The sequence below is a fragment of the Hyaena hyaena genome, unplaced genomic scaffold, assembly GCF_003009895.1.
Source record: "Hyaena hyaena isolate Hyena2069 unplaced genomic scaffold, ASM300989v1 scaffold_9, whole genome shotgun sequence".
Classification (NCBI taxonomy): domain Eukaryota; kingdom Metazoa; phylum Chordata; class Mammalia; order Carnivora; family Hyaenidae; genus Hyaena; species Hyaena hyaena.
This window is the reverse complement of record NW_024080641.1, coordinates 677304-812047: the sequence shown is the minus strand read 5'-3', so window position 1 is coordinate 812047 and position 134744 is coordinate 677304. Positions and strand designations below refer to the sequence as shown.

The 134744-nt window shown below is 55.4% G+C and overlaps 8 protein-coding genes across 16 annotated transcripts in view; 2 read left to right on the top strand and 6 right to left on the bottom strand.

Annotated features, from left to right (window-relative positions):
• The first annotated feature begins 86 nt into the window (after positions 1 to 86).
• On the top strand, positions 87 to 25052 carry MYBPC2 (myosin binding protein C2). 2 transcript variants are annotated; one of them, XM_039248836.1, is made up of 28 exons: positions 87 to 600; positions 1652 to 1741; positions 2143 to 2229; positions 2356 to 2504; positions 2813 to 2930; positions 3622 to 3670; positions 3836 to 3895; positions 5971 to 6164; positions 6434 to 6566; positions 8929 to 9053; positions 9145 to 9250; positions 10663 to 10835; positions 12577 to 12742; positions 14382 to 14488; positions 14781 to 14810; positions 15083 to 15222; positions 16030 to 16189; positions 16275 to 16379; positions 16826 to 17014; positions 17396 to 17530; positions 19189 to 19356; positions 19529 to 19617; positions 19708 to 19903; positions 20116 to 20255; positions 21387 to 21546; positions 21697 to 21833; positions 23874 to 24060; positions 24929 to 25052. In XM_039248836.1, exons 1-28 carry the CDS (start codon positions 582 to 584, stop codon positions 24937 to 24939), a joined length of 3423 nt encoding a protein of 1140 aa, XP_039104767.1. In that variant the 5' UTR covers positions 87 to 581; the 3' UTR covers positions 24940 to 25052. The 2 variants fall into 2 exon arrangements, with proteins under 2 accessions (XP_039104767.1, XP_039104771.1); XM_039248840.1 differs by lacking the exon at positions 24929 to 25052 and adding an exon at positions 23310 to 23489 and having other exon boundaries at positions 23874 to 23922.
• A 359-nt stretch (positions 25053 to 25411) lies between these two features.
• Positions 25412 to 30972, bottom strand: FAM71E1 (family with sequence similarity 71 member E1). Its single transcript, XM_039248852.1, has 5 exons — positions 30806 to 30972; positions 30501 to 30619; positions 30035 to 30165; positions 26121 to 26388; positions 25412 to 25583 (listed from the first exon to the last, which is right to left on the bottom strand). The coding sequence occupies exons 1-5, from the start codon at positions 30876 to 30878 to the stop codon at positions 25527 to 25529; spliced, it is 648 nt and encodes a 215-aa protein (XP_039104783.1). The 5' UTR covers positions 30879 to 30972; the 3' UTR covers positions 25412 to 25526.
• A 101-nt stretch (positions 30973 to 31073) lies between these two features.
• EMC10 (ER membrane protein complex subunit 10) lies at positions 31074 to 37637 on the top strand. 2 transcript variants are annotated; one of them, XM_039251251.1, is made up of 8 exons: positions 31074 to 31283; positions 32434 to 32506; positions 33432 to 33541; positions 34447 to 34551; positions 34886 to 35067; positions 35462 to 35555; positions 36388 to 36474; positions 36692 to 36780. In XM_039251251.1, the coding sequence occupies exons 1-7, from the start codon at positions 31170 to 31172 to the stop codon at positions 36472 to 36474; spliced, it is 765 nt and encodes a 254-aa protein (XP_039107182.1). In that variant the 5' UTR covers positions 31074 to 31169; the 3' UTR covers positions 36692 to 36780. The 2 variants fall into 2 exon arrangements, with proteins under 2 accessions (XP_039107182.1, XP_039107173.1); XM_039251242.1 differs by lacking the exon at positions 36388 to 36474 and having other exon boundaries at positions 31075 to 31283; positions 36692 to 37637.
• Positions 37638 to 39489: 1852 nt separating this feature from the next.
• Positions 39490 to 50447, bottom strand: LOC120241728 (proline-rich protein 36-like). Its single transcript, XM_039247059.1, has 4 exons — positions 50247 to 50447; positions 49580 to 49783; positions 40464 to 42721; positions 39490 to 40323 (listed from the first exon to the last, which is right to left on the bottom strand). Exons 1-3 carry the CDS (start codon positions 50445 to 50447, stop codon positions 40724 to 40726), a joined length of 2403 nt encoding a protein of 800 aa, XP_039102990.1. The 3' UTR covers positions 39490 to 40323; positions 40464 to 40723.
• A 2050-nt stretch (positions 50448 to 52497) lies between these two features.
• JOSD2 (Josephin domain containing 2) lies at positions 52498 to 56280 on the bottom strand. Of its 2 annotated transcripts, none has more exons than XM_039251263.1 (5): positions 55998 to 56280; positions 55292 to 55451; positions 53770 to 53895; positions 52856 to 53050; positions 52498 to 52751 (listed from the first exon to the last, which is right to left on the bottom strand). In XM_039251263.1, exons 2-5 carry the CDS (start codon positions 55435 to 55437, stop codon positions 52652 to 52654), a joined length of 567 nt encoding a protein of 188 aa, XP_039107194.1. In that variant the 5' UTR covers positions 55438 to 55451; positions 55998 to 56280; the 3' UTR covers positions 52498 to 52651. The 2 variants fall into 2 exon arrangements, with proteins under 2 accessions (XP_039107194.1, XP_039107203.1); XM_039251272.1 differs by having other exon boundaries at positions 56040 to 56280.
• Positions 56281 to 56521: 241 nt separating this feature from the next.
• Positions 56522 to 60210, bottom strand: ASPDH (aspartate dehydrogenase domain containing). Of its 3 annotated transcripts, none has more exons than XM_039248601.1 (7): positions 60200 to 60210; positions 58192 to 58336; positions 57863 to 57947; positions 57621 to 57770; positions 57316 to 57536; positions 57083 to 57237; positions 56522 to 56709 (listed from the first exon to the last, which is right to left on the bottom strand). In XM_039248601.1, the coding sequence occupies exons 2-7, from the start codon at positions 58248 to 58250 to the stop codon at positions 56666 to 56668; spliced, it is 714 nt and encodes a 237-aa protein (XP_039104532.1). In that variant the 5' UTR covers positions 58251 to 58336; positions 60200 to 60210; the 3' UTR covers positions 56522 to 56665. The 3 variants fall into 3 exon arrangements, with proteins under 3 accessions (XP_039104532.1, XP_039104527.1, XP_039104519.1); XM_039248596.1 differs by lacking the exon at positions 60200 to 60210 and adding an exon at positions 59599 to 59655; XM_039248588.1 differs by lacking the exon at positions 60200 to 60210 and adding an exon at positions 58745 to 58869.
• An 885-nt stretch (positions 60211 to 61095) lies between these two features.
• On the bottom strand, positions 61096 to 100946 carry LRRC4B (leucine rich repeat containing 4B). Of its 3 annotated transcripts, XM_039245113.1 has the most exons (4): positions 87704 to 87862; positions 87258 to 87375; positions 84905 to 85236; positions 61096 to 63558 (listed from the first exon to the last, which is right to left on the bottom strand). In XM_039245113.1, the coding sequence occupies exons 3-4, from the start codon at positions 85199 to 85201 to the stop codon at positions 61702 to 61704; spliced, it is 2154 nt and encodes a 717-aa protein (XP_039101044.1). In that variant the 5' UTR covers positions 85202 to 85236; positions 87258 to 87375; positions 87704 to 87862; the 3' UTR covers positions 61096 to 61701. The 3 variants fall into 3 exon arrangements, with proteins under 3 accessions (XP_039101044.1, XP_039101051.1, XP_039101035.1); XM_039245120.1 differs by lacking the exons at positions 87258 to 87375; positions 87704 to 87862 and adding an exon at positions 100742 to 100946; XM_039245104.1 differs by lacking the exon at positions 87704 to 87862 and having other exon boundaries at positions 87258 to 87434.
• Positions 100947 to 130735: 29789 nt separating this feature from the next.
• Positions 130736 to 134744, bottom strand: part of SYT3 (synaptotagmin 3) — a 17844-nt gene continuing 13835 nt past the window's right edge. Inside the window, exons 9-11 of one of the 2 annotated variants that reach the window (XR_005530628.1) lie at positions 132043 to 132111; positions 131733 to 131874; positions 130736 to 131221 (exon numbers count right to left, since the gene is read on the bottom strand). Coding sequence is in view for 1 of the 2 variants with exons in the window: in XM_039245051.1 (XP_039100982.1) it covers positions 132046 to 132111 (66 nt within the window). In the remaining variant the exon portion in view is untranslated. Of the gene's footprint in view, positions 131222 to 131369; positions 131875 to 132042; positions 132112 to 134744 lie in introns of those variants that run through there. The other variant, XM_039245051.1, reaches the window with a different exon arrangement.

Genomic DNA, 134744 nt, shown 5'->3' with positions numbered 1-134744 from the left:
CACCAGCCTTCCTGCCTACGCTGGGAAACCCGACCCTCCCTCCCCGCTCCGGTTTCCCGAAAACTCCTGACTTGCAGATACTAAGAATGGCTTTCTAGACCTTCCTCCTTTGACCCATGGCCGAGTTCTGGCTCCGAGCCCTCACCCATTTTAGACCCCAGCCCCTTCCTCTCTCGCCTCCTAGGACTCAGGAGGGCAGGCCTTCATCCTCCTCCATTTTTTTCTAGACCCAAGAATCTGAGCCACCAGAAGTCCAGGCCCCCCAGGCCCTCCTCCCTCAGACTTGGGAGTCCTCGCCTCCAGCACTTCCTGGGACCCAGGTGTCTGAGCCCCACGCCCCTACCCTCCCCGGGCCTGGCACCCCACGGTCTCTCCTGGTCCAAATGTTATTTCTCGCCCTTTAGAACACGCAGACGGAATGTGGGGCAGCCAGGGAGGGTGTGGAGGGGAGTCTGGTGCCTCCCGGAGGCTCCTGGGAGTCTCTGGACTCCTTAAAGGGCTCCCCCTGGGGGCCCACCTGTCCTCCCTAGGGCCCTGAGGGACAAAGCTGCGGTCGGAGGAGCGAGAAGAAGTCCGCTGACATGCCTGAGGCGAAACCAGGTGGCTTTCAGAACTGCCCTCCCTTTGTGGAGATGCGGTCCTTTTCTGAATGGGGACTAAGGGCTCCTCTCTTTGTAGGTTTGGGAGAATGGGACTGTCTTCTCTGTGTTGCGTGGGGAGGGGTCCCTTCCTTGGGTGGGATGGGGGTCCCTTTCCCTGTGCAGTGAAGGTGTTCCTTTCTCTGTGGGGATTGGAGGGGGTGTCTCTGGGTGTAGATGGAGATTCTCTGAATTTGAGTCCTTTTTCTCCATGGGGATGGGAGGGCCGTGCATGTGGACTGGGGAGCCTGCATGGTGACTGGGGTTCACTACATTTGGGGTTGGGGTCCTCTCCACAGGGACCGGGGCCACTTCTCTGAGTGAGGACTGAGTCCTTCCTCTGCAGGGGAAAGAAGTCCTTGTACGTTTAGAGATTAGGGGTTCCTGTGTGCGTGGTGAGGAGAGCTCTGGTCTGTACGAGGGGGGAGGACCGGGAGGGGACCTCCTTTCTGTAGGAATGGGGGCTTCACCATGAAGGAGTTGGGGGGGCCTTCTCCATACTGGGGCCAGAGGCCCTTTGTGCAGTTGGGGGCCCTTCTATGAATGGCACTGGGGGCATTTGTTTATATGGAAATGAGCCTTTCTCTCTATGAAGAAGTGAACCGAAGAGACGCAAGCCCCTGGGAGGGACCCTCCTCCCGGGGCGTCCGGACCGCGGCACCAGGCCAGCGTGGCTGTGGCGCGGGGGTCCAGCCCCTCCCTGCAGCTAGCCAGGAGCCAGCAGGCAAGGGTGGCCGAAGGATGCTGTGGTCAGCACAGCTGTCCAGTGTCCAGCCCCGGGGCAAGAGCTAATTATACCCCTGGGACCCGAAAGGTCAGGGCCTGGTGGCTTGGGTGGATGGGACATGGCCTGCCCGGGGCAAGGGGAAACCTGATCATGCAGGATTAGAGATAAATTTACACCTGGAAGGGCCGGACTTCTGGGTCTGAGGGAGGAGGGGCCTGGACTCCTGGGTTCTGGAAGAAGAGGGCACCGAGCTCTTGCTCAACTGCGAACACCTTTCACCTCACAGCAGCCAAAAAGGCCCCCAAAGGCAAAGATGATGCCAAACCAGCCCCGAAGGAAGCGCCCGCTAAGGAGGAGCCTGCACAGCCCCCCAAAGGTGAGACGATGTTCCTATGGGGTCAGCAGAATGTGGCTCTTCGTCCCCCAGGCTCCCCTCGCCCGTCCGCACCCCCTGCCCTCTCTTTCCCTTCGGTCCTATCGCCTCCCCTGCTCCTGCTCCTCCGCGGCTCCCCAGTGGCCCCCAGGTTAGAGCCCAGCCCCTCAGCCTGGCCCTCGGGCCCCCAGGAATCCAGTCTACCGTCCTTCAGTTCACAGATGGGGAAACTGAGGCCCGAAGGGTGACACATGGTCCTTCCCAAGTCAGGAAGAGCCACTTTGCCCGGTGATCTTTGGCATCTGAGCAGAGGGTCCCTCACAGGCTCTAACCCCCGCTCCTTAAGTGCCCTGCTTCCCCTTCGTTAGCCCGCCTCAGACCCCCTAATCCTGTCTCCTGAGCAGAAGCCCCACCTGAGGACCAGTCTCCCGTTGCTGAGGAGCCCACTGGCATTTTCCTGAAGAAGCCGGACTCTGTGTCGGTGGAGAATGGTGAGAGGGTCTGAGGGAGGAGAGGCTGGGGCTCCCAACCTCAAGTCCTCCCCGTAGAATCTCACGGTTTCTGTCTGGCCACGCCTTCCCATCCTCTCCCCACCCCACCCCCCATCCCCCATCCAGGAAAAGACACAGTCATCGTGGCCAAGGTGAATGGCAAGGAGCTCCCCGGGAAACCAGCCATCAAGTGGTTCAAAGGGAAGTGGCTGGAGCTGGGCAGCAAGAGCGGGGCCCGATTCTCATTCAAGGAGTCCCACGACTCTGCCAGCAACGTGAGGACCCCGTGGGGACGCAAAGGCGTGTGGGCTAGGGATGGAGGTTGTGCGGGACAGAAGGAGAGGCTGTTTGGGTTAGGGCAGAGCACACTTGGGCGCAGTGTGTCCGTTTCCAGGAAGGTCTCAGGGGTGAGGGGTGCGGGTCCCCTAGGGACCAAGCTTGTCTAGGCATGGGAAGGGACAGTGGGTCCCTCCTGTGAGGCCAGGGTGAGGACCCGGAGAGGGAGTAGTGAGGTGGGCTCTTGCGGGGCCGGGGGGGCTGGGGAGCAGTAACGTGCACCCACACCTCTGGCCCTGGCCCCCAGGTATACACCTTGGAGCTGCACATTGGGAAGGTGGTAGTGGGGGACCGCGGGAATTACCGCCTTGAGGTCAAAGCCAAGGACGTCTGTGACAGCTGTTCCTTCAACATCGATGTGGAGGGTGCGCTGGTGAGGGGGTGGGGGGATCAAAGGGTTGCGTTCCGGCTGGGGCGGGTGTTTTGGCCTGGTGTAGGAGGGCATACAGATGTGGGGGTATGATTCGGGGGAGGAGGAAGTAGATGCAGGGGTCAGGGCCTTCAAAACTGGGGAGATAGTCTACAAGCTTGGACCACGAGGAGGTGTGGGCTTGGGGGTGGGAGGGCTCAGGGTTTTGAGTCCCCACACAAAGACTTAGACGGGGAGTTGAGTAGATTCCGGGGTCCCAGTACACAGGCTTGAGAAGGTCACATAAAAGGGCTTGGAAAGTGAGGGTGTCCAGGTTGAAGGCGAGGGTGTACAAGCTTAGCAGGAGGTTACACAGATTTGGGGGCATAGGTGTGGACCCCTGAGGGTATACGGGCTCTGCGGTCTACAGCCCAGGGTGCGTGGAGCTTAAAAATGGAGGACACAGGGAATGAGGTTGCCCGGGCCTTGGGAGAAGAGTGTGCTGGCCCAGGCATGTGGGGGTACAGGCTGCCGAGTGGGTGGTGTGTGGCAGCTGGGGAACGAGGTGTCCAGGCCCAAGTAAGAAGGTGCGCTGATCCAAGGAAGAGGCCCTGGGTGGAGGTTGTGCGGGCCTGGAGCAGCGCTCTTGGTCTTAGACCAGGCCTTGCGTCCAGCTCACCTTCTCTTCCCCAATCTCCTCTCCCCAGTGCCCCGTCAGGATGCCTCTGGGCAGGGTCTAGAAAGCTTCAAGCGTTCGTAAGTAATCCTGGAGCCTGGGAAGAGGTGGGGAGAGCGGTGTCTCCCATGGGAGGGGGAGCTGTGGGGGAAGGGAGGATCGGGGACAGCAAGGAGTGGGGGCCCAGGGTGGGCCTGAGGGCACAGGACCTTAGTGGGGTTCACACACCCTTTCAATGGCCACAGGGGCGAAAGGAAGTCAGAAGATGGGGGTGAGCTGGATTTCAGCAGCCTGTTGAAGAAGAGGTGAGCTCACCCCACCTGGCACAGAGAGGGGAGATGGGGACTCACGGAGGAGAAGGATGGTGGGGGAGGCTCCATGCCATCTCCGGACTCCCTGTGTTCACCTCTGCCACCTCGTCCATCTACGCGGTCCCCATCCACCCAGCCATCTGTCCATCCACCTTTCCACCATTCACCTACACCTCTACCTACAAGTCTACCCACTCAACAGTCTGCCCACAGAAACTCAGCTACCTACCTACCCTTTACTCCGTCGTTCTCACGTCCATTTTCCTGTTCACTTAGGCTGCAGTTCACGTACACATTCCCTTCTCACCTAGCCAAACCCCCATCCATCCATTTGTCCGGCCATCCATTCACCAATCTCATCCATCCATCCAACCAGCTACCTTTGTATCCATGGACTCATCTATCCATCCCCTTACCTGCCCACCTGCCCATTCATCTACCCACACAGCCACTCATCTACCCACCATCTTCCCACATGTCTATCCACCCATCTGCTGTTACACTCAGCCACCCATTCATCAGCCCGTCCATTCGTCCTTTCCCCACACACTCCATAATCCAATATCCCACCTATTGAGGCACCCATCCATCCACTTTTCCACCACCCATCTATCATCCATCTTCCTTCCCACCTGGGTATCCATCTGCACCTGCCTCTCTTTCCCAACGGAATCCATTATCCCACCCACCTACCTAGCCAGGCATCCCTTTATCAACTCTTCACCTCTTCAGCAACACACCTATCCACCCACATAGTTCTCTGTTTGGCTGTTGTCTATGAAGTTGCTGTTCTTCAGGTAAAAATGATTGGATCTTGGCCATTTTATATTGTTCAACCTGATGCTTGTTCGTTCACTTGGTTATTCAATATCTGCTGGTCTACCCATCCATTCTTCTACTCAGTCATCCATCCCCAAAACCATAATCCCCAACAACCCCATTTACCAATAGATTCGTCTGTTTGTTTTTACCCACCCAACCACCCACCCAGCCATCTCCCCTCAACATATCCACCCAACTGCCTACGCAACCATTTGCCACCAACCCATCAGGCTATCTACTCCCCCAGCTGTCTATCCTCCATCCACCCATTCAGCTTCTTTGGGCCATCCATCCCCCACTTGTCTACCCATCCATTGACCCATACATCCATCACCATGGCCATCCATCAACCCCTTGGTCTGTCTGTATTAATTTCCCATCCAATGCTCTCAAGTACTCATAGGTACCCCACCCCCCGCCAGTTTCCCCGCTCATTTCTCCTCTCTTTGTTCCCTTCCCTTCCTTCCTTCTTTCCAGAGATCTCCTCACTTTCTCACTCAACATACTTCTTCTGAGGCCTCCTGTCTACCTGGGCTGAGATCAGGGGACAGAGAGAAGTGTGCCTCGGTCCCTGATGTTGAGTCACTGATTGGTTTGGGAAGATGGGTCTGATCCAACAGACGTGGACACAGACCAAGACTGTTTAGTGCGATCAGAGAGAGGGCCCCCCAGGGGCCTGTGAGAACCCAGAGTGAGGGCTGCTCATTGCCTGGGAAGACCAGGAGTGCCTCCCAGAGGCTGGAAACTTTGGCAGTAGTCTGAAGAGGAGTCCATCAGGAAGAGAAAGTAGGGAGGGGTCATCCGGGCAGACAAACATTTTGTGCAAAGCCTGGGAGGCAGGAGGGGGCCCAGAGGGTTCAGGAAAAGGCAAGTAGCGTGGTTGGATGGTTGTGGGAGTGGTGAGGGCAGGGTGGGTGGGGTCGTGATTGCCAGACTGAGCTGCTGGGGCTTCCTCCTGAGGGCAGTGGGGACCCATGGAAGAATTTTGAACGAAAAAGCATGGCAGCTGATGCGGAAGTTAGGAATACCCTCCTGCGGCCATATGGGGAATGGGCTGGAGGGGAAGAGGCCAGATGGAGGCCAGGAGGCCAGGGAGGAGGCTAAGTCGATGGTACAGGTGGGAGAGGATAAGGGGCACCAGGCCAGGGAGAGAGAGAGAGAGGGACAGCGATTGGGTGGAAAAGGTGGAGGGAGCCCCTCACCTCCTCCTCCCACCTGGGGGCCTTGCCTTCTCTCCCCACCCTCAGGGAGGTGGTCGAGGAGGAGAAGAAAAAGAAGAAAGACGATGATGACCTAGGCATCCCACCTGAGATTTGGGAGCTCCTGAAAGGGGCAAAGAAGAGTGAGTACGAGAAGATCGCCTTCCAGTATGGCATCACCGACCTCCGGGGCATGCTGAAGCGGCTCAAGAAGGCCAAGGTTGAGGTCAAGAAGAGTGCAGGTCAGCACAGCTCTGACGAGACATAGCCCCTGACTGTAGGGACCCCAGCATCATGGGTATTGGATGTTCGGACTCTGGACCTATCTCTTGGAGGTCCCAATCTAGGGAGTAATAGAGCTCTGTTCTCAGGCATCTCCAAGTTCATGGGAGGCTTCCGGACCTTGACCTTGGAGAGCCTGTGGTCTGGGGAGGGAGACCTGGTAGCTCGGGGACAACCAGGGCAGTGAGAACCTCTCAGCTCCATGCCCCCCGTATCTCTCCATCTCCAGCCTTCACGAAGAAGCTAGACCCCGCCTACCAAGTGGACAGGGGCAACAAGATCAAGTTGGTGGTGGAGATCAGTGACCCAGACCTTCCTCTTAAGTGGTTCAAGAATGGCCAGGAGATCAAACCAAGCAGCAAGTATGTGTTGGGGGACAGTCCCTTGCAGGGGTGGGCAAAGGGAGATCCGAGTCCTGGAGAGCACCCAGAAATAAGGCTGGCCACTCTTAACCCAGAACGGGCACTCTCTTATCCACATCAAAAGAGCACAAACACTTTGTCAATAGAAAAATTGACAAAGGAGGGGCCTGGCTGGCTCGGTCGGCCCACCGCGTGACTCGTGATCTCAGAGTTGTGAGTTTGAGCCCCACGTTGGGTATAGAGATTACTTAAAAAAAAATCTCTAAAAAAAAATTGACAAAGGTAATGAAAACAGAAATTGGGTTGCAAAGAAACCCAAATGGCCAATATGCCATGGAGTACACGTTCAACCTTGCAAATGACAGTGACAACAATAAAGGAAGTAATGCAAATAAGCGACAGGTTTTCTGCTCTGCAAATGGGCCAAGACTCTACAAAATGATAAAACCCAGTGCTGGAGTTGACACAGAGAAATGGGTACACAGGTGCTGCTGGTGGGAATGGTACTTGCTAAATCTCTGAAAGGGCAGTGTATTAAAAACCTTTCAGTTTGCGTAATTCTAAGGGTGCCTGGCTGGTTCAGTTGGTGGATCACGTGACTCTTGATCTTGGGGTTGTGAGTTCAAGCCCCACATTGGGTGTAGAGATTATTTTTAAATAAAGTGGTTATTAATTTTCAGAGGGAGAGAAAGAGGGAGGAAGAGAGAGGGAGAGTGTAGAGGAGGGGCAGAGAGAGAGAGAGAGAGAGAGAAAATCCCAAGCAGAGAGAGAGAGAGAGAGAGAGAGAGAGAGAGAATCCCAAGCAGCCTCCATGTTGTCAGCTCAGAGCCCAACATGGGGCTCAGTCTCACAAACCATGAGATCATGACCTGAGCCAGAATCAAGGTTCGGAGGCTTAACCAACTGAACCACCCAGATTCCCCAAGATTGCTTTAAAAAAATCCAGATTGTGGAATTTAAGGTATTTATCCTAAATTATGGTTATGCATAGTTGGTCGCAAGGATGTTCACTATAGCATTTGTAGCAAAAAGTGGAAAACGACCAAAATGTATGATTCCTTCTTAACGTGCTGTGCAGTCACGAAAAAGAGATTCTAAAATATATACGAATATGGGAAGCTGATCAAGATTAGTGTATGGGAAGAAGCAGGGTCCCATTTCTGCTTCCTAGAATGTTAATCTACATACATATAATTAACAAGATTGGAAAGACAGAGGCCGCCATGTTTGCAACAGTTTTTTCTTGGATGGGTTCTATTTTTATTTTTTTCTTGGTTGTTTTTATTATTATTATTATTATTTATTTGAGTAAGCTCCACACCTAACATGGGGCTCAAAGTCATCATCCCCCACCAAGATCAAGAGTCACAAGTTCCTCTGACTGAGCCAGCCAGGCATCCCTGCTGTGTTTTCTAAGATTCCCATGGTTAAGATACAAAGTTATGTTGGTTAAGGTAAGTTTAAGTTGCTGTAACAGAGGCCCTAGGATACATCACTGTAAGTGAGAGAGGAATGTGTTTCTAGCTGATTGAAGCTGGTGGGTTCTCTCTCTTCTCAGAGATTTTCTAGGGACTCAGGTTCCAGATTTTGGCTACATCATTTCTTGTGGCACTGTCCTCGTCTGCATGATTGAAGCTGGGTCATGGGTACATCTGTGTCCGGCAGAGAGGAAGGGGGAAGGAGAGAGTCCATAGCAAGCAACTCAAAGACGGAGATGACTTAGCAGTTTTGCACATCATATCCACTCACATTCCCTTGGCCCAAGCTCAATGATGCATTTCAGCTGCAAAGGAGTCTGGGAAATATAGTTCTCTAGGCGCGTAGCTGTGTGTCACTGCTAAATGGAAGGCGAGGGTGGATATGGGGGGGTGCACAGTTAGGATTTCCGTTGTGGTTATTTAAATACTAGAAATTGGGGCGCCTGGATGGTTCAGTCAGTTAAGCATCCAACTTTGGCTCAGGTCATGATCTCATGGTTCATGAGTTCAAGTCCCACATTGGGTGAGCTCCAGGCCCATTTCAGGTGAGCTCGTGCCCCGCTTTGGGTGAATGTGAGCCCTGCTTCGGGTGAGCATGAGCCTTGCTCTGGGTGAGCCCTGCTTTTCTCTCTCTTTCTGTCTGCCTCTCATGGGATTCTCTCTTTCTCTCTGCCCTTGCTCACTTTCACTCTCTTTCTTTCTCTCAAAAATACATACATACATACATACTAGAGATCGGATCAGCTGTCTTCTCCCACACAATCTGGCTCTGAGAGGGAGTGACTTGCCCTGAGAACTTGCCCCCTGAGATCTGGCCTGGGCAGATCTACCCCAGGGCTGGGATCTCCTCCAGGCTCTAGGCTGACATAAAATTTTTGCACCAGGTACGTGTTTGAGAACGTTGGTAAGAAGCGAATTCTCACCATCAACAAGTGCACATTGGCGGATGATGCTGCTTATGAGGTCGCGGTCAAAGATGAGAAGTGTTTCACTGAGCTCTTTGTCAAAGGCAAGGCTGAGACCCGGGCCTGAGCTTAGGGCGTGGGGCTCTGGAGGGGGTTCTTGAAACTCCTGACCTCCTGCTCCCCTGTACCCCACAGAACCTCCAGTCCTGATTGTCACCCCACTCGAGGACCAGCAGGTGTTTGTAGGAGACCGGGTGGAAATGTCAGTGGAGGTATCAGAAGATGGTGCCCAGGTCATGTGGTAAGTGACTCTTGATCCTTAGGCTCCATGCAGGTGCCCACTGCTTCTTCACCTCCGCTCTGATTTTTAGGACCCCTCTTGGAGATTCTGGATCTTTTTTTTTTTTTTTTAATATTTTTATTTATTTCTAGGAGAGAGAGAGAGACAGCGTGAGCAGGGGAGGGTCAGAGAGAGAGGGAGACACAGACTCTGAAATAGGCTCCAGGCTCTGAGCTGGCAGTCAGCACAGAGCTCGACGCGGGGCTCGAACCCACGAACCGCGAGATCATGACCTAAGCGAAAGTCGGACGCTTAACCGACTAAGCCACCCAGGCGCCCCGAGATTCTGGATCTTTAATAGTCACCAGGAGACCTCAGTCTTCCTCTGTCAATCCTGACCTTTTTCTAGAACTTCTCACCTCTACCCATCTTATCTTCTTCCAGGTCCTTTTCCTGATGCTGCTATTTCAGATTCATTTATTCATCCTTTCAACCAATTATCCATCCTTTGGTCCATCCATTCCTGTATCCATCATCCATCCATCCATCCATCCATCCTTTGGTCCATCCATTCCTATATCCATCATCCATTCATCACCCCATCCATCCACCCATCCATCCACCCATCCATCCACCCACCAACCCACCCACCCATCCATCCATCCATCCACCATCCATCCATCCATCCATCCATCCACTCTCCCACCCATCTCTTCATTCCTCCATCCCCACATCCATTTACCCTCCCAACAAATATTTATTGAGCACCTGTTATATGATGGCACTCTTCTATGTATTGAAGATATAATGGGGAGAAAATATATCAGTGTGGCACCTGCTCTCATAGACTTTATAATCTGGTAAATTTCTGGGGTGCATGTGTAGGAGACAGAAACATGCATTAGTCAAGTCATCACATGAATAAGTATAAGTGTTTCAAAGGAGCACAAACTGATGCTGTAACCACTTTTTTTAATAGGAAGGAGGGACTCTGGTGGTCAGGGAAGCCTTCCTAGAGGAGGTGACAGTGGAGCTGAGATTTAAATAATGAGTAGGCAGAAGAAAAGTGGGAGCAGAGGTTTCCCAGGCAGGGAGGGACCGTTTACAGAGGCCACACTATTTGACATCTCTCTGTGATGTCATCCTCCTTGCTCTGACATCTCTCAGTGACCTTCTTGTGTCCCTCGACCTCCAACCGGGAGCTTACAGCACCTCCCTGTGGCCTATGACTTCCTGTGACCCACCATTCCACCTGTGACCCATCTATTCAAGATGCTTCTGCCACCCTTACTGTCTCCTCCCTCCTGGCCCCTTCCTTCCACCCCTGACCTCTGCTCCGGACTGTCTGTCCGTCCTTGGCTCCTCCCCCTCTGATATCCAGACCCAGGGCTATGCGGGTGCCTCACTTCTCCCTACACGTCCCCTCCGCCTAGGATGAAAGACGGCGTGGAATTGACACGGGAAGATTCCTTCACGTCTCGATTCCGCTTCAAGAAGGATGGGAAGCGCCACATTCTCATCTACTCAGAAGTGGCCCTGGAGGATGGGGGTCGCTACCAGGTCATGACCAATGGTGGCCAGTGTGAGGCGGAGCTCATCGTGGAAGGTACGGGGCCTCCAGGTGGGGTGGGGGGCCCCTGCTCCTGCTTCTCCTCACAGCTCAAAATCGCTCAGGCCCTGGGGCGCCTGGCTGGCTCAGTTGGAAGAGCCAGAGCGTGATTCTTGATCTCGGGGTCATGAGTTCGAGCCCCATGTTGGGTATAGAGATTACTTAAATAAATAAACTTAACAAACAATTGTTGAGGCCCCAAATCTTGCATTTGTCCCTGACTCCTCTCTCGGCCTCCTGCCCTGCATTTAATTCACCAGCGAGTCCTGGCAGCTCCACCCTCAAAGGATATCTGACATCTGACCCCTTTTCCCCACCTCGATTGCCCCCAGTGGCCCGGGTCTTCACCCCTCATGCCTGGACTATTGAAGTAGTACTGGGTGCGCTGTTTCCACAGCTGCCCTCCTCCCCACCCACACTCACACCAGCCGGAGGGCTCCTTGTAACACGTAAGTCCCATAGTGAGCGCTAAACACACCCTGTCATCTAGGGGAAGCTGGGTGAAGGGTGAATGGTACTCTATGCATTGTTTTTGCAAGCGTGAGGAGTCTATAATAAACATTTTTTTAAAAACCAAGTTATTTATATTTAAACTTATTTATTTATTTATTTATTTATTTTAATTTTTTTTATGTTTATTTATTTTTGAGAGAGATAGAGAGAGAGAGTTGGGGAAAGCCAGACACAGAATGTGAAGCAGGCTCCAGGCTCTGAACTGTCAGCACAGAGCCTGACACAGGGCTTGAACTCATGAACCGTGAGATCATGACCAGAGCCAAAGCCGGACACCCATCTGACCGAGCCACCCAGACGCCCCAGCTTATTTATTTATTTTGAGAGAGAGAGAGAGCACGTGCAAGAGCGAGCACGTGTGGGGGAGGGGCAGAGAGAGAAGGAGAGAGAGAATCCCAAGCAGGCTCTGCACTCACAGTGGGGGTTGAACTCATGAACCATGAGATCATGATTTGAGCCAAAATTAGGAGTCAGACGCTCAACTGACTGAGCCACCCAGGCGCCCTGCGACATTTTATTGAAGAAATAAAAATTCAGGGCACCTGAGTGGCTTAGTCAGTTAAGTGTCATCCGATTCTTGGTTTCAGCTCAGGTCATGATCCTGTGGTTTGTGAGTTTGAGCCTTGCATCGGGCTCTGCACTGACAGTGTGGAGCCTGTTTGGGATTCTCTCTCTCTCTCTGCTCCTTCCTGGCTTGTTCTCTCTCTGTCTGTCAAAACATAGATAAACATTAAAAATTTTTTAAGTAAAAATGTTTTAAAAAGGTAAGTTAGGTCCCAGCCATCTTCCTGACATCCCTTAGTGGCTCTTGCCTCGCTTGTTAACAGAGGCATTTGTGGGGCCCCCAAGGTGATCCGGCCCCTCCTGCCCTGCCCATCTCATCTTCTGCCACGTTGCCTTGCTCACTGCGTGCTGCCTACCTGCCGTTTCCCACACCAACAAGCCTGCTCTGTTCCACGGGGCCGTGCTGTTCCCTCCACCTGGGGGACTCACCTGCCTTCCCCCGGGCCTCAGAACTCTCTCTTGTTGTCCATTTGTGTGTTTCCCCATTTGCTGGCCGTCTCCCCACTAGAACATGGGCTCCCCAAGGCCCCTGGATGTTTCCGGGTCGTTCACAGTTGCATCCCCAGGTCCAGGAGCAGTGCTGGGCACAGAGTGGGTGCTTGCAGATAGTTGTCGGCTGACTGGCGTTTTGATGGCCCCGTGTCCCCCTCACCCCATCCAGAGAAACAGCTGGAGGTTCTGCAGGACATCGCGGATCTGACGGTGAAGGCCTCGGAACAGGCCGTGTTTAAGTGCGAGGTGTCTGACGAGAAGGTGACAGGCAAGTGGTACAAGAACGGGATCGAGGTGCGGCCCAGCAAGAGGATCACCATCTCCCACGTGGGGAGGTGCGGAGTGGACTGCGGGGGTGGCTGGGGTGGGGCAGGGCGGGGCATGTGTGTCAGTTAGCAATAGCTGCATAACAACCATCCCCGTGCTTAGTGCAGAAGGACATATTTAACCGTGAGTCCGCAGGTCAGCTGGGGGCTGGCTGGCGTAGGGTGGCCTTTCTCACCCCTCTGTGGTCAGGTGAGTGTCCGTTCGGCCGATCTTCCCGGGCTCCATCAGGACCTCAGCCAAGACACCTGGCTGCCTCTGCTCTGGTCCCTGCGACGTCTCATCCCCTAGTGGCAGTCCTGGCGTGTTTGTGTGGCAGAAGCAGGCGTCCCCAGAGACACAGAAGCAAATAAGGCCCCTGTGGCTCGCGCTGGGAACCTTCCCAGTGTTGCGTCTGCCGTATTCTCTCAGGCAAAGGAAGCCACAGGCCGCAAGGCCCCATCTAAAGGGGCCATGCATACACGGAGGGGAAAGCTGTGGCCATATTTGCAAACGGGCGACTACGAAGTCAGGGGAGGCCTCTCACTACAGAAACCAGGGGCTGGAGTTCAAAGGCGGCACGGGGACACCTGAGGTTCGCACTTGCTAACGTCCAAGGATGCGGAGGGCCACCGTGATGCCAGCACAGTTGTGCCCCAGCACAGTTGCGTACTGCATTTCCTGACAGTAGCTCTTGGCAGAACGTAGGCTTTCTCTGGGCTCCATGCAGGGATCCTGTCTGCTGGTGGTGTCAGTAATTCATTAAAAAAATTTTTTTTAATGTTTATTTTTGAGAAAGAGCGGGAGCGGGAGAGGGGCAGCGAGAGGGAGACACAGAATCCGAAGCAGGGTCTAGGTTCCAAGCTGTCAGCAGAGAGCCTGACGCGGGGCTCGAACCCACGAGCCGTGAGATCATGACCTGAGCTGAAGTTGGATGCTTAACCGACTGAGCCCCCCAGGCGCTCCCGGTGGGGCCAATAATTATGAGAATGAATCCCAGTGCTTACAGGGCAGTTATGTGCCAGGGAGATTTTTTTTTTTTAATGTTTTTTTATTTATTTCTAGGAGAGAGAGAGAGAGAGAGAGACAGCGTGAGCAGGGGAGGGTCAGAGAGAGAGGGAGTCACAGACTGAAACAGGCTCCAGGCTCTGAGCTGGCAGTCAGTACAGAGCCCGACGCGGGGCTTGAACCCACGAACCGCGAGATCATGACCTAAGCGAAAGTCGGACGCCCAACCGACTAAGCCACCCAGGCGCCCCATGTGCCAGGGAGATTTTTAAATGCTTTAAACAACCTGGTGTGGATTATCATTACATCTGGTTCATAGATGAAGAAGACGGCACAGAATGCTTAGGCAACTTGCCCAAGGTCACACAGCTCATAGGTGGCAGAACTGAGATTTGAACCCAGATGATAGCATTTCAAAACCCAGGATAAAGATGGCAGGCACGGGCACGTAGATTGCATTGAAGAGGGTGTTTCTCGGGTCACCTGGCTGGCTCAGTCGGAAGAGGCGTGACTCTTGATCTCGGGGTTGTGAGTTCGAGCCCCACATTGGGTGTAGGGATTACTTAAATAAGTAAATAAACAAAAAAAAAAGAGGGTGCTTCTCCACAGTGGTCCCCAGGGTGACCTAACCCACCCCGGCCTTTTCCCACCCAAACCTCTTAGATTCCACAAGCTGGTGATCGATGACGTCCGCCCTGAGGATGAGGGAGACTACACATTCGTGCCCGATGGCTACGCCCTGTCCCTCTCGGCCAAGCTCAACTTCCTGGGTGAGGGTGCCCGGGGGCGACCCCAGGGCCTGGATGCCCTCCTGCAGGATTAGGGGTGACAGCAGGTGTCTGCTGACCTCATGGGCGGAGTCAGATGAGAAGATGGAGGGAGAGAGGGCTGGATGTGTCCATGTGGGATGAGGGGCGGTCAGGGGCTGGCCCAAACCCGTCCCCACACCCCCAGGTCCCTGCCCCCAGGTCTCTGGGTGATGCCAGGCCTTCCCCCTCAGCCTCTGGGGCACAATAGGGGCCGCTGGATTTGGAACTAACTGCCATCTTCTCTGTCCTCCAGAAATCAAGGTGGAGTATGTACCCAAGCAAGGTAAGGACCAGGGGCTGCTGTGGTAAGCTGGGGGCCCGGACTCCTGGGTCTGAGGGAGGAGGGGCCGGGGGCCTGGGCTCCTGGGTCTGAGGGAGGAGGTGGCTGGGGGCCAGGACTCCTGGGTCTGAGGGAGGAGGGGCTGGGGGCCTGGGCTCCTGGGTTTCTGTGGCTGTTGGAACTCAGCTCTTAGGGAACCCAGCCTGCCTTGGTGGGCATCGAGATGACCCCGCTACCCACTGCCAGGTTCCCCAATATCTCTTCTCTGCCGCTAGAGCCACCGAAGATCCACCTGGACTGCTCGGGGAAGACCTCAGAGAATTCAATTGTGGTTGTGGCTGGAAACAAGCTGAGGCTTGATGTGTCCATCACGGGGGAGCCCCGTCCCGTCGCCACCTGGCTGAAGGAAGACGAGGTATGGTGGGGCTTCCCCTGTGCCCTGACTTCTCTCTCTCAGCTCTGCTGGGCAACTTTAGGCAAGTCACTTCCCCTCTCTGAGCTACAGTTTCATTATTTGTAAAATGAGAATGATGATCCTTCTTCAGAGGGTTGTTTTGAAGACTGAAGATTACATTTGTCCGTCACATGGTACTGGCCTGCCGCGTGGTGGGTGTTCCATCCATCCCTCCATCCATTAGTCCATTAATCAATCAGTCAGCAAACCGCCCCAGCCATCCATCAACTCAACCATCCACCCATCCTTCCATTCATTAACTACTTGATTACTTAGTCCATCCCAGCCGTCTGACTCATCTGGTGATTAATCCATTTCTCCATTTCTCCATCAGTCAATCCACTTAGCCCCTGATCCATCCAACAAATATTGTAATCTGTGTGTTCCAGGCCCTGAGACAGTTTGGTTTCTCTTGTGTCCTCTGGGCTTGAGCATCCTATTCTGTAAAATGGGTAGACTCGGCCCCACCTTCATTCACTCCGTCAGTCCGTGAGCACCCCCTGGGGTTTCCTCTGTGCGGGGCTCTACGCGCAGCACTGAGGGTGCAGCCCCGAGTCACATGCAGCCCCCGTCTTCCCGGAGCTTGGCTTTTGAAGGGAGGCAGTCACGTGCCCCAACATCATAGTCCAGGGTGACCAGGGCTGAGAGAAAGGGAGGTACCAGAAACTCTTGAGAATTTGGGGGGGAGTTAGGGCCATCACTTTCAGCTGAGGGTTTCCAAGATTGCTTCCCAGAAGAGGGGGAGCAAGGCCATCTCGTCGCATCCAGGTGTACACGGCCACCGAGGGCAGGGTCCACATCGAGACTCAGGCGGATTCCAGCAGCTTCGTGATCGAGAGTGCCGATCGGGCGGACGAGGGCCGCTACACCATCAAGGTCACCAACCCGGTGGGCGAGGACATGGCCTCCATCTTCTTGCGGGTTGTGGGTGAGCAGAGGGAGCTGAGGGGGTGGGGCAGGGTGGGGCTTCCCCGAGGCCCTGGGGGACCCCCTGACCATCCTGCCTCCCTCAGATGTCCCAGATCCCCCAGAGGCTGTGCGCGTCACCTCGGTTGGTGAGGATTGGGCCATCCTCGTCTGGGAGCCACCCAAGTACGACGGGGGGCAGCCACTCACTGGTGAGGGCCGTTGTGCCAGAGTCCCCATGACCTCTGACCTTTTCCACCCCCTCAGCCCCCACCGACCCCCGGCCCGTGAGCGTTCTCAGCGCCCTCAGTGATCTCCTTCTGACACCTGTTTTCTGTCTGTCATGGCGTCCAATTCCCTTGGTTCCTTCCCTGTCATCCTTTGCTCTCCAGCAACCTGGGGAGCCTCACGTTGGTCAACAGCCTGGGGTTTTCTGTGACCCCTGACTCCTGATTCACGACCCGTGACCCTTCCCGACCCCCAACCCCATGGCTGGTGACTTTTGACTGCTCTGTGACCCTGGTATCCACCACGGTTCAAGGCCCCGGACCTCTCTGGGTCATGTGACCCTGTGACATGCCTCTCACTGCTCCCGCTGACATGCAACCCTGCAGCCTCCCCACGGGCACCCACGCCTCTCCTCTTGGGGGTCGTCCAGGGTACCTTCTGGAGCGGAAGAAGAAGGGCTCTCAGCGCTGGATGAAGCTGAACTTTGAGGTCTTTACGGAGACGACCTACGAGTCCACCAAGATGATTGAGGGTGTCCTCTACGAGATGCGGGTCTTCGCCGTCAACGCCATCGGGGTTTCCCAGCCCAGCATGAACACCAAGCCCTTCATGCCCATTGGTGACGCTCCCTTACACCCTCACCAGGCGCCTGTCCACCCCCAGCCCCTGCCCTGCCTGTCACTCACCTCTGGCCCTGCCCCTGGCCTTTGACCATCCAGCCAACCTCCTGCTGACCCAGCACATCAGACACCAATGTCTGTGATCCCAGGCTGTGCTGTTGCCCAAATGCCTCACTGACCTCTGACCTACCAGACTAACAGTTATCCCTGCTCCTGGACACCTCGTTGTCCCTTGATACCTTGTTTTCCCGGCTCACTGATCTCTGACCCACCAGACTGACCCCTTTCCTGGTCGGTGACGCCAGCCCTGGTCCCTGCCCCTCCCTGTGACCGCTGAGCCCTCATTGACCTCCGCTTCCGCATTCCTTGGATGCTCACAGCGCCCACGAGCGAGCCCCAGCACCTGATGGTGGACGACGTGACGGACACCACCACCACCCTCAAGTGGAGGCCCCCGGATAGGATCGGGGCAGGCGGCATCGATGGCTACCTGGTGGAGTACTGCCTGGAGGGCTGTGAGTGGCCCCAGCAGCCCCGGGGGCGGGGCGTGCCGGCACCCGCAGGGCCCTGGTGGGCGTCCGGTCCAGGGGCCGGCGAGTAGGGGGGGTGCAGGGAGAGCTCTCGGGGCGGAGGGCAGCCCTTGTCCCGCGTCCGAACTGCACTTGCGTGAAGCCCTGCGTGTGATGGCTCAGGCCAGGACCCCAGTGACCGGCCCATCCTCTCTCCCCCCTCTCTCCCCCCCTCTCTCCTCCCTCTCTCCCTCCCTCTCTCCTCCCTCTCTCCCTCCCTCTCTCCCCCCTCTTTCCCTCCCTTTCTCCTTTCTCCTTTCCCTGTTCCCGTCTTCCGTACGGCAATACCTCTTCATCCATCTGTCTGTCATCCCTGTACTTACTACTACCTATATTCCTTCTTCCTCTCATCCATCCATCCGTCCATCCATCCATCCGTCCTCCCTTCCTCCCTCTCTTCATATCTCCCTCCCTTCTTTCCTTCCTTCCTTCCTCCCATCCATTTGCCCAGCCAGTTATGCATCTAAGCGTCTCTCCATCCATCTGAAAATCTTTTGGATCATCCAACCGTCTATCCTGTAACATGTTTTTCATCCGTATGTGTATCTCTTCACTACCGTCTTATTTCCTCCTTCCTCCCTCCCTTCCTCCTTCCTTTCCTTCTTTCCATCCATCCCTTTCCCTGTGTGACCATCTAACCGTTTACTGTCTCCATCTTTCTGTGCATCCATCCATCCGTCTCCATCCGTCCATCCATCTCCATCCATCCATCCCTCTCCATCCATCCATCCATCTATCTCCATCCATCCATCCATGCATCCACCCCTCCACCCCTCCATCCCCATCCATGCATCCATCTTTCCACACATCCAACTCTGCATTCTCCCCCGAACAAACCTGTACTAAGCACTGACTCCATACCAGCCCAGTGCCACAGCTATGGGGATGCCTCCAACATGGTCATCTCACTGGGAAGACCAGGCACAGTCATCTCGACACCGTATCCCAGGCCTTAAAGTCAGCCAGCCGTGGGCTCCAATCCTGCCCCTACACTTTCTAACTGTGTGAGCGTGGGCAAGTCTCTGAGCCTCAGTTTCTTCATCTAAAATTGGGCGAAGACAGCTCCCTCCTTGACAGGGTACAGTGATGACTGCGTCCGGCGATGCATGTGAGTGACGGATGGTTGGAGTCTTGTCAACTTCTTCCCTCTTTGTGTTTCCAGCGCTCTTCACCCCTCTCCGCCCTTGCCCGCCTCTCTCAGATCCGTGTCAGTGCCGCCCTGATGTTTCAGGGCCCACTCGTGTTAGAGTTCACCCTGGGGATTCTTGGTCTGACTCACATTGGCTCACCCACCTATGGCTGTGGACCCAAGATGGAATCTCAAGGGGCAGGAAATCCAAGGAGCTGTCTCTAACCACCCTCCCAGTCCCCTACTCCTTTGAGCCTTGATTTCTCCATCTCTAAACTGGGAATAACATAGGGCAGAGGCAGAAATTAATGAGCTAATAACTAACATATGTGCCACCCTTCGTACCTGGTCACGATAAGTGCTTAACCAGCGTCAGATGCTGCCATTCATTGCGTGACCCCCAGGCAGGGACGGGACGCCCAGCGGAGGGGAGGGGCTTCTAGGAAGCTCCCTCAGCCTTCTTTCTCTTTTGCAGCCGACGAGTGGGTCCCTGCCAACACAGAGCCCGTGGAGCGCTGTGGCTTCACAGTCAAGAACCTGCCCACGGGAGCAAAAATCCTCTTTCGGGTGGTCGCGATCAACATTGCGGGGCGCAGCGAGCCGGCCTCCCTGTTCCAGCCGGTCACCATCCGGGAGATTGCAGGTGAGTGACTCTGACCCCTCTGCTCACCTATAAAAAGACCAAGTTGGTGTCATCTGGCCTGCTCTTGCCATGTCACCATTAGGGCCTCCCCTGAGAATGTCATCGATGCTGTCCCTCCCTCGAGTGTCCCCAGCCTAGCGCTGAGCCCCCGTTCCTGTGCCTGTGCCCTCAGAGCCACCCAAGATCCGGCTGCCACGCCATCTCCGCCAGACTTATATCCGCAAAGTGGGGGAGCATCTCAACTTGGTCATCCCCTTCCAGGTGTGCCGAGTGGGGGGTCGGGCTCTGGGTGGGGGCGGGGGTGGGGGCCAGTGCGAGACCCAGGCTGACTCTCTGCCCCGCCCTGCCCAGGGAAAGCCTCGGCCGCAGGTGGTGTGGACCAAGGGCGGGGCTCCCTTGGACACCTCCCGCGTGCACGTGCGCACCAGCGACTTCGACACGGTGTTCTTCGTGCGCCAGGCGGAGCGCTCCGACTCCGGGGAGTACGAGCTGAGTGTCCAGATCGAGAACATGAAGGACACGGCCACCATCTGCATCCGGGTCGTGGGTGAGCGGCCAGCCAGAGCAGGGGGAGGCGCTGCGGGCCCGGAAGCGGGTGAGAGGCAGGGAGGGGGCAAAAAGGTGGTCCGTGGGAGTGAGGAAAGGCCTGCAGATACCAGCAACCGGATGGTGAGGCAGCAGAGGTGGGGGTAGAAGGGGAGAAGAGGCGAGGGGAAAGGCGCCTGAGCTGCCATTTGACATTCAACCCCCACCTTCTAGAAAAGGCAGGGCCAGCGGAGAACGTGATGGTGAAGGAGGTGTGGGGCACTAACGCGCTGGTGGAGTGGCAGCCGCCCAGAGATAACGGGAACAGTGAGATCACGGGGTATTTCGTCCAGAAAGCCGACAAGAAGACCATGGTGAGAGACCAGAGGGGCCCCGGGGTGCGGTGGGCGAGTCAGGGAGGGGGCTGGCGGGATTGTCAGAGTGGATGCTGTTGTTCCAGTTCACAGCTAGGGGAAACCGAAGCTCAGAGAGATTGTGAGAATGGCCCACGGCTCCAGGGGAAGCCTTTTGGCTGAAATACCAGGATGGGTGTCCCTCCCCTCCCCTCCCCTCCCCAGCAGGGGTGCCTGGGTGGCTCAGTCGGTTAAGCGTCTGACTTTGGCTCAGGTGATGATCTCATGGTTCGTGAGTTCGAGCCTCACATCGGGCTCTGTGCTGACAGCTCTGAGCCTGGAGCCTGCTTCGGATTCTGTGTCTCCCTCCCTCTCTGACCCTCCCCCACTCGTGTTCTGTTTCTCTCTGTCTCAATAATAAATAATAAAAAAAATTTTTAATTTAAAAAAGAAAAAGCATGAGCAGTGGAGGGGCGAGAGAGGGAGACACAGAATCCGAAGCAGACTCCAGGCTCTGAGCTGTTTCCATAGGGACCCAGGGCTCGAACCCACGAGCCCTGAGATTATGACTTAAGCGGAAGTCCAAGGCTTAATCGACTGAGTCACACAGGTGCCCCAGCATTACCCGTTTTAAAGCGTTGAATACATTCCCAGTGTGGAGTAACCATCACGTCGAGTTCCCAGATAGTTCCCCGGGGAAACCTAGCCCCCATTAAGCACACAGCCCCAAACCATGTCACCTAGCCCCAGGAAGCCACTAATCAATCCACTTCTTGTTTTAACGGATCTGCCCATCCTGGACGTTTCCTATAGATGCGATCATTTAACATGTGGCCTTTTGTGTATGGCTTCTTTGATGCGGCATAACGTTTTCCAGGTTCACACACAGTCGTAGCGTGTGTATCCGTGCTCCGCTCCTTTTTGTGGCTGAGTAACAGTCCATGGTTCGCATCTACCACATTTTGCTTCCGCATTCATCCGCTGATGGACCCTTGGGCCCTTGTGAACAACCCTCCTGGGAATGGCCTGTTATCTGAGCGGGACACACCCTTAAATGCGCTTTCCTCACTGCCCCCCCCCGCCCCCCCCCGGCCCTTCGTGTGTCCCTGGGTCCCTGGGTCCGACTCCCGGTCCTTCCCTGCCCCCCCTTAGGAGTGGTTCACCGTCTATGAACACAGCAGGCACACTTCCTGCACCGTGTCTGACCTCATTGTGGGCAACGAATACTACTTCCGCGTTTTCAGCGAGAACATCTGTGGGCTCAGCGACTCGCCTGGCGTCTCCAAGAATACGGCCCGGATCCTCAAGACGGGTACTGCCACCTCCCGCCATGGGGTCCCCGTCTCCTCTCTCGGCTGGGCTTCTACCCTGACTCCTCCTCCCCCACTGCCAGACCCAAAGCTGGTGGCACCGGGTGACAGTCTAGATCGGTCGCCTCACAGGTTCCCCTCCCACCCCCCAGGTATCACCTTCAAACCGTTTGAGTACAAGGAGCATGACTTCCGCACACCTCCCAAGTTCCTGACGCCTCTTCCAGACCGCGTGGTCGTGGCTGGTTACTCTGCGGCTCTCAACTGTGCGGTCAGAGGCCACCCCAAGGTGCGTGTGCTTGTGTGTGTGTGCACGTGCGCGTGTGTGTGAGACCCTAGAGGGACATTTTCACCCAGGTGTAGCCACAGCAGCTCCTTTCTCTCTCCTCTGTTCATGGGATATGCTTACTTTTTTTTTATGCTGTTAGTTTTTAGTGTTTCTTTCTTTTTTATTTTATTATTTAACATTTTAAATTTATTTTTGGAGAGAGCAAGGGAGAGGGAGAGAACCCCAAGCAGCCTCCGCACCATCAGCGCGGAACTCGAACTCACAAACTGAGAGATCACAACCTGATCTGAAATGAGGTGTCGAATGCTGAACTGACGGAGCCACCCAGGGGCCCTGTTTTATTTTTAAATTTTATTTAAATCCAAGTTAGTTAACATAGAGTGTAATAATGATTTCAGAACTTAGTGATTCATCACTTACATACAACACCCAGTGCTCATCCCAACAGGTGCCCTCCTTAGTACCCATCACCCATCTAGCCCATCCGCCCCACCTCGCTTCCGGCAACCCTGTTTGTTCTCTGTATTTGAGCCTCTTATGGTTTGCCCCCTCCCCCATTTTTATCTTATTTTCCTGCCCTTCCCCTATGTTCATCTGTTTTGTTTCTGAAATCCCACATATGAGTGAAATCACATAGTGTTTGTCTTTCTCAAAATAATTTGTCTTATTTCACTTAGCATTACATTCTAGTTCCATCCACGTTGTTGCAGATGGCAAGATTTCATTCTTTTTGATCGCTGAGTAATATTCCACTGTATATATACCACATCTTTATCCATTTGTCAGTGGACATTTGGGCTCTCCCAATAATTTGGCTGTTGTTGATAGCTATAAACATTGGGGTGCATGTGGGGATATACTCACTTTTAACCCACTTCCTGTCTCTCTCCCCTTTGATCAGAGCCCACGTCTCATATCATTACCCTCTAGCTTCCCTTGGAAACAGAAAACTCTGGTGGGAGTTGGGGGGAAGTCTGAACCCTGGGGCTCCTTGCCATCTTCCTGCCCTGTCCAGTTTCTGAACTGCTGTTGGAGTGTGGACACTCACAACCTTAAGCTCTAGGGATTCACCTAGACCGGCGCTGGCAAACGATGGCATGAGGGCCAGCTCCACTTGCCACGTTTCTCTAAATACAGTGTCATTGGAACACAGCCGTGCCCTCGTTTCAGTACTGTCTGTGGCCACGGAGACCACGGTCCCTCGGAGCCCCACGTCTTGACGGCCTGGCCCTTTACAGATGAAGTCTGCCAGCTTGTGGTCTCGCTCCATGTTTTTAGCTTCAGCCCCCGTAGGCATATGATGGATTCATTAGTTCACCTTCTCCATCTCCCCACTTTATTCGCTAAGTCCACTCATTCATTCATTCTGCTCATTCACTCAGTCCATTCATTTACTCGGTTCCTTTATTCACTCCATTTGCTTATTTACACCATTCACCCATTCAGTCTGTTTATTCTTTCAACACACATTTTCAGAGGCTGCGTGCTGGGGAGATTGGACAAGAAACTCCTGGGTGTTGGGGGGAGACCGACACAAATCCAAAGTCATGCAAACGACTAGGGTGGCAGGCGTGGGAGAGAAGTGCAGGAGTGGAACGCAGGCCTTCCTGCTGCAGCCTCGGGGCTGGAAGTGACGTGGGAGCTGAGACCTGAGAGGTTAGCAGGCGCTGATTGGGTGGAAGAGGAGGGAAGAGCGGTACTGGAAGAGGGAACAGCCAGTGCCAAGGTCCTGAGGTGGCCTGTCTGGTCTGTTTAGGGAACAGCCAGGAGGCCAGAGTGAATGGAGCAGGGGGAGGGACAGGATGGAGGTGAGGGCAGAAGAGTAATGGGGCCAAATCGTGTAGGGTCCCGTGGGGAGCTCTGCCTCCCGCAGAAGAGGAGACTGAGGGTCACAGAGGAGAAATGACTAGTTCAAGGTCATCCAGTCAGAATTAGGAGGTGGCACAGCCAAGATGAGAATCCAGATCTGCCTGCCGAAACCCATTGCCATCACCCAGGGACCCTCCCTAAGCCGGCCCCTCCCCCTGCTCCCCTCCACAGCCGAAGGTGGTCTGGATGAAGAATAAGATGGAAATCCGCGAAGATCCCAAATTCCTGATGACCAACCACCAGGGGGTCCTGACGCTGAACATCCGCCGCCCGTCCCCCTTCGACGCAGGGACTTACTCCTGCAGGGCTGTCAACGAGCTGGGGGAGGACCTGGCCGAGTGCAAGCTGGAGGTCCGCGGTGAGCACCCTGCCTGGCGGGCCCTCATTCGCGCTGTCACACGCCCCGCGCTGGGCCATGCTGAGACCAGAGCGGAGTCAGCCCTGGGCCCGAGGGCTGTGATTGGGGAGCCGGATTCGGACCCCAACAAGGACGATGCAGGGCAAAAGTGCTGGACAGAAGGGAGCACAGGGTACTGTGCTCAGTACTGTTCTGGCCACACCAAGCTGTTGGCAGTTAGACAAACTGGCCATACTTTCTCTAGTTCCTGGGAGTTTGCACATGCCGTTCGCTCTACCTACAACGCTCTTCCTTGCCTCTTCTCCTTTGGGCTCCAGCCCATGAAACATCTGCCAGGCAAGGCTTCCTGGAGAGGCTGCTACCCAAGTCCCTCAGATGTGGCTGCTGTTAATACAGGTTCTCAGGGTCCCTCCCCAGCTGTGACTCCCTCTGGCCCTGGTGACAGCCCAGCAGACAGGAGTGGCTGCAGACCCTTAACAAGGGCCCAGCGAGACCAGCCCGAAGGACCTTGCTGGCTGTCATTCTGAAGCATTGCTCCTCCAGACTGACCCAGTTTCTGATGTTTTGCTGGCCTCTTTATTAATTATTGAGTCGGCTTGGCAATATCCCTGCTTTAGGATTTCCGTGACAGCTTGTCACCGGCAGCTGCTTAGCACATTCCAGCTGGGGGTTCACAGCTATAGTAATTAGTAATCCCAGGCTCCAGGCCCCGGGTTCGCCCCATGCAGATGCGGGCCCCGGAGCTGGGCATGAAGGCTAAACGCACTCCCCCTGGTGGCCAAGCCAGTCCAACAGGCAAGGGGGCCCGGGGGTGGGTGCGTGCCTTCGGGAAGCCCAGCCCTCACCCACTCTTCTCATTTTCCCACAGTGCCACAGTGAGATGGTCTCTTCCACCTGCCAGGGTTATTGGCTGCTGGGGCTCACCTGGACCTCCCAGAACACCATTTCCCTTCCCAGAATTACCACTGAGAAAATAATAGTCTTGTCTACAACCTGCACGTGTCTGTCCTTGACTCTGAGCCACCTGGGGGTGGGTGATGGGAACACCAGGTTGGAATGGCCTCAATGTGGCTGCCATCTTGGAGCAGGTACTTTAGGGTGCTACCATGTTGTAATTACAAGTCACGGGACCCCGTGGAGACAGCCCTCTCAGACTATCTGCTGGGGGTGTGGGGGCGCAGGCTGCCCTGGAGAGGTGGCCATGATGGAATGGTGGGCACTAGTCTCGTGCTGGCCCCAGGAGCCATGCATGCGAGCCGAGCACCAGGCTGAGGCAGCCATACTGGAAAAGCGACTTTGGCGAGGCAGCCATGTTGGATTGGTGACGGTGGCAACACTGCTCGTGACCTGGTTGTTGGTTCTTAAGTGGCCGATCTTTATTAACTTTAATAATTCATCTTTCTGGCCCCGAGGTAGGTTTCTTTGATCTCTGGTCCTACGGTGACCTCAAAGCATAGTGGAGGGACTCAGAGTCCCCAGAGTTCAGAGGTCTGTGGGTCAAGTCTGCCTTCCATGGCTTGGAGCTGGGTATGAGAGAGAGAGTGTCTCAGAGGCCTTGATTGGCAGTGTTGGGGGTGTGGCGGGGGGCTCTGTACCTACCTGGAAGGTGGGGGGAGTGGGGTGTCTCCAGAGGAAGAGGCCCCACGGGGTTCAATGTCCCCACCTTCAAGGACGGGGCCCTTCCCCTTCCCCTGGCCTTGTATGGAATTGGGCATCCAGTCTGGCCTGCCCCAGCCTTCAGGACCCAGGTGTCCCGTCCCCATAATCCGCGCAGCAGGTCAAGGGGAGACGGCCGGGGGGCTGGGGGCGCCCAATTAGGAGCCACATGGCTCGCGGGCCCAGGGCCCTGCCCTGCCTTGAGATCCCCTGCTCTCTGCGCACAGATTTCTTACCCTTTCAGGACTCAGGAGGCCAGGCCTTCCTGCAACTCTCACCACAGGCATCCAGGCCTCACCCTCGGAACCTCGGTCCCCAGCCCGGGCCTCTCAGACTAGTCTAGATTCCCAGCTGCCTCCTCCCGGGGACCCAGGAGTCCAGCCCCCGCCCTGCCCCGCACGCACCTCCTCCTGCTCTATCAGCCCATCCTCCTCGTGGTCTTCCTCCCCGTCCTCCGGCGTCGGGTACTCCTGCGTGAAGGGCACGGCTCCCTGGGCCGAATGGAAGCGCAGGCGGTAGAGCAGCCGCACCCACTGGCCGAACTCGCGGTCTCGGGTCTCGGGCGGGGCCCGCAGCTGCAGGTAGAAGGCTCGGCCTGTGCGGAACTTGACCTTGAGTTGCCAGCGGCTTTCGTCGTGGATAAAGAGTTGGACGAACTGCAAGGGGAACAGCCTGGGGGGGCGGAAGGGGCGACCTCAGGTTCTGACCCTCCGTGGCTCGACAGCCTTGTGGGCCTGGGCACCTACAGGGTCCGGGCCACCCACCTCAATGCCCCTCTCTCTCCAGAAAGAGGCCTTTTTCACTGCCTCTTGACTTTTATCCATCCCAAAGCACCTTCGCGTCTCCCGCTGGTCCTTCTAATACATAGCTGCTTTCTTGAAACTTCCCGTTGAATCTCAGAAGGACATCGACACATAACAGGTCCAACAACCAAATTCCTGATCTTCTCCCCAACCCCAAACTGCTCCTCTTCGTCTTCCCCACCTTAACTACATCCTCCCACTTGCTCGGTCAGAAATCATGGAGTTGCCCCCTCGCCCAACTTTCTCTCTCTCATCCAATCCTGCCACCAAATCCTGACGGCTCCACCGTTCAAATGCATCCCTGATCCGACCCCTTCTAAGTCCTTCCGCCACCAGCGGGTCCGCCACCACCCATCTCCGGCCTGGGCTGCGGGCTCAGCCGCTCTGTTCCCACACGGCCGCCAGAGGGCGCCGATTAGCACCTGAATGTCACGTCCCTCGCGTGGCTTCGCGGAAAAAGCCAAGTCCTCACCTTGACCGCTAGGTCCTGCAAGATCTGCCCTGTCGCCTCTGTTCCCTCTCTGCTCACTCCCCTCACTCACTCAGCCCCAGCAACAGTGGCTTCACCACTTTTCCATAAACCAGCCTTGCTCCCACCTCAGGCCCACAGCCTGGAATCTTCCCCCCCAGCCACCCGATGGCTTGGTCCCTTAATCTCTCTCATGTCTTTCTCAAGAAGCACCTTCTCAGGGAGAAGTTCTATTTACAACCTGAGGCTTCTGTGCGGCCATGTCCACCCTTGCAGACATCCCTATCCCTACCCCTCTGGTATGTCTGCACAGACCAAGCTCCACCAATTCTGTCTCCCGTCCTGGTAGGAGGAGGGCTTGAAAGGCAAAGACTTTGATCCCATTTTGTTCACGGCTGCCCCACTCTCCCCCCCCCCACCCCCCGTCTCCCCATGAGCTCACATCTGTGGTAGGTGCTCAATGGATGTTTGTTGAGAAGTGGATAATTTGGCCCAGGTCATACAGTAGGGATTTGAACCCAAGTCCTCTCCGTGTTCTTAAGCACCACACTGGTAGCCACATTCCCCCCCCTCCCCCCCAGCAATACTACCTCTAGGAACTGATCTGACAGACACCCTCACACCCGTGTGCCTGGATGCCCTCTGCCAAGCACACTGGCTGTAATCACCAGACATCAGCCACAGCATCAGCGTCCATCAGTGGCGGCTCCATCTGTGTGACCTTCCCCAAGTGGCCGGATAACAGTTTACATTCACAGAACGCTCCCCCTGGGCGAGGTGCTGTCCCAAGCACCTCACAGTCCTGTACTCAGCATACCCTCTGACAGCCCTGCAAGGTGGGCTCTCCTTATCCCCGTGTTCCAGATGGGGAAACTGAGGCACAGACAGGTAGGGCACTTGGCCAAAGCCAGTGATGAAGAGGTGAGCCAGTATTTGAACCCAGGCAGGAAGGCAGGCAATCGTCGAGGACGTTCCCTGCCACACGGTAACAGCACCAGATGCAAGCGGTGTGTAAAGGGGCAGAGTATTCACCCTTGTGTGTCCAGAAAAGGGCTTGCTGGTTGTGCTTCCGCTGACATGAAATAATGAATATTGATGTGGGGCTGATGGGGGAGGGCGCAGCCTGCAAAAGTGGCATGTAGCATGTGCCTGTGGCTGTTTTTAAAGGAAGGTGGGGGCGCCTGGGGGGTTCCCTCGGTTAAGCATCCGACTCCGGCTCAGGTCATGATCTCACGGTTGGTGAATTGGAGCCCCGCGTCGGGCTCTGTGCTGACAGCTCGGAGCCTGGAGCCTGCTTCGGATTCTGTGTCTCCCTCTCTCCCTGCCCCTCCCCCGTTCGCACTCTGTCTCTCAAAAATAAACAAAAAATTTAAAAATAAATAAAATAAAGGACGGGTGAACACGCACCATATAATTGTCAGGACTGGCCCACGACAGGTCAGAAGTGAGGAATTATAGGGGCTGACTGAGGCTTGATACTTCATTCTCAGAGCAAGTTCAGTGGTTTTTAGCTTGATGGTATGTTTACTTTGGGGGATGTTGAAGGAGATTATGGGGGTCCAAGCACCTCTCGGCACCGTCCTCAGTGCTCCTCCCACTGTAGGTCACGCCTTGGCGAGCGGTGAGGTCAACTGGTGGGAGGCAGTCAGCACTGAGAAGGAGCGAGAATGTGCCCCAGTGAACCGTAAGGCGTCAGCATACTGCTCTGTGAAGTGTTCTCAACGTCTCCGGGCAGGGGCAGGGGCGGGCAGGGGGGTAAAGAAAGGCTGTAGGGAGCCTCAACGTGGTGTAGGTCAGAATCCGATTCTGCCACCAAGTGGCTGCAATTTTTTTTTTTTAGATATCAGAATTGCAGACAATGTGGACCCCTGTGTGTGTGTGTGTGACTGTGAGTCCTTCCTCTCTCTCTTCCTTCCCTCTCCCCCTCCCTTTCTTTTTTTCCGTTAACTGTGGTCAAAAAAGTGAAAGCCAGGGGGATCTGGGTGGCTCAGTCAATTAAGCATCTGACTTCGGCTCATGTCATGACCTCATGGTTCGTGGGTTCGAGCCCTGCGTCGGGCTCTGTGCTGACAACTCAGAGCCTGGAGCCTGCTTCCGATTCTGTGTCTCCCTCTTTCTCTCCCCCTTTCCCACTCCCACTCTGTCTCTCAAAAAAAATAAATGTAAAGAAAAATTGTTAAAAAAAAAAAAGTGAAAGCCATTAGCACACAGTTTTTGTAAGGGTACTACACATATGGGAAAGTTTTGTTATTTGCAGCTAGAGTTGGAGGGAGGGGCGGAGGAAGGGAGCGAGGTGTTATTTTGTGCTCTGTATGTTTTGTACTTTGGGGTGTGGTTGCATTACTTGTTCAATGAAAAAAAAAAAAAAAGACCCGAAGGGGTGGTGTTTTGTGTGGCACCGAAGCCCAAGCACCATGAGGTCAGTGGGGACCTTGAGGGGCTCAGTTGCTTAAGTGTCACAGTCTTGATTTCGGCTCAGGTCATGATCTCACGATGTGTTAGATCGAGCCCCGTGTCTGCATCTCTGACAGTGCAGAGCCTGCTTGGGATTCTCTCTCTCTCTGCCCCTCTCCTGGCTGTTCTCTCTCTCTCTCTCAAATAAATAAATAAACATGAAAAGAAACAGAATCATGAAGTCAGTAATGATGAAGAGCCCTGAGATTCCAGTCCCAACCAACCCCTAACCCACTGTGGGTCTCGGAGCCTCAGTTTCTCTTTTCAAAGGATGGGGCTAAGAGTATAAGAGTAGGTCAGAGATGAGATTATGTGCCTGGCCTAGGGGGCACCTGGCATGCGGTAGGTATGGCATAAACGGTCATTCTTCTGATCCTTGCCAGGGTAGGGCTGTGGACTGTCCCCCTCATGTCCCTCTATCTCTGATTTCCAGCCCCTGTGGGTGGCCCTGCCCTTGTTCTCCTGGATATATGGCCGCCCACAGAGGACTCCCCGCCCTGGGAGTCGTCTGTGTGACGGCAGGTGCCGCAGGGGGCCCAGGACGCCCAGAGCTGGGGAAGGGAGGGGGCCAGGCTGGGGTGGGGACAGTCACCCAAGGAGCTGCAGGCGTCCGTTATCCTCGGCGGGGCCGGCCAGCAGCAACAGGTCTGGGAGCTCCAGGGCTGGACTGGAGGCTGCCACCCCCATGGTGACCTTGTTGGCGATTTCTCCTAACCGGGTCACCTAGGGCCAGGGGTTAGAGGTTAGAAGCCGGACAGATGGAAGGCAGGGTTGGTGGGGTTAAGGATCAGGAACCAAGTGTATTAAACACCAAGTCCTGGGGCAGAGGTCAAGAGTCACCGAGTGTGAAGTCAGGGAAACTGAACCAAGGGAATCAGAAGCCTGGGTTCATAAAGAAGCTAAAGGTCTAGAGGTATGGGGGGTGGGAGTGGTCCGGAATTCCAGAAGATAAAACGTTACGGGAGCCTGGTCGGAAGTAGGCAGAGCAGGAGCCCTTGAAGTCGGGAGGTCAAGGCTCCAGCCCAGGCTCCGTGTCAGGGGGCTCGGGGGCTCCACACCTGCACAAAGTTGCTCTCAAAGATGGGAAAGTCTCGCAGCTGGTCGAACTCGCCGCTCAAGAGGTGGCGCTGGAGCCGTCCGGGCCGGCCCGTGGGAAAGGCTGGAACCAGGGGGCATTCTAGAGGGGTGAAGTTCAGAGGTCTAGTCCAGGAGGCTAGGCCTGGGCCTCGCATCTGGTAGGGGCCAGGAAAGCCCCGCTCTGAGGGTAGGGGAGTCGGAGCTACCAGTCTTCGCATCGCCGGCCCCATCCCTCACGGGGACCCTCACCGGATCCAACCCTGCCAGGCCCGGCTTTGCGTCTCACCTGTCATCCCACCTGCTCTACCCCGGGCCGGCTTAGTCTCGTGCCCCCTCATCATCGCAACGCCCCGCCCCATGGGAAGAGCAAAGGGAGGTGCCTGAGGAGAAAACGGATTCGTGGAGCCGCGGACTCTATCGCGTCACAACGCGGCGGACCCGCCTTCAACGTCACCAAAGAGACGACCGTTGGTGACGTCATTATAGGGGGCGTGGCCTAGAGATCTGGGCGTTGCGGCGGCCACCGATGACGTCAGAAGCCCGTGGCGGGCGCTAGTGCGCCGGCGCAAGAAACTGGCGCAGGCGCATGGGCGGTGTGCTCGGAGGCTCCAGGCTCACTCCCGCCCCCGGCCTGGTGGGAAGGGGTGATAATGGCGGCGGCCGGCGCTGTGGCTACTCGGCTGCTCCTGCTCTTGCTGATGGCGGCAGCAGCCCCCAGTCGGGCGCGGGGCAGTGGCTGCCGGTCCGGGACCGCTCTGCGCGGGGTGAGTGCTCAATGGCTCTGCACGGGGAGCGGGGCTGACGGAAATCCTGGGGCTCGGGTAAGATGAGAACGAGGCATTGCAGGGCCAAGAGAGAGAAAGAGGTGAAAGTGAGAGTGTAGTTAGGAAGGCTGTAGCTCTTGAACATGCATGAGGGGGCGAGGCTCGGATGGGATCTTGGTCCCTGGACCTTCGGTGGTGTGAAAACGAGGATGCGCCGTTGGAGCGAGAACTTCAGGCTAACGTCGGAACGCTAGAGAGCCGTAGTCTTAAATATGCATGAGGGGGTGTGGCTCGAGGGGAATCTTGGCGAATTAGACGTAGGGGCGGCTAAAACAAAACCGGCACATGGGCTCTGGAGTGATTGAACAGGAGGTTCTGCCTCCTGAATATGCATGAGAAGGGCGGGATCTTGAGTCCAGGATTAAAATCTGGACACGGGGTTGCGAAGGTGTGAGGGCTGCATAGGTACAAGGGCGTAGGGTGGGGTACGCAGAGGTAGGACACGTTTGGACTTAGAGGAATGGAGGAATGATGGCGTGGAATCTTTTTTTTTTTTTTAAGTTTATTTCGAGAGAGACAACGAGCAAGGGAGGTGCAGAGTGAGGAGGACAGAAGATCTGAAGCCAGTTATCAGCGCCAGCCTGATGTGGGGCTGAAACTCACAAACCGCTAGATCATGCCCCGAGCTGAAGCTCCAGGGCTTAATCCACTGTGCCACAGCCACCCAGGCACCCCTGGAGCGCGTGGAATCTTGTCTGTACTTGATAAGGGTCGGAATTTCAGAGGCATGGTGGCTGTTGTGTCTGTTAAGGTGAAAAGGGGCGACTTGAGTATTAGATTGGAATGGAAACGCAGGTATGCTTTAACTCACGAATGTTTATGATGCTAGGTGGGAAAGTGACCTGGAGACAGTTGCCTCCGAAGCAAGGTTACGCTTGTTTGTAGGCTCTAGTTTTCTGGGGACGGTCCAGATCATGAATTTTCATGAAAGGGATGGTTCCTGGTGGAATCATGGATAAGGGTCAGTGTTTAGAAAAGAGTATGAAAATCAGGTTCCCTCCCCACCCTGCATCTTGTCCCGGGGTCTGTGGGCCTTGCCTTGCTGAGGGCTCTGCTGGTCCTCACCCAGGCACCTGTCTCTCCCCTGCAGGCGGGGGCAGAAGGTCGAGAGGGTGAGGGCTGTGGCACCATGGGGCTGCTCCTGGAGCACTCATTTGAGATCGGTGAGTCTGGCAATGTTCCTTGTCTGGGCGCTTACCTGCTGCCCCGTGAAGTCAAGAACATGAGTCTGGTGCCGCCCAGTGTGAGACACGCCATTCGTTTACTAACAGCTTTGCCCCTAGGAGTGTGTTTGGATTATTCTGGGGGAGGTTGGGGCAGGGAGGGCACGGGAGAGTAAGAACTCTACCTTTGAATACTCCCTCACCTGTAAGACAGATCCTAGGTTCAGAAAGGCCAGTGCGGCATTTATAACCTCAGAGCGGACTCTTCAGACCAGCCAGCTGTGGCCTGCATTCGTGGCTACATGTTCTGCGTGCATTCACTCAAAAGTGCTCACAGCAGTCATGCAACGCAGTGGGTCTTAGGGATAGTCCCACGTTCCAGAAGGGGAAACTGAGGCTCAGAGGGGCACCGCACAAGGTCCCTTTGTAAGTGAATGGTAGAGCCAGGACCTGCTCTGCAGCCCAGCTTAAACTCCTTTGATTCAGGCGTTCAGATTCCCAGAGCACGGGTGTCAGTGCGGCCTGGAGGTCTCAAGCCCCAAACTCTGGGACACTTGTTTGTAACACCGAAGCTGGGACCCTCTGCACACCTCCTGACTCGGTCCCTGGCATCTGCCCAGACCACGGGTTCCCACATGGCCCAACGGTTGGAAGCCCCTGTATTTTGTAGCTGGGAAAACTGAGGCTCAGAGAGATCAGGTGACTGTCCCTGGGTCACCCGGCAAGCAGAGGCAGGGCTCAGGAGCTGTGGTGTTCAGATGTCTGCTGTGCGCTGCCCTGTGAGACAGGAGGGCGGGACATGGTGGGGGGGGTCCCCATGTTCCAGGTGGGAAATGGGGGGGCTCAGGAGAGAGAAGTAACCTGGTCACTGCGAGGGTTGAAGGGTTCAGTGGTGGGGCGGTCGCTAAGCCCCGACTCCCCACAGATGACAGTGCCCACTTTCGGAAGCGGGGTTCACTCCTCTGGAACCAGCAGGATGGCACTTTGTCCCTGTCGCAGCGGCAGCTCAACGAGGAGGAGCGGGGCCGGCTCCGGGTGAGGAGGGGACCTGGGGCTGGCGCGGCTGGGGTCCGGGGGGCGTGTGGCTTGGAGCACGACTTCAGGGCCTTTGCCCGGGCCATTCCTTCTGCCCAGTCCATCCTTGTCCCCCAGGTTTAACGTAGTTAGCCCCCCGTCACCTTTCCCAGATTCAGCCGAGATGCTCTGCAGTCAGTCAGGAGGAGATTTGCTTGGGAGGAGAAAGCGATCCCTGTAAGAACTGAAGGTTAACGCAAGAATGTTAATTCAGCCGTAGCCTGCTCTGTGGCCTCCTCGAGGGCTGGGCTCCTTCCAGACCTGGCTCAGTCCTCCCTGGAGACGGGCCAGGGAGGTGCAGCAGGCCAGAGGGAGAGAAGGTGTGGGGGGGGCGGGGAACAGCCATCTTTTAGGGAAAGCTCACAAAAGCTGCTGCCATCCGCCTCCACTCTGTCCCTTTGGCCAGATGTAGTTGCAAGGGAGGCTGGGAAGGCAGCTTTCGTTCTGGGCAGGCCCGTGCCCTCCCTGTGGGGGTGGTGCACCCCAGCCAGCCTTCCTGTCTGGCACCCACGTGACTCTTGGGCACAGCTGCCTCCCAAGAGACATTCTTGCTCCTGCGACTGGGGAGTCCAGATACGGGGTGGGCCAAGGTGCAGCTCGATCCAGATTTGGGAAGTGTCCTTGGGACTCACTCCATTGCTGGGCTGGGCTCTGCTACCCTAGACGTGGCTTTTCCCCCAGGTGCGCCCAGTGGCTCCTGGCCTCGCCCCCCCCAGCAGGGCCACCCCACCAGGACGAGTCCTGGGTCAGGGATTGGGGGGGTGGCTGAGCGAGACTGGAGAAGGGACCCCCGGGCCCAGTGGCAGCCTAGGTCTGGCGGGGGCCATGCGCTGTCCCTCTCACTGCCACCCTCCTCTGCCCTGCAGGATGTGGCAGCCTTGAATGGCTTGTACCGTGTCCGGGTCCCTCAGCGCCCTGGGGCCCCTGATGGCCCAGAAGCCGGCAGCTACGTGTCCTCCTTTGTCCCCGCGGTGAGTCAGTGATGAGGACCGTCCTCACTCGTCCCACCTGCCCGGCCTGGCTTCCACCTTTGTGCCCCAGCCTTTATGCACAGGGGAGACTCAGGCCTGGCCTTGCTCTCAAGGGTCTCCTGGGCTGGAGGGGGACAGTCCAGGCGGCGGGCGCTTTGATGGGGCAGCACAGGGCCTAGTGGGGAAGTTGTTGCGCTTGGGCTTGTGCCCAAGGGTGGAGGGAACCGCGAAGGGCTTTGAAAGATACTTCTGGGCCCCGGGAGCGGGGGCTGGAGGCTCGGGGGTCTTGGCGCGGGCAAGAGCTGGTGGCGACCCTCCCCTCCCTCCCCCCTAGTGCTCCCTGGTAGAGTCGCACCTCTCGGACCAGCTGACGCTGCACGTGGATGTGGCTGGCAACGTGGTGGGCGTGTCGGTGGTGACGCACCCCGGGGGCTGTAGAGGCCACGAAGTGGAAGATGTGGACCTGGAGCTGTTTAACACTTCAGTGCAGCTGCAGCCTCCGGCCACCGCCCCAGGGTGAGGACGTGCAGGGTGCGTGCAGGGTGCGGTGCCCCAGGGTGCGGGTGCCCCAGGGTGCGGTGCTCCAGGGTGCGGGTGCCCCAGGGTGTGGGTGCTCCAGGGTGTAGGTGCCCCAGGGTGCCAATGCTTCAGGGTGCAGGTGCCCCAGGGTGCAGGTGCTTCAGGGCGCTGATGCTTCAGGGTGCAGGTGCCCCAGGGTGCACTGCTCCAGGGTGCGGTGCCCCCGGGTGCAGTGCCTGAGGGTGCGGGTGCCCCAGGGTGCGGGTGCTTGGTGCAGGGCACGGGCACGGGCAGCCCAGCGTCAGGCTGAGCCGTCCTGCTGCCTTTGCTGCCCGTGTCCTTGTGGGCTGACGCCAGCCCCTCACCCTGTCCCCTTCTTGGCCACGCCCAGTCCTGAGACAGCTGCCTTCATCGAGCGCCTGGAGATGGAGCAGGCCCAGAAGGCCAAGAACCCCCAGGAACAGAAGTCCTTTTTCGCCAAATATGTGAGTGGAGCTCTGCCTGCCCCCGTTCCCTCCCATCCTGGGTCCCCCTCAGCCCTTCCGTCCCCGCCACCCTTGGCCTGTTCCCCGTCCTCTAGGCCTCCTGTGCGTGGGGCTCGCTCGTCACCTCTGGGCCTGTCCCCCTGGCACCTAGGCCGGGCCCCAGGCCTGGGCGGCGGAGCGAGGACTGTGGAGCCGTGCGCACTGCTCTGCCTGCTCTGCTGGCGGCGGCGGTCACAGGCCGTGGGTCTCCGCAGATGGGGGACGCAGGGACGGGCCCTCAGGCTGGAGGCAGTGCTGGTCTTGAATAGGAGAGGCCCGTTTGGAGGAAGTGCAGTGAGGAGGGCTGAGGCCGGGACGGGGGTGGGAGGCAGGGGCTGCTGTGGACCGGGGAGATTCGGGAAGGAGAAGGTGGGTGGTGGGACGCTTTGGGAAGGGGCGATTAGGGGAGCAGGCCTCTGGGTGGCGGGGCGCAGGAAGCGGGTCTGAAGCTGGCGAGGGGCGGGGCCTGTGCGGCCAGGCTGGAGCAGCCGGAGGAGCTGGGGGGAAGGGGGAGCACGGAAGGCTGGTCCCCACGAGGCCAGGGCGGGGGATCGGGGGACAGCAGAGGCCACTACAGGTAGCGGGTGCCAAGCCCCACAGCCCTCAGCGTGGTGCCCGTGGGGCCTCAGTTAGTTTGCCAATAGCTCCTGACTTCAGGGTTGCCTGACAGCTGAACGGCGGGGAAACTGAGGCCCAGAGAGGCCAAGGGCCCACTGCCCCAGCTCTGCTCTCCCCAGTGGCCACAGGACTCCATGGCCATCCCTAGCCCTGACCTGTACCCCTCCCTCCCCAGTGGCACCTCATCCTCGGGGGGGCCGTGTTGCTCACAGCCCTGCGTCCCGCCGCCCCGGGGCCCGCGCCGCCGCCGCAGGAGGCCTGAGTGAGGACTGAGCCCCCCTCCCGCCTCCACCCTCCCCGTACCCCACCTGCCCTCCCTGGACCTGTAGTGATGTAGGGGACCTGGGCCCCCTTCCCTCATGTGGCCTCCCCTCATGCCGGCGCCCCTACCTTCCCCGCCCTGGGGGAACTCTGCTCACACTCACTCCTCTTCTTTCTGTGTCTCTGTCTGTCTGTCTGTCATCCCATCCGGCCCGCAGTGGATGTACATCATTCCCGTCGTCCTGTTCCTCATGATGTCAGGAGCACCGGATGCCGGGGGCCAGGGAGGGGGCAGCGGCGGAGGGGGCGGTGGGGGCAGTGGCCGTTGAGGGGCCTGTCACGCCCTGGTCCTCTGTCATCCAGGCAACTCCCTTCTTGCCCAGAGTGCCCGTGTCCTTGGTTGTCCTGGGAAGGGTTTGCTACCAGCTGCTCCCATCTCCGTCCCAGGAGCCTGGGAGGACGCCCCCTCCCCAGGGGTCCTTTCCCTCCGGTCCTTGCTGTTTCTCTGGGCGGGGGGCCGCATTCTGGTGTGCTCCCCCTTCCCCTGCGGCCCCTCCACAGCCCCTACGGCTTCCCCGCGCCCACAGCATGCAGCTCGAGCTCCTGGGCCACCTGTGGCCTTGTGTTTGTCCCCCTCACTCCCCCCGCGCCACAGTTTGGGAACACGCCGAGTTCTCTCCAGCCTCTGTGCCTTTGTCCGTCGTCTCCTCATCCTGCCTGTCCCCGGCTGGGCTAGGTGGTCCCCTGACTCGTCTGATGCTGGATCGGGCCACGCGCTTCCCACCCATCTGCCCTTGAGGGGCCTGGCACAGGGGCGGGCCGGCCAGGGCGCCCCGCAGGCTCCGTTCCTCCCAGCAGCCGCGCCTTGGGACGCTGCCCTTGCCCCGGCCTCTATCTGCCCCTGGCCCTGCGCAGTTGAGGCTGCCGTCAGGATGCCAGGCCTTCTGTAGGCTTCGGGCCGTGTCGAAATTAGGTTTAAAGTGAGAACAAAACTAACGTTTAGTGGAGTTGAGGGCCGGATGATGTAAATAGACCCCGTTCCCCTGTCCAGAATGTCTTCCCTGGGTCTGGGCACTGGGCGGCGACTGCCTGGCCTTTGCTATTTATCACCCCCACCACTCCCTCTTTGTCTATTTAAAACCATTAAAAAATATATTGAAATACCTCAGTGTTTTGAAAAGTTACAACTTCTCAGCAGCCAGATGCAACCGTTGATTTGATTCCAAGGAAATCCGGGTGCCCAAGCTTTCCTGAACTTCTGCCGTTCGCGGCAGGTCGTCATTCAGAAGCACACACAGGGCCGGCGGGTCGCTGTGATGGCTGTGGAAGGCCCCCGGGGTCGTGTGGCTGTTTATTAAACTGTCCCCATGTTCAGCATGTAGCTTCCTGCTCGATGTGCTGGACACCTAGCAGGACAGACATTGTTGTCCGGGCTCTCTGGGGAGTTTGAATCCCCGGGACGAGGGACTGAAGGTAGAATTACTACGGCAGATCAGAGGTGCTTTTGTGAAAAGGTAATTTTTGTGAATTTTTACGAAATTTTTATTAAAAGGTAATCATGATAGAGCACAGAACTCAAAAAGATACCATAGGGTCCAAAGCAAGGGCCTTCCGCCCACCCCGGCCTGGTACTTGCTCCCCTTCCTGGGGGCCGCCTGCGTTTTCCGTCTCCTGGGCCTGCTTCGGAGCTGCGCTGTGTCACCAAGCAAATGCGGAGCTAAATCGTTTTTACAAAAAGTGTGTTGCTCTAGTTTTTTCCACCCCTTCTAAATTGGGGAGGTTTGCGTGTCGGACAGAATGCACCCTCATTCTGTGACAGGGCCGGCCTGGGATTGATTTCGTCGGCCCCTCGTGGATGGAGCCGTGGGGGTTCAGGCAGCGCCCCACACACGCTAGCCTCGTTTTGTGCAGGCGCACGAGTCCGCAGGACACGCTGCCGGGCCGGGGCCTGCGGGGGGCGGTCTCAGCTGCCGCCTCCCAGCCATGCTGGAGCTCTTCTTGCTGAAGGTCCTCGAAGCCACCTCCAGTTCAGACACCCCTCGTGGGCTCCAGGCCCAGAGGATCCTCCCAGGGACCTCTGAGAGTCCGCCCCGTCGGAGCTCCTCCAGGAATCCTTACCCCAGGATGCAGGGCCACCACCCACCTGGCCTCGCAGACCAGAGCGCTGCTGTGCCCTACTCTGCTCTTCGTGCCTCACCCCTTCTCCTCTGTCCCCAGGGTCCCAGCCCTGACTTCCTCCTCCCTGCCCGGCCCATCAGCCCAGCCCCCTCCCTGGCCTCACCAGGGGATTTCTTAACCAACTGAGCCCCGCAGGCACCCCATCATGAGGGGCTTTCTGACACCAGAGCTGCCCTGGCTTCTCCCCCGCTCCCAGCCTTGCCGTGGCTCCCCAGGACAAAGCCCCAGCCCCTCTGCCTGGCCTCGGAGGCCCGTTAGTTTTTGTTCTGTTCCTCCTCTTCAGCCTCATTGATGAGCACCCCCTCAGATACCACCTGGCCAGCCCGGAGGCACCCTCTACGCCCTCCCAGCCTCAACCCCCATTCTGTCATCCCCTCTCCCTCTGTCCCTGTGGAGCCCACTCGGTCCTCTGGCCTCCTGTCCCCTGGTCGGAGGTGGGAGTGCGCCTGCAAGGGAGATGCTCAACGAGGGGGTCGCCTCTCTCTCCACTTTCCTGTCTCTCCTTTTGGATGCTCTTCTTTGCCCCATAAATGTTCGTGTAGGAAACCCCTTTCCCACCCCGGGGTTTCACATTGTCATTTAGGTATACTTAGGACAGAGTTGTAGGACAGGCACTCTTAAAATCTGTAAGGCTGGGGCGCCTGGGGGCTCAGTCAGTGAAGCGGTCATGATCTGGCCGTCTGTGGGTTCGAGCCCTGCGTCGGGCTCTGTGCTGACAGCTCAGAGCCTGCAGCCTGCTTCGGATTCTGTGTCTGCCTCTGTCTCTGCCCCTCCCCTGCTCATGCTCTGTCTCTTTCAAAAATGAAAACATTAAGAAAAAAAAAATTCATAAGGCTAATAATTTTAGTGTTTTTTAAAGATCCTACTGTGTCAAATTACGGCGTAGCAGGGGCTTTGGGAAATAGTTCTGTAGCCTCCATTTAACCCAGCGGGGAGACTCCCAGTGAGGGTCAGGGGCCACTTCCTGGGGCCTCTCTAGCTGTCAGTCATTCTCCTTCGCTGCAACCCACCTTTCAGTTCAGCAGGACACAGTGGTGTCCTTACAGAGGAAAACTCCACTTGGCCCAGTTCCTAGAAACAGGCCCCCAGGCAACTTTCCTTTGTTTCCCCGCAGAGAGTCACGCTTGCATTTCCATGGCAACGCGGGGAGACCCCACCCGCAGAATGAAAATGGGAGTGTGGAGGTTTAAGCTGGCAAACCAAGGAGCTTGCTGGGGTTGATGTTTACATGGTGACCAAGAGTAAACATTTTCACATTTTTACAGATTTTCCATCTCCCCTCACCCCTACCAATATCTCTCCTCCCACACACCCCTCCCCCAAGCATTCCAGTCCCTGCAGTTTGTTGTGTTTTTTCAGCCATTCCTGGTGTCTAATCCAGCCGGGTTGCAGTTCCGTCCTTTATCAGTAGGTGGCGATAAAAGGCTTCACACCGCCAGGGAATGCCTCCCAGGCCCCTAGGACACTCTGCTGGGTACGCTGGGGAGGACAGGCGCACGTGGCGCCTTTTCACGAAGTGAAGGGCCTTGCAGGGGGTGCTCTCGGCCCTTGGGAAGATCGGGGTCCCCACGAAGCCTCTGTCCCAGCAGATTCTGGTCTTCGGTAACACTGGTGCCTGTGTTCTCATGGGTGAAATGGGAGTCAGGTGAGGTCCGCCCACGCTCCGTGCCGCCTGAAGGAGAGAAGATGGTGGAGGACTGGGGAGGACCGAGCAGAGAGGAGGCAGCTGCCTGCCCACCACGCTCACCACGCCCACCAGGGCTCGGCACAGTGGAGCAGGGTGGCCCAGCCAGTCCCGGCCCCGCCACTCACTGGCTGCGTCTCCAGGCATCGCAGTCCCGGTGTCTGAGGCAGCTCCTCATTTCCTCCTGCCTGGGCCAGGGGCAGGCGTCGTTCCTCCCGGCAGGGTCCAGGGTCCAAGACAGACAGACAGACAGACAGAAAGAGAGAAAGGGGGTGTCACAAATGCCCTTCCACCTCGGGGGCCGCAGGCTGGGCAGCCCTCCTCCGGGCTGTCCAGCCTCTTGGCACAAACGCCGCACAGGTCCCTGGGTGCGTGTCAGCTCAGGACCTCAGGGAGGGAGACGGGAGAGGAGCTCAGAGCGCCTGCAGGGGCGGGGCGTGGAGGGGCCTCCCAGGAGACAAGGCTCAGAGGAAAGGAGGCGAGTGCGAGGGAAGAAGTCTGGGAGGAAGAGAGAGAGAGAGAGAGAGAGACTGAAGGGGTGGGGAGAGAAGGGATGGAAGCGAGCAGGAGAGGGGAGCAAGTAGGAAAGAAGGGAAGAGAAAGCGCGGGGCGGGGGACAAATGGAATGCGGGGGGACGAGGAAGGGCGACAGAGAAGAAAGGCTGGGGGGAGGCCCTGAGAGAGAGGGGAGAAGGGAGAGGAAAGGAGACGGTGGCGGGGAGGGGGACGGCTGGGGGAAGGAGGAGTAGGGAGATGAAGGGAGAGAGTCGGAAATGGGAGAGGACGGCCGGAGGCAGGAGACGGTCCGGGAGAGCAGGGGAGGGTGCGGAGCGGAGGAGCGAACGGGAGCGGGAAAGACAGAAGGGGTGAGGGGCACGGGGAGAGGCGGGAAAGACAGACAGAAGGAGGGCGGGCTGGGCGAGGGCCGGGAGGAGAAGGCCAAGGCGGGGCAGGGCAGGGGAGGAGAGCAGGCGGAGGGAGGGGGAGCGCGCACGGGAACTAGAGAGACGGAGAACAAGGGAGACTGCAGGGTGGAGAGCGGGCGGGCGGGACAGAACCGGGCGGAGGAGGAGAGAGGCCGAGAAAGGAGGGGTGTGAGCGAGGGGCGGGGAGTGCCAGGTGCGCGTGGAGCCGGGGCCGGGAAAAGAGGTGAGAGAGAAGGAAGCGGAAGAAAAAGGCCGGGAGGAGAGAGCACAAGCCGCACTGAGAAGAGTGAGGGGTGCGGGGAGCGGCTGGGGAGCGGGAGGAGGAGGGGAAGGGATGAGGGAGAGGGGGTTGGAAACGCCGGCGGGGCAAGGGCGCGCACGCGCACAGGTAGACGCGCGCGGACCAGACAGGCACAGGCGCGCGCGCGCGCACAGGTACGCGCCCGCGCACGGACGGACACAGACAGGCGCGTGCGCGCGCACACTGGCAGGGCAGGCACGCGCACGCCCAGAAGCCGCGGCCCCCGGCCGGGGTCCGGCGGGGTGGGGGCCTGGCCGGGGAGAGGCGACTGGAGAGCGAGGTCACAGGCAGCTGCGGAGACGCCTCTCCCTCCTCGGCGCCCGGCCGCCACTCCGCGGGCGCTCTGTGACCTAGGGAGACGAGGAAGTGACAGCGGGGAACACCGACAGTCCCGAGCCGACGGTGTGCGGAAGGAGCCGGGTGATGAAGAGGACCGAAGGAACCACCAGCCGGAGCCAGAGAAGAGGGAGGGGCGGCTGTGCGCCCCCCCCCCCCGAGAGATAGCGCCCTTCCCCCCGGAGAGCGGCGGGCTGGTGGGCCCGGGCCGTGACCTGACTGTCGTGAAATGGGACACCCGAATCACGGGGCTGTCTGTTCGGAGGCGGGAGACGAGTGTCACCAGCTCGTGGGGGCGCCCGGCCAGGGGCCTCCCCGCTGCTGCAGGCGGCAGGGGGACCTGGGGGGAGACGCAGAGGCGGGAAGCAGAGAGACCGAGAAGTTGGGAAGGGAAACGGGGGGGGGGCTGTCCAGGAAAGCGGGGAAGACAGGGCGGGGAGGGGGTAGAGACGCAACGGCGGCAGGACGGGGAGGGGACGGAGCAGGAAGAGGAGTGAAAAGTCAATGAAAAGAAGCTACAGTGAAAGGCCGACTGAGAGTGTAGACAGAAAGGGGGGACTAGGAGGCCCCCTGGAGGGGCGGGGGGGACAGAAGTGGCGTGTGAGAGACAGACGGAGGGACCGGGGCAGGGACACGGGAGGGGGAAGGGAACGGGGCTCCCCGAGCACAGCCTGAAGAAGGGGAGGTTGGGGTGCGAAGCGGATACAAGGAAAAGAAGCTGGAAGCGAAGGGGACAAGAGCAGAGGAAGAGGAGAGGCGCGCAGAGAAGCGGAGGGAAGAGGGGGACCCGCCACACGCCTCCCCCTCCCCGCCCCAGGCGCCGCTGTCAGGATGCCACCGTGGTCCCCCCCCAGGGCCGAGGGACGGGGTGGAGGGGGCGGAGGGAAGCGCAGCCGGGGGGGGCAGGGGGGGGGGGGGGGGAGGCTGGGAGCCACGGGCCAGGGGGCCAGACGGGGGTGGGGTCGGCCGGAGGGAAGTGAAGCGTCGGTTGGGGAGAAGGGAGAACGGGGTGTGCGTGTGCGTGTGCGTGTGTGTGAACTAGAGTGACGCTGAGGAGGGCGAGGAGAGGGGGAAAGAGGACCCGCGGGGGGGAGGGGGACCCAGCTCCGGACGGAAAGGAGGGGGAGGAGAGAGGAGCAGGGGAGGGGAGCGGGAGGAGGAGGGGGAAGTGAGGCGGCCAAGAAAGTGTGAGGAAGGAACCAGAGGCAGCGCGGGGGACACTGGTGTGAGGAGAGGGGCTCCGAGATGGCGCGTGTGGGGACAGGGGGACAGGAGAGGCGGGGAAAAGATGAAGAACGAGACATATTGAGACAGGGACGCAGAGAGAGTCCCAGGGAGAGAGAGTCAGGGAGAGAGAATGAGAGAGACAGAGTCTGAGAAAAAGTCAGAGTCAGAGAGAGAGTCCGAGAGACAAGAGTCTGAGGGAGAACCTGAAAGAGTCTGAGAGACAGAGAGTCTGAGAGGAAGGGAGAGAGGCAGAGAGTCGGAGAGAGACAAAGTCTGAGAGAGAGGAACGGAGAGAGATAGTCTGAGAGAGACAAAGCCTGAGAGAGTCTTGAGAGTCAGAGAGAGAGAGAGAGACAGTCTGAGAGACACAGAGTCAGAGAGAGACAGAGTCTGAGGAAGAGTCTGAGTCAGAGAGAGTCTAAGACACAGTCTGAGTGAAAAAGAGTCTGAGAGACCGTCAGAGTCAGAGAGAGAGGGAGAGAGACATTCAAAGTTTAAGAGTCTGAGAGATTCTGAGAGACAGAGATTCTGAGAGAGACAAGTCTGAAAGAGATAGAGATTCTGAGAGAGACAAGTCTGAGAGAGACAGAGAGGGAGAGAGACATTCAGAGACTCTCAGAGACTCTAAGAGAGAGTCTGAGAGATTCTGAGAGTCAGAGACAAGTCTAAGAGAGATTCTGAGAGAGACAACTTTGAAAGAGATAGAAAGTCTGAGAGATTCTGAGAGAGTCAGAGAGACAAGTCAGAGAGACAGAGAGGGAGAGACACATTCAGAGAGTCTAAGAGAGAGTCTGAGAGATTCTGAGTCAGAGACAAGTCTAAGAGACATTCTGAGAGAGACAACTTTGAAAGAGATAGAGAGTCTGAGAGATTCTGAGAGAGTCAGAGACAAGTCTGAGAGAGACAGAGATTCTGAGAGAGTCAAGTCTGAGAGAGACAGAGATTCTGAGAGGGTCAGAGAGATTCTGAGAATCAGAGAGACAAGTCTGAGAGATTCTGAGAGTCTGAAAGAGAGAGGGAGTCAGAGAGAGACATCTGAGAGAGAATCTGAGAGATTCTGAGAGAGACAGAGAGAAGAGAGACATTCAGAGAGTCTAAGAGAGTCAGAGATTCTGAGAGAGAATCAGAGACAAGTCTGAGAGAGACAGATTCTGAGTCTGAGAGAGACAAGTCTGAGAGAGACAAAGATTCTGAGAGAGAGAGAGTCAGAGACAAGTCTGAGAGAGACAGAGGGAGAGAGACATTCAGAGACTCTAAGAGAGAGTCTGAGAGATTCTGAGAGTCAGAGACAAGTCAGAGAGAGATTCTGAGAGAGACAACTTTGAAAGAGACAGAGATTCTGAGAGTCAAAGAGAGTCAGAGACAAGTCTGAGAGACAGATTGAGAGAGTCTGAGAATTAGAGAGAGACAAGTCTGAGAGAGATTCTGAGAGAGACATCTGAGAGAGACAGAGTCAGAGAAGTGTGAGAGACAGAGATTCTGAGAGAGTCTGAGAATTAGAGAGAGACAAGTCTGAGACAGACAGATTCTGAGAGAGTCTGAGAGTCAGAGGGAGATAAGTCTGAGAGAGACAAAGATTCTGAGAGTGTCAGAGAGAGAGACAAGTCTGAGAGAGAGATTCTGAGAGAGAGAGACATCTGAGAGAGACACAGAGAGAGACAAGTCTGAGAGAGAGAGAGAGACACAAGTCTGAGAGATTCTGAGAGTCTGAGAAAGAGACAAGTCTGAGAGAGAGAGAGATTCTGAGAGAGTGAGAGAGACAGAGGTTCTGAGAGAATCTGAGAGGGAGAGTCAGAGAGACAGGTTCTGGGAGAGCCTGAGAGAGAGAGAGAAGTCTGAGAGAGACAGAGATTCTGAGACAATCTGAGAGGGAGAGTCAGAGAGAGAGAGAGAGAAGTCTGAGACAGATTCTGAAAGAGAGAGATTCTGAGAGAATCTGAGAGAGACAAGTCTGAGCCAGATGGAGAGATTCTGGGAGAGTCAGAGGGAGATAAGTCTGAGAGAGACAAAGATTCTGAGAGTGTCAGAGAGAGAGACAAATCTGAGAGAGAGATTCTGAGAGAGAGAGAGAGAGAGAAGTCTGAGAAATAGAGATTCAGAGAAAGAGAGAGATTCTGAGGGAATCAGAGAGAGAGAAGAGACAAGTCTGAGAAATAGAGATTCAGAGAAAGATTCTGAGGGAATCTGAGAGAGGGATTCTGAGAGACAAGTCTGAGAGATTCTGAGAGAGATTCTGAGAGGGAGACAGATTCTGAGAGAGTCAGAGAGACTGAGTCAGAGAGAGAATCTGAGAGAGACAAAGTCAGAGAGTTCAAGAGAGAATTTGAGAGACTGAGTCTGAGTCAGAGAGACAGAGTCAAAGAGAGAGAGAGAGAGAGAGATAGAAAGTCAGAGAGTCTAAGAGTCCGAGAGACGCAGTCTGAGAGAGAGAGAGAGAGTTTGAGTCAGAGTCTGAGACAGAGTCAGAAAGAGTCAAAGAGAGAGAGAGAGAATCTGAGAGAGACAAAGCTTGAGTAGTCTGAGTCCGGGAGTCTGAGAGAGAGAGAGAGACAGAGACAAGTCATAGATGAGAAAGAAAGTCAGAAAGACTGGGTCAGAGAGAGATTCAAAGAGAGAGAGAGAGTCAGAGAGTCTAGGAGAGAGAGACTGAGAATCTGAGACACTGAGAGACAGCCAGTGTGAGAGAGACAGAGTCAGAGTGAGTCAGAGAAAGAGAGAGAGAGTCTGAGATTGAGAGAGAGAGAGTCTGAGGGGGTCTGAGGGGCGGCCGAGGACTGGAGGGGGGGCGGGGAGCAGACACTCAGAGCGAGGCAGAGGGAGGGAGGCCGCGGCCGGAAAGCCCCCTTCCCCTTCTGAGCTTCAGTGTCACCATCTGCGTCCCCAGGGCCCCCAGGAGCCCAGCCCCGGGCAGGGGGGTGGGAGGGGAGGGGTGGCGGGAGATGTAATGGGAGACTTTGTGGCGCCTCCTCCACTGGTCACTTGCTGCCTCCCTTGTTCTGTTCTAGCACTTTCTACCCTACTTTCTCAGCCTTCATTCAGTCCCCTTGTCCCTCCCCAAAACCAGAGTGGCTGTCATTCATATTTGTTTTTCTAATGAAGGAATCAAATTGGAGCCCAGATTTGTCACCGTCACTGCAAGGGGCAGCTGGCCTGCGGCTTCTGCAGTGGTGGTGACAGACTCCTAGAGGCCCCCAGATCCCTTCTGCTGGGAAATCCCGAGCTCCCGCTACTGAGAAGGAAGAACAGGAAAGAAAGGAAGCCAGCGGAGCGGAAGGGGCAGGGCGGGACAGAAGGTGTAATGAGGGGTGTCAGTGTGTGTAAATGACCCAGCACACAGTTGGTGCTCAATTAGTGCCCCTTTCCCCTTTCCCTTCCTTTTCCCCTTCCCAGTTAGTGTTGGGAGCTCTGAGAGCAGGAAGGAAGAGAAGAGGCAGCAGAGAGGAGAGGGGAGGGGAAGGAGATTGTGAGGAGGGGAGGCTGTGTATAAAGAGCCTGGCACACAGTAGGTGCTCTCCATGCCCATTCCTGTCTTCAGGAGAGAGGAAGCAAGTCAGAAAGGGGAAAGAGACCACCAGAGCAGAAAAATGGGAGGAAAGACAGCCTAAGGAGAGAGAGAGAGAGACATAGGTGGAAATTGCTGGGCATACAGCAGGTGCTTATTAAGTATTAGTTCTTTTCCCAAGAGAAAGAAGAAAGACAGGGAAAGGAAGAATTAACAGGAGAAGTTGTGAGGGAAGGAGACAGTATATGTAAAGCACTGGGCACACAGTAGGTACTTAATAAATGCCCGTACCCCTCCTTGGTAATGAGCACACAGAAAGCAGCCAGGAGGAGGGAAGGAAGCGGAGAGGAAGAGAAAAGGAAGAACAGAACCAGTGAAACAAGCAATGACAGTGTATACGAAGGAGCGGAACACAGTAGGTGCTTAATACATGCCTATTTCCTTCCCCAGAAGACAGCAGACAGGACAGAGAGGATGGGGAGAAGCCAGAGCAGAGAAGGAGCCCAGGAGAAGAAAAAGAATGTGTAAGTTAGGCTGTGGGTACACAGGAGGCACTCAATAAATGCTCACTGTCTTCCTGGGGGGAGAGAACAAGAGGAAAAGGAAGACGCAGGTACAAGCCAAAGGAAAGGAAGGTTGGCCAAGGAGGTCAATGCAGAGGAGGCTATGAGGCTGGCGGATCAGAAGAAAGGAGGTAACCTCGAGAAGAATTGGCAGAGGAGAGGAAGCACAGGAAAGAGGTAGTGCAGGCAAATCATGGGGCACACAGGAGGTGCTCAGTAAGTGCTTGTTCTCTTCCCCAAAAGAGGGCCCCGGGAAGGGAGACGCTGGCAGAGCAAGAGGGACAGGGAAAAAGAGGCAAGAGGAGATGAGATGGAATGTTAATTGCCTGGCATACAGTAGGCGTTCCATAGTTGCATATTTTCTCCCCCAAGAAAGAGCAGATGGAGCAGAAAGAAGTCAGAAATGAAGGAACAGGGAAAATTGAGGGGGGAGGAGAGTGTAAGGAGATTGTCTGGCATACAATAGGTGCTCAACAAATGCCCATTTCCTTCCCTGGCAGAGAACAGAAAGCAGCAGAAACCACAGGTCAGTGAAATCCGGTGAGAGGACAGCAGAGAAAGCACAGGCAATTTTGGCATACCATAGGTGCTCAGTAAATGTGTGTTCTTTGCCTTGGAAGAGAGCCCAGAAAGATGAGGAGGGGACAGAGGAGAGACAGGGAGAAGGGGAAGAAGGTATGAGGAAGGGAGGGAAGATGTGGAAACTAAGGGCACACAGTAGGCGCTCAGTATGTGTTCATTCCCTCCCCCAGGAGGAAGCAGAAGGTCAGAAAGGAGAGGGAAGAAAGGACAGGGGAGAAAAAAGTATAGTTAAGAGGGGAGACAGAGTTTGTAAATTTCCCAGCACACAGCAGGTGCCCCATAAATGCACGTTTTCCTCCCCGGAGACCAGACAGTGCAGGAATCGGGTGGAAGGGACAGGAGAGCAGAGTGCTAGGTACAGAGAGAGGCAGGGTGTGGAAATTGCCTGACAAACACTAGGGATTCGAAAATGCCCATTTCCTCCCAGAACGGGGGCCAGAAGCTCAGGAAGCAGCAGCTGGGGGTCCAGGGGGAGACAGGAGGGTGCAGGGCTGGGGGGTGGGGAGGCCAGAAGGCATCTCACGTCCATACAGCACGTGCCCCGAAACCGTGCCCCCTTCCCTAGCGGAAAGCAGGCTGGGGGGCCAGAGGGAGGAGGATGAGGGAGAAGGGGGAGTCTGAGGGTGGAGGCTGGGCCTCCTGGGGGCTGCCCCTCCCCTGGGACCCAGCCCGCCCCCCAGCTGCCGCCGGGGACAAGGACACATTGTTCTGGGCCTGGCTCTCCCGGGGGGGACGGGGAGGGGGCGCTCAGCCGGGCTCTGCTGTGGGGGGGTGGGCGCCGCCCCGGCTCGGTTCTGGGTCTCTGAGTCCCTCTGTGTCTCTGCGGCCCCACCTCGCTGTGTGTCCCCCCGCGTCCCTGTGCCCCGCAGTCTGTCCGCCTCTAGGTCTGCCGCCCCCTGCTTTGGTCTCTGTTTCACTGTCCCAGGGTCTCCCTCTGCTTCGCCTTTCTGTCTCCCCAGTCCCTCGTCTGTCTCAACCTCAGTTTCTCGCTGTCTCTGGGAGGGAGGAGCGGGGCGGGCGGAGGCGGAGGGGTGAGGAAGGAAAGGAGGAGGCCAGGGGAGCGAGAGAGTGAGGACAGAACGGCTTTATTGAGCGGACGCAGCAGCAGAGGCCCCGCGGCCTCCCCGGCGCTGGGGGGGCAGGAGGCGAGGGGACAGAGGGACTGAGGCCGGGAGAGACCGAGACGGAGACTGAGGCCCAGAGAGGTGGGGGAGGGATGGAGAGACGGGACAAGGGAGAGACATGGGTGGGAGGCAGAGGCAGAGATGGAGAGAGACAGAGAGAGGAAGAGACTCGGAAACGAAGGTGAGGGAGAAGAGGGACAGGGACGCGGGAGGCGGAGGAACGGGGTGAGGACAGAGCTGGGAAGAAACAGCAGACGGACAGACAGACGCAGAGAGATGGGAGGAGGGAGGGAGCGGGGCAGGGGAGAGAGAGGGACGGACTGACAGACGGAGGGCAGTGGGGAGAGAGGGAGGGAGAGAGAGAGAGAGAGAAAGGGCCCAGCCGCTGGGCAGGCCGCGGGGCAGTCGAGGAAGGCGCGCGGTCCCTCACCTGGCATCAGCGGGCGGCCGGCCCCCAGGCCCATCTGGGCAATTTAAGGGGCGCCCTGGGGGCGGGTCCACCCCCTCCGCCGCCTTATCTGGTCAGCCCCGGGCTCCCGGAGCTAAATCGGGCCTCAGCTGTCAGCGCCGGGGGGCGCGGGACAGCTGTCACCCCACCCTGCACCTGCCGCGTGACTGTGGCCCCCCCTTCCCGCGACCGGGCGGGGCCCTGCGAACGGGCGGCCTAGCGCGGAGCCCGTCACCCCGCGGAGCTCTGGGACCCGCCGGGCCAGCAGGCGCCCTGGGGCAAGGGACCGGGCCAGCAGGCGCCCTGGGGCAAGGGACCGCCTGAGCCGGGCCTTGTCCCCGGGAGCGGTGGCCTCGAGGGTGAGGGCGCAGGGCACCTTCCGCGTCGTGAGGGCCGAAGGGGCAGCACTCGATCCCCATCCGCGGGCAGGCCCGGAAGCCTGGCAGTGCAGGGGTGGGGTAGGGGGGAGAGATTGGCCCTGGAGGGGGGGGGGGGGGTTGGGGAGGCCGCCCCCCGCCCCTCCCCGGGTCCCACCCGGCGCTGCGCTCGGACCATATTAGGCCACAGCGGAGAAGGCACCTGGGGAGGTCACTCAGACCCGAGAATAGAAACACTCAGGGAGTCCCGCCAGGCTGTCTGGGACCCGCAGGGGACAGGCAGGGGACGGGCGACAGGCACGGAGGGCAGGGCGGGGCCCGGGGCCGCAGGGAGATGGGAGGCAGATAGAGACACAGAAATACCCACAGAGCCCAAGAAGGGAGGGGGAGTCAGAGAGCAGGTGTGGGACAGCCGGCAAGCTGCAGGGGGGCAGGGGGGCTGCGTGGGGGGGGGCTGCCCCCAAAGTTGGGGTGTCCTGGGACCCCAGCCCTTTCTCTCTAATGTGCTGTTTGACTTCACTTTACAAGTTGCCCTTTGACCTCTGGAAGTCTCCGGAGGAGCGGGGCCTCCAAGCCCCGGGTCCCGGCAGCTGCACCCGCCTTCTTTCCGGCGTCCGGGTTTAGCTTGTGTGCTTGGAAGAACTTGCTGTCCGGAGGGAGCCCGGCACAGGGACGCTCACCCTGCCTCGCCCTGCCCATGGCCTCCTGTGCCTCTGGGTCCCCCATTTCTGCCCCCCTAAGAGAGGACCCCACTTTTGCCAGGCCCCGCTCTACTGCTTCCCTCCCTGGGCTCACACGCACTCATGCCTCCTGGGACAGACCCCAGACCCCCGAAGCCATCTCCTGAGCCCTGACCCTGATGTCACCTGGTCTGCCACATCCCTTCTATCCCACTGAGCTCAGCATGTCCCCCAAACCTCAAACCACTCTGCATCTGTTGGGGTGCCCCCCCCATCCCAGGGTCCCAGGGGTCCGGCCTTCATGCCTCCCCGCTTTTGCCCGCAGGGCCGCCGGGCTGTGTCCCTCTTCCCCTCCCCACGGTCTGGACTCAGGCCTCCGTCCTCTCTCATCTGGACCCTCCTCCCAGGTCCCCCGGCCTCCAGGCTGTCCCCACACCATCCCCAAGGGGGCTTTCTGAGCCCAGGACTGACCCGCGGCCCCCCTGCAGCCCCCACCCACTGTCCTGGACAAAGTCCAGCCCTCAGCTCCCCCCTGGAGGCCCTGGGGCCTGGCGGGGACCCCCCCTCATCACCTGTCAGGAACAACTGCCCCCTCGGATTCGAGGTTCCACTGAGAGTTGTTTCCGGTTCTGGAACGGCCGCCTTCCCTCCCATGGCCCTTTGGAGAGCCAGCTCCCCCAGGTTCCCTCATCTTCCTGGGGCCCCCTGGAGGCCCCCCTGAAAGTACCCCCCTGGAACTGGGACAGGGGGCTGCTTCCTGTCCTCCTGTGTCTTCCTCCCAGCCCGAGAGCGAGCCACTCGCTTCAGCGGCATAGGCCAGACCCAGAGGTTGGGCAGGGAGCCATGTGACGGCTCATAGGACAAGGGCTGCGGACAGGGACGAGGGAGGGACGAGGGACCGCAGGCCCCAGGGAAAGACACAGAACAGGAGGGGGTCCTGCTCAGGTGACTGTGGAGAGACACCTAATGGGTGCCTGTCCTGCTCAAATCCCAGAGGGCCCACCTTCCCCCTCTGTCACCTCCCTGCCCTGCTTCATGCCTCCGGTCATGTCAGCCTCCTCAGGGCCTTTGCACTGGCTGTTCTCTCAGGCCGGAATGCCCTTCCTGCGCACCTCCCCACGGCTCCCTCCTTCCCCTGCTTCTGGGTGAGGCCCACCTTCCGGGACGGACCCTACCCCCAGCGCACCGGTCCTATGGCTGCTCTAACAAAGTCAGTGCCTTAAAAACAACACGCATTTACTCTCACACTCGCGGAGGTCAGAAGTCCAGCGAGCCTCCCTGGGCCGGAGTCCTGGGCAGGCGGTTCCTGCCGGGGCCCGGGAGAACCCCCTCCCTTTGGCGGTTCCAGCCCCCAGAGGTGGCCCCGCTTCCTGGCTCTGGCCCCTTGTCCTCCGAGCCGAGGCCACATAGCATCTCTGACCTGCTTCCTTCGCCACGTCTCTGACTGTCCCGCCGCCTCCTCCACCTGTGAGGACCCCACGGTGGCCTGGGCCCCCAGATAACGCAGGACAGCCCCCCTGCGTTCAGGTCAGCGGGCTCGCGTCCCGAGCCATGGAGCGGGCGTACTGGCAGTCCCCAGCGGCGTCTCCTGGAGCAGCTGACGGGGTAGAACACAGAATCGAGAAACTTGTTTTCTCCTCAGCACTGATCCCCCCGATCATTCTAGAAATGTTTGTTTTGAGAAAGAGCGAGCGAGCAAGCTGGAGACGGGCAGAGAGGGCAGAGAGAGCATCCCAAGCAGGCTCCACGCTGAGTGTGGTGCCTGACACAGGGCTCGATCCCATGACCCTGAGTTCCAAGAGTCCAATGCTCAACTGACTGAGCACCCAGGCGCACCCCGCCCCCCCCCCCCCCCACTGAACGTTCTAGACTGCCCCTGGTCTCTCCCACCAGCTCACAAGGGCAGGGATTTGTGCTTTTCTCTGCTATGCCACTGATGGGGAAACTGAGGCCCAGAGAGGGTGGGCGACTTGCCTGCACTGGCAAAGCTGGTGTCTGAGCTCCGGCCCCCAGCAGTGCCCGCCTGGCGAGCGGCCTCCCTGGTAAACGGCAACGGGAGGCAGGGGACCCCCAGTCAGACGCGGGCCAGGCCGGCAGCAAATCAGCAGATTTATTGAGGCAGCAGCGGCACTGGGGAGCAGGGGGCGCGGGAAAGGGGCTGGGCCCCTGAGGGGTCCCCTGGCGCTCAGGAGCCAGACGTGGATGCACAGGGCCGGCGCGGCCGGTGGCCTGGTTCTCTCCGCCGCAGGGTCAGTCTGTGCGCAGCCAGCAGCCCCTTTCCTCCACGTCCTTGGTCACCACCAGCAGCACCTCGCACAGGCCCTGAGCCAGTGCCCCCGCCAGGAAGGCCCTGGGCAGAGGAGTGAGGGCACTGAGGCCCAGGGGCCCGCGCGCTGCCTCCCGCGGTGGGGTGTCGATCGCCAAGTCCCGGCCCCAGAGTCGCCTCCCCCTCACCTGACTCCGTCCTCGTCCCCCAGGGCCTCGGGCGCCCGCAGCTTGGAGTCCAGGTTGTAGTAGACGCCGTCCACCTGGCGGAGGGCCACCCAGTGCCGCCGGCGGAGCGGCAGGGACAGCAGCCCCAGGGACATGGGGGAGGGCAGGTTCAGGATCAGTCCCAGCACTTGGGGCAGGGCCAGCTGGGACAGGGGCCTGTGAGGGAGGAGTGGGGATGCCACCGTCTGGGTCCGGTGCTCGCGAGCCCCTGCGGGCCCAGCGGTACTGAGCCCACGGGACCCAGGCAGGCGTGGCAGCAGTGGCCCCCGCGCCTGCCCAAGGGCTCTCGTCACTCAGCCCACCCTGTTTCCTCCCACTGGCCCACCCCCCAGGCACCCAAACCTCCCAGCCATCTAACCCCCCCCCACCCAATCACCCATCTATCGTCCACCGAACATCAGTCACCTACTGCCGCAGCTGACCAGCCAGCCGGCCACCAACGCAATGTGCTCACCATCTGCCCAACTCCGCCTCCAGTCTCACCCCACCCAGCCGTCTGTCCGTCCATCCATGCAACTAACCACCCAACCACCTATTTGCTCTCCGCCGCCTACCGTCTACCCTTTATCCACTCAACCTCGCATCCGCCCATCCACATCCACCCCATCCACCAGCCACCTACTCAACACATCCAACTACCCATTTGCCACCTACTCAGTCACCCCATCACCATCCACCTACCCGTCCCTCCGCAGGCCCGCCCTGTCCACCGTCTCATCTGCACCATCTGCCAAGCCGTCGGTCGGCCAAAAATCCACGATCCACCCGTGCCAACCTTCCACCCACCCGCCCCTTCTGCCCCGTCTCACACCGACTGCTGTCCCACAGCACCCACTGTGCCAGGCTCAGCACACGTGAAGCGCCCGGGGTCCCACCTCCTTCTGTCCCACCACACGGTGGCCAGGCCCAGCCCCTGCAGGGCCGCCATGATCACGTTGACGTCATAGTTGCCGGTGCCCAGGAGGCTGCGATGGGGATTCAGCCGGGAGTCTGGGGCCAACCTGGTTGGGGAGGGTCAGAGCCTGAGACGGAGCCCCTGCAAAGGTCTCGCCCTCCCCACAAAGCAGGAGTGTCCTGGGGCCCTTGAGTCACCCAGCCTTGGGACTGTCCCCCTCCTGCAAGCGCCTGGCTCTTCAGCCCCAAGCCCGATTCCTCCTGTCCCCGACTCTCTGCCCTGTCCCATAACCACATCTCCCCCACTCAGGTCTCGTCCTCCTCCACCTGGACCCCCATCCGGCGTCCACACCCGACACTGACCCCCCGGCCCCCCGCCCTCCCTGGTGCCTTGTCGCCCTCAGCTGGCCTCCTAGCCTCAGTCCCACCCCACCCTCTCCCAGCCACCTGTCCCCAACCGCGTCTCCTGTGTCCCCTCTCAGCCTTTCCTCCTGCTGTCCCCCAGCGCAGGAGGCCCACCCTGCCACCACTTGGCTCTCTGGGTCCTGCCTTCTCTGAACAGTGGCTCCTTTGTTCTTTCTCTGGGCCCCTGATGGCCAGGGCAGGGGGAGGGGCCGGAGAGGGAAAGTCTGGGTCTTATTTTCCTGTGCATCTGCTCCCCTGGCCTCCCTCGGGGCAGGGCTCACACTGGCCTCCCCTCTGGGTCTCCAGCGTGGCCCTGGTGTATAAGAGTTGATGGCTCCCTGTTGTGAATGACAGACGGGATGAATAAATTCTGTAATGATCAGGGTGAGGGGCTGGGACTCTGCCTGCGGGTGCTGGGGGCCCACGGGAGGGCTGTGAGCAAGAGTGGGGAGACGGGGTCCTCTCTGGGTGCAGCAGCGTGTGGGTTACTGACAGGAGGGAGGATCTGGGAGCTGATGGGCCTGAGCCAGGGCCGGGGCTGTGGGGACAGAGAGGAGACAAGACAGAACAATAACAAAGAAGTGATGTTTGAAATCCTGCATAGTGAGGACGAACATTCCAGGCTGCTGGGAGAAGGAATAGCCTCCAGGGACTGGGGAGGAATCTGGTTTGGGGGGTTCAGTAAGATCTGACACTGCAGAGGACCGTGGGGACCAGAGCATGCAGGGCCTTGGACATCAGGCGGCATGACTCGGGACGTCTCCCAGGGCTGCGGGCGAGCCACAGGAGGGCTGTGAGGGAGCGCAGGGTCAGCACTGGGGCCGTGTGTAGTGTGGACTGGCGGAAAAAACCAGAAGCTGAGAACTGGAGGGGATGAGGGTCCAGAGAAGACAAGGAGAGGCCTGAGCTGGGGCCGTGGCCGTGGCCAAGGGCAGGTGTGAGAGGCGACATCTCCATCTCTCAGTCCCGGGGTTCCCCAGGCAGGTGATGGGGCAGCAGAGAGCCCCGGGGCTCTGTCCCGGCCCTGCCAAGAGACCTAGGCGGGTCGCTCAGCCTGGGAGCCCTGCTCCTCCAGGGGTCAGGGCGGGCGACGGTCACCTCTTGCAGATCTCGTCGGCAGCCTCCTGGCTAAAGAGCTGCTGCTGCAGGACGTTGTTGAGGGCGTGGACGGCACACAGCTCCAGGCGTTGCCGCTCGTGATAAACGGAGGGCCGGCTCGGCTGTGCTCCTGGGGCCTGGGACATGCCGCCCTCGGCTCCTGCTTGGGGGTGCGGGGGAGAAGGTACTCAGGGGCTTGGGATCTGGAGGCCCAACCTGCCAGCGGGCCCTGGGGGCACTGCCATTGAGGTGGGTGCTTAGGGCAGCCTGAGGGGACAGGAGGCCCCTGACCCTGCTCCCCAGGTGCTCTCCTGGCAAAAGGGTACCTCCATCCCCTATTACTCGACAAAAGGCTCTCCTAGTCACCTGGCAACAGAGGACCACCCCGCCACCACATCTCTAAGTGAAAGGGTCCCTATGGTGGTCATATAGCAACCCCCCTCCCCTGTCCCTAGGTAACAGGCTCCCTCTCTGGTTACCTAGCAACAGAGGACCCCGGCCCCACTAGGTAACAAGTCTCTTCTCTGGTTACTTAGCAATGGAGACATCCTCCTCCCCCTGTTTCTAGGTAACAGGGTCCCTTCTAGTCGCCTAGCAACAGAAGCCTCCCCTCGCCTATCACAAACAACGGGGTTATCTTCTAGCACTCGGCAACAGGGCCCCCTCCCCGGACACCAAGGAACAGAGCCCTTTCCCCGACCCGTACCCCAACCACGGCGCTCGCCCGTTGCCTGGCAACGCCCCTCACCCCGCCTGCCTCTCTGCTCCCCGAAACCAGGGGCTCCCGCATCCCCCTGGGCGGTGGCTGTGGGCTCCGAGTGCGGGGCCGGCAGCACGGCGCTGACTGGGCGGGCGCGACGCGCACAGCTCCCGGCGGCCCTCGCGTGCCAGGACTACGGCTTCCGGCGGCCCCCGCGAAGGCCCTTGGCTGCTCACGAAAGTTCCGGGCAGTTTGGCCCCGGAAGTCCACTGCCGCCTCGAGGACGCGGAACCGCAAATCCGTCCCTGCCGTGAATCCCGGAAATATGCCGTGCGAAGCCCGCCCCTTCGCGCACGGCCACGCCCCCTGGTGCTCAGAGGATTCTGGGAAATGGAGTGGGTAGTAGGCTCTCGCGATAGCTTCCGGGAGTGTTGCTCCAGTGAGTGCTTTCCCCCCAGTCCCCCAGTGATGGCGCCAATTCTGGTGTGAAGTCGCAGCGTGACGTCACAGGAGGGAAACAAGGGACCGGAGACACTAGACCTTGCAGGGAGGAGTCCCCAGTATTTACTGAGACAGGAGGGACGTCCGGGGTAACCGAGGCCAGGGCAGCAGCGGGCTGGTAGTGGGGGGACGTAAATGAGACGAAGACGTCCACTAGGGAAGGAGGAGCCTTCTCAGCAGAGATGGATCCCCGGCCTGGGAGGGAGCTGGCAGCAGCCTGCAGGGGAGATAGGGGGAATAAAAGGCTGGGGAAGAGAGATAGGGAGAGATAGACACCTGGTGGCAGGGGTGGACCAGGGTGGGGGTGGAGGAAGATCTAGAGAGAGGGACAGAGACCGGAAGGGAGATGAACAGAGACACACAGCGAGAGAGGTGGTGGGGTCCCAGCGAGAGGGGGACCCAAACTGAGAGAAAGGAGGTTTGGACAGAGCTAAATATATAAGGATTCAAAGTCGTGGACTAGAGGGTGAAGGAAAGACAGAAATAAAGATCAGTCAACAGAGACCGAATCAGAACTGCAAACCAGACGGAGGCGGAGACCCAGGCTCTGCAGGGCACCGGGGGCCCAGGGCTGGGGGAGGGGGCCGCACCCAGGAGGCTGCGCCAGAAGGCGGTAACGGTGGCAGAGCCCGTGACTGCGCCCGGCTCTGCGGGGTTCTCCCTGTGGGTGTGCACAGCGAAGCTCCGTCCTGCGGGGCCCGGGGGGCCACTCAGCTCCACGTCCACCACGTGCATGTCTGTGAGGCTGCGGCAGGCAGGGCGGTCAGTCTGGCCGACCCGGGCCCCAGCCTGGACCTCCCCCCCACCCCCCACCTTAGCTCACCTGAGGTCAGCCACAAGCACTCCAACCACGCGGTCAAAGCCCAGGCTGGGGGCAGCCAGGGCAGCGGCCGCCATGGTATTGGAGTTGCGGGGGGCAAAGGGGCAGAGCCCGCGGACAGGCCCTTCATAGAGCACAGTGCGATGCCCAGTGCTGCGCACTGCGGCCAGCGGTCCCTCAAGCCGGAAGCCATCGGGGTGCGTGGCCATGGTGACACGAAGACTCTGGAAGGGACAGCCAGGGTGAGGGGATCGGGGAGGTCTCTACAGACCCCCTCCGGATCGCCTGGGAGCTCAGCGGGCCCTCACCTGGAGGCCCCCAGCCGCGTCCAATCTGGCGATGTCCTCCGTGCCCCACAGGGCCCCCCGGGCCACAAACACAGCGTGGCCCCAGCGGTGCGAGGCCTCCAGGAGCCGCTGCTCTGTGGCCTGGTCCGCCAGGGCTGAGGGGGACCCCACCTGGGGCGGACGAAGGTGGGGAGGGGCTGAGGTCAGCGGATGGATCCCACTCCAGGGTGAGGTGGGGCCAAGGCCGACTGGGCGGGGCTCACCAGGAGATTGGCGTAGCGCAGGATCTGTGCCCCCGATTCCTGGATTACTTGGGGATGGGCCACTTCCACTACAAGGTCGGGGTGCCTGGGAGAGGGGAGAGATGAGGGAGGGCCTGGGAGGGGTGTTGGACCTCTCCTCCTCAGATTCCCTCAGGGTCTCTGGAGGCCTCTCGCTCTTCGGCCTGGTCTGAGAGGGGAAGCAGGATGGATGGGCTTGTGCCCTTTCTAGTTTGGCCCAGAGAGGGTGAGGGACTCGTCTGAGACCGCAGCACCTAAGGGAGGCCAGACCAAGAGCTCCAGGGAGCCCCACTCCTGGTGAGATCACTGACCTCTCCCCGAGGGCGCCGAGGTTCTGGAGCTGCAGGGAGGGGGGCACGGTCCCTGCCATTCGTCCTGGGTCACGATTCCAGACAAAAACAAGTTCGAGGCCCAGTTCTGGTCCCTGAGTCAGCAGGTGAGAAACAAGGGACTGTCCTGGGGAGAGGAAGGGAGACTCAGCAAGAGTGGGATGGAGACCAGAGAGAGGGGGCCTGGGGCCCAGAGGGAGGGGTACAAAGACCAAAGGGAGGGAGACAGAGACCAGAGGGAGGGAGATAGAGACCCAGGGAGGGAATGGCACAGATGAGGGAGGGGTACACGGACGCAGGCGGCAGGCAGGGGGCACACAAAAACTTGGGTGGAGGACAGAGAATCCGAAGGGCGGGACAGGCAGGACAGAGACCAAGAGAGGGGGAGGGGGGCCCCGCGGGGGGAGGCGGCGGAAGGTGCTCAGGCAGAGCCGGGGTGCAAAGACATGGGTGAAGTTGTGTTTGTGGAGGGCACAGGGTTTTGGGGCCTCAGAAAGAGGCCTGGGGAAGGGGGCCCAGAGGGTCAGTGACTCACCAAGGCGGCCGTAGCCCACCACCCCGACCCTCCTCGGGACCCCGTCAGAAGCCATGCCCTTGAATCCGGTGGTCTGCGCGAGGTCTGAGCTCCGGCAGCTGCTCACCGCCCCCTCCTCTCCAGGCCTGGGCAGTGGCCGATCTTTGAACATTTGACCCTTGATCCTCTCCGGAACCTTCCCCTCTCCCCCACAGTGGCCCAGCAGAGAGGGTGCAGGTTCGCTAGGTGGGGGCGGGTGAGAATCCTGGGGCAGCGGGCATGAGGACTTGGGGTTCCAGGGCCCCGGGCGGCCCTCCCCGCCGTACCCAGCTCCTTCCTTCCTGCATTCTACCTCCTCCCTTCCTGCTGATGTGGAAAATTTCCTCTGCAGTCCCCAGCCCCCCTTTCTGGCCGGCCAGGTTGTCATGGAAACTGCATCCTGCTTGGGGTGGGGGCAGAGAGGGCTGGGAGTGAGGGAGAGGAGACTGTGATGAGGACTCTGGGCTCCCCGTCTGTCCCTTGCTCCTGAGTTCGAGGCCCCATCTTTGGCCTGCGACCTCTCCCCCCAGCCCCCTGCCTCAGCACCCCGAGTTTCTTGTCAACATCCCTCCTCCACATTTTCCCCCCTGACTCTCCCCTTCCCGCCTGTCGCTGTCTCAGGGCCTGTCCCTGGACCTCGGGTCCTCCAGCCCCGCCCCGGCTTCTCTGGGCCGGCAGCCATTCCGTCCCCAGCTGGGCCAGGCCCACATCTCCTCCCTGCCCCAAGTTCCCGGGGAGGCCCGGCCGGGTCCCCGCGCCCCAGGCCGCAGGAGCTGCAGCCGCTGCACCAGCCCTCTCCCAGTCTGCTTGCCCTTCGGGTCACCTTGACTTCTCACCTTTCACGCACCCTTCTCCCGGCCACGATGCCATCAGCCCCGCCCCCTCCCATCTTGTATTCTCGCTCGCGCGCCGGTCCTCCCCTCACCCCCCTCATTGGCCAAGAAGCCTGTGAGGCCTGGGGAGGCCCCGAGGTCCCCTCAAGTGAGGCCCAGCCACTGCACCCTGCAGGTGCCTGGCACTGGAGATGGCGGAGGCTGCGGCAGCAGCGCGGCTCCCTGCCCCCAGCCACCACCTGGTACCCGCTGCAGTATTGCCATGGCAACCAGGATCGCGCTGAAGGAGGACGGGAGAGAGAGAGCATGAAAGGCAGCCATGGGGGGAGCCGGGCTCAGAGAGTCCCAGGTCGGCAGGCAGGAAAAGACAGACACAGGCAGACGGGCGAGAGACCGCAGACGGCCAGGGCAGAAGCAGGCGGCCGTCACGTCCCTGAGGGAGGAATTTGCTTCTGGAGCCAACCCCCTCCCCCCCCCCCACCCGCAGGAGAGATATGAGACTCTGCCGCGGACCCTCTGCTGCCAGTGGCCTGGGCCTGGGCCTGGCGAGACAGCACGGAGGCAGCATCTGCCCACTCTCCTGTGGGACCCCTGGGACGCCCACCTGCGGGCTCCTGTCCCTCGCAGGGCTCTGGCTGAGCCCCCGCCCTTCTGAGTTACAGCGCAGCTCCGTCCCACTCCCGTGCCTACCCGTCCCTCCTGCCCCGGTGTGAGCAAGACAGAGGGGGGCTTCCGGCACCCCCCCCAGGCCCAGCTGCTGCAGGAGCACATCACTCCTTCCCCCTTCAGCCTGACCCGCTTTCTCCCCACAGTGGGGTCTGCAGAGGGAACAGACACTCTCTGAGGCTTGGCTCTGTGGAGGGCTGAGTCGAGTCCTCTCAAAAGATCTGTTGGAGTCCTGACCCCCAGGACTCGCGCATGCGACCTTATTTGGAAGCAGGGTCTTTGCCGATGAGCATGTTAAGATGAGGTCGCGCGGAGCAGGCGGGCCCTGACCCTGTAGCACCGGCGTCCTTATAACAGGGGAAGTCTGGACAGAGACGGGCGCGTGCGTGGAAGATGGTGTGGAGACGTGGGGTGACGCGGAGCTGGCGGGGACAAGGAAGGGTCTTCCGCTACAGGCCCCCGGAGGGAGCGCGGCCCAGCCCACACCTTGACTCCGGACTCCCGGATCCAGAGCTAAGAGCTGCGGCCTGTGGAACCCAGCGAGGCGAGCAGGGGCGGGGAGAGGTCCCAGTACGTGCCTGACTGAGCGATGCGGGGATTAAATACAAGTGCCAGGTGTGCTGGGTGACCGAGCCCCTCTCTGGGGCTCCCGAGGTCAGGGGTGAGAGGGCCCGAGACCACCCAGAGGTGCTGACTCTCCCCACCCTTCGGGGGGGGGGGAGCCCTGACACCTGACTTTTCCATCCTCTCATGACGCCCCCCCCCATTCACTCTGTTTTGTCTGTCCTCCATGCTTTCATGACCAAAAAAAATATTTTTTTTTTACTTTTTCCGTGTTTTTTTTTTAAAGTAATTACAGAGCAGGTAGTCATTGACGCAAACCTCCCTTCAGTATCAAAAGAGTCTTGTGGGGCAGGTGGGGGGGGAGGGCGAAGGTGGGGGGCAGGGCCGGTGTCTGGAGGCTCTGACCGCGCGTCTGTCTTTCTTTTCAGTTTCAGGGGGCGAAGGGGGAGAGGGAAGGGACAGGCGTCAAACTGCAAAAAAATGAACCGTAAAAGGAGGGTTGTTGGGGATGAGGGGAAAGGACGCCCCCTCGGAAAGCTCCTCTCTCCCCTGGAAGGCTGAGGGCCGGGAAGGGTTGGTTGAGAGCGAGGCGGAAAAGCGGAGGGTTCCGGCCACTTGCCCCTAATCCTGCAGCCCCTCCCTTCGCCTGGGGTGGAGGGGGGGGCGGGGCGAGGCCAGAACCGCGGAGGATCCGGAGACGGAGCCCACCCTGTCCTCGCTGGGGTGAGCCGCCCTGGGGTCCACGCGCGGGCGGGGCTTCAAACCCTCCTTCCCGACCTTCCCTGCGCGGTCCCGAGAGAGCGGCGGCGGGGCCGCGGCCGCGGGGAGGGTCCCAGTCCGGCCCCGGGGCCCCGGGGGCGCCCCCGCGCGGCAGCTTCAGATCTGCGTCTCTTGCACATTCTCCTTGGAGCCGCTCTTGAAGAGCAGAGGTTCGTGGATGGAGTTGAGCCCCGGGGGGCCCTTGCCTCCGCAGCCCCCGCCGCTGGGGTTGCTGCTGTAGTGCGCCTTGAAGGCGGCCGCCACGTAGTGGTGGTGGTTCAGGTGGTCTCGCTCCAGGGCGGGCAGGGCCAGGTGGCTGTCCCCGCCCACGCCCCCGCTCCCGGCCACGGCGGCGGCGGCGGCCACGGACACGGCCGAGGCGGCGGGCAGCTCGTCCTCCACGTTGATGATCTCCACCGTGCGCGTGGGCCCGTGGTGCTTGTGCAGCTGGTGCTGCTTCCGCAGCTTGTAGAAGGCCACGAGCATCACGGCGGCCATGAACGTGATGGCCACGAAGCAGCCGATGATGATCTTGGTGGTCTTCATGACGTCGTCCAGGTCCTTGAGGGCGTTCTCCGTCACGTCCGTGATGGGCACCGTGAACGCCTTCTCCGTGGGCCGCGAGGAGCGCGGGGCGGGCGCCGTGGTGGACGACGAGGCCGGGCCGGCCGCGTCCCCGGGCCGGCCCCCGCCCCAGACGCCGTCCGTCGTGGGCCCCGGCGGCTCCTTCTCCGTCCCCCGCGGCTGCAGGGTCTCCTCTCCGGGCTGCGTCTCCAGGGTCTCCACGGTCACGGTGGTGAAGTAGGTGTAGCCGCCCCCGCCCCCGCCGCTGCCGCCTCCCGGGCCGCCCCCGCCGCCTCCCGGGCCGCCGCCGCCGCCGCCGCCGCCGGCCGCCACGGGGTCCACGGCCGAGACGTTGAGCGTGGCCGAGGCCGTGGTGTTGCCGGCCGAGTTCGTCACCATGCACGTGTACTGGCCCGTGTCCTGCACGGTGACGTTGGTAAAGTTGAGCGTGCCGTCGTGCAGGACGGAGATGCGCACGCGGTACGAGCCGTGCGTCATGAGGGTGCCGTTGGGCGTCAGCCAGTTGACGGACGTCATGGAGGTGCCCGTGCGACACTTGAGCTCGGCGGCCATGCCCTCGGTGACGTTGAGGTCCGTGGGCGGCTCCACGATGACGGGCGCGTAGCAGGTGAAGTGCGACTGGTCCAGCTCGCCGATGTAGCGGCCCTTGAGGCCGGCGGGCGCGTGGCAGCGGGCGCAGCACGTCGTGTTGCTGGGCACCGTCTCCTTGAGCCACCAGCTCAGCCACAGCACGTCGCAGTTGCAGTGCCACGGGTTATGGTTGAGGTGGACGCGCTCCAGGCGGTGCAGGGGCGTGAAGAGGTCGTGGGGCAGCGACATCAGGTTGTTGTGGGACAGGTTGAGCTCCTCCAGCGACTTGAGGTCGTCGAAGGCGTTGCGCTCGATGGTGGCCACCTGGGCGTGCATGAGCCACAGCTTGCGCAGGCTCGTGAGGCCCTGGAAGGAGCCCGGGCGGATCAGGTCCAGCCGGTTGCCGGACAGCTCGAGCTCCTCCAGGCGCACCAGGGCCGTCAGGTTGGGGATGTCCTTGAGGTTGCACATGCCCAGGTTGAGGTAGCGCAGGTTGACCAGGCCCTCGAAGGCCGCCTCTGAGATGTACTCCAGCCGCTTGAGCTCGCCCAGGTCGAGGCGGCGCAGGGAGGGCACGCGGTTGAAGGCGTACGAGGGGATGCTCTCGATGGGGTTGTTGCGCAGCCAGAGCTCGCGCAGCTTGGACAGGTACTCGAAGGCCTGCGTGGGCACCGTCGTGAGCCGGTTGTCGAACAGCTCCAGCGTGTTGAGGCTGGGCAGCCCATTGAAGGCGCCCACCTCGATCTTGCGCACCAGGTTCTTGCTCAGCTGCAGGATCTCCAGGTGCCGCAGGTGCTTGAACGTGTCTGTCCGGATCACCTGCGGTGGGGGAGGGGAGACACGAATCAGCGACGCCAGCGGGCCCCGCCCCCTTCCCTCAGCCCCCACCCCCTCGCTGTTGGGGGGTAAGACCGGGAGACCTTGGGAAACACTTTCATTGTTTCCGTGAAGGCTAGACATCCCCCTTCCACGCCACTGGCCTTTCCACTCCCGAGTCTTTCTTCCCCAAGAGAGAGCAGAGCCGCTGACCATCCAAGGTTCTGTGATGGGCGCTCACGGCATCTGTGTTCATTACGGCCTAACCCGAAACGATCCCAGTGTCTCTCAACCCGTGAGGGACACACGCTGTGTGCCTGTCCGCTCGGTGGAACACCATTATCCATACACACCACAAATGCCGTGGGCTGGCATCGCGTTGAGCAAAAGAAGCCAGGCCACAAAAAAGCTCGTGTGGTAGGGTCCCGTCGGTTCCACGTTGTATGTGTGCTAAGCGGCCGTCTCTGAGTGTGTGGGGGGGCAGGCCACGCCGGGGAGGGGCGTGAGAGAACTTTCTGGAGTGATGGCAGTGTTCCCAATTGGAGCAGTGGCTATGTGGATGAATAAGACCGGCAGACCTCCCCACACTGTTCACCTAAAATGGGGGCGTTTCATTATATGGAAATTACATGCCAGTATGTAAATTACACCTCAATAAAAAAAAAAGGATTAAAAATACTCACACCGCCAGTTAACATGCATTGAGTCCTTCTCTGGCACCGGACACCATTCTAAATGCTTTATGGGCAACAACTCATTTAATCCGCCAAACTGTCCTACGAGATGGGTACTTACTCAGTATCTGCAACTGTGAAATCCATCAAGCTGTGAAACCCGGGGATTGTTCATAGCTTTGGCACCAAATGCCACTCGGTGGTAGGGTCTGATCAGAACTCAGGGGAGGCTATTTAAAGCTTTTATTGATCCCACTCATGTGACTATTCAAACACTTCACTCTAGAAATATTCCCACACTTGATAAGGTTTAGAAGAGTCAGGAGGTGTTATTGAATATATGCTGTACATTACTGTACATTAGTTCCTCACCTTTCTTTTCTTCTTTTTTTTGTTTTAGTTTCTTTTTTTTTAATGTTTATTTATGTTTGAGAGAGAGAGAGAGAGCAAAGGAGAAGGGAGGGGCAGAGAAAGAGGGAGAGACCAAATCCCAAGCAGGCTCTACACTGTCAGTGCAGAGCCTGATGCGGGGCCCAAACCCACAAACTGTAAGATCATGACGTGAGCTGAGATCCAAGAGTCAGAGGTCCAACTGACTGAGCTTCCCAGGCACCCCAGTACCTCACCTTTCTAACATCAGATGCCAAAACACATCTGGCCTCAAGGGTTCCCCGTGGGGGTTTATGAATTATCTCCATCTTAGCAGGAGGCAGAGAGAGGTGCAGTGACTGACCCAAGGTCACAGAGGAGGAGATGATGGATTTAGGATTGGACTGAGGCTGTCTGCCCCCAGGGTCCCAGCTCTTAACTCCTGAACTTGGCCGCCTCCTCTCAGACTGAGGCTGAGGTGCCACAGGAGGGGCAGTGCTGGGCCCGGAAGGCAGAACCTTTCCTGATTCTCCTTCACAGTCATGGTGCCAGGTACTCTGAGACCACGCAGCCATCAGATGGCGTTTCTGAAGCTTAGTCAATGCCTTGGGGGACGCTTGCATTGTAATCTTAAGGGGAAAATGGAGACCTCCAAACAGCAGACTCTGAAGTCATGACTTCGTAGGATTCTATTTTATTTTATTTATCTATCTATTTATTTATTTTTGTAGGATTCTATTTTAAAGATTTTATTTTGGAGGGCGCCTTGGTGGCTCAGTTAATTACACGTCTGACTCTTGATTTCGGCTCAGGTCATGATGTCATGCTTGGCGAGATCCCGCCCCAAGTCAGTGCAGAGCCTGCTTGCCATTCTCCCTCTCCCTCTCTCTGCCCTTCCCATGCTTGTGCTCTCTCTCTTTTTCAAAGTAAATAAATTTAAATATATATATTTATTTTATTTTTACATAATCTCTATCCCCAATGTGGGGCTCGAACTCACAATTCTGAGATCAAGAGTTGCACGCTCCACCACTGACTGAGCCAGCCAGGTGCCCTGTGACTTTGTGTATACTCATCTATGCACCGAGAAAAGACTGTCAAGAACTACTCCAAACTTTTCTTGGTAGTGAACTCCAGCTGTTGGGGATTATGGGAAATTTTTATTCTTTCCATATATTAAAATTTTTTAATGTTTGTTTATTTATTTATTTATTTATTTATTTCTAGGAAAGAAAGAGACAGCGTGAGCAGGGGAGGGTCAGAGAGAGAGAGAGTCACAGACTGAAACAGGCTCCAGGCTCTGAGCTGGCAGTCAGCACAGAGCCCGACGCGGGGCTCGAACCCACGAACCGCGAGATCATGACCTAAGCGAAAGTCGGATGCTTAACCGACTAAGCCACCCAGGCACCCCAATGTTTACTTATTTTTGAGAGAGAGAGAGAGACAGCATGAGCAGGGGAGGGGCAGAGAGAGACGGAGACACAGAATCGGAAGCAGGCTCCAGGCGCTGAGCTGTCAGCACAGAGCCCAACGTGGGGCTTAATCATGGCCTAAGCCAGAGTCAACTAACTGAGCCACCCAGGCGCCCTCCTTTCTATATTTTTTTAATAAACAAAAATTACTTTTATAATAAGTAGAAAAACACTTAAAAAATTTTTTTTAACCTGAGAGGCACCCAGTTTCAGGAACAGTAATAACATTCCCGGTACTGTCATAATCACAAAATAACAACGGCAGCAGAAATGCAGTGAGGACTTCGTTACTTTTAAATTTCCTAGGAGTCACATGAAAGAAACAAACAAACCCCAAACAGGTGAAATTAATTTTGAGAATGTATTTATTTAACCCAGTATATCCAAAATGTTATGATTTCAACACGTCATCAAAAGGAGAACTTACGAAGGAGGTATGTTACGAGTCTCTGAAATTCCACTCGTGGCTTGTAGCTCACGCGCTCAGTGGCCCCGTGTGGCCATGGCCTTCGTGTTGGGCTATGCAGATATACCGGGCTCTTCCCTGACTCCTCGATGCTTTGTGAATGCGACAGAGTTTTATCCTCTAGCAGCTTTATGAACTGGGACTGTTAGTGTGCATTTCTGAAGGTGCCTGGAGGAAGCCAGTGGCCGGGGCTCCATCTTTGTAACATCATCGCCGTTACCGTTGGTCACACACAGGTGTGGCCGTGAACATGGAGCCCGGAGCCCCGTTCATGAGCCCCCCGCCCAGCTCTCCGCCTGGCCCATTCTGAGCCTCCCACCCAGGGCTGGCCGTGAAGGGAGAACGGGAGTCCCTCTGGGGGCCATGGTGCCATCGCTGGAGAGTGCTCGGGGGCTCCTGACCTATCGATGTAGTTGGCGTCCAGCGGTGCACCATCGGCCTCAGAGCCCGGGGAGGGCGGCTCTTGGGGCACAAAGCTCCCTTCCCGCACCATCCAGCTGAAAATCAGAGGCGGGAGCCTGACACTGTTCTCAGCTCTCTTCTCGGTTCCCTGTCTCATCCCCTCCATCCCAGGCCCGGGACTCAGCCTCCTCCTCTACCACCTGGATACCTGGCCCCAGACTTCTGTCTATACCCACAGCCCCTTCCCTCCAGGACCCCCCCCCCCCATTATTCCCAGCACAAGATTCTCCCGCTCCTCCCTGACGCAGACCAGGACTACATTGATAGTGCCATCCCACAGTAAGACCCAGTCTCTGGGGCACCTGGGTGGCTCTGGCAGCTAAGCGTTGGGGCTCTTGATTTCGGGTCAGGTCATGATCTCGTGGTTTGTGGGATCGAGCCCCACGTCAGGCTCTGCGCTGTCAGTGCAGAGCCTGCTTGAGATTCTCTCTCTCCTTCTCTCTCTCTGCGCCTCACCCGCTCACTTTTTCTCTCTCCTCCAGGGCCGCCCCCTTCCTCCTCCCTGTCCTGCTCAGCAAGTCCCAGAACACAGTCCCTAGGACTCTGCACTTGCTGTCCCCTCTGCCAGAAGACCCTCCCTACCTTTGTTCCTGGCCACCTGCCATCTGCTCTTCAACACCCAGCTCCTGTGTCACGCACCCCCAGCCCCTGCCGCAGCTGTCCCTACGTCCTTGTCACCCAGCAGAGTCCAGGCCCCTCCAGCGGCCGCCGCCGCAGGGCTTGGAGCACAGCGCTGTCTTAGGGGCCAGTCCCTTCATGGAAACCAGATTCCTGAGGAAAACAACGGGCAGCTGAGCAAGGTGGTCTTTGTGGCCTCAGGGTGAAAGGGGTAGATGAGGATTTACATCGGGCCGTTAAAACTTTGCGATCCTCAGGGTGCCTGGGTGGCTCAGTCAGTTAAGCGTCTGACTTTGGCTCAGGTCATGATCTCATGGTTTGTGGGTTCGAGCCTCACGTCGGGCTCTGTGCTAACAGCTCAGAGCCTGGATCCTGTTTTGGATTCTGTGTCTCCCTCTCTCTCTGACCCTCCCCTGCTCACGCTGTCTCTCTCTCTCTCAGAAATAAATAAAAACATTAAAAAAAAAAAACTTTGCGATCCTCAGAGCACTTGAATGGTTTTGGGGAACAGTGGGATGGAGTCCGGGTGGTGGAGGAAAGGTCCAGCTCAGAGTAGGGACCAGAAAGGGACCCAGCCCTCTACCACGCATTCGCTAAAGTCTCCTGCGGGCCTCTGGGATGTGAGATAGAACAAGAAAGCAAATTTCCATGTGCCTTTCCCCCTGCTGATAAAAGTAATATATATTCATTTTAGGAAAAAGTATAAGAAACAAGAGAAGTCAGCCGTGGGACATCGACTTATGTTAACTTACGTGAACGATTTCATATATATCCTTCCAGCCTTTTCTCTACATACAATGCAGGGATATCTCTTTTCATCTTTTTTTTCTTTTATATTTTACAAATTTTGCTGACACAATATACTCTTCTTCAGGGCACCTGGGTGGCTCAGTCGGCTGAGCATCTGACTCTTGATTTCAACTCAGGTCAGGATCTCATGGTTCATGGGATCAAGCCCAGCGTCGGGCTCTGTGCTGACTGCTAGAAGCCTGCTTGGGTCTCTCTCTCTCCCCCTCTCTTGCGTGCTGTCTCTCTCTCTCTCTCAAAATAAATAAACTTAAAATACACACACACACACACACACACACACACATACACCTTGGCCCTGCATTTCCCCTTAATAGGATTACATTGTGTTTTCCCATATCGTGATATATACTTCGAAACAAGTTTCATGGCTATCCAAAATTCTTTCCCAGGGTTATACTTCCTTTGGGACATTGAGATGGAATTGCCAGGGTCAATTATTTATTTTCCTTAATACACTTCTCTAATCTCCTGCAGTGAACATAGCTAACTTCTAGAATGGGACAAAACCTCGGCAAGTGCTATCGCTCGAAGGAGTCTTCTCTAAAGCACACCGGTGGGCAATGGGCCCTCGGGAAACTCTGCCAGCTGCTGGGGCCTAGCACCTGCTGGACTTGACCTCCAGGGCCGGAGGGAAGGGAGGGGCAGGCTGGCCTGGGGTCTCTGCAGGCAGTGGGCAGTGTGGCTGTGCCTGCGCCTGAGGCTGGGGGCGGCCCCAGGACCCTGAGAGGCCCTGGGGGCTGCCTCCCACGGCCACGTGGGTCACTGCACCCTGGTCTCCTCCGGGAGCAGACGGGAGAGCCTGGCCAGGTGGTCCCAGTACGTTCCCTGGGGTGCTACTTGACAGCAGTGACAAAAAGCTTTCCTGATCAAACCGGAGCTGCGTGTCCCTTCTGGAGGTGTTGCTGCCAGGGGGTGAGGTTCAGGGAAGTCCTGTGGGAAAGGATAGCTCCACTTGGCCCCACTCTGGGTTTCCCAAACATCACAGCCACAGAACCCTCCTCGCAGGGTGCCTTTGATCATCGCTCTGGGAAACGCTGGTGCAGCACAGAGCAGGCCCTTATCACTCACTGTTTCTATTAAAAACAATAGTAACCGAGCTCCTGGGCGGCTCAAGCGGTTAAGCATCCGACTTCAGCTCAGGTCATGATCTCACGGTTGATGAGTTCGAGCCCCACGTTGGACTCTGTGCTGACAGCTCAGAGCCTGGAACCTGTTTCCGATTCTGTGTCTCGTCTCCCTCTCTCTCTGCCCCTCCCCTACTCGTGCTCTGTCTCTCTCTCAACAATAAATAAACATTAAAATTTTTTAAAATAAATGAATAATAATAGTAACAGCAGCAGCAGGAGGAGGATCCAGCCGTCACTAATCGCCAGGGAGACAATGAGGTGGGCTCTTAAAAGATTAGACATGACAGTCTGGACAGAGAAATCTGGAAGGGAAGGGCCGCCGGCCCAGGTCCTGGAGACCCGCGTCTTCACTGGGTCGTGGTGGCACTTAGTTCCAGGGCCTCCCCAGGTCCCAGCAAACAGTCTGCAAGCCGAGCGGGAACACACTACGTGCCTGCCTGCTCCTCCCTCCTGTGAGGGTTCCAGCTCTCACGCAGTGTGATCCCCAGCCCACCTTCCTGGTCCAAGGCGGGCCTGCAGCCTCGGACCCCACACAACCTGTGGCCTCACCCGTGCGGTCGGCTAGCAAGCCTGTGGTTCTACTCCTCTGGAAGGTCTCACAGCCACAGCCCATCTCCAGGGTCTTGCTACACCCAGGGCCCTCCTCTGGAGCCCTCCATGGCTCCCCAGTGCTCTCAGAGAAGATTCAGCCTGCATGAGAAGCCCTGCTTGGCCTGGCGCCTGCCTGCCTCTCCCCTACCCTCTGCACACCCATCACCCTCACCGCCCTAGCGTCCTCACTCCTGTGACATTTCAGCCAATAACAAGTCCTGGAACTATCTCACCAGGTCCTCCACTTTTACATATGCTGTTCCCTCTTCCCAGGCTGCCCTACACTTTTCTTCGGCCTAGAAAACACCCGCTCATCCCCTCGGATCCAGCCCAAATGTCTCATTCATTACGCATTCATTCATTCATTCATCCATTGCTTTTTATTTCGTGGGGATAAAGCAGTTATGAAGGAGCCGACGAGGGGAGGGGCCATTCCCCGGGAAAGGGCATCAAGATGTCCACTCACAAAGCTGTCCTGAAGACTCAGGGGAGTCGCTGACATTTCCTCGGCCCAGGGCCTGGCACTGCAGGTGCTCACTGAGCCCCGGTGACGAATGCCAGGTGCTGGGCTGGCCACTCTTCATTCGAGTCGGCTGTTCCCCTGGCAGCCTCGCAAGGTGGCTTGTCAGAGAAGGAACCTGCTTAGCCAAGTCACACAATGGGAAAGTGGCAGAGCCGGGGCTTGAACCTGGAGCCGGAGGCTCAGTGAGGTCCGGTGACTCCGTAGGGCTGCCTGCTGTGCCCACTGGGAAGTGCACAAGGGAGACGTCTCCCCCACCCTCTGCACAGAGGGACCTCAACTACAGTCTGTCCACAACGTGCGTCTTGGCAGAGTCTGAGGCTGTTCCTGCTCCACGTGCCTTGTCTCAGCTGCAACGGGAAGGGTGTGTGTGGAGGGAGGTGGGGGCATTTCCAAGGGGGGGTGGGGTCCCCCCAACCACTTTACTAATGCGCTTGAGAACTAAGCAGGATGGGGGTGGTGCTGCAGAGGAAGCCTGGTTTTATGGAAGATGTGCTGTAGGGGTGCTTTAAATAGCGAGTGCTTTTTATTTTTACCAGGATTCCAGTAGTTCCCCCTTCTCTGCAGGAGGCCTGGGGAGCAGCCTAGTGTGGAGTTGCCGGGTCTGGGTTTGAATCCTGGCTTTGCCGCTGATCAGTGGTGTGACCTTCGGAAGGTGTCCTGCTCTCTCTGAACCTTCTTTCCTCACAGGTGCTGCACGATTACTGTGAGGCTTGGACACGATCATGAGTGCTCGGAGCAGGGCAAGCATGCAGTAATATATATAATTTTAAATTGTTCCAGCTAGGGGCGCCTGGGTGGCTTAGTCGGTTAAGCGTCCGACTTTCGCTTGGGTCATGATCTCGCTGTTCGTGGGTTCGAGCCCCGCGTCTGGCTCTGTGCTGACTGCCAGCTCAGAGCCTGGAGCCTGTTTCAGAGTCTGTCACTCCCTCTCTCTCTGACCCTCCCCTGCTCACGCTGTCTCTCTCTCTCCTAGAGATAAATAAAACATTAAAAAAAATTAAAAAAAAATAAATTGTTCCAGCTAATAATGATCATGAACATTTGTCCCATCTCTGGGCATCCAGTTTCTTCCTCAGCATCTTTCCTCTACGTGGGAAATTCCAGTTGCCTTCCTCCAGGAAGCCCTCTTTGTTCCCCTGCTAAGGTATCAAACACATTCTCTTATCACACTGGTTTGACACGTCCTTCTCCTTGGCTAGGCTATGAGTGAATGAGTAGAGAGTCCATCTGGATGGTTTCTGCATTCCCTGTCCCCTGTTCAAGGCCTAGTTCATGGCCGACTTCAGCCAAGTGTGTTGAGTGAATAGCCCAGAATGGACAAGGCTCTGGTTTGAAGAGCATGCAGTTATGCCAGTCGATGTGGGCCTGCACACCTTTTGGCCTGAATGACAATGCCAACATGTTGAAACCCTCAGAGACAGAACTTGGGAGCTGAAAGAGCACTGGAGTTCTGGTTCCAACTTACTCTTTGTTTGGTTAGCATTTGCTATCTTATTTGCTTTCATCCATTCTGACCTGATGTTTTAGGTGTGTCTTTTGGAATTTTTTAAAGTTTATTTATTTATTTATTTATTTATTTAGAGAGAGAGAGAGAGAGAGAGAGAGCACACTGGAGGGGCAAAGAGAGAGGGAGAGAGAATCACAAGCAGGCTCCACACCATCAGCATGGAGCCTAATGAGGGGCTTGAACTCATGAATGGTGAGATCATGACCTGAACTGAAATCGAGAGTTGAAAGCTTAAGACACTGAGCCACCTAGGTGCCCCTGGATTTTGCTTTTAGTTTGGTCTGAAAATTGCTGTCTTTTAATGGAAATTTAGTCCATTTACATTTATTATAATTACTAATATATTTGGAATTATTCTTTTTATTTTTTAAATTTTTTTTAATGTTTTATTTATTTCTAGGAGAGAGAGAAAGAGAGAGACAGCATGAGCAGGGGAGGGTCAGAGAGAGAGGGAGTCACAGACTGAAACAGGCTCCAGGCTCTGAGCTGGCAGCCAGCCCAGAGCCCGACGCGGGGCTCGAACCCACGAACCGCGAGATCATGACCCAAGCGAAAGTCGGACGCTTAACCGACTAAGCCACCCAGGCGCCCCTATTTGGAATTATTCTTACTGTTACTTTGTGCTTTCTGTTTGTCCTGATTTTTTTACAGCCTATTCTTTCTCTTTTCCTGTCATCTTTTTCATTGATTTTCTTCTTATTCAATTTCCCCCATCTATTATTTTAGAATTTATGTATTTTCTCTTTCTCTTCTTTTAATGGTTACCCTTAAAATTTAACATGCGCACCTAAAGACTAAAGTCAGGCCAGTTCCTCTCTTCTCCTCTCAAACAGTACAACTGACTCTGAAACAAAATGCCATCCCGGGCAGGTTCCCAATAAGGCAGTAGGGGAAAACCATTATTTGTTAAGTGCCTATTGTGTACCAGACCCTGTATTACATGCTCTGAGGTGGCGATCTCATTTAGTCCTTGTGGAAATCTGTCACATGGGTGTTATCAACCACACGTCCCTGCCTCCCCTCTTATTTGATGGTTTACCGCTGAGGATTTGGTCTCACAGATCCAAAGGGGCGGAACCAGGACTCAAAGTCTGCTTTTCCTCAATCTAAATAAATACGAAGTCTCTGCCTGTCTGCCCAGCTCAAGCCAAGAGGGTTGGGCTCTCTCTTGGTTTCAATGCATTCTGAGCCATGGAGCCGGTTCATTATTCAACCATTACCCACGTGTTGATTTGCTCATTTGACAGATATTCTTTGAGTGCCTGCTATGTGTCAAGTATCTTGCTGGGCTCTGGGGATCCAGCCGTGGACAAGAAAGATGCAGCCCTGACTTCCCAGAGCCTGACCTCGAGTGGGGAGGATGCTAAACATAATAATTATGCAAATGATCATTTTAAATGGCAATGGTGTAAACAGATCGTGGATACTTCCCTGGTTGTAGGGGGAGGGGCAGGTGTGGGCCGTTCTACAGCACAGCTTGAGCCCCCCTCACCCAGAGTAGATGACCACTGGCACAGAGTAGGATGGACATGGTGGGGACTGGTTCTTGGCGTGGGCAATCCCCGCACCCCGTCCTCCCAGCTTAACATTTGGTCTGGCTGCTATTCTGCTGTGCTGCAGAGGAGGCTGTCCTGGGGTCTGGCTTCTGATAGCCACCTAATAGCCAAGTACCGTCGTCTCCTTGCTTCTTCAGTCCATGGTTGCTGAGCCCTCCTCCCCCCATGCCCAGCTCTGTGCTCATTGTCAAGGGTACAGACCTCAGTCGGGCAAGGGCGCGTGGCCCCATCGACGACCACTCCCAACCCCAGGAGTGGGGGGGCCTCTCCTCTTTCATCCTGGAGCTTGGCCTATTATTTAGGGGACTCGCCACTTCAGCTACAGTAGGTAAACATTACTAACACTGAAAAAAATCCCACTGTGTTCTGTTGGGGTTTTTAAGAAAATAAACTGTCAAGAATTCCTTTATTAAAAATTTAACTGTGGTGGGAGATGATTAAGTGAATTGTTCATCTTAATACTATTAAGATAAATTGTTCTAATATGTTCTGAGTGTACGGAACCGATAACGAAGCTTAGCAGCTTGCTTGCTGTCTTTTCTTGTGTGTGTTAGTGTTTTGCATTCACGATTTTATTTTATTTTATTTTTTTAATTTATTTTTTTAATGTTTATTTCTGAGAGAGAGACAGCGTGAGCAGGGGAGGGTCAGAGAGAGAGGGAGTCACAGACTCTGAAACAGGCTCCAGGCTCTGAGCTGGCAGTCAGCACAGAGCCCGATGCAGGGCTCGAACCCACGAGCCGCGAGATCATGACCTAAGCGAAAGTCGGACGCTTAACCGACTAAGCCACCCAGGCGCCCCTATACCAAATGCTTTTATGATGATTCTCTTTTCCTCCTTCCGAGACAAGGGCCTTGGGCCTTCTTTTCAGTGTGGATTTCGCTGACTGCCAGGACACAGCAGGAGCCTGGCAGGCTTGGGTCTAGACTCAGCCTCCCGGGCCTCAGTGTCCTCCTCTGTGGCATGGGTGCAGGGCCCTGAGGCCCTGTGGCCCTGTGAGGACAAGCTTGTGTCACAGCAACACCGCTCAGCCCAGGGGCAGACTGAGCACTTAGAACACAGCATCTCCTCCTTCATCGAAATCCAGAAATGTCGTTTCTGCCGCTATTATTGTCTTGCCCAACAACAGGTTCTAAACTTGTCCCTGTTAGAAGGTTCCGGGCCCTGCTGGCACTGACCTCTACTGGCAGGAGCCATATTGGGTGAGGGAATCTGGAATCAATGTGTCAGCCTCCATAGCATGCCCTGTCCCCCACCCCAGGCTGACCCTCCAAAGGTGTGGACGGGCTCCGGCCAGAGCTCGGTGGCCCCCACTATCTGCCTCAGAGGAGAGAGCTCAAACCCCGGGGCTCCTCAGCTCCCCAGATGACTGCTGTGCTCACACAGACTTGTCTCGTCCCTGCCGCAAGCCGGTGATGCTCTTGCTCACGAGCCCCGTAGCCTGGTGGTTCAAACGCTGGGGTCAGACAGCCGGAGTCCTGACTCGGGCTGCCTCTCTACCATTTCTGGGACTTGGGTGAATTTTATTATTTTATTGTTATTTTTTAAGGTTTATTTATTTATTTTGAGAGAGAGAGAGCAAGTGGGGGACGGGGAGAGAGAGAGAGAACCTCTCTGCACTGTCAGCACAGAGCATGCGGCGGGGCTCGAACTCATGAACCCTGAGATCATTCCCTGAGCCGAGGTCGGACGCTCAACCGACTGAGCCCTGCAGACGCCCCTCTTGGGTGCATTTTAGACCTCCTGGGGCCTGCTGCCCCCTCTGTGCGATGGAGATTATAAAATCTACTTCTTATGACTGGTGCGGGGATTAAATGCCTTTCCCCACAAGAGGGCTTAGTGCCTTCGAGGTGAAGTGCACCCTCTATGTCTGCGTCTGTCACCTCCGTCCTCCTCCACCTCCGTCCCCCTCCCGGGACACCATCCCAGCCTCTGCGCCTGGTCGGGGCCCAAGTCACGCAAGGCTCCCCAACAGCAGCAGCAACAACAACAGCCGTTCTCCTAACCACCCCTGCCTGGTGAGAAGTCTCCTTCCCAGACGCCAGCGCCATTCGCCCATGTGTGTGACTGTCCATCCACACTCACGGGGCCATCCCCTCCCTCGTGTCCTCACCCTCACCTCTTTCCATTCATCTACCTGGGAGTCCCCTTCTCGGGCCTCCCGGGCCAAGTCCTGCCCTGTTTGCTGAGTGTGGCCTGCTCGTCACCTCTGCACCGCTGTCCCCACCCCAGACAGCTTCTGAACCTGGGTGCAGACAATGCCCTGGGAAGGGGGGGTAAGATCTATGTCAGGGGCTAAGTGCACCCCAGCTTTGCCTAAGGCAGTGTGGGTGGGTGGGGTTAGGTGAAGGCTAGGGCTGGGTCAAAGAGCTTCTTCCCTTTGAGGCCCCCCGGCCCCCTGCCCCCCACCTGGCTTCCACCTCCGTCTGGAGCACAGGGGTCCTGCCCTCATGTGCTTCCCTCTCTGCACCCAGCTGTGCAAAGGTCCTGCAGCAGAGCTTGGCACATAGTAGTTGCTCAATAAAGGAACTGGGGCATGAGCTGGGTGCTGCGGACTGACAGTCTGGGGCCAGTCAGACGCAGGAGGAACGGGCAATTTAGGGAGTGGCTTGAAGGCTGCTTCCACGTGGGAGGAGACCCCCTGCCTGGTGTTGTAAGGATCAAGCCACCTGTGTCTGGGGCCCTTGAGGAAGCGAGCCTGGCACCAGGCAAGTGCGGAATGGAGCTCTGGCCCTTCAAAGGCAAGGTGTGTTTTTAGAAAGGCTGGAAGGGCAGGGCTGGGGTGGTGTCTGGGCCCAGCAGGGGGCACCTCCCCACCCCCCCGCCCCGGGTGTGGCTGGGACAGGGACAGGGACAGGCCTCCTTGCCAAGGATCTTTGCTGCAAGGGGAGCACTGCCCATCTTAAAGTCCGGGGGTGACATGGAAACTGTCACTGGGGTGGTGGGGGCGACGGCGGGTGGGAGGCCAGGAGGAATCTGGGGCAGGTGTGCTAATGAGCAAGGACAAGGCCAGAGCAGGGCCAGGCTTTGTGGACAGTGTCACTTAGTTCTGTGACTGAATCACCAGGACTACTTAGAGCCCAGACAGCTACACATTAGGAAGCATCAGGAATTCGTGTTGGAAAAATCAATTTCTGCAGCCAGTCTGCCTGGGCTAAGTCCCAACTCTACCCCCCAACTATGGCTTCCTGCACAAGGGTCTCACTTCCTACAGCACAGCCTCGCTGGTCCGTGAAGTGGGGGTAAGAACAGGACTTATGGGGTAGTTGTGGAAAGAGCTTGGAGCATCGCTGGGGGGCCGCACCCCCTCCCCCACTCCCACCCTCCAGGCAGGAGGCGGGCTCAGAGAAGCAACCTAAGTAATAGAGGGGGAGACATAGGTCTCCTATCTCTCATGCCTCTGTCTACTCAACTGAAAAATGGGGATCCCCCCCTGTCCCTCTCCTGAGGCTCAGAGGCCACAGCACTCTGCAAGATGGGAAGACACCCTCTGATTGGTTCCCATAACGGTTGCGTTCGGGGCCAGTGGCGACATGAACAAGTGTGCGCAAGTGCAATCAAGTGCCGCACACAAGTGCTGAGGGGACCAGGGGGCCTTGGCCTGACTAGGGGTTCAGGGAAGGCGTCTCTGACGTTGAGTCAAGAAGGACGAGGGTGACCATGACAAAGGTCTCACTGTCAGTCCTTGCTAGAGCTGCTCAGCTCCTGGGCCCTCACCAGGGTCCCCCGCCTTAAGTCCTCATGAGCAAATGCACTGCCCCCACGTGACGCTGTGTCCCCAGGACATCCGGGAGCACCTAGGATACAGTAGGGCTCAGTACTTGCTTGTCCAAAGAATGAAAGTGTTGAGCTTCTCAGCGGCTCTATGATGGAAGCACTGTTATATCCCCATTTCACAGATGACAGTTTCAAAAATATGCCCGAAGAAGATCTGTGAGTCAAGCCTCAACTGTCCCCCACAATCGTTAAGCGCTGATGCTCAGTAGATGCAGGGGAGAGTGGAAGAGCATTCCAGAAAGAGGGGACGTCTAGTGTGAAGAGGTCCAGGGATGCAGGAGGCTGGAGGCAGGGGCCATGTCTCAAAGGGTGCTGTCTCAGTCAGGAAAGGTAACAGGTCGACCACCTGGGGGACCGAGCTCGATGGCCTCGGGCTCCACCACCTGTGATGTGTGGCCTGCGCTGTCCTTCCCAGAGCCGGCTCCCTGACAGTCCCAGTCCTGCTGTAGCCTGGACCGCGCAGGCCACGCTCCACGGCATGAACGGGGAGGAGGGATTCCACTACACCCGCTCCGGCTCGAAAAATTCTAAATCAAAAGTCAGGCAGAGTCAGGACCCCCCCAAACTGGAAACTGTCCAAATGCCAATCGACAGGAAATGGATCAAGAGATCGCGGTAACTTCATCGGACAGAATATTACCCAACAATGAAGAAGGAAAAGGGGGCAGTGCCGGGGCTCCAGGAAACGACGAGGAGGAGACCGGGTGGCTGAGGGGCACAAACAGAAGCTGGTGGGGCGGCGGTGTAGACATTATACAGAGTGTAGATGCACTATGCTGGCTGTGAGAAGCCAGGGGAGGGGCCGTCTCATTTTCCATCTGTCAAATGGGACAAGTAATCGTGTCCTTGTGGGAATGAGGGGCCCCCGGGAAGGAAGACTCACCCCCAGTCCCCCGGCTCAGGGTAAACACTCGCAGGTTTGGTTTCTGGTCCCTTCTCCAGGCCAGGCGAGCGGATCCCACTATAGACTGTTGTCCTGTGCACATTATATTTAAGTAGAATTTTTCTTACTAACGAAAAGCCCTCGCTGAAGAAAATTTAGCGACTGAAGAAAGTGAAGAGAAGTGCGATTTCCCTCCATCACACTAGGTGGATGGGAAAGGTGGTATAGACGTTTCTGGGTGGCCCTGGGTTTTGTTTTTGCTTTCAGGGCAGTTTTATTATTTTATTATTATCTTTTAAATTTATTCATTTATTCTTGAGAAAGAGAGAGAGAGCACAGCAGAGGCGGGGCAGAGAGAGAGGGAGACACAGAATCTAAAGCAGCCTCCAGCCTCCGAGCTGTCAGTGCAGGATGCCGATGCGGGGCTCGAACTCACGAACTCTCGAGATATGACCTGAGCCGAAGTCGGACGCTCAATCGACTGAGCCACACAGGTGCCCCTCCTTTCAGGGCAGTTTTACAACACAAACTGGGTGTCCCGTTTGCATCCTTTGAAAGCTCAGTGTTACTTGCTAAGCATTTCCCTGTGTCATTTGATATTCTCCGAAACTCTGTTTTAAACAGCGACGGGACGCTCGGCTATGAGGATGCGGCCGATTCACTTGACCCTGACTACTGAGAACCGAGGCAGCTTCTGTTCCACACTTTGGCCCTTGGGCCAACCTCATTCCTCTCTCTGGAGCACCTCTGAGCGCATCTTTCGGGTGGGTGGATGGGTTTCTTAGGCCAGAAGCACATGTCTTTGCCAAGTGCCTTCACACACTGCCCACACAACCTCCTAGGGGACCCTGAGGGGCACTGGTTAATTACGCGCATGACCTCTGACCCAGAGAGTCCCCCAAAGATGTTACCACGTGGCTCCAAAGGGGTCCTGGGGGAGATTTGGTGGTGGAGGCAGCTCTATGCCTCCTGGGTGTCTGTCCTGACTCGGGGGTGGAGGCAGGAGGGGGGGGACCCTCCAAAGAGAACTCTGCAGCAGTTAAGCCAACGGAGTGGACACATGCCCGCACATGCACACGCGCACGCGCGCACACCCTGATGTGGATGGCTCTTAAAAACCCCGGGCTGAGTGAAAACAGTGAGACAAAGAAAGCCATCTATAATGCAGCTTCATTTACATAAATTAAAAATACATGCACACAATAAGCACTTTGCAAGAACACACACAAGCAGAAAGATCCACAGTAAACACATCAGGGTGGGGGCTCGGGTGAGGAGGAACAGAGCCTGCAAGCAGATGAGGACCAGGCCCGCCCCAGGAGTGGGGGGCTCATGGGGGGCCCCCGGGGCAGGTGGCCTGATCGGCCTCATGGCTGTCAGGGCTGTGAGATCGAGGGGAAGGGGGGTCTCTAGGCCTCTGCCTAGAAGGTAACTCGACAGGCTCAGGGCTCGTGTGCCCATCCAGGCTCAGGAACGATTCGAGGGCCCACGGAAGGCTGCTGATACTTAAAAAATTATTTTGCTTGCGAAGGGCATTAAAACAACCATTTCCACCACCTGTCATGTCCAGAAGGGCATTTGAACCCTCTCCAGAGGTGGACGCCACTGTTCTAGAGAGAGGTCATTGCAGGCAGTCAGTGCACTTGGGGTCTCCCTGTGCCGGGGCTTGTGGGGGAGGTGACAGAGCCTCAGGGCTGCTCCCCAGTTCTTGCAAGTGCTGCAGGGATACACACCTCCCTCCCACTGCCAAGCCCCCAAGGCAGGGGCTGGGGAGCTGACCTTCCGTTCATAGACCACTACCTGCTACACACCTGCCGTGTACCAGGCTTCGTTCTCGGTGCTGGGGGTCCAGTGGGGAGCAGGGTGAGGTCCCCCCCCCAACATGAGAGTGATCATCTGTGCAGAGCCAGACGAGGCAGGTGACCATAGGCAGGACAGGGAGGCTCTCAAATCCCCAGAAGTCGGGCCATTTCTATGGGGCTTTGATATCAGGCTGTGTGTGTGTGTGTATGCGTGCGCACTACCCCACATATCTGAGGAAGAACCAGTCACACACAGGGCACATGGGCTTGTGGGGCAGCGCCTCTCTGATCTTCCCTCTGACCCTGAGATTCTACTTCTAGGAATTTCTCCCAAGGGCGGAATCGGGGAAAGTTCCCAAGACTGGGCCCTGAGGTCGTTGACCGCAGTGCTGTCTATATCAGTGAAAACACCGGCGAGAAGGGACTAGTTAAGGAACGGGACGGCGGAATCCTATGCGGTGATTAAAACTGATATTTGGCCGAGCGTTAGTGTCAGAGAGAAAGATGTTCATGTTACGCTCTTAGGTGTTGAAAGTCAGCTGCAAACTGGTATCAAATGGTGTGATTTCATTTTTTTCTCAAAAAAATAAAAAACCCCAGAAATCCACTTACCAACCCGGCCTCCTGGGCACTGGCCAGAAAGACACTAAATGCCAATGGGGGTTACCTGGGAGTGTCGATTACGCTTGGCTTTTGTCCCTGTGTTTTTACTTAGGTATAAATTCTAGTTTTCCTAAATTAATTTGCATCATTCTGAAATAAATAATTTAAAAGTCCATTTGCATAGGCACAGAAAAGAGCCAGGAAGGTTTTAAACAAAATGTAAACAGTAGTTATTTATATCTAGGTGGTGGGACTAGGGGTGATTTATTTTTTCCATTTTTTTTATCTGGATAATGAAAGAGTTACTTTCTCGGGGAGCCTGGGGGGCCCAGTCGGTTAAGTGTCTGACTCTTGACTTCGGCTCAGGTCATGATCTCACGGTTTGCGGGATCGATCCCTGCGTCGGGCTCAGCTGGCAACGCAGAGCCTGCTTGGGATTCTCTCTCTCCCTCTCTCCTCTCAGGTGCTCGTGTTCTCTCTCCTAATAAATAAGTAAACTTTTTTTAAAAGTTATATCCTCCAGCTCCTCCACTGGCTCCCTCGACGGCCCCACATCTGCCACCGGCTAGCCATCCACGGAGGGAGCTGTTTGGCTGCACCTTCACAAGCATCCGCTCTCATGGGCAGCACGCTCTCCCCCCCGGGGAACATGCGGTCTGAGGGGGTCGGTGGCCTCTGGGGTGGGGGTGCCAGAACCCCCAGGGGTGAGACGCGCGCACTTTGGTGTGTGCCTAGCACTGTCACGCCGTGTGGCTGCGCAGACCCAAGAGTGACTTATAAGTTCCCTTACGCCCACGGGGCTCAAGTGGCATCCCCTGACAGGGATGTGGGTCAAATGTCTGGAGGCCAGTGGCCCTGGGGGATGGGGTGACAGACGCACCAGCAAACGGGCCCAGGCAAAGGGGCCGTCTCAGACCTAAAATAGTCACCCTCCCTTGTTTCTTCCCACACATGCTCTGCTGGAAAACCCTGGTGACTCCACCTTCAAAACACACCCAGAATCGGCCCACTTCTCACCACCTCCACCTCCACCAGCCTGGTCCCAGCCGGGCCCTCGGCATTGCTCACCCAAACTCTGCACCACGAGGAAAGAGCAGATCCAGGATGCAAACCCAGGTGCCCTGGCGCAGGATCCGTGTGCCGTATGGGCTCCCCGCACCTCAGCCGGGGAGACCCAGGTCGGCAGCCCGTCTGCCCTCCGCTCAGAGCTTCCTCTGGCTCCTGGCTCATTCGGAGCAAAGCCCAAGTCCTCACCGCGTGACCACGAGGCCCCACAGGATCTGCGCTCACCTCCCACCCTCTCTCCTGGCTCACTGTGCTCCAGCCACAGCTGCTTGTTGCTGTTCCTTCCACACACCAGGCAGGCTCCTACCCCAGAGCCTTTGCATGTGGAACTCTCTGCCTGGAATACCCTTCCGTGAGACTCCACCTTCGTGTCCTCCAAACGTTTGCTCAAATGTCACCTTCCCCATGAGGCCACCTGGATCTTGTGGCTTTAAAGGTGCAGCCAGCCACCCCTCCTCCCTCACCCACCGCCTCCATCCCCGATCTATTTCCTTTGCCCACAGCCCTCAGCATGTTTAACCCATGCCATTTACTTACATATCATGCCTAGGTCTGGAATGTGGGCTCGGGAATGGGGTGGGGTGGGGCGGGGCGGGGTAGGCTGTCTGTTTTGCTCCCTGATGAATCCAGAGTGAGGAGACCAGCCTCCCACACAGAAGACAACCAAGAGATATTTAGCCAACACAAGCGTCTGGGCAAGGGCAGGGGTGTCTGGAGGGGGAGTCTGTGGGGCCCAGACTGGGAGACGGTGAAGGGAGGCTCGCCTGGGAGACCCAGGGGCCAAACAGAGGCATATTCAGCCGGAAGGGTGAAGCGGGAGGGCAACTGGTGGCAATTCCAGGGGCCAGCAGCCGGGCCCAGCTGCAGAGAGTCGGCTATCACAGTACAGAGGCTGGATTTCATTCCTGAGTCCAGGAGGCTTCAGTGGGTTTCAGGCAGAGGCAAGCACCCTCGGTGGCCACCGGGAGGACGGACTGGGCCTGGGGGGAGGGGCCGGGCCACTGTGCACCTGCGGGCAGCCACAAGTCTGTGGGTGGAGCCCCGTGCCCGGCGCTCAGCATGTGCTCAGCAAATGTTTGCGGCACTCAATTGTTCATCGAGCTCCCCAAGGAGAAAATGGTCCACTTCTACTGGAGGGACACTGCCGTGGCCTTGGGCTGCTGGTGGGGCGGACTCAGCAGCTTCTCATCACAGATGGACTCACGGACTCCCTGATGCACTGACATACCCCCTTCCGGCTTCCATCCCCCCTCCCCCACAGTGTGGTCGTCCTAGCAGAACTCGCCACCCCATTTGTTTCCTGTCTCTTCCCTTCTGTATACATAAGGGGCAGGCCCTGTCATTCCCTAAATCAGAGCCTGGCTCGGAGCTGGTGGCGACACCACGTGTGGAACGTCACATGGGTAACGGAAGGCCGGAAGTAGGCAGGCAGAGCACAAGGGGTGTAGGGTGAGGGGAAGTGAGGGTGTCGGCCCCCTTCCAGGGGTCGGGGAAGGTCCGCAGGGACGCCAGCCTGAGAACACAGGGTAGATTCCCAGGGCACCAGCACTTGTACAAAAGGCACCCTGTTGAGGGGGCGGGGCAAGCAGGAGGGCACAATCCCGACACCAGCTCTGGCTTTACTGGTCCTTGCCCCGTGGCAGCCCGGAACACCCTTCTTGACTTGGGCAGTGCCCTTCGCATTGGGCCCCTGAAAGACTCCCTATCCTGCGGAGCGGAGCCCTGTCCCCAGGATCTCTGGGGCAGTGAGTCCGGCGCCATTGACCCCTTCTCCTCCCAGGGACAGACCCGGAAGTGCCATGGAGGAGGGGAACGTTAGCTCCCACATCACACCGGAGTCCTCTTCTCTCCTAGCTTTATGGGCTGGGGTTGGGAAAGGCTCGCCCAGTGGTGTGCGGTACTGACCCCGTGCCTTTAACATGGTGATTCTCGGGCGCCGGGGTGGCTCAGTTGGTTAAGCATCTGACCTCTGCTCATGATCTCATGATTTGTGGCTTTGAGCCCGGCATTGGGCTCTGTGCTGACAGCTCGGAGCCTGGAGCCTGCTTCAGATTCTGTGTGTGTGTCTCCCTCTGCCCCTCCCTCACTTGCACTCTGTCTCTCTCTCAGAAAGAAATAAACATTAAAAAATTTTTAAAAAACATAAAACGGTGGTTCTCCACCAGGGCGATTCCTCACTCAATATCTGGCAACCTCTGGAGACAGTTGGGCACCGGGGGAGAGGTGCTACTGGCATCTAGTGGCCGGGGTTACTGCTCAGCACCCTACAGCACATAGGAGGCCCACACAACCAAAGACGATTGGGCCTCAAATGTCAACAGAGTAGAGGAGAGACTCTGCTTTAAAGAAGCACAGCCCTGCCCTCAAAGCGTCATTTATAGCCCATCTTAGTCACAGTCACAGTTAATCGGATGGCACCTGCCCCACATCCGGGCACCAGCCACACGCCGACAGGAAACGAGGCACACGGGAGTGCTTAGGTCTCCAAATGTCATGCCACCTCTGGGAAGCGGGCATATGAGCCCCGCACTGCACGGCAGAGGAGTGCTCTCCAGGTGCCAGAAGACTCTAAGTCTTTGACAAGTCTGAAACCCATCAGCCCTCACCCCACCCCTCGGGGCAGCGGGGCTTAGCATGCCCATTTTGCAGACGAAGAAACTGAGGCGCAGTTATGCCGCACAAGCCCAAGGCTACACAGCGGGTGTAGCGACGCAGAGGGCATGGGGGGGGGGGGCTTGAGCAAGGGTCGCTCTTCACCTGTGACTTCAGGGTCAGGCAGAGGGTCCTGCACTGGCGGAGGCAGGCAGGTGGCCGTGCCCCGGAGCCCCAGTGCAGAGACGGAGTCCCGACAGGGGAAACCCAGGCAGCCTCAGCTCAAGTTAACAGGATGCAAACAGTGTCTCCTAAGTGCCATGGGGCCGGCCGGGAAGCGCTGGAGGGGACTCCCAGAAGGCCTTTGCCAGCTGAGGGAGGAGGGACTGGCCACCACCGGCCGCAGCTGTGTGTCCCCACCCCCACCGCACCGGCTGCCGGCCCTGCTCACCTGGATGCCGTTCTCCTGCAGGTTCAGGTAGCGCGTGTTGACCGGGATGCTGGCGGGGACCTCGGCCAGCTCTCTCCGCGTGCAGATCACCCGGCTGGCCTGGTTGCTGCAGGAGCAGGCCGCGGGGCAGGAGGTGGCCGGCGGGGAGCCCCCTCCAGCGGCCAGTGTCATGGCCACGCCGCCCCCGCCGGCCCCCAGGGGTGGGGAGAAGAGCCAGAGGAAGAGCAGGGCCCCATGGGGCCAGGACATCCTACCGGGCGGCAGTGGGGGGCACGGGGAGCTGCGGGCACACGCCATCCTCAATGTTCATGCTCCGCGTGGGCGCCGGGGGGCTGTGGGGGGGGGAGAGAGAGAGAGGCTCAGTGAGGGTCAGGGACCCCCCGTGCGGCCCACCTGCTCCCCACTCCCCAGGCAGCTCTCTGCCACTGCTGCCACCATCGCCTCCCTGCTCTACTCAGGACCCCAGGGCAGGGCTCCCCAAGCCCTGTGGGGGGCCGACCCACCCCACCCCGGAGGGAGGCAGAGCATGGCACTAGCCCTGCCTTCCCTGCGCTGTATCATGTGCTTCCCTGATCAGAAGATTACACCCATTTTGCAGAACCGACAACCGAGGCAGGGGTGAAGTGGGGAAAGAATGGCTACCCAAGGCACCTGGCCAGCAATGGAGCAGTCAGATCCAAACCCTGGTTCTAGGCACGGTTTCAGAAACATAGACAAAGAGGCAGAGATGGAGGGAGAGGAAGAGAGACAAACAAGACGGAGCGACAGAGAAAGGGGGAAGTGCCGGGTCTGGAGGCCTGGGTGGCAGTCTGGAGTCTGGCTTCCATCACAGTGGCCATCCAGGCTCCCTGGCCGCCCGCGACCTCCTGTCCCCTCACCCCACTCCCCACGCAGGAGCTTTTGCAGAGGGGCTGGGTGCCCAGCACCAAACAGCCTCCACACTGGGCCCACCGTTCCTCCGTCTCCTGTCACCCTATCAGGGTCCGGAGTTGGGGGGGGGTGCTCGCAGCAGCCACAGGGACTTGAGTTAGACTCAGAGGGGGAACTTGAAGAAGGTAAGGTGCCAGACAAGGCACCTGTTGAGGTGAAGTGTGGGCAGGAGAGGCTGGGAGGAGACCGGAGAAGGCAAGGGGGAGGTGGGGCTGGGGGGGCCGCGGGGGCCATGGGGTGGCAGGTGCCCAGGGCCAAGGTGGTGCCTGGTGGCTGCCTGGGACAGTGTTGGGGCAGTCGGTGGGGGAAGGGCTGGGGGCCAGAGACCTTGTGCCCGAGCTCTGGGTGGGCAGTGGGCAGTGGGCGGGGTGGGGTCAGGGCCCCACAAAGGTGGGTGGGCGAATCATAGCAACAGCAACGGTGAGAACAGCAATAGTAATACCTCCGGCCTTCAGGGGAAGCCCTTTCTAAGGCCAGGCTGCGCACACGGCATTCTCACGGAAGCCTCCCAGGAATTGTAGGAGGAAGCTGTTAGGACGCCCAGTCTGCAGATGAGGACACTGAGGCGCGGGAGGCGGACGGCTTGCCCCAGTGCTGAGCGGGCCAGGGAGCGGCAGAGGCGGCTGGCGGCCCTGGGTTTACCTTCCCTTCCATGCAGAGTCTGGTGCACATGCAAGTGTACCCACATCCGCAGGCCTCCCCGAGGGCGCCCCTGCTAGCGAGGGGGAGAGGGAGGCTGTCTGCACAAACATGCCGCGAGCAGCAGTGTCCCGGGCACACCCGCAGACAGCTGACGCTCAGACCCACGGACACAGGGCCACCCCCAGCCCCCACGCGGCACACACGCACAGGCGCACACACATTCGCTTCCTCCTTCTGCAGTTCTCAAGATCATTTTACCCCCGGTAGAAATGCATATGCGTAGTCTGTGTGCCTGGATGCATGTGTGAGAGCCAGACGTAGACACAGAGACGGAGAGACAGAGAGACAGAGGGGGAGGGGGAGGTCCTGTGTCTGTATCCTGGACTCATTTTTCCACCAGGCGGGCTGGGGGCCGTGTGCGGCGCTCTCTGTGAGTCATGTGAGCGCAGTGGGGTCTCCCCTTCCCGAATGTGACAGAGAGGTCTCCGCTGGCCCTTGTCCTGACCCCCCCAACCCCTTTCCCACCTCCTGAAACTGGCGATGCCCCAGCCCACACCCTCCAGGCCAGGGGCCAGAAATTGCGGCTGCCGCGCCCGCCCCAGGTCCAGGCCTGCAGCCGCTCGCTACCTCCGCATCTGTCCCCATCTCTCCTGCAGGCGCCCGCATCCCTCCCCCCCCATCACAGCTTCTGCGGTGGCGGCTGGGACTCCCGCCCCTTCCCTCCTTCGCCCTCAGCCATCTCCGTCCTTGTCCCCCCTCAACCGTAGTGAGGGACACTCACCCCGGTGGCTCCGCTTCCGCTGGGCCTCTCCCTGGGCCCCAGGCACCCCCCTCCACATGCCTCCAGCCGGCGGGGGGCTCTGCCTCCCCATTTCTCCAGGGCTTCCTTCGAGGTGGTGCTGGGGGGGGCGCAGGGGCTTCTTGGGTCTCCCCGCGCCCCCCCCTCCTCGCCGGTCGCCCTTCCCGCCCCGGGGAGGCCCGTCTAGGCCACTGCAGCAGTCTCCTCCCCCCCTCCCTGCTGGCCTCCACTTGCCTCCTTACCTGCCCCCCCACCGGCTGCTTGCCTCTCCCCCCACTGACCCGGCCTCCTTCTCCTCTCTCCCAGCCCCCTGGCCTTGTCGCCCCTCAGCCCCAGCCCCCTCTTCGGGGCTCCCCCTCACTGTCTCGCCTCCCTCTCCCTCGGGACTACCAGGCCCCCTCTCTCCTTCTCCTCCATCTCCTCCTCACTCTCGCTCCGTCCCCATCACCCTCTCCGCAGGTTGGGGACCACGTCTGGGTCAGATTCTCTGTCTGTCTGTCCGTCTGTCTCGGTCTCTCTCTCGGCCAGGCTCTGTCTGTCTCTCTCTTTCTCCGCGATTACAATTTCTAGTCACACGGCAGTGCAGAGCCAAGCTGTGCCTCAGCTCCCTCCCTCCCCACCCCCTCCCTCCTTCTTTCTCTCCTTCTGAACGGGGAGGGCGCCTCGCCTCCCTTCTCCTCAGCCCCCCTTCCCTGCACCGGGAGGCCTCCCCCTCCCCCGCTAATCAAAGGCTCCGTTATCTAATTAACCCATTGGTTCTGGGCGGCAGGGGAAGGGGGGGAAGCGGGGGAGGAAGGTTGACGGCCAGGCTGCCCTGGGAAGGGGGGGGCTGTGGGCTGTGCCAAGCCCGGCCTCGTGGCACAGACTGGCTGCAAAATCAGGCTGGGCCACCGCTGACCCCACCCCCTACCCCTGGCCACAACCACCCCTCCTGCACCTGCCCCCGCCCCAAGGACAGATAGCCCAGCACAGTCTCCCTGCAGGAGCTACTACGTCCAGGACCCCCGGGGAGCTCCCCAGAGCCCCTCACCACACCTTGCAGCCGTTTACTCCTGCCCCCACCACTGACACACCCGCGATCCCGGGCCACCCAGTCCTGCAGCCAAGGGCCAGCCCCCATTCATGCCACAAAGAAACCCAGCCCCAGATGCAGCCCTCTCCCCTGGCCCTCAGCCAGGGCCGGCTAGGCGCCTCCCCATACACTTCTGCAAAATGGGCAGGGAAGCCGCTCTCCTTTCTTCCATTCACTCAAACAGACCAGCCAGCCAGCAGATATTTTCTGAGCCCCTACTGTGTGCAAGCACTGGTGTCGATGCCAACAAAGGCCACCTCCACACCCAAAGCCCAAGGCATCCCCAGGACACAGAAGGTAAGTGGCAACATCAGAGCACATGGATCAAGGGCCAGGGGACTGTTTCCCTTGCTGTGTGACCTCAGGCCAGTGACTTGGTGGTTCTGAGCTGCAGGAAATCCAGCAGACGGGGGAAATAAGAGTATTGGCTTCATAGGGCTGTTGGGGGTCAACTAGCTAAATGCTCAGTGAAAATACTCTACCTTTGAGCCACACGCAGATCTGACCCCCTTTCCTCCTGGCCCCCAAGCCACCTCCCAACCCCGCCATCTCCCCCTGAGATCAGAGTCCTTCTTCACTCGTCTGTCCTCGCTTCTGTCTCCCCCTCCCTCCCAGTCTGTTCCCACAGGCGACCAGAGGGGTCCTGTCAACATCCAAGCCAGAATCTGCCCTCCTCTGCTGCACAGCCGCTCACCCGGGAGGCCTCACTAGGTGCAAAGGCAGGGGACATCACCTCGGCTCCCAGGCCCCCTCTCCTCGGGCTGGGCTACTTGGGCTTCAGCTCTGGTCTCCTCCCCTGCTCACTCACTGACCTCAGGCCACACCGGCCTCCTTGGCTTCTGGAACAGGCTGCATACATTTCTGCCTCAGGGCCTTTGCTCTTGCTCTTCCCTGTCTGGATCCCATAGCCCTCCCCAACCCCCCCAGATTGTGCCTGCCTCCTCTCAGGTCTTTGCTCAAGTGTTACCTTCTCGGTGAGGCCATCCTGACCACCTCAAATCACACAGCACCCTCCCCCTCTCCAGAGCCTTCCCTCTTGTACTTTTCTATATAACATTCATCACCATCTGGCCTCTTACAAGCCCACACACTTGAGTGTAAGCTCCCCAAGGGCAGGCACTGCATCTGTTTTGAGCACAGTTTGGTCCCCAGCATTTATGATGGTGCCTGGCACGTGGGAGGCGCTCAGTAAACTTAGTGAAGGAATGAATGAGTTATCATGGCGGTTCGTCCATGCTGCTCACAGACTAACCACCTTCCCGCACAGAGACCCACCCGCACCGGCCCAGGACACACTCCAACAGCTGCAACTTCTCAAGCTCATACCTCTAAGGTCCCTGATGGGGGGGGGGGCGGTCCCCGCCCACCCCAGGAGGCCCACCCAGCAGAGGCAGCACATCCATATGCGCAAACACAACTGCCTTCAGCCTGATGCCTGTGCCCGGCAGGCGCTACCTGGATGGCAAGGTCCCAGATACCACACTCTAGAATCCCAAACAGCCTGCTCCCTGCTGACCGTCATGCTGTCCAAGCAGGGTCCCAAAGCCCTGGGGCACACATCTGAGCGGTCCCAACATCACCAACGACGGCAATGTCCGTCACATACCTGGCATTCCCAGGGCACCATTCTGGACTCTGTACTTGCAATAACTATAGTTCTCTCCTGGGCCCTCCGAGAGGGGCTGCTGTGACCCCCATTTCACAGATAGGAAAGCCGAGGCACCTCAAGCCAAAGTCACTTGCCCCAGGGCATGCAGCTATGCAATGGCCCCTCCCTGGTCAGCCTCACCGGAGCAAACAGGTCCCAGAGACCACAAATCTTGTCAGGACAGCAACATCAGTCCCCCGGAAGTCTCTAGGGGTGGGGGGGGGCATGTTGAACAACAGCCAGCGTCCTGCAAAGCATGCCCCACCCCCCTGCATAGGATGAGACAATCCTCCCCTCTCCACCCCCTGCTGACAGAGGTCACGTGACCGTCAGCGATCGTGCCCCCCCTCCCCCCGCACAGCAGGGCAATCCTAATAGCCATGCAAAGCGTTTCCTGGGCACCCACTATGTGCCTGGTGCTGTGTAGGCACTGCCCACGCCTGCAGCCACTGGCATCTCCCCGTGGCCTGTTCTGGTGTCCATTTTACAGGTGGAGCAGCAGATCCGGAGGGCTGAAGGCACTGGCCGATGGCCGGTCGCACAGCCTGTCCGTCCTCAGGACAGCCGGCATTGGAAGCCAAGGCCCAGAACGTGGCCAGGCCACCATGCCGCCTCTGTCACCCCGGCGCCCTGGGGGGAGACCTCCTGCCTGTTCTCCACCCCTACCTGGGCCAAGGAATGAAACAGAGCCAGAGTGGCAAGAGACCCCAAAGAGAGAAGAGGCGTGTGAGGCAGAGAGGGGCAGAGACATGGCGAGACAGAGGAACAAAGACAGGCTAGAGACCGAACCACAACCGTGCACGAGGGGCCAGAGAGAGGGAGAGACTGTAAGGAGGGCAGGAGAGCAGAGAAAGCCCGAGAGGGAACCGTGGGCCAGGGGAAGCATCACCATCCTCCCCAGCCCAAGCTCTGAGAGATCTCGGGCACCGCGCCTGAGAGGATTCGGGCAGATGGCAGATCGGAAACTCGGGGGCCCAGGGGAGGTGGGGCGAGGAGGGAAGGGAGGCAGGGAACGTTCCTGTCAGGCATAGTCATTTTTTCTGGGGGGAGTTCAGAAGGTGAGAGAAAAGATAGGAAATTGACTGCCATCGCAGCAAGAGGGATGAAGGTTAGATCTAAAGAAGAACTTCCCGACTGTGAGGGACTGGGGCGGAAGTGGAGCCTGGAGCCAGGAGGGTGGAGAGACATCAAAGGCAGAGAGAGCTGCACACTTCTCTCTCTGGATGCCTGTCATATGCACAAGGCTGGGAGCTGTTAAGTTGGTGGGGGGGGGAGGGTATGGGCAGAGCCGGCTTCGGGATGAAACAACTTCACACATGTGTCCTTCTGAGCCAGTCCCTGTCCTGAAGGCTTTTCAAATAAAAGCAACCGCAAAGCCCGCAAAGCCCGCAAAGCCAGGAGAATTGACAGTCGCCTAACTTTTGAGCTAGCAGAACCCTGGGAAAGGCTTGCCCAGGCTCCTCGGAGCGGCTGCTGAGGAATCGGGGCTGGGGGCTCAGTCCTTGATGTGCCCTGCCCCCACCTCTTACACTGACACACTTCCTATGCGCCCCAGCCCTCCGATGGCCAGAAGGTACCCTGTAGACAGAGATTTGTTCTGCCTGTTATTGCCTGTCTCCCACCAGAAGGCGAGCTCTCCAGGCTGGGAGTTTGTCTGGCTTGTTCCCGGCTGCGTCCCCAGTGCTCAGGACACGCAGGCACCCGCAAAGCCTCGGTGGACACTTGCAGCAAGAAGAGCAGGCGAGCACCCCCTGCTGGCACTGGCTGGGGGGGCCAGAGGGGAGCCTGTGAGCAGGGGGGAGAGGGGGTCCCGGGAATGTCTAGGAGAAGCTCCGCCCATGGCCGGTGGAGGGAGGTCGGGAGGTGGTGATGGCAAAGCTGAGACCAGAAGCAGGGCTGCACGGGTGCAGGTGATGAATGAACCCCTGGGTGCCAAGGCCTGTGGGCCAGAGAGGCGGGTGGGGGTCTGGGATCAGCACTAAACCCTGCTCAGTTACAAAGACGCCCTGCCCCCACAGTAGGCTCAGAGGCAGGGGTGCTGGGGGGGGGGTGGTGTTGGGGCAGGGGAGGGGCACGGTCAGCTCCAGGTTGGAAAGACCCCTCTGAGTAAACTTCCAGGGTTGTGGGGAGGCTTAAAGATGGGGAGCAGCTGGGCCAGGGCGCAGGGGCAGAGGGTGAGGACCGGCTGGGGCTGTGGGGGATGGAGAGGAGGGAGAGAATGGAGACATGCAGCAAATCTGCAAAAGCCACAGAACTTGGAGATGTAGGAGGTGAGGCAGAGGGAGGAGCCGAGTTCTCCTTACAGATCTGGGGTCAGATTCTGAAAGCCAGGAAAGGAGACAGGGCACCAGAGGAGGTCGGAGGTGGGGGGAGAAAATGGAGAGATCCCTGGACACAGGTCCCCCAACCCCAGTCCTGGCCAGTAGGAGGTGAGCCCGCTCATGCCAGAGGCCCGGATGCCCCAGGAGCAGCGGTAGCCACCAGTCCCGGCTGTGAGGCCCGGGCCAACCCCTCCATCCCTCTGGGCCCCGCTTTCCTCCTCTGTAACACAGGCTGTCAGTGACACTGGAGGGGCTGCGGGGCTGCCTGAGGCTCTGGCAAGGGGGCACAGGACAGGGTCTGGCGCTTTGCAAGTGACCCGGAAGGGTGAGCTGGGACCCAAGGCCTGGCCGTAAGTGGAGAAAGAAGAGAACGCGGCTCCATCTCTGTCGCTGCGTTTCCTGCTAGGAACTTGCGGTCACTCCAGTTTCTCATCTGATAAATGGGGACTAATAAGATACCCTATGACAAAGGGCTGGAAGGGCACGGGCTCGGGGATGCATGAGGGCCTGAGAGCAGCCGCTGTCTACCAGCCGGTATAGAACATTCCGGTAACTGATGCGCTGCTGTCCACTGGCAGTCTTGGCGACCACGGAAACACTCTTTCGGTGCTGTCCAATATGGCAGCCATGAGCACACGGGGCTGGGGAGCACTTGCCGAGTGGTGTGACTGAGGAATTGAATTAATTTAATTGAAATTAATCTAAATGCCAATGGCCACACGTGGCTATAGTGGTTACTATATTGGAGAACAGGGTTCTGACCGCTGGGGTGGCTGTCCCGGTGTGTCTGGCTGAAGCCCAGTTCTGCCCGGAACTGGTTCTGCCCACGAATGCCCAGGCCTAGTGGGCTCGAGCCCTCTCTATTCTGTGTACACTCTGTGCCATTTTGTGGCTCTGGGATGGCTCATAGCTGCTGAATTGAATCTACCTGGGTGGGGGGTAGGGGGGCCAGGGGAGCCTGGCCTGGTATTGGAGGTTTTCAGAACAGAGGTCACTGCCAAGGCTCCGGCAGGGGTGTGTGAGGTGAGTTTGCGGGTGGGAGGGGGGTGGTGCGAGCTAGCTTGACTGGCCTCTCTGGCTCTTTCTCTCCTTGCTCTCCCCTGGAAGGGCAACTCTACAATTTGTTTTTACGTCAGGATGTGCATAACTAACTTTAATTTTTTTTTTCGTTTCTATTTTGAAAGAGAGAGAGAGAGAGAGAGAACGCTTGCACAAGCAGGGGAGGGACAGGGAGAGGGAGAGAGAATCCCAAGCAGGCTCTGTGCTGTCAACACAGAGTCCTACATGGGGCTCAATCCCACGAACCGTGAGATCGTGACCTGTGCATAAATCAAGAGTCAGACGCTTAACCGAGTTGCCCAGGCACCCCTGCATAACTAATGTTATAAAAGGGTGTGTGTGTGTGTGTGTGTGTGTGTGTGTGCGCGCGCGCACGCGCGCATGCGTATACTACTAAATGTAATAAAAAGCTGAAAAGCACTTGAACTGGAGCAGTGTTTCTGGGACGTCCACACGTATCCAGATCGCCTGGGATCTTGTAGTGCAGGTTCTGACAGGAATGGGGGGAGGAGTGGGGAGGCTCAGGGGCCGCACTTCCTGGGGACACGGTCTTGGAGCACCCCGCACTCCATTTCAGGATGAATCCTGTGCTCTCCTCCTCCCTCCCCCTGCTCCCTGGAAGAGTGTGCACCACACTGGGCCAGACCCTGGTTAGAACCTCCATTGCCCCAGTTACTAGCCCTGTAGCCTTGGGGAGGGGATATCACCTCTTGGGGCCTCAGTTTGCTCATCTGTGAAATGGGGGAAATAGCTCATCTACCTCCGGGGGTGGTGGAGACTCAGTGGTCTGATGCCTGTGACCGGTTTGGCATGGTACCTGGCACACAGGAAGCTTGAGCTAAAATCATTCTCTAACTGTGACCCTCCTCTTCCGTGTCACCACACCATCACTCTAGGATGATGGAGAGCTGGAAAGAGCACTGGTGTCAGGGAAACTTGGGTTCAAACTCTGACTTGCCACTGGCTCATTGTGGTCCCCCTCCTGTCCCCACCAGGCTCTGTCTGTGGGGATAATGACACCCAGCTTACTGGGGGCTCATGGTGACATGTCCGGTGCTGGGCACTTGAATGACAGTGTTATTAACAGCTATCCTCACTGGGTCAGAAGAACAAACCTCTTTCTCATTCCGTGACTCAGTCTCCCCACTCCCCATAAGTAAATCCAGCATTTTCAGCCGGATCATTTATCGAGGAGTGGGGGGCATCGAATCACCTGAGGAATCCGTGTCCCCCACCAGCTCGACATGGATTGGATCCCCCACACCTGGTGAGGAGAGCCCACTGCGAAAATCAGGGAGTCAGTCCTGTCCCCTGGGGGCATTACAAGGGCATAAACAAGGGGAGGCCCTAAGTTACAGGAGCCCAATATCTCTTTTAAAGCCTAACCTTCAGGGTGCCTGGGCGGCTCAGTCAGTTGAGCGGCTGACTCTTGATTTCAGCTCAGGTCATGATCTCATGGTTCACAGGTTCGAACCCCACATCCGGCTCTGTGCTGAGTGTGGAGGCTGCTTAAGATTCTCTCTCTCTCTCCCTCGCTCTGCCCCTCACCCCTGTTCCCCGCTATCTCTAAAATAAAATTACCAAAGAAAAGTATAACCTTCTATGAGTCTGTTATTAACAATCTGATTATTGTTATTATTAGCAACCTTATTCCTACTTGGAGGGCCTGTGGACCAGCACATTTCCACTCTCTGGGTCTCAGTTTACCCCCCTGGAAAGCAGTAGTCTCAGCTGAGGGAAGCACTCTGCAGGGTGGCCCACGCCTGAGTTTGCAGCCCCAGCTGAGCCACTTCTGGTTGTTGACGTTGGGCAAGGGAGCTCGTCTCTGAGAGCCTCAGTTTCCCTATATGTCCAACTAGGGATGTTGATTGTGCCCCACTTGGAGGTCTTCCGCGAGGGGCAAGTGGAGCAGAGCCACACAGAGCCTGGCACGTGGCAAGCTCTCTGTGGACTTCAGCTCTGCTCAGTCTTATCTCAGGCCCCGTGCTTGAGGCTTCTGGGCAAGGGGAGGCCAAATCTCAGTGTTCACCACCTGGAGTTTGCCGCTCAGGACGGCTGGGGCTGGCGCCACTTTCTGACCCTAGTCTCGGTGCTTGCAACAACAGCTGCAAGGCTGAGGGTCAACTCCGTAGGCAGGAGAGGGGGCTGGGGGCTTCCGGAAGGGAAGACTCGGTGAGCTGGGACAGGAAGGGGGTGCCTGGGCTGCTGGCTCCAGCCTCGCTCCCCTCCCTCCTCGCCCCTGCTTCTGGGTCCTATACATGCTTCTCAACTCCCAGGCTGAACCGGCATTGTCTCTTGGCAGCCCTCTTGGGGACGCAGTGGTCCCTTGGGATGGACCCCTGCCTGACCCCACCTGCAGGGTCCAGCCCCTCGGCCTCCACCTGTCGTGACAACAGGTGAGCCTGTAGGTTTCCAGGCGGGGGGGGGGGGGGGTGGGTGGGTGGGGGGGGGGGGGGGTTGTGGTGGGATCCTCGGGTGTGTGGGGGGGGATTGTTGGTCTCGATGGATAGATGACTGGAGGCACATCCTCCTGGGGGGGGGGGTGGGGGGGGGGGGGGGGGGGGGCATTTGGGCACCTTTCTTACTCTCCTGCCATGTCTCTGCCTGGCAGAGCCACCTTAGGGTCAGGGACACGGAAGGGAAGGGAAAGGGGCTTCTGCTTAGGGAGGATGGAGGGGTCCTAACCTCAGGGAGGAGGAGCGGAAGCAAAGCCATGCTCCCCACACCTCAAAGGGTGATGATGATGGAATGACTAAAGCTGGGCCCCAGAGTGCTGTCCTGGCACAAAAGATACCTCAGTCGCCCGCACCCTGACCTGGGGGTGGGGCTCAACGAAGCCCCTCCCCCTCCTAGAACAGAGCCCCAGGCCGTCAGCTCGCCCCCTGGCCTCTGAGCCTTGCACTTGGACCGGATGAACTCCCAACTGTGCCGCTGTCCCCCACATACTGGGAAACCGACCCGGCCCGAGCTGCCGGCCTGCGCTAGGGGCCCCGCGTCGGGGCTGTGGCCCCGGCGGTCAGCCAGCCGCCACCGGCCGCTCCGTGGTGGCTTCAGGCCGGCGGCTTCCGAGCAGATCGCGGCCGTGGAGGACTCGCGTGCGCCCTGCACCCTGGCGGTCTTGCGAGTCTCTGCCTCGGCAGGTGGGGGGGGGGGCGGGCAGGTGAGCCTCGGGCCCGGGCAGAACTGCCCCGAGGGGGATGGGAGGCAGGGAGGCCAGGTGGACAAAGCCCCAGGGGCCAAGGGGGTTCAGATTTTGGAAAGAAACCAGAGAGAAGCAGCATGGAGAGAGTGACGGGGCAGAAACAGAGCCCCGGGCAGAGAGGCCAGCCAGGCTCGAGCACTCAGCTGCCCACCGAGCCGGGCAGGTAAGACAGATGGATCAAGCAGGTGAACAGAGAGCGGGGAGCAGGGCCAGCCGGCACTGAGCACAGCCCATGCCTAACCCAGAGGGGGATTTTTCAAAAGAAGCGGATGATCTGGATGGGGGGTGGGGGGGAGGGTGTCATTGACATATAACATTGTGTGAGTTTCAAGCGTACAACATAAGGATTCGGTATTTGTGGAATGATTACCACAATAAGTCTAGTTGACATTCGTCACCACATAGTTACAATTTTTTCCCTCATGATGAGAATGGATTTTTATGTGAAATCACTAATTTTTTTTTAAGTTGACAACACATTAAATACTTGGAAAGCACTGGGGAGAATAACACTCAGGACCCGTGGGATGGCAGGGGAGGCGCTCAGGAACGTGGGGAAGTGAGCAAAAGGAAGACTGAGCAGGAGGCAGGGAGGATAGATGAAGGGCTGGTGGGGGTGAGGGAGAGTGACACAGAGGAGCAGCGAGGGAGCCCACAGGGAAACAGAGGCAGGTGTCACAGCAGGTGGGCTTTCAGAAAGGAATACTAATGCAGAAGTTCCTCTGTGTGGACGGATAAGCCAGATAAGCTGGGGCAGGGAGGCACTGGGCTGCAGGGCCAGGAGGGGAGAGCCCAGGGGAGAGATGGTGGGAGATGGGCTTGACAGACACAGGAAGGCCAGGTGACATCTAGTGACAGGTGCCTGGCCAGAGAGGTGGGGGAGGGTGAAAGATGGGGCGGGATGGTGGAGAAAAGTGGGGAGAGAGGGAGAGAGATGGGGACCTTGGCCCGAGAGTGGAGCCAGGACGCTGGAAGGAGTTCAGGGCTTCCCCTCCGCTTCCCTGCACCTCTGCCTTCCTCACCCCTCTGTCCGCAGACCCGCCTCTCCCCTCCAGGTCTCCATGCGGTCCCTGTGCGCCTGCACTGAGCCGTGGCTCTACCTTGGAGAGATGTGTGGCCCTCTGGCACCCGAAGTTTTAATCCTGCTGTCCTCTCCGACAGCGACAGTGAGGAGACCCTGGGAGCCCTCTGACTCTGGGGGCGGGGGGGCATTCCCCCAACTGCCTCTGGGTGGAATGCAGGGTGACAGCGGGGTCCAGTCAGCACACACCTGAGCCCCTCACCCTGGGCTCTGGGCTTGACTGCATGCGCGCAGCTCCGTTACATCCCCAGGGCTCCAAGGCCACCTCCATGCCTCTCACTTGGTGTCTCTTTGTGCAGGTGAGTTCAGGGGGCGACCGGGTTTGCAGGCCTCCTGGCCAGCGCAGTCTCCACAGGGTGCTGCCTCTGAGCTCCCCTCTGGGTCTCTCTGTGCACGAAGGACCCTGTGTCTCCATATGCGCACCTGACCCCACGCCTTCCTCCTGGCCTCTGGCTGACTCCGGGTTCCGCAGCCCTGTTTGTAACTGGGCCTCTGGCTGCCAGTGAATAACTCTGTGTGTGTGCGTGCGAGTGTATGTGTGTGCTCTCGCACACCTCTGCCCACACATGCCTCTGTGTCTTTCTCACACTCTCCCACCCTCTGCCCATGGCTGATTCGGGTCCCTCACAGTTAGACACTATGCCTCTAGCCCCCTGCGCCTCTGGTGGCACAGTATTCTCTGGCTCCTTTGTGCCAGCTCCGTGGGGCCGCATGCACCCTCCCTGAGTCTGTGGCTCCCTGTGTCTCTGCCCGGGTCTCTTGCTCTGGCTCCTCTGTGTGTGTGTGGATAGCTGTGGGTGCCCCGGTCTCGCTGACTCTCGCTTTCTTTCAGGAATTAGGTGAGTAACTCTGTGTATGTCTGGCTCCGTGGTGATGCACCCTAACTCTGTGTGTGTGTGTGTGTGTGTGTGTGTGTGTGTGTGTGTGAGTCGGGTCCCTTCTCGCACTCTGGCTGTGCCTCTATCTCTCTGGCTCCCACTCTTCCGTGCCTTGTCTGAGGGTCTCTCTGTGCCTATCTGCTGCTTCATTCCCTGCCTCTCCTTTCTGAGTGTGCCCGTGTGGACAATCGGGTGGCCAGGATTAAAGGGGTAACCAAGAAGGGCTTCTTGGGAAGCCAAGAGCAGGGGAAAGGCGGGAAGGGGAAGAGGAGGCTGCGAGATGCGGATTGGAAGGAGCCAGGAGACCGAAGATGGTCCAGGAAGAGGGAGGGGCAGATCCTGGCCAAGGTCCTGGGTAGTGGAGAGTCTTTAGGGGGGAGAGGAGGCTGCCGGCTGCCCGGACCAGGAGGGAAGCGACTCCGGCTACTCCCAGCTGCCGCTGGAGCCCGAGTTCCTGTCTGGCGGCTGCGCGGCTGGGACTAGGGATGTGAGGCGCATAGCAATGGGGCGCTGCGGAGGCTCGACTGCAGCTCCCAGCTGGGGAGGGAGGTGGGGAGGGGGCTGTGGGGCAGCCCTGAGGCTCCCTTGCCCCTCCCCCTTCCCAGCTGGGCTCTCCCCAGGGGATTTCCCCACCCTGAGAAAGTGGCGCTGGGAGAACGGGGCCTGAGGCTGCGGGGAGCAGGGCAGGGAGGAGGAGAGGGTGCTCGTGAGGAGCGGCAGAGGTGGGGGCGGGGAGAGAAGGGTCAAGATGGGAGTGGCCGAGAGGAAGGGATCGGGGTGGGGGCATGGAGGGCCTGGTGATTCAGACCCTGGAGAGAGGCCGGCTGGGCCCCGGGCAGGGCAGAAGGGAGGAGCGCGTGGAAGTGGGGGGCCTGCAAACTTGGGTGGAACCCTGGACAGAGCCTGGGCCTCAGGCTCGGGGACTCACGAGGAGTTGGAAGGAAGCGAGTGGCAGGAAAGAGAGGTTTCAGAGAGGAGGGCCCCCAGGACTGGGAGGAGGGCCCCGGGACTGGGGGGGTCGGGGTTGGGGGACCCCACGAAGTGAGGAAACAGGGACGGGGCGAGGGGCTCTGAACGAGGAAAGGTCATAGAAGGCGATCCCAGACACAGATGGGTGTGAGCGCGAGAGAGGCTGGCGGCTGTGCTAGGGAGAAGCCCTCTGCCTCCCATACTAGGACCCGAAGCAGAGCGGGGAGAAGACAGGGTTCCGGAGAGGAACGGGGTTGGGAGTGGGGCCAGAAAAGAGAGCGTCTAAAGTCAGGGTCTCCTGGAGAGAAGGTCAAGGGAGGGGATACTGGGGGGACAGAGTCAGAGATGGGGATGAGAAGACCCTGAGGACCCTGAAGGGAAGGCAAGGTGCAGTTAGGTCTTAGAAGAGTAGGTGTGAGAGTGGAAAGCCAGCAAAAGGGGGGAGGGGTGGTCCCCAAGAGGAGAGGGCTAAGGACGGTGGGAGGGAGGTAGTGGTTCCGTGGAGACACATGCCCAAGGATAGAAGGCCCCCGAAGCAGAATGGGGTCAAGGAAGGGGGTCTCGGGAAGAGGGAGGGGCAGGGGTTTCGCTGCCCACCAGCAGGGGCTGGGGGACCCCAGAGAGAGAAGGGCTGAAGATTGGGGAGGGGGTTGTCTCGCTCCCCAGTCACCCCCTCCGTCTTTCCCATTCTCACTTCCCAAACTCCCCGGTTCTCCCTGGTTGCCAAGGCAACCGCTCCTGCCAGGCGCGGTCACCAAGGAAACCCCGTGCCCGCCTCTCCCCCTTCCCCATCACTGGCGTGCCCCCCCCACCCCAAGCAGCAGCGGTGTGGAGGGTGGGAGGGGCAATGATGGGGGAAGAACTCGGGCTCCCACCCCAGAAAGGGGGGCCCTCGATCTACACCCGGCGAGCAACCCCCCCAACAAGCCTACATCTTCAACCCCGCAGCTGGATACGCGTAGCGACTGCCGGACGTACACCACCCCCCGCCGGTCCCCAAGGCAGCGGCGACCCCCCAACACAGAACTCGCCTGGCCGGGAGAACCCCCACCCGATTGCTCCCCCCACCCGCTTTGGTTCTCCAGCAGGCCCCGCCCACTGTCCTCTGCCGCCGACCCCCCCCCCCAGCCCGGAGGAGGCCTTAGACCGTGGTCCCCTAATTAAGAGAATGCCCCCCTCCCACCCTCCGCGGTTCCGCCTCCCGCCCCCACCCGGCGCCCCTCGGCAGCTACTCACAGCGAGGAAAGGGGCTCCTTCTCGGGGGCAGCATGCCCGGCCCGCGGGGGGAGGACCCCCCCAATGAGGCACAAGGATTTGGGGTGCGAGGCCCGCTGCGGGGAGGCGCGGGGGGCGGGGCTGCGGCCGGGCCTGGGTCTCTCGAGTTCTCCCCCCTCCCCGGCTCCTGGATGGGGAGGGGGCTCCCACAGCGGTAGCGGTGGGGTTCGAGGGACCGCTCTGCCTCCTCGCTCGCCCGCCCGCCCGCCCGCCTGCCGCCCGGCCCGGCCCGGCGCCCTCGCTCGCCGGCCCGCCGCCCGCCTTCCTTCTTGCCTTCCTTTCTTTCCTTCTTTCTTTCCTTGCTTCCTTCCTTCCAGCCTTCCTTCCTTCCTTCCTCCCTCCTCGGGCCGCCGGCGCCGCTCTCCCCCCACCCCACCCCCCCAGGCCCCGGCCCCGGCCCCGGCCCCCGCCTCGGACGGTGCGGCAGCGACCGCGAGCAGCCGAGAGCGGCGGAGACGGCAGCGGAATACTGATGATGGAGGGGGAGCGGGAGGGAGGGGAGGGAGGGCGCCGGGAGTGTGGGGGGGGAGAGGCTGCCCGGGAAGGAAAGGAGGGGGGAGAGGAGAGAGGGGAGGGAGGGCAGAGAAGAGGAGAGGGAGAGGAAGAGGGGGTAGAGAGGGGAGGGAGAGAGAAAAGCAGAGGATGGGTCAGGGAGAGAAAAGGGGAGGGACGAGAGGGTGGAGGGGGGAAGGGTGGAGGGTGGAAGAAACAGAGGAGGGAGGAAAAGGGAAGGAAGGAGAAGAGAGGAAGGAAATCGGGAGAGGGAAGACAGAGGGAAGGTGAGAGGGGGAGACAGGTGGGGAGGAGTGGAGGGAGAGATGGAAAGAGGGGAGAGAGGCCCCGTGTCCTGGGCTGAGGGCTGGCAAGAGGGGAGAAAGTCCTGGAACACCTTTGGTAAATATCTGCAGAATGAATGAGGGAGGGAGGGGTGAGGGGGATAGAAGGGAGCAGGGGGTAGGCAGGGGAAGAGCAATGAGCCCCAAAGAAGGGCAATGGCCAAGGGGCAGGGGCAGGAAAAGGCCCAACAGGGAAGTGGGGGAAGGCAGGCTGGCCCCCTTTGAGGACAGTGTGGGGAGAGGGGGTGGGGGCCAGGCGCCACCCCGAAGCGCTCGCTCGGAGCCCAGGGGGGAAGCTGGGCCTGTGGGAGCCGAGTGGGGACTGAGGACGGAGGCCAGAGGAAGACCTGGAGCCCCAGGAGCGAGGAGCGGGTGGGGCAGAGGATGAGCACGGAGGAGGGGGTCCTTGAATCCCCGTGTGTGCCTGCTTCACCCCCCCACCCCCAGCCCCAGCCCCAAGGGAAGAAGATCCTCACGTCCATTTTCCACACGAGGACGCCGACGCCGGGCTCTCAGAAGATCAAGGGCAGAATCCAAATGCAGAGTCCTGGGCCCTGGACAGGGTATTTTGAAGGGGCTGGAGAAGTGGGGCCCAGGCCTGTCAGGTGCCGGTGCCTGGAAGGGGGCAGAGAACAGAGCCCCAGAGTCCCCCCCCCCGCCCTCATCCTCTCAGCTCCCCCAGGTGTCAGCAGCAGGTGCGGGGACACATTTAGAGCTGTGAAGGGGTGTCGCACCTCAGGTTCAGGGAGTGGGGGGGAGGGCGGGGAGGAATGCAGAGGCCCAGAGGTCACCTTGCCTTCTCTCTGCCCCATCAGCTTCCGGGGTCCACTCAAATTAGGGAGTAAAGAAACCCAGCAGGGAGCTGAAGGGAGGCAGCCCCTTCCAGGACATGGAATTTCCTTCCAGGTTCTGAAATTAGGGCAGACATTTCACCTCTTCTTTGTCCCCCCCACCCCACTCCCAAGAAGTCCAGCTACTAGCTTGGGTCTTGGAGGAGAGAGAAAAGAGAACTGTTCCTTTCTTCAGTGCCAGGGTCCCAGAGAGACCTGACTCTCTTTGTCCTTCTCCTCCTGAGAGCCCCCCCCCAGGAGAAAGGGTGGCCCCTCCACTCCACAGGCAGAAATGGGGCACATTGGAGGCTGGTTGGGGAAGGAGTGGGCTGGGAGACAGGGGAAGAAGTGGCCCAGACAGACATCTGTAATGAGCCAGAGCAGGAGACAGACCTGGAGTCCACAGGTGACAAGTGAGGTCACATTTGGGTGCAGTAGCGGCAGCTGTGGGTGGGGGATGGGTAACCCGCAGACCTGAGAGCTACAGAGAGAAGCCAAGAGAGGAGAGACAGGCTAGGGCCATAGGCCAACAGGTGGGGTGTGGAGCTCTGGGTCCCCGCCTGGGTGCTACTCAAATCTGGTTCAGGCGAAGGGAGCAGTGAATGTGTGTGCAGCCCAGAGTGCAGCATAGCATAGGCCCAAGGTCAGGGGCAAAACCATAATAATAATGGCAGCCAGCGTGTTCCGCAGGCGTGTACTCCTGTGGTCAGATGCTGTGCTGAGCACTTCACGAACATTTTGTTGGCTCCTTACAACTACCCTGAACTTGACATGTGGGCGGACCCAGGCAGGCCCAGGGGGAGCAGGGTCTTGGAGGTCCCTATAGTGCCAGCATTAACCCTTTAATTACTAGAGGATCTCTGGGAGAGGCCAGTGCAGGGAAGAATTTCAATATCTTCCAACCTGTGCGCCTCCTGGTCCACGGTCTGGAGCTCTGCCTGGAGGGTATAATCGCCCCTGTGTGGCTGAAGCAGAACTGTGCTGCCATTAAGCACATTAAGTGTTCACTGGGGACCTGCTGGGCACCTGGTGTTGGTCAGAGTCCAGAGAACCAGCTGGAGAACAGGCTGGAGCCCGTCCCTGCTCTCCTGGAGCTTACCTTCCAGAAGAGAGGTAACCTCAAGACCTATTTTGGATACATAAAAGGGGGTCCCAGGGAGGAGATGGGCTGGTCCAGCGTCGTTGGGAGGACAGACTTGAGATAGGCAGGGGAGACCCTTCGGAGAACGTGGCCTTGGAGCCGAGACCTGCATGACGAGAAAGAGGCAGCCGAGAAGAGGGTGCACAGAGAAGGGTGCCCAGGAAGAAGGACCATGGGGAGCAGAGGACAGCAAGCTTGGGCTGTGTGAGAGAGGAAACAAGTGTGGCAGAAGATGGCGAGAGACAGAGAAAGGAGAGGAGGATCCCAGTGCCAGGTTTGGCTCAAACACAATACCAGACCTCCACAGTACCCCTCTGCCCCTAAACTTTGTCCTGAAGCTTAACTCGGGTGGCAGTCCTGAGTGACCTAAGCCCTGACCCCCATTGTTCCCCCACATTTGCAACATTCACTGGGGCCTATGAAGTACCAGAAACCACAGAAGGGGTGGCAGTGACCCCGGGGGCCCCTGTCACAACAGAGACTGAAAGGTATGTTTACGATTTCAAAAGCCAAATGTAAATTGTGTATTTCCTTTGGGATGGCATTTCAGAGGCTAACCCAGACATCAAATTTCTCTGCTTCAGGCTGTTAAGAAAAAAAAGATTTTTTTTTTTTAAGAAAAAAATTTTAATCCACTCAAGTGTGTTAACTGTTTTTCTTACCCGGATCAGAAGCTCTGATGGGTAGTTAGGTATAACTCTGATAAATAAGATATGGACAAAGGAAATTCCCCCTCAGTGTAGTTTGGTTTGCTCAGAAAACTCTTTCAGGGGACGCCTGGGTGGCTCAGTCAGTTAAGTGTCCCACTTCGGCTCAGGTCACTATCTCATGGCTCATGAGTTTGAGCCCTGCAACGGGCTCTGTGCTGACAGCTTGGATTCTGTGTCTCCCTCTCTCTCTGCCCCTCCCCCTCCCCCTCAAAAATAACCATAAAAAAACCACCTCTTTCCAAGTGGGATCCGTGGGTGAACCCCCACTCCGCACTCCCCCCCCCTGCACTGTCCATGTATTTTATCCAGTATACTACACTGAGTGACTGCCATGGGCCTTCACCTCTGCTGGTAAATCATCACTATCGCCACCAACATTGGAGAGTTCTAGGAAGGGGGTAAAATCATAGTGGGTGCCAAGCTAGGCCTGAGACCTTACCCCGAATTCACCCTTCACAACATCTCCAACGCAAACCCTAGCCTGAATTCTTAGGAGAGATGATGACCGCTGGGAAGCGGTCACAGGGTCAGATGCTCAGCTTTCACAGCAGAGTAACCTCCTGCTGCCTGCTTGTTGGGTTTCCAAAACATCTGTGTTTGTCCTGCGTCGGGGTGGCTGACCAGATTTCCCAAAGGGGGCTGCAACAATACCTCCCACCCCATGTGCTCTGCCACTCCTCTGCGTCCCATTCCTCGGCCTGGCACGGGTGTTCTGACATTTTTTTGGCCAATGGAGTGTGGCAGCAGCAATGCCATGTGACTTGCAAGGCTAGGTCATACAAGAGACGAAGCTTCTCCTTTATGCTGGATACTCGTATATGGTGGCTATAAGCCCATGCTCTGCCCTGAGGCTGCCCTGCAAGGAGGAAGAGCAAAGTAAGCCATGTGGAGAGACTACACAGAGAGAGGCCTGACACCCTCTGACGAGGGAAAGGTGCCTGGCCAGGGCACAGCCACTTTAGCTCTCCTGTCACAGTGCTCCCCACGGTCTCACCATGCCTACTTTAAAGACCCAGAGCTAGAACTGCCCAGAGGAGTCCTTCCCAAATTCTTAATGCACAGAAACCTTAAGACATAACAAAATGACTTTCAACTAATAAAATTAGTTTCAAGTCACTAATAATTGAGGGTGATTTGTTACACAGCAATAGATAAATACAACAGTCAGCAACACGGACCCCTAGCACTGTGGTTCTTTACCTGACAGGAGAGTCTCAAACCACCTGCTTGCACCAGTGGTCGAAAGTTTGGCTGAAATAAGCATGTGGACCACCCTGGGCTTAGTTTCTACATATTATTCCCCCCAAAGTGCCAGGCTTCTTGGAAAAGCAATCGCTTCCAGCTTTGGGGTGGGGCAAGTTCAAAATAAACCTGGAACACCTTTTGCACCAGAAAGACAAGGGCATGCTCAGAGATGAATGGGATCACATCGCAAGGACACGGGAGCCAGCTTGAAGGGGTTCTCCTGGCAAAAACTGGGACAGCTTGAGCATCAAAAGGAATGGCTATGACAGTAACATGTCTTGTGTATATGTCACACATACCCATAGATGTGTGTATGTGTGTGTGTACCTACATACTTATCATATCTCGATATGACAAATATGACGATATATGATAGAATGAGAATCACTAGTTTAAAGCCCCAAATTCACTTCTACAAAGGGTCCTCAGGATATTCACATGTTACCTGCGGGCTACTCAGAGCTTTCTCATGGAGACAAACAGCGGTCACCACCTTAACAAGGTGAAAGCATCATTAATCATGGGACAGTCCAGCATACAAGCCTCCTGAAGTAATGCAGAACGAAGAACACAGCATCCTTTATGAAGTTTCTTTGCCAAGAATATTTAAATTGAATCTAATTAAGCCTCAGTAGACCCCTGGTTCCCAAACTGTGTGCTGAGGCACCCTGAGGGAACTGAAGCAAATTCACAGCAGGCCACAGTATGCTGGTAAATGATTAACAACTAGTTCTCCGGCAAAGAGTGATCACTGAACACTGTGACATCAACATTCGGGTGAGAAGAGGTATACTGTGCCTTCCTCTTTCTTGGAAAGCCAGTACTGGCTGCCTCTTGGTTATGGGATATTTAAAGTTTTCAGGGAAACAGAGATACTTGATACCTACCAGATATCGCCTGACCTACTAACTCGGCAGCAGTTCACTGTTCCAGCAGTAGATTTGCGCTACAATTTGAGGATGATAGGTCTTTGTGAGGCTGGGTTTTTAGCAGTTCTGTAATTAAAGGCAAGCACTGCTCTGAAAATCTGAGGAACAGGAAATGAAAGTGGTGGTGTCCAGTGTGATTCAGAAGTTGGAGACGTTGTATATTGCTATTCTGTTAGTCAGTAATTCATGTTAAGAATGAAAGAAAATGTTTTTCTTTTAATTTATGTGCATTACTTTTTCAACTGGCGCTAAGTTGTTAGAACATAAATATTTAAATTGTATGTGTATAACTACTTAAACTGGTATTTTATTTTATTTTTATTATTTTTAAACATTTATTTATTAAAAATTTTTAAATGTTTATTCATTTTTGAGAGAGGAAGACAGACTGTGAACAGGGGAGGGGCAGAGAGAGAGGAAAACACAGATTCTGAAGCAGGCTCCAGACTCTGAGCTGTCAGTACAGAGCCCAACATAGGACTCAAACCCATGGACCATGAGATCATGACCTAAGCCTAAGTCAGACACCCAACCAACTGAGCCACCCAGGCACCCCAAATGTTTATTTTTCAGAGAGAGAGAGACAAAGTGTGAGTGGGGGAGGGGCAGAGAGAGAGAGAGAGAGACAGAATCTGAAGCAGGTTCCAGGCTCTGAGCTGTCAGCATAGAGCCTGCCATGGGGCTCGAACCCAGGAACTGTGAGATCATGACCTGAGACAAAGTCAGACGCTTAACTGAGTGAACCACTCAGGGGCCCCTTATTTAATTTTTAAATTTTATTTAATTTTTTAAGTAATCTCTACACCTCATGTGGGGCTTGAACTCACAACCCTGAGATCCAGACTCACATGTTCCACTGACTGAGCCAGCCAGGCACTGCAACAAATGGATGTTTTAGTCAGGTATTTCTTTGAGGCCTAGGTGCACTGTGAAAAAGTTACTGAGCCACTAAAGGCACTGTGGAGTGAGAATGGGAACCTCGGCTCCAGACCTAATTTCCATCTTACAGAAAATAGGATAGAGGAACAAGTTAAAAGGCACCGTGAAGAAACAATCACACAAATCCAGACTGTGGAGCATTTACAAGATAAGTAACCTGGTCTTTTCAAAAAGTCAATATCATGGGGCACCTGGCTAGTTCTCCATAGGGTACGCAACTCTTGATCTCTGGATCATGAATTTGAGCCCCACTTTGGGCATACAGCAGACTCTTCTAAAAAGTCACTATTATGAAGGAGATAAACGTAGTTGGAGTAGTCGCTCTAGATTAAAAGAGATGAAAGAGCTATAACAACCAAATGCAATGCATGAATCTTGCTTGATCCTGAGCTGAAGCATTCTTTTTATAAGCTCTAAAAGGCCATCTCTGGGGCAGCTGGGAAAATGTGAATTTGATCTTGATCTTAGAGACATTAGGGAATCAATGTTAATTTTCTTATGTGTGATATTATGATATTATGATTATGTAGGAGTATAGTCTTATTCTTCAGAGGTTCATGCTGAAGTATTTATGTCTGCAACTTACTTTCAAGTAATTCAGCATTTGAAATGTGAATAATTGTTGAGTCTAAATGGTGGGTAGATAGATGCTCATTAATGTTTTTTCAATTTTTCTGTAAATTTGGTGAGGAGTCAGCTGAGAGAAGGAACATTTAGGGCAGGTTGTCACTGGCAATTAACCCCTCTCCCCTGCGTAAACAATTTCTCCTTTTAAAACAAAATTTTGGGGGGCACCTGGGTGGCGCAGTCGGTTAAGTGTCTGACTTTGGTTCAGGTCATGATCAGTTCATGGGTTCGAGCCCTGCAACTGGCTCTGTGCTGATGGCTAGCTCAGAGCCTGGAGCCTGCTTCAGATTCTGTGTCTCCCTCTCTCTCTGATCCTCCCCTGCTCATGCTGTCTCTCTCTCTCTCTCAGAAATAAATAAAAAACATTAAAAAAATAAAAAATAAAATAAAATAATTTTTAAAATGTTTTTATTTATTTATTTTTTTAAATAGTTATTATTATTATTATTTTTTACAAATAGTTTATTGTCAAATTAGTTTCCACATGTTTTTATTTATTTTTGAGAGAGAGAGCGTGAGCAGGGGAGGGTCAGAGAGAGGGAGATACAGAATCTGAAACAGGTTCCAGGCTCTGAGCTAGCTGTCCACACAGAGCCTGATGCGGGGCTCGAACCCATGAACCATGAGATCATGACCTGAGCTGAAGTTGGATGCTTAACCGACTGAGCCACCCAGGTGCCCCTAAAATAATTTTTTTAATGTTTATTTATTTTTGAGAAAGAGAAAGACAGAGTATGAGTAGGAGAGGGGCAGAGAGAGAGGGAGACACAGAATCTAAAGCAGGCTCCAGGCTCTGAGCTGTCAGCACAGAGCCCGACGTGGGGCTCCAACCCAGGAACCGTGAGATCATGACCTGAGCTAAAGTCAGACGCATAACCGACTGAGCCACCCAGGCACCCCAACAATTTCTCCTTCTTTGCACCAGCACTTAAGATCTTGCTGTATCTCTCATCGTAAGAAACAAGAATTCCCCAAATTTCCTCCTTTGACACCACGTTTCCCTGCGGTGCACCCTGTTCTTTTTCCTTTTCAGCAAAACATCTAAAGCAGTTGGGAAGACTCACTATCTCCACTTCCTCATGTCTTATTCCCTTTTTGAAGCCATCTGGGACGCTGTCCCCACTCCACTCAACTGCCCTTGTCTAGGTCAACAATGACCTCCATGTTGCAAATCCTGGGGCCCTTCTCCATCTCTACTCTCTCACCCCCTTAGTCGTACTTGATACAGTACCTTCTTGAAACCGTTTCTTCTCTTGGCTTCAGTGACTCCAAACCTTCCTTGATTCCTTGCTTCTCTACCTTTGCTTGGCTTCTCAATGTGGGAGGAGAAGTGCAGGGAACAGAACCCTGCGCCCCGTGCTCTGCTCTCCCTCCTTAGGTGACCTCACCCAGCTTTAAACTCCCCAGTCAGCTGATGAGTATGGGTCTCCAGCCCTAACCTCTTCACTGAGCTCTCCCTCCATCCACACAAAGGGCTACTTGACACCTCTACTTCTCAAATGCAACATGTCCAAAACAGAGTTCTAGACTTCCAACCGACCCCCCTACACACACACACACACACACACACACACACACACACACACACACACACACCTGTTTGGCTTCCAAACACACACCTCCAGTCTTCCTTATCACAGCAAATAGTACCACCCTCCATTTACTTGGGGAAAGAATATAGTTGTTCTCGATGGTGCTCTTTTTCTCACCCTCATCTCACCCATCATCCAGTCCTGTGTCTCTACCTCTAAAATACATTGCAAACAGTCCCTTCTTTCCATCCCTTCTGCCACCACAGAAGCAACAGCCACTCTCCTGTGGCCAAAGGCCTCCTCACGGGCCTTACTGCCACGCCTGCCTCTCTCCAGTCCATTCTTCACACAGCAGCCAGAGTGATCCTATTAACATGTAAATTAGATCATATTATCCCTCTACTTAAGACATTCTGAGGACTTCCCACCCTACTTCAAATTAAATCTGCACTCCTGAACGTGGCCTCTAGGGCCTGCACAGCTGGGCTCTAATAGCGCTCCATTTCATCTCCTACCACTCCCCCGCTTCACTCAGTACACTCATTTCTTCCATGGCAGTGAGCTCATTCCTACCTCAGGGCCTTAGCACCTGCTACTCTCTGCCTGCAACACTCTTCTCCCAGATCTTCACATGACTGGCTCCTTCCGATTTTCAGATCTCAGTTCAAATATCACCTCCTCAGAGGGAACTTCTTTGTCCAACTTGTTTAAAGGAACCATCCTACTCACTCCTGGTCACTCTGTATAACAGGACACTCTTCTATTTTCTTCATAGCATTTATTCATAACTGAAATTTTTTTATTTGTTTGTTTACCTACTACACTGACTGTTCTCCCTCACTGGAAGGCAAACTCCTTAAGAACAGAGACCTGCTCCATTCTCAGTGATATAGGAGTGATATAGTGATATCCCCAGTGTATAGAAAGTGTCAGAAAAATGGTGTATTTTCATTAAATTTGTTGAATATGATACATAATCCATCCAGTCTTCTATGTACTTCAGATGTTCTTCTGGAAACAAAACCATTCCTCAGTATAACGAAGCACTACCTGTGTTTTTTGCACCTGCTGTGTGTCAGATGGGTGCTCACGTTCTCTCTAACTCTCCCATGAGGGATCTTTAATACCATGAGGAAGGTGCTCTTATTCTGCATACTTTATAGAGAAGGCTCAAATTCTAAGAGGTGAGTACTTATACAAGACCACACAGTAAGCAAATTTAGATTGGATTTCAAACCTGCTCTATTTGACTCTGAAGCAAATGCTCTTTCTACTCTGCTTTACTTTTTGGGACATAATTGAATCACAATTTCTTTTCAGTGTGATACACTGTGAAGTCCTGCTTAGGGCCATGCTGAAAAGACTGGTACCAGACTTGCCCTCCTGTGATAAACAACTTGAGTGGACAAAGTATGTGAGGCCACTGTTTTCAGGCACTGAATAATTAAGAAAGAAGAGGACTGTGATCCTTAAACCTATGCTATATAGCCTGGTAACTTCAGTCTTGGGTATTTACTCAAGAGAAATAAAACCAAGTACCATAAGTATCTGCACAGTTCATACTAAGACTTAGGGAAGACTGGAGAATCTTTACTAAAAATAGCGTAAAACTGGGGTGCCTGGGTCACCAAGCTGTTTGAGCATCCAACTTTTGATTTTGGCCCAGGTCATGATCCCAGGGTTGTGGGATCAAACCCTATGTTGGGTTCTGTGCTGAGTCTGGAGCCTGCTTGGGATTCACACTCTCTCCCTCTTTGCCTCTCTCCTCCACTTGCGTGCATCCTCTCTCTCTCTCTCTCCCCCTCCCTCTCAAATAAAAAAAAAATATAGTAATAATAACATAAAACTGGAAACAGCCTCAAAATAGACAAATCTACTGCAGCATATTCATATAATGGAATACTATTTAGCAACAAAAAAGAATAAACTATTGATACATTCAACAACATGAATGAATCTCATAGACCCTATGTTGAACAAGAAAAAAGGAAACAAAAGAATACAAGAACTTTGTGTAAAGTTCAAGAAAAGGCAGAATTCACCTTTAGTAATAGAAATCAGAATAGTGGTTGCCTATGGGGTTGGGGATTAATTGGAAGGGGGCACAAGAGAATTTACTGGGTTGATGGAAATATTCTGTTATCTTAAATGAGGGTACTGATTAGATGCATCTATAGATTTGTCAAAACTCACTGAATTGTAACCTTAATATCTCTGCATTTCACTGTATATGTAAATTGTTCCTAAAAATAATTCATTGGCCTCTATTTAATATAATTTACAAAAGTAAATTCTAGATGTTTTATATATCTAAATCTAAGGTAAAATAATATGGCTTTTAAAAGAAAGCAGGGGGGGAGCATTTTCATGTACTTGGAGTGGAAAAGATGTCTTACACAAGACCAAATCAACCATAAAGGGGAAAAAATGGTAAGCTGGACTTTATTAAGAACTTCTGTTCATCAAAAGACACCATTAAGAAAGTGAAAAGGCAAACTACAGATAAGGGTGGATTCTTATGTAGAAGTTGTAAAGAATTCCTTCTAATCAATAAGGAAAAGTCAGACAAACCAATGGAAAAACGGCCAAACTCTTGCCCTGCTGGAGGGAGCATAGATTGGTATAACCACCCTGGAAAACAGTTCCGCAGGATCCTCAAGAGCTGAGTGTCCATGCACGCTGTGATTCCCAGGGGTATATTCACCAGGAATGCATACATGTGTTCACTCAAAGATATGTACAGGACTTTCATAGTGGCACTGAGCATATAATCCCAATGTGCACGGACAACAGAATGGATGAGTAAATGGTATAGCCACAACTGGCGTCCCCACAGAAATACGAATGGCCGATAATCACATGCAGTGACATGGATGGATCTCACAACAATTAGGTGGAGCAAAAAAGGAAGCTAATCCTAAAGGAGGTAAAACTAACCTATGGGATTTGAAGTTAGGATAGTGAGTAACCTTGAAGGAGCACAGTGCCGGGAAGGAAACGTGACAGGGGCTTCTGGGGGGCTGGGAATGTTCTCTTTCTTGATCTGGTTGCTGATTACATGGATATGTTCACTTCACAGAAATTCACTGAGCGGGACACTTACAAATGGTGTATTTCCCCCTGTGTATATTATATATGTATGTATAATGTATATATAATGTATATTTTTTTTCTAAGTTTCATTTTTCTGGAGTAAAGTAATTCATGATTGTATTAGTTTTCATTGCTGCTATAACAAATTACCACAAATTTGGTGGCTTAAAGCAACACAGATTTATTATCCTGACCATTTTGGAGGTGAGAAGACCAAAGTGAGTCTCACTGGGCTAAACAGGTGTGTGTCCCTGGAGGCTCCAGGAGAGGGTCTGTTCTCTCCCCTTTCCCAGCTTCTAGAGGCGCCCGTACCCCCTGGCTTGTGGCTGCATCACTCTAACCACTGCTGCCACTGGCGTATCGCCTTCTCTAACTGATCCTCTGTCTCCCTCTTGTGATTACACTGGGCCACAAGGTTACCCTTTCAAGGTCCTTAACCTGGTCACATCTGTGAGGTCCTTTTGCCATGGAAACCAACATACTCACAGGTTCCGGGGATTAGGATGTGGGCATCTTTATTCTGTCTGATGGTCATGATCATGAAAGAACAGGTGTCAAAGAGAGAAAAGTAGCAAAAAAATGTCCATACTCTCACCTTCCAAATACAATCGCTCTCTAACAGTTTGGTACATTTCCACTTAGTCTTTAAAAGCATAGTTACATTCATACTTCACATAAAATGTGTGCATTCTGCTTTTGTTCGCTGAACATTACCTCATCAACCTTTCCATGCTAAAATATATTTTTCAAAATGTCATTTAAAATGGCTGTGTAATATTCTATTGAGTGGATACAGCATAGTTAACCATTCCCTTCTAGTTGGATACCATGGCAATTTCATTTTTAAAAAAACTAGCATAAATAACATCACGATGAACCTCTTTGTATATGTCTTTTTGAGTTGCAGGTGGATTCCCAGGCCTTAAGAGCATGACCATTTTTCCTGTGCTTGACACCCACTGCCTCATTGCTTTCCAGAAGGGTGGCAGCAATTTCCATTCCAACAGTGCATATGGGCATGGATGTCTGTTTCACTGCGCTCTCACCAGTGTTCAGCGGAACCTTAAAATATTTGTTGCTCATTTGATGGGCAGAAAAAAGAATCACTGAGTTGTTTTAGTGCTATGCCCTTGGGCTTTATCAAAAGGAACAAAAGGAAACAGTTCACTACAAAGTTTTGTTAATGACCCGATAATTCAACTCATAGGCACTTATAGTAAAGAAATAACCAGACAGGTAGACCAAAAAAAAAAAAAAAAAAAAAAAAACACTCAAAGCTGTGTGTTCTTTGTGATAGTGAAATGTGAAAAACACCTAAATGTTAAAAATAGAGTATGGATGACCTTGGGGAAGTCACTGTATCTGTATCCTATAGTTTTCATTTCTAATCACCCTTGCCCTATTTGTTAATCATTCATTCACTCATTCATCTCACACATGGACTCAACTCTGTGCTGAGAGCTGAGGATATAGCGAGGAACAGAAAACAAGCTGCACTCAGGAAGCTTACAATGTTGTCTAGTAGACTGACCTACTTACCGAAGCATCTCTTCACCTCTGTTTTCCCTTTTAAAGAAAAAGAGGAGGGGGTGGAAGAGTTGGAATGAATACCATCTATGCCCTTCCAAATCCAATTTCTAGGTCTCCACTTACTCTCCTTGTTAGACTGAAATCTCCTTGAGGGAGTAGAGTGGGGCATCTGCTCTCTCGTCGGCACAGCAGGTACGTCCTCCTTTCAGATAGTGGCACGGTCACTTCCCTCTGGGACCTCTTCCGGCCCACTGTGCCTCTACATGACTTCAGTGCAGCTAACTCGTCCTACGTGTTAGGAGAAGGTGCCTGGCCAGGCCTGGGATCTCCCGACTAATGAAAACCAATCTCAGGGCCTTTTCGGGGGTTACCAGAGAAAAGGTGTTGCCTTGATGCTGGAGCCGGTCAGCTGGTAGGAATGAAGCCTGGAGCTGCCTGTGACCGTTTACTGCACTCAGGGCTGCTGCACGCGTTGGGGCAATCTGTACTCTGCACAAATTCAGCCAGTGCTTCTCTTGCCAAACCTTATGTCCTGGATACAAGACTGTGGCAGCCAGATGGGAGGGATGCCTTTTTGAAATTTATCCACCCAGAGTTAGCAGATTTTTGTAACTTGTCCAGTCTAGGGGCGTCTTTTTGTTGTCGTTTTATAATTCTCCCTTAAGGCACCTGGTGGCCCTGCCACGAGAAGAGGCTGCCTAGAATAAAGGTCACACAGAGGAAAGCAAAGGGGAGAAATCAAGAGACACGTTCCTGCCAGCAATGTTTGGGTGCCTGATCCAGCCATTCCTGATGCTGACGCTAATCCGAAGCTTTTCAGTTACATGAACCAAGAAATGTACAGTCTTCCCCCAGCGTCCCGCCCTCCTTTTTTTTTTTTTTTTTTTTTTTCAGTTTAAACCAGTTTTCGGGGGTTCTGTTACTTCCAAGTGTAACAGAACTGAACAACACCATGAGGGGCTGCTTGCTAACTCTATCTTGTCATACTGCTCAGCACTCTCATTTCCCCTCTATGGGCTGCCAGTTTACTTAACTCTAAAATGAAAGAAATGAATCAGCAGTGTTTCCTATTTCAATGCTGATTATATATGCATGATTTTAGAGGAATCTTGTTACATGAAGTAAGGAAGGTTGAGTTTATTGACCCCATTCTACAGCTGTGATAATGGCAGTTGGGAGCAATTAAGTGATTTGTTCGAAGCCACATGAAACAAGTACACAGAGCTGCTGGGATTTGGACACTGAGCTGTCTGGCTCCAAGTCCTGTGCCCCAGTGACAGGTGGGGAAGCTGTGATCCGTACAGAGAAAGCAACTTTAAAATCACAGGGAATGGAGAGAGGGGCAGTTAGTGGCAGGCTCTTCTCTAATTTTCACCTGGTGCTTTTCCCTCTGCGTTGCGCTACCTCTTGGCTGAGAGTGGCCATAAAAGCATTTTGGAAAAAGAAGTCAATATATATTTCCCTATAGGACTGGCAAAGCCGAGCTGACTGTTGTATTACGTGTTGATGGGGACGTGGGAAAACGGGCTCGTGGTCCCACGGCTTGCAGAGACGAAAACCAGGATGCCTGCACGGCAGACACCACCGTGTCATGGCTTCGTCACGTGTGCAGGGTACCTTTTCCTACCTTTAAACTTCGTGAGTGGTCACATGACTTGCCGTGGCCAAGGGTGTGCGGGTGAAAACAACAGTGTGCCAATTCTGAGTCTAGGACTGAAGTGGCCTAGCATGTTGCCATTTAGTCCTCCGAATCCCTGCTCGGGCCACCAGAGGCTTTCGGCAGCAGCTGACCCTCCCTCTGCCTGAGCCCCAGAATGGAGCCCCTGGAGCAGATCGGAGCCAGCCAGACCTGTGGCCCGAGGCAGGCAGCCCTAGACAAGCCATGCTTGATAAGCCAGCGCATAAGCCATGACACAGGATTATTATTTGACGTTGCTGCGTTTTTGGTACTCATTATTTAGCAATAGTTGAAAATTACAGGAGATGTTTATTAAAATTAAAAGCAATGCACCCACATGACCTGTGACTCCACCTGTCCTTACTGACCCTAGGGAAAGAGACATTTAACCCAAGGAAATCTGTATAAAGATGTTCACAGCAACACTGTTTAAGAGCAAAGAAACAAAAAAGAACCCGAATGTCCAGCAATAGGAGAATGGATAAATAAACATGAGTTTTCTGGAATACCATTGCAGTTCTTAAAAGAAATGGTACAGAGCTATTTAAGTAAATCTGGATAGATTTCCAAGACATATTGTTGAGTTAAAAAAGCAAGCTGCAGAACAATATGTACAGTATGATCCCATTTATGTTAAAACACACTCACATGGTTGCTCAAAACAATACTACTCATTTACTACACAATACTATGCATCTACTATATTACTAGATACACACACACACACACACACACACACACACACACACACTTTTAGACAAAGATCTGGAAGGACCCACCATAACCACGATAATAGTAGCTACTTCCTGAGAAGATATCTAGTTTGGAAAGAGGTGATCAAAGGTGACTTCAGCTTTTATCTCTTTTTTTTTTTTTTTTTTTAATTTTTTAATGTTTTATTTATTTTTAGGAGAGAGAGAGAGAGAGAGACAGCGTGAGCAGGGGAGGGTCAGAGAGAGAGGGAGTCACAGACTGAAACAGGCTCCAGGCTCTGAGCTGGCAGTCAGCACAGAGCCTGATGCGGGGCTCGAACCCACGAACCATGAGATCATGACCTAAGCGAAAGTCGGACGCTTAACCGACTAAGCCAGCCAGGCGCCCCATTCAGCTTTTATCTCTAATGCTGTCTTTAAAAAGTGAAGAAAATCTATCCACTTGTACAACTGAAAACTAATTTTTTACAAGGAAAGAAATATATGTGTGTATAGGTACATCCATACTACCAATAAGAACTCTAAGCTTTTATTCTAAATGTCCTTTAGAGGCACACAAACCTGAATTCAAGTCCTGTCTCTGCCACCAGCTTACATAAGTCACTCCATCATTTTAAACTTCTGTTTTTCTGTATGTAAGGCTAGGATGCTGGTTTATATTTAAGGGGTTGTCACGAAAAGTAAATAATATTGTACGTAAAGTCTCAAGAAGAGTGTCTGGACAGGTAGTGTTCGTTCAATTAGATGTTAATTCCTTTCCATTTCCCAGCTCCATCTAATTCTAACCTTGCTTCTAACCCAGGAGTCAGACTGTGATGATGGCTTTGTGGGAACCTCCTCAGAATTTATGCCTTCTGTGGTAGGTAGAATAATGGCTCCCCCCAAATGTCCTAATCTCCAGAACCTGTGACTAGGTCAGGTTCAATGGTAAAAGGGAACAAAGTTTGCTCTTTGCTGACTTTAAGACAAAGAAGGCAGCCTGGATTATCTAGTGGGGTCCGATGCAATCACGAGGTCACATTTCCACCAGGAGGGGAGAACCTGCACGAACATGAAGCCAATTAGAGGAAATCAGAGGGCTCAGAAATTCAAAGAGACACATTCCTGGTAACATCCTGTGAGCGCCTGGGTCATGTGTGAAGTTTGGGGCTAGCCATGACTTTTCATTTACAGTTGACCCCTGAACAGCAAGGGAGGTGGGGCGCTGACCCCATCCCCCACATGGATGAAAATCTCTATCTAACTTTTGAGTCCCCCAAACCTGAACCACTAATAGCCTACTGTTGACCAGAAGCCTTACTGATAACATATAAACAGTCAATGAACACATATTTTGTATGTTCTTACACTAAAGCTAGAGAAAGAAAATGCTATTAAGAAAATAATAAAATATATTTACAATACTGTACTGTATTTATTTTAGAAAACTGCTTGTAAGTGGATCCGCACATCCCATTGTTTAAGAGTCAACTGTATATGAGACATTACCCACTCCCCTTTTCTTGGCCAATTTGAGTTGGAGTTTTTGTTCTTTGCAAGTGAAATAGTCCTTTTGAGAATCTGATGAGCTAGAAACTCATTCCCTAGAGAAGAACACATGCAGACAAACCTTTGTATACAATTCCAGGGAAACTTTTAACCCCCTGAAGTCAGGCCCCAGGTTATGAAGCCCTGCTCTGTTCTAAACATATCGCTGCCAGCAGGCATCAAAGAGAAGGAGAGAAGAGAGAAAGTCTTCAGGGAGTCCAGGATCCCTCCTTCTATTTCTGTAGAGGAGCTTTGATATGGGTTATAGACAAATGATTGGATCAAGGAATAAAAGATGGGCGCTCTCTGTGGAAGATGCAAAAACGTTCTTTGGGAGCACTTTGCTCAGTTTCCTTGAGGAAGTCTCGGCCTCTCTTTAAGGATCTACTCGAGGGAGGGTGTAAAATGGGGGTAAATTCAGCATCTCTTGGATCTCCTTCCTGGATTATGTCTCTCTTCTATCTTCCCACACTTGGGACAACTGAAGATCAGAGAGGTATAGTGAATTGCCCAACACACATGGCAAATGTGTAAAGTTTTTGAATTTTGGCCTAGTTAGCTCTTTTATATATAAAGAGCCCTTCCAAGGCTTCCCTTTCTTTTTACAATAGAAAAGAAACATCTCCCTGTGGTCATGAGGCCCTATACATTTTGGCCCCTGCCTCCATGCCCTTACTTTGAAGTCTTCTCCCTCTCATTCATTATGCTCCCTCCAGTTATTCTGGCTTTCTTTCTGTCCCTCAAACATGACAAATGTGTCCCTGCCTCTTCCTTCTGCCTGGAACCAAACTGTATAACTCACGAGGCCGACCACATACATGTTCAAGGACCAGCAAAGTATGGGCTCTCTGAAGATTTTTTGGAAAAAATTAAATATCACAATTAAGCAATTATGGGGAAAACCAGTACATGGATTCCCTTACATTGATTTTATTACTTAGTATTTTTAAAAATGAATATTGGCCTATAATTTTCTTTTCTCATACTCTCCTTGTCAGTTATTGGTCTGAAAGTTAGACCAGCCTCACAAAATAAGCTGGAGAGTGATCACTCTTCTAGTCTCTGGAAGAGTGTGTGTGATATTAGAATTATTTCTTCCTTAAATGTTTAGCAGAATTTGCCAGTGACAATGTCCAGATCCAGAATTATTTTTGTGGTTAATTTTTTTTTTCAGTTACTAACTCATTTGTTTAAATGGTTTTAAAACTAATCAAATGCTATGTTTCTTCTTGAGTAATTTTTGGTAGGTTACAGTTCTAGGGAAAATGTATTGATATTAAGTTATTCTTAATATCCAATTTTTACCTTGTTAATATCTGTAGCACCCATAGCAATGTGCCCTTTTTAATTCCTGATATTGGCTACTTGTACTTTTTCTCTATTTTCTTTATTTAAAAAAAAATGTTTTATTTATTTTCAAGAGAAAGGGCATGAGCCAGGGAGGGTCAGAGAGAGAGGGGGACAGAGGATCTGAAGCAGGCTCTGCACTGACAGCAGTGAGCCCAATGGAGGGCTTGAGATCATGACCCTATGAGATCATGACCTGATTCCTATGAGTCATGTCCTGATCCAAAGTCTGACATGCAACTGACTAAGCCTCCCAGATGTCCCATACTTTATTTCTTTTAGTGCTTATCCTAGAAAGCAAAACTTACAAACTAACTTAAAAAAATTAAATTAATCAATCTGAGTAGGAAATAGTCAATAATATCATAAAACCTGTATGGTGACAGATAGTAACTAGAGTTATCATGGGGATCATTTCAAAATGTATTAAGGATCCTGAATCACTGTGATGTACACCTGAAACTAACAGGATATTGCAGATCAATTGTATTTCAGTAACAAAAGTTAATCAACACCCCAAAAATATTAATCAACACCTTTACCTACCTCTTTGACAATACAAGGACTTTAGAATATATTAACACTATATAGTCCCCCCAACATGTGGTTTTTTTTCATGCGTTTATACTCTCTTTCTTTAATGTACAAGATGTTATTATTGCTGTTATCATTTTACACAGCCAAAACCTGTTCAGATTTATTCACATATTTATCACTTTCTTTGCTTTTTATTTCTCCTTGCATCTCAGATATTCCATCTGGGATGGCTTTTTTTTCCTGCCTAAATTGGAGTCCTCAGAATATTTTTTACTAAGGATCTGCTGCTAGTGGTAAAACTCTCTTCACTTTTTTAAATCCCAAAATGTATTTTGATCTCATTCTTGAAATTTATTTTCACTGGGTGAAAAATTCATAAAATTGGCAGCTATTTTCTATCAGCACATTGAGCCTGTTGTGGTTCCCATTGTTATTTTTAAGAAGTCAGTTGTTATGTATTGATCTTTTGAAGGGCATCTGTTTTCTCTGTCATTGAGGTCCCTTTGCCTCTGGTATTCTTCAAATATGTAATAATGTTTCTAGATGTGGATTTCTTCCTATTTATCTTGCTTGTTACTCACTGGGCTTCTTGAATCTTTCAGTTAGAGTTTCTCATCAATTTTGGAAAACTTGAAAAATCCACCATTATTTCTTTAACTATTTCTTTCACTACATTCTCACTCTCTTTGGGGGACTCAGAACACATGCGTAGATAAGACCTTCTCGCTCACACACCCTGTCTCAACTTCTTTTATGTGGTTTCTGCCCCATCTCTTCATGGTGTGTTGTGGGTAATTTTGTGTGACCTTTGTTCTAGTTCACTATTTCTCTATCCAGTTGTTGCTTTTAATTTTAAACCTCTTCACTAACTTTTAAGTTGCTACTAGTTTTGGCATTTTCAAAGCATCTAGGTAATTTTTATAATTTCTTGGCCCCTGTTAAAAGCGACAGCAATCTTAGATTTTTATATAAACAAACCATATTGTCTGATATGTATTTAGTGGGTTTCCAGAGCCTCTTACTTCTACTGGCTTTTGCTCCTGGCACTTTCTCTACTTGTTGATGTCTGACTTGTGCTACTTGCTTTCCTTGTGCTACTCATTACCAGAATGATTTGAGGCCTTTCATGAAGGTTCTTTTTTCAACAGAGAAAACTTCCTGTGTCTGCTATTGTCAAGAGTTTCAAAACACTGCTAGTCAGAAGCTAAGTTAAATTCACAATCTGAGGTCATGACCACAACTTCACAAACCAGGGCCAATTTGCTTCTAGTTTCCTTCCTCTCCCTGAGGGTATAGCCATGGCTTTTGCAGTTTGGTGTGGACTCCCCACCTTGGTTGGGACTGAGGGTTTTTTTTTTTTTTTTTTTTTTTATTGCCCTCATCTAAGAAACCATCCAAATAAAAGTTCAAATTTGCCAGGACTGTAAAACTCCCTCAGGGCAGAAGTACTCTGATGACTTCTCTGGGTTCTTGATTTCCCTTCAGTGATGGCCTGATAAATCTTGTGACACCTTCAATGCTTGTAGGACTCAAAAATTTTTTTTTAGCCAACATGTTTAGTTGTTGCAGTGGGAGGGTTGATTGGAATAACCTAGCCTGCTATTATCAATAACTTCAATTATTCTGTCCTCTTAGCTTTGCTTAGTTTTTCTTCTTGGCTCTTGGGGTGCCTGGGTGGCTCAGTCCGTTGGGCATCTGACTTTGGCTCATGTCATGATCTCCCAGTTCGTCGGTTTGAGCCTGCGTCAGGCTCTGTGCTGACAGTTCAGAGCCTGGAGACTGTTTCAGATTCTGTGTCTCCTTCTCTCTGCCCTTCCCCCGCTCACACTGTGTCTTTCTCTCAAAAATAAACATTAAAAAAAATTTTTTTTAATGTTTTCTTCTCGTCTCTTAATACTACTTCACATTATGTAGTGAAATAGGTTGAAAGCTCCGTGGGAACATGTACTTTGTCTTGTTCACTGCCATGTCCCCAGCATCCGGAATAGCGTCTGGCGTATAGTCTGTATTCAACATATGATGAATGAACGAATGAATGAATGAATGAACGAACGAATGAATGAATGAATGAAAAAAGCGATTTTGTCACTTCCTTGTGCTATGGCTGCAGTGGGCCAAAGCAGGACAACGTGGGGGACTCAGAAACATGGTCATAACTCCAGAATCTGTGTGGAGACAGTTCAGAACACAATCCCGAATCAAGGTCCCAACTTACCAAAGCGGCACAAAGAAGCCAGCTGCAGGCTCCGTGGTCTCCAGTCCTTGCTGGATGAGTATCGGGCCGGGGAGGGAGTCTCAGTGGGGATCCACAGCTTGCTGCGGCCCCTTGACCCTCTCTGCCATTTTGTTCACTTCCCCACCCATCTTTGCTTTTGCCTGGCGCCCTTGTCTCTCACTGGGTCTCAGGTGACTGAGCCCTCGTTGTCTCCCTCTTTGCTCTGGTCTCTGTTCATCTCCATGACTTGGTGTCTATGCCGCTGTCCCTGTCTTCCCCTGCTGGTCACGTTCTCCTCTCTCTCTCCTCCTCTAGCAGACGCGATGCCAGTTTTCCCGGACGCCGCCCGCAGCCCTACCTCCTAGCCAGGATGCCTGCCACGCCAACCCCGGTCTGGGTCACCAACCCCTGGCACTGCCCCACTCTCCTTTCTGGTCTCTATACCTTTTATGTCTCTACACTCCGTTTCTGTCTCCAGCCCTTTGTCACAGCCCCTTCTGTCACCATCCTTTCTGCCTGTTTCATCTGTCCCAGTGTCACAGAACGTGCTCTGTCACTCGCACTGTGGTACTGTCACCGCTTTGCCACGCTCTGCGTTTGTGCACTGTGGCCGTTCCCTTTCTCTGACACCTCGGACCCTGTCCCCTCCATTCCGGATTCCCCACCTCTGACCCCCACTCGGCTTCCATTTCCTGTTTCTGTCACGGGCCCCTCTCTGCCTCTGAAGCCTCCAGCTCTGTCTCTGTCACCTCCATTCTGTTCCCTCTAGTACTCTGCCACTTCCGTCTTCTCTCTGTCCCCTCCGGGAACTGGTGTGCCCCTTATCTAATACTGTTTTCTGTATTTCTAACGTCGTTATCTGTATCTCCGCCCCCCCCCCCCCCCCCGCCTGCGGGTGTCCTCTGTCACCGTGGCCTCCAACTTCGTCTCTGGCACCTTCTCTATTTTTGTCACTTTTCCCTATATTACTTCTGTCTGTTATCTCCTTTTCTCTCTCTCTGTGTCACTGTCCTCTTTGTCACCTGAGTGTGTCTTCCCTGTCTCTATGATTGTCACCTTCTCCATATCTGCCACTGTCCCCTTATCTCTTTCCTCTCCATCACTGTCCTTTGGTCTTTGTCCTTTCTGTCACTGTTCTCTCTCTCTCCCTGACACCGTTCTCTGTGTCTATCACTGTCCTCTTGGTCTCTCTCTCTCTCTCCCTCTCTCTCCTCTCTTTGGCTCCCTGGTCTCTGTCCAGACCCCTGGGGACCTGCTCAGTTCCCCTCGGCCTCTGATCTCTCTGCCTCCGTCTCCATCTCCTCGACAGCTATCACCGCTGTCTGGCTCCCTGACTGCCGTCTGTGCGACTGTCCCCTCGGCCCCTGACGCCCCCTTCGCGTGACTCCACTTCCGAGGCGGCCCCCCTGCTGTCCTCTCCACCTCTGTCCTCTGCCGCTGCGCCCGGGCCCTGCATGTGAGACCAGGGGCTCTGCTTCGTCTCTGTAACGACCCCGTCCGCGGGTCGCCGTCGCGGTCAGGGGCTCCCCTCGCCGCCTCACTATCTTGCCGTCACCTCCGGCTCCTCCTTCACTTTCTAACTCCTTTGAAGCGTCCTCTGTTCACGTGAGCGGGCGTGTGTGGCAGGTCTCTCTGTCCCTGTGTCCCCGTTCCTTCCAGTCCGTCTCTGAACGTCTCTCTCCTCGGGGCTCTGACCCTCCACAAGGAACTTTACGGGGCCATATTCTCTCCCAGGTCTTTTCTGGGGTAAAGGCGCCCACCTCGGTCCATCTGCCTGGCCGTCAGCCTGCCTGTCACCCTCGCGCCTCCCGCCTCACGCGGCGCCTCCAGCCCTTTCCCGCCCTTTAAGGCTCCGCGCGCTAGAAAAAAAAGAAAACGAGAGAGAGGAACACGAGCGCATGCGCACCAACGGACGCACTGGCGGAAAGCGCGCGCGACCTGCAGGCGGGCTCGCGGGAGCTCGCGCGAACTCGCGCCGGCGCTCACCCGCTCCAGGGGCCGGCTGGGCAACCGGTGACGTCACGGAGGCGCTGCCCGGCTCTGTGGGCTGCCTTCAACCAGCACGCGCTTGCTGGAGTAAGTGGCCAAGGGTTGCCAAGCGTCAGGTGGCGCTCGGGGACTGAGCTCGCCAACCCTGCAAACCCTGTAGAGACTCGTATCGTCATGGCAACGCTGCCCCATCTAATTGGATACCTGCACTATTTCGTTGGATCCGCTAATCTGTATCTCATTGGTTGCCGGGGAATTTTTATCTTCCCTTCCCCTCAGCATTCCTCTCTCCTGGCCACCAGGCACTGGCGACGTGGAGACGAAAAGCGACTGGAGTCACCAGGGAGCGGGAGGTGTGTAGCACCCGGCGGGAGTCCGTGGACCAGATTGGGTCTCTCAGACACAGCCTCCCTTTCCCCGCCAGAGGGCGCCACGGTGCGCCGGATCCTTGGAGGCCTTGGTGACTGGTGACGTCACTAGTGAGCCACTCCTGATTGGCTACCTGTCTCCACTAGCCAAGTCGGAAAGGCAGGCCTAGAGAACTCTTATCAAGAGGAAAGAGAGCTGTGTGCCCAGGAATAATGAATGACCTTGGCCTCAAACACTTAAACATACAAAGGGAATTCACATGTCTTCGAGTCTCTAATAATCGTACCCAGACATGCAAACTATTATTAGCGTGGACACCTGCAGCTATGGACCCGTACAGCGGACACCTGTTAGTTTTGCTCAGCTGATCTATGATTTTAAACATTAATTGCTTTTTTTTTTTTTAGCAGTTTTAGGTTTACAGAAAAAAATGAACAAAAAGTACAGAGCTCTCATTTACCATTAGAGGGGTCCATAAACCATATGGTCCTAATTCCCTACATCCTCAATATGCCTAACCCTAATTCCCCGGTTATTAACATCATTCATTATTGTGGTACGTTTGTTACAATTGAAGGACAGTAGTGTATGAGTCCACTTATATGAGGTATCTAGAGTAGTCAAATTTAGAGAGACAGAAAGTAGAATGGTGAATGGTGCCAGGGGCTGAGAGGAGGGGGGTTGGGAAGTTATTGCTTAATGGGTCTAAAGCTTCCATTCTGTAAGATAAAAAGAGTTATGGAAAGGGGCGCCTGGCTGGCTCAGTTGGTTGAGCGGCCGACTCTTGATTGCAGCTCAGTTCATGATCCCAGGGTCATGGGATCTGCCCCACGTCAGTGTGGAGCCTGCTTAAGATGCTCTCTCTCTGTCCCTCTGCCCCTCTCCCCTGCTTGTGCTCTTTCTCTCTTAAATTAAAAAAAAAAAATGGTTGCACAACAATGTGAATGTACTTAACACTAATGAACTGTCCACTTGTAAAGGGTTAAGGTAAATTTTATGATATATGTATCTTACCACACTTAAATTTTTTTAATGTTTTATTTATTTTTGAGAGAGAGAGACAGAGAGTGAGCAGGGGAGGGACAGAGGGGGGAGACAGAGAATCAGAAGCAGGCTCCATGCTGACAGCAGGGAGCCCAACGCGGGTCTTGAACCCACAAACCGTGGGATCATGACCTCAGCCAAAGTCGGACGCTCAATCAACTGAGCCACCCAGGCGCTCCCACACTTAAATTTTTTAATGCATCGATTTTAAGTGTAATGTCCAATGAGTTTTGACAAATATATACGGTGTGTGACCACCTCCACATCCAAGAAACAGAACAGTTCTGGGGCACCTGGGTGGCTCAGCGGGTTGGGCATCCAACTCTTGATTTCGGCTCAGGTTATGGTCCCAGGATCATGGGATCGAGCCCTGCATCAGACCCCGTGCTGAGCGTGGAGCCTACTTGGGACTCTCTCCCTCTGCCCCTCTCCCCCACTTGTGTTCCCTCACTTGCTATAATAATAATAATAATAATAATAATAATAATAATAATAATAAAAGAAACAGAACAGTTCTGTGATCCCAAAACGTTCCTTTGTGTCTATGTGTAATCAGTGCCCCATCCCTTAGCCTCAGGCAACTCTGATCGATTTCTATCCCTATAGATTAGTGCTCCCTTGTCTGCAGTTTCACATAAATGGAGTCATACTGTTTGTACTCTTTTGCGTCTGGCTTTTTTCACAAGACATACTGTTTTTGAGATTTATCTGCTACACGTACCAGTAGGTAGTTCTTTCCATTGCTGAGTAGTCTTCCATCCTGTGGACATAAAATTTGTTTATCCATTCCTGCAGATAGACATTTCTATCGTTTCCAGTGTTCCAGATTGGGGCTACCATGAATCAGGTCGCTGTGAATGTTTGTGGGACACAGGCTTTTACTTCTCATGGATAAATAGGAGTGAGACTGCTGAGTCACATGGTAAGTTTGTGTTAACCTTATAAGAAACTGATAAACTGCTTCTCGAGGGCGTTGTAGTGGGGTGAGTGCTGGCCCCCAAAAGACACGCCGGTGTCCTAATCCCCCAGATGAACGTGACCTTATTTGAAAAAGGGATTTTTGCAGATGTAATTAAGTCAAGGGTCTTCAGATAAGATCTTCCTGAATTAAGAGTGATCCCTAGAGGCACCTGGGCCTGGGTGGCTCAGTCGGTTGAGCGTCCGACTTTGGCTCAGGTCATGATCTCACGATCTGTGAGTTCGAGCCCCGCATTGGGCTCTGTGCTGACAGCTCAGAGCCTGGGGCCTGTTTCAGATTCTGTGTCTCCCTCTCTGCCCCTTTCCTGCTTGTGCTCACTCTCTCTTTCTCTCAAAAATGAATAAGTATTTAAAAAACCTAAAAAAAGAGTGATCCCTAAGTCCAACGATTGGTGTCCTCATAAGAGAAGAGCAGAAGGGCACCGGGCAGCTCAGTCAGTTAAGCCTCCGACGTTGGCGTGGCTCACAGTTCATGAGTTCGAGCCTCTGCCTGGGGCTCTCTATTGCCAGTGCAGAGCCTGCTTTGGATCCTCTGTCTCCCTCTCTCTGCTCTTTCTCCATGCTCTCTGTCTCTCAGAAATAAATAAACATTAAAAGAGAGAGAAGGGAAGGGGGGGGAAAGACACAGGAACAATTAAAAATAAGTTATACCTTTTCAAAGCAAACTGGTGAAAAAAATGTCCTGTTTACATTTTCCTGCACTGAAATATCTTGCTGCCTTCTGGAACAGCTGATACTTAAATATTAAGTCAGTCGATGTTTATTTGTTTTAATGTCTATTTTTTTTTGAGAGACACACACACACACACACACACACACACACACAGAGTGTGAGTAGGGGCGGGGGCAGAGAGAGAGGGAGACACAGAATTTAAAACAGGCTCCTGACTCTGAGCCGTCAGCACAGAGCCTAACGTGGGGCTTGAACTCACAAGATCTGAGATCCTCACCTGAGCCAAAGTCAGAAGCTTCACTGACTGAGCCACCCGGGCACCCTAAAGTCAGTCAATGTTAAAACGATTATGGAGACGCCTGGGTAGCTTAGTTGGTTGAGTGCCCAACTCTCGATTTTGGCTCAGGTCATGATCCCAGGGTTGTGGAATCGAACCCTGAGTTGGGCTCCACGCTGAACATGGAGCCTACTTAAAATTCTCTCTCCCTCTGTTCCTCTCCCCGTTCATGCTCTCTCTCAAATAAGAAAAAATTAAATATTATAAAATAATAAAATAAAATGAAGGTTCCTAATGCACAAATATCTTCTAATAATATATGATAATTACTAGCAAGTATAATCATCATTATCAATATTAATAGCTAACATTCAGGTCACACCCAATGTGTGTTAAATGTTTCATGTACAGCCTTTCATTTAATCTGTGTAACATTTTTTTACTGTTTATTTTTGAGAGAGCACGAGTGGGAGGGGGCAGAGAGAGAGTGAGACAGAGGATGTGCTGAGCTGACAGCAGAGAGCCTGATGGGGGGCTCGAACTCACTAACGGTGAGATAATGGCCTGTGCTGAAGTCAGAGGCCCAACCTAGCCACCAATCCATCCAACATTCTTGTGAAGTAGGCATTATCATTTTCTGCATCTTACAGTTACAGACACTGAGGCATTGAGAGGTTATACACTTTGCCCAAAGGCACGGAGCTAATGGGTGTGGAGGAGGATTTTGAAGCGAAGTTGTCTGACTTCAGAGCTGACCTGGGTAGCAGGTAAACTCTTGTGGAAAGTAGTGGCATCATCACAGACTGCAAGAAAAGTAAACAGATTGCCCAAGAAACCAGTAGAGTGTGACATTAACTAAAAGCATAAGTTTCTTTGGGGGCGGCTGGGTGGCTCAGTCAGTTGGGTCCAACTTTGGCTCAGGTCATGATCTCATGGTTCACGGGTTCGAGCCCCGCATCAGGCTCTGTGCTGACAGCTCAGAGCCTGGAGCCTGTTTCAGATTCTGCGTCTCCCTCTCTGACCTTCCCCCACTCACACCCTGTCTCTCAAAAGATGAATAAATGTTAAAAAAAAATTTTTTTTAAAGAGTAAGTTTCTTTGGCATGATGGACTGTCTCCTTAGGGGAATTTTCTGAATATTTTTAAAGTTAAAATTAGCTTGCAATTCTTGTGGATGCTAATAGGCTGCCCTATTTACCTTTAGGATGAACTTTACAAATGCGATTACATCTTTATAACCTTGACATTTAGTGCTGCTCACTCCTTGAAAAAAGAGAGTAAAATGTAGGGGTTTTTTTCTTTTCTCCAGAAAAACTAGTTGGAGTTCAATGAAAAAAATCAGTGCCATATGTTCTCTAAAACAAACAGAGACAGAAGGGCGCCTGGGTGGATCAGTCGGTTAAGTGTCCACCTCTTGATCTCAGCTTAGGTCATGATCTCACAGTTTGTGAGTTTGAGCCCCCATGTCAGGCTCTGCGCTGATGGTACGTAGCCTGCTTGGGACTCTCCCTCTCTCTCTTTCTGCTCCTCCCCTGCTTGTTCTCTCTCTCTCTCTCTCAAAATAAATAAGCTTTTAAAAAAACCCAAACTGGGGCACCTGGGTGGCTTAGTCAGTTAAGCGTCTGACTTTCGCTTAGGTCATGATCTGGCGGTTCGTGTGTTCGAGCCCCGCGTCGGGCTCCGTGCTGACTGCCAGCTCAGAGCCTGGAGCCTGTTTCAGAGTCTGTATCTCCCTCTCTCTCTGACCCTCCCCTGCTCATGCTGTCTCTCTCTCTCTCTCCTAGAAATAAATAAAAATATTAAAAAAAAAAAAACCCAAACAAACAGAGAGAAAGGCAGAGGCAGATTTGAGACCCAGAGACACTCAGGGCACAAGGCAAAGATGGAGGCAGAGATGGGAATCTGCAAGTCAAGGGGACGCCAAGGATTTTAGCAGCTTCCAGGAGCTCAGAGAGAGGCATGGGGCAAGGTCCCAGAGCCCGGGGAGAAGCCAACTCCGCAGACAGCTTGGCTTCAGACTTCTGGTCTCTAGAACTTCAAAAGAATAGTTTCTGGCCAGATAGGAATCACCAGGGAGCCCTAGCAAATGAACGCAGTGGTTGTAGCATTTTTTGTCCACTAACTTTTTGAAATGGCGTTATGTGAGCAAGTGGGTGTGAATTAATGCCAAGTGGCCAAGGGCAGAATGTAGTCCCCTGCTCCTTTGAAGAACTGGATCCTGCCCACTCCCATGTCATTCTTTTGGGGCTGTTGATCAAGGGATCCGTGTTCTCTCTGAAGAACCTCATGGGGGCGCCTGAGGGGCTCAGTTGGTTAAGCGTCGGACTCTTGGTTTCCACTCAGGTCATGATCTTGCGGTTTCGTGAGCTCGAGCCTCGCGCCAGGCTCTGCGCTGACAGCAGAGAGACTGCTTGGGATTTTGTGTCCCTCTCTCCTTGTCCCCCCCACTCATGCTCGTGCGCGCTCTCTCTCTCTCTCTCAACATAAATAATTACACTTAAAAAAAAAGAGAGAGAGAGAATCTTATGATCGCAGGAGATGGATTCCCAGCTGGGCAGGAAGGGATGAGGTCCTGAGAGGGTCTGAGCCAATCCCAGCAAGATGGGCAGGGGAGGGGGCCTCAGTCACAGGAGAGGGTGCCAACAGCAAGCTTGCCAGCCGGATTCATGATTGGTCTGAAGTGGTCATCCAAGGCCCTAACAAGACCAATCCGAATCCTTTTCCTCGATGGTACGGAAGCGGGGGGCGGGGAGCCAATTCTGCCTTCTCTGAAATGATCTGCTCTGAGGGCGATTGCAGTAGGTCCTGTTAACTTCCTGCCCAGCGATCATTCATTCCTCTCTCTGTGCTGCCTTGCTAAAAAAAAAAACCCCACATAGATAGGTTTCCCAGACTGCTTTGCGACCCGGGGTGGCCACTGCACCCAGTTCTGGCAAGTGCGAAATAAGGAGAACACTTCTGGCGAGAAACACACAAGGGGAGGGACCTGTCACACTTCCTGCTTTATTTTTTTTTAATTTTTTAAAGTTTATTTATCTATTTTGAGAGAGACAGAGACAGCATGAGTGGGGGAGGGGCGGAGAGAGAAAGGGAGAGAAAGAGAATCCCAAGCAGGCTCCATGCTGCCAGTGCAGAGCCTGGTGTGGGGCTCAAACTCAGGAACCAGGAGATTGTGACCTGAGCCGGAACCAGGAGTCAGATGCTTAACAGACTGAGCCACCCAGGCGCCCCCACATTTTCTGCTTTAGATGCCACCGTGTGAGAACATAATGCTTGGTACTGTTGCACTTTGTACTCATGAAGGGAAGGCAGAATGAATCTCGGCGACGCCAACCCTGTGCCCGACGCTGTTGAGCAGCTGAACTAACAGCGGGACTGCGTGTCTTTGAAAGATTTGTTATGTGAGCAAAAGGAATCTCTTCTCATTTCAGCCCTTTCTGTTGGAATTCTGTTTTAGGCAGCTGACGCCATCGTAACAGACACAGCATTTTAAGCTTGGAGCCCCAGAGACTTGCCTGAGAATGAAGTCATAAGGAGCAATGCAGAGTCGCTTGAACACCTTGATCCGACCATGCCTGAAGTCCTCCTTTGGCTCACACTCACCATGTACAAAGGTCTTTCAGTTCTGCTTGTGGTTTACGGTGGTTTGGGTTGCATTTTGTGTCTTATAATCATAAGGGTCCTGGCAAACGTAACATTTACAAACTAAATGTAAGGGACCAATTCAGTGGCCAGAGGTCACTCGGCCAGTGAATAAAACTCTTGTCTGAACCCAGAGCCAGGATGTTCCCACCCAGCTTCCCGGGCCCAGAGAGGACAGGAGCCCCAGGTGGAGTGAGACCCACGGTGTGTGTTTATTCTGGTGATGGTAGCAGCAGCAGTGGGGGGATCGGCCAGGCGTAGGGTGCGGTGAACAGAAAGGGCAGACGTGGGGGGGGGTGTCTGGGGGCATACGGAGGATCGGTCTGTTGACATTCACGGCGAGGACGAGGGTCAGGACACCGAGGCTTGGACAAACAGCAAAGAGACAGACAGAAAGACGAAGGGTTTGGGGGGCTGGGGTCCCCCAGACATGCATGGCCCCTTGCCTGGAAGAAGCCCTGGGGAAGGGAAGACAGACACAGTGGAGACTGAATGCCCCCCCCGCAACCCTGAAACAGGGAGCTGGGCCCGCCTGCCTCCCACCCTCGCACCTAGCGGGGTCGAAGGAAGGGCAGGCCCAGCCTGCCCCGCACCACGCGGCTCGGACGTTATGGCTTCGAGATGAATTCACTGTCCGGGCAGGAAGGGATGAGGTCCTACGGAGCCTGGTCCGATCCTGAGCCTAGGCCAGACCTGCAGGACACGACAGGGGGACGTGGGTGACCGCAGACAGGCTCGTGACCCGCTGTGGCTCCACGACACCCCCCAGGGACCCAGGACTCCTGCTCCCCGGCCCCTCCTCCCTCGGACCCAGGAGTCCGGGACCCCAACCTCCTTCCTCCCCTGGTCTGGGGTCCTTACCCCTCACTCTGAGTTCTCTTTCTCTGATAATCCTTTGCTGCCTTTTGTGAAGCTGGACAAAGTCTTTTCCTGAAATGAGGAAATCCAGAAGGTTCAGATATGGGGGCAGAGGTAAGATAATCGCTCATAAGCAACGTAATAAGACATCAAGCCTGTATCCATCATTTATGACGCCCTTTTCCACTCAGCTCTGCAGCGGTATTGCAGTCCTATTCTATCGATGGGGAAACCGAGGCACAAAGAAAAAGTCGTTGGAAATCTGAGGAGAGATGAGGCCGCAGGGGTGAAGGGTGATGGGGCAGACCCTCTGAGGGGCCTCAGAGAAGCTGCGACTCTGTCTTGGAGCCTCTAGGGAACCAGGGAGGGCTGTGAGCAGGGGAGGGGCAGTGCGGGGAGGTACGGGCACGCTACTGGCTGAAAGTCAGGGTCAGGCACGCACTCAGCCTGGATTCCACCCCTCTCTGGAGAAGTGTGTGGAATGAGAGCGCGTAAATTAGAAGAGTGAGCGGTGGACGGAGGAGGAGCTACCACCTGCCTCTCTAAATAGAGCTGCGGTCTTTTCAAAACTCACACGAGCCCTGCGCTGCACCGCTTAAATCCCTCCTCACCCCTGGAAGAAAAGTCCAAGGCAAGGCCACAGTCAGGCCAGGAGGAGTCCGCCCACCCTGGGTGCAAGCTTTCGGCTCTGCCCAAACTCGGCAATCATGAGAACTATTATTGCAATGCGATCGTCTGAAAACTCAAAATTAATCCAAGAACAAAAAATCCACCATGCGCCGATTATCAGTTTTTAAACAGAGGCCGTCCCCGCGTCGTAGCAGAGCCTGAGACAAAAGGAAAAATTGCAGGCCTTCTTTTTACATCTTTTTTATGGTTAATTTCTCCCCCCCTGGAAAGTTAAAATAGTTTTTACCATGTGGAAAACAATGAAGAGTAAGGATATCGCAATTCACATCGCTTTGTTTATTTATTTTTAAGTTTATTTTTGAGAGAGAGGGAGAGCAGGAGCAGGGGAGGGGCACAGAAGGAGGCAAAGAGAGAGAATCCCCAGCAAGCTCCTGGCGCCGGGCTCAAACCCATGAACCATGAGATCAAGACCTGAGCTGAAGTCAGATGCTCAACCGGCTGAGCCACCCAGGGGGCCCACAATCCACATTACTTTAAACGTTTATTTATACTCTAAACAGAATTTAGTATAATTTTACTGTCTTGGCTTTCATGACAGCGAATTCGTGGATAATATTTTCAAAACCTATTGCTTTGCTTTTTGTTGCTGTTGTTTCAAAGGAGAGTATGGCCGTGTTTCTAAATTTCTCTTGACCATGTGATGATTGTAAATGATAAAAAAAAAAAAAAAATCGTCGGGGCGCCTGGGTGGCTCAGTCGGTTAACCATCCGACTTCGGCTCAGGTCATGATCTCACAGATCGTGGGTTCGAGCCCCGCGTCGGGCTCTGTGCTGACAGCTCAGAGCCTCGAGCCTGTTTCAGATTCTGTGTCTCCCTCTCTCTCTGACCCTCCCCTGCTCACGCTGTCTCTCTCTCTCTCAAAAATATTTTTAAAAATATTTTTAAGAAATCGTCAAGCTCTGTGCTCCTGGGTGGCACAGCGGGTTAAGTGTCTGACTTCGCTCGGGTCATGATCTCACGGTTTGTGGGTTCGAGCCCCGTGTCGGGCTCTCTGCTGTCAGCATGGAGCCTGCCTTGGATCCTCTGTCCCCCTCTTTCTCTGCCCCTTCCCTGCTTGTTCTCTCTCTCTTCTCTCTCTCTCTCTCAAAATAAATAAATAAACTTAAAAAAAAATGGTCAAGCTGGTTCTCACATTCTCGTATTATCTGCCCTGTCAGGGGCCTGCACCAGCCTCTTCCTGCTTAGGGGACTGCCCCGCTGTGCTCTCCCCCTGCAAGTTTCTCCTAACCTTCAAACCTTTACCTAAACCCCTTCCTTCTCAATCTCCAGGCCTCTGCTCAAATGTCACCTCCACTGAGAGGCCCTTCAGGACCCTGTAAGCCAAAGGGCAGCTCCCACACTCCATCCAGATGTCCTCTATCTCCAAAGGACTTCCACACTTTTGGGGCACACTCCACAGGGCCACAAAGATTTGACAGTACACTCCTTACAATGGGTGCTGGTTTGTGAAATTGTTCTGTTCCATTTTGACTTTCTTTTCTTTTTAATTTTTTAAAAAAATGTTTATTTTTAAGACAGAGCACGAATCGGAGAGAGGCAGAGAGAGAGGAAGACACAGAATCCGAAGCAGGCTCCAGGCTCTGAGCTCTCAGCACAGAGCCCCACGTGGGGCTCAAACCCACGAACCATGAGATCATGACCTAAGCCAAGTAGGAAGCCTAACTGACTGAGCCACCCAGGGTCCCCAAGACTTTATTTTCTTATTAAAAAAAATTGTTGGGGCGCCTGGGTGGCTCATTTGGTTAAGTCCGACTCTTGATTTTGGCTCAGGTCATGATCTCAGGGTCCTGAGATCAAGCCCTGTAGCCGGCTCTGCACTGAGCATGGAGCCTGCTTAAGATTCTCTTTCTCCCCCGCCTCTCCTCTCTCAAAAATAAATAAAATAGTTTAAAAAGGAAGGAAGGAAGGAAGGAAGGAAGGAAGGAAGGAAGGAAGGAAGGAAGGAAGGAAGGAAGGAAAAAAGAAAGAAAAGGAAGGAAGGAAAGGAAGGAAGGAAGGAAGGAAGGAAGGAAAG

Coding starts and splice junctions, on each gene's coding strand:
- JOSD2 (XM_039251263.1), bottom strand. CDS start 55,437: ATGTCCCAGGCCCCAGGAGCACAGCCGAGCCGGCCCTCCGTTTATCAC. Junction 53,896..55,291: donor GCCGACGAGATCTGCAAGAG/GTGACCGTCGCC, acceptor CTCCCCAACCAG/GTTGGCCCCAGACTCCCGGC. Junction 53,051..53,769: donor GTGTGGTGGGACAGAAGGAG/GTGGGACCCCGG, acceptor CCTCCCTCACAG/GCCCCTGTCCCAGCTGGCCC.
- LOC120241728 (XM_039247059.1), bottom strand. CDS start 50,447: ATGGGGGACCCAGAGGCACAGGAGGCCATGGGCAGGGCGAGGCAGGGT. Junction 49,784..50,246: donor CAGAGGTCAAAGGGCAACTT/GTAAAGTGAAGT, acceptor CTGCACTGCCAG/GCTTCCGGGCCTGCCCGCGG. Junction 42,722..49,579: donor GGGTCCCAGAGCTCCGCGGG/GTGACGGGCTCC, acceptor GCATCCTGACAG/CGGCGCCTGGGGCGGGGAGG.
- LRRC4B (XM_039245120.1), bottom strand. CDS start 85,201: ATGGCGTGTGCCCGCAGCTCCCCGTGCCCCCCACTGCCGCCCGGTAGG. Junction 63,559..84,904: donor TGCAGGAGAACGGCATCCAG/GTGAGCAGGGCC, acceptor CCCCCACCGCAG/GTGATCCGGACAGACACGTT.
- MYBPC2 (XM_039248836.1), top strand. Junction 12,743..14,381: donor ACCATCTCCCACGTGGGGAG/GTGCGGAGTGGA, acceptor CAAACCTCTTAG/ATTCCACAAGCTGGTGATCG. Junction 19,618..19,707: donor ACTTGGTCATCCCCTTCCAG/GTGTGCCGAGTG, acceptor CGCCCTGCCCAG/GGAAAGCCTCGGCCGCAGGT.
- EMC10 (XM_039251242.1), top strand. CDS start 31,170: ATGGCGGCGGCCGGCGCTGTGGCTACTCGGCTGCTCCTGCTCTTGCTG. Junction 31,284..32,433: donor CCGGGACCGCTCTGCGCGGG/GTGAGTGCTCAA, acceptor TCTCCCCTGCAG/GCGGGGGCAGAAGGTCGAGA. Junction 32,507..33,431: donor GGAGCACTCATTTGAGATCG/GTGAGTCTGGCA, acceptor GACTCCCCACAG/ATGACAGTGCCCACTTTCGG.
- ASPDH (XM_039248588.1), bottom strand. CDS start 58,799: ATGGCTTCTGACGGGGTCCCGAGGAGGGTCGGGGTGGTGGGCTACGGC. Junction 57,537..57,620: donor ACGCGGCTGGGGGCCTCCAG/GTGAGGGCCCGC, acceptor TGTCCCTTCCAG/AGTCTTCGTGTCACCATGGC. Junction 57,238..57,315: donor GTGCTTGTGGCTGACCTCAG/GTGAGCTAAGGT, acceptor TGCCTGCCGCAG/CCTCACAGACATGCACGTGG.
- FAM71E1 (XM_039248852.1), bottom strand. CDS start 30,878: ATGGGGCGGGGCGTTGCGATGATGAGGGGGCACGAGACTAAGCCGGCC. Junction 30,620..30,805: donor TAGAGCAGGTGGGATGACAG/GTGAGACGCAAA, acceptor TCACCCCTCTAG/AATGCCCCCTGGTTCCAGCC. Junction 26,389..30,034: donor GGACGCCTGCAGCTCCTTGG/GTGACTGTCCCC, acceptor CCGCCCCCCCAG/GCTGTTCCCCTTGCAGTTCG.